We start from the raw sequence: 116,211 nt of genomic DNA, 5'->3' as shown, positions 1-116,211 counted from the left end.
AACTGTGCCTCATGTGAACAGTTTCCACCATGAGGACACTCACACATATCCTGAATCAAGAGCAAGTGTTCTCTGGATTCGATTGAACAGCTAAAAACTGAAGTCAGATAATCACAGTGTAGATATTATTATATGACATCAAGTACGCAAGTAATTCCGAGATAATTTGATATCTTGTAATCATGAAATAATCTGTGATATTAATTTACCTTGGAATTACAAGGTAATCAATTCTCGCATACTGTATGCAATCACACGATAGTAAATTTTACTGTTTCACTGAATAAAAGAAATACTCTAGTAATGGTGGGTTTTAAAGTTTTCATTATCTGGATTAAGAATATCAGGATACACTCTATAATTGTAAATTAAAGGAAGTAGATGGACCCTATGCAGGTAAACACATAACACAGAAGCCGATAACGGGGTGATCAGTAATCATAGTCAGAAGAGAAGGCAAAGAGATCCAAAGGCCAGAAAAAGCAACAGATCATCAATATCCAGAACAAGCTCCAGGAGTCGGGGTCAAGTAGACAAGCCAAAGGTCCAGAAACAAGGAAGCAGTCTGGTTACGAGATGACTCTGACAAGAAGCTCACAGAGTACAACCCGACACTGAGGAAACGGACAGCTGGGTTTAAATAGGCTAAAGGGGAGGCCTGCTTGACCTTCGCCTCCCTGGAGTGAAGTAGGCTGTTACTGTATAGGTGCCCTCTGGTGGTTGGAAGCCGGTACTGTAACACTAACTCTAAACTGCATGATTTTCAGTCACCTCTTGCAAGCTTGCACTCCTCAGCACACTCCAGTTCGCAGATCAAATAACACGCATATGAAGTCACAGTGAGGGCGGTAAAACTCAGACCATTTAATTGGTAAATTCACATTTTCCAGCACGGCCCTCTGGATACAGCTCTGCAGACTGCCTGACAGGTTGGCACTGCTAAGCCACTGTTTACAAAGCTTTGGAAACAGATGGATAAAGAGACCTGTAGATTTCCCCAGAGCTTTTCTCTCTTTTCTTCACAATTTCTTTCATTAGAACAACAGGACTCCAGTGTCCTTAAGGGTCCTGATAACAGTAGAGAGTCGACATGGGGTTGAGCCATGAGCTTCTCACACTGGAAGGCAGTGTGAGTGTTTGAGAATCTGAGTATAAAACTGTCCTTTTCTAGCTGTGTGCTTGCTGCTCAGGGTTGTGTAGTTTGGGGTGTGATGTGTAAAAGGTGAAGTATTATTCCTGCACAATTCAGGCAGTGTCCTGGGGGAGCGACAGTCTGGGGTGTCAGGTGAGAGCTGGCCAGGCTCTGTTATCTGTGTCTTCAGTGTCGGAGTGGAAAACAGCCTCAGGACCAGTTTTCTCTCAGTGTCACAGTGCTGTGTGTCTGTTAGCACTTCCAGTGTCAGTCAGGTTTAGGATGTTACAGGAGCCTCCAGTGAACCAGCTCCTGCTCTGGATACAGCTGCTCACACTACCTGACAGGTCAGAGTTGGTCAGATTTTGATTTTCATCCTCTGGGAAAATAATTCCCATCAGCCCTATTGTAATCCCGAGCTTTCTCGTGTCTCTTTATTAGTGTTCAGTCTCTGATGCTATATAATGAACACTGTAATGCGTCATTGAGACAGAGTCTATATTACAACACAGTGAGTACTTGTCACTAGTATGAGGACGTAGAGACCAGTGTGCACAACCAGTCCACTGGACACACAGTGAGCACTGGTCACTATGAGGACATACAGACCAGTGTGTTAAACCAGTTCACTGGACACACAGTGAGCACTGGTCACTATGAGGACATGCAGACCAGTGTGTTAAACCAGTCCACTGTGTGTTTCTGCACTTCTGGCCTTATTCATTATTCATTCATTAACCTGTATTTCTCTCTCTCTCTTTCACAGGATCCTGCTCTGTCCACCCTGCAGAAGCTGGTAAGTACTGTTGACATGAGTGTTGTGCTGTCCTGTCCCTGTGTGATGTGTGATATTATTAGTATTAAACACTGAGGTACAGATGTGTAAAACTGTACTTTTAAAGCTGTGTGCTTGCTGGTCAGGGTTGTGTAGTTTGGGGTGTGATGTGTAAAAGGTGAAGTATTATTCCTGCACAATTCAGGCAGTGTCCTGGGGGAGCGACAGTCTGGGGTGTCAGGTGAGAGCTGGCCAGGCTCTGTTATCTTTGTCTTCAGTGTCGGAGTGGAAAACAGCCTCAGGACCAGTTTTCTCTCAGTGTCACAGTGCTGTGTGTCTGTTAGCACTTCCAGTGTCAGTCAGGTTTAGGATGTTACAGGAGCCTCCAGTAAACCAGCTCCTGCTCTGGATACAGCTGCTCAGACTCCCTGACAGGCTGGTGTTGTCAGACCTTATTTTCAGCGTTTAACAAAAGATGTTAAAGAGCTCCACAGATTCCCCCAGACTTCTTCTCTCTGACTGTTTTTTTCCTGTGCATACAGGACTCCTTTCATCCAAGAGCTCTTAAAACAGCAGACAAGGAGCTGTGCTTGCCATGCTTTTTATCAGCTAAGAGAGTGAAATTGCTCTGTCTCATCTCACAGGAAATGGGCTAATGATTCCCACCTGTCTGCTGGGAAATTTACTTTCTGTTTGGGAACAGAGCAGAGCAATCTACAGAATTTATGAAATGGCATTATACTATGTTTCTGTACATTTCTGCTCTTCTTTTCATTAGTAATATTTGTAATTGTGAGCTGTTTTAATTGAGACATGATCATCTAGTAGTCGTCTAGTTTGTGATTCTAGGAAGAAGAAGCCATTGTCTTGATGGTCACTCATTCAGAAAGAGAGAGGAGCTGCTGCCCTGAGCTCAGTCCCTGGTCCTATATAATCCCCACTCCACTGTGTCATCAGGACAGAGGGAGTCTCTACAGTAGAACACACAGACGTGGTCCAGTTGGGTTGTGCTCTAACCTGTATTTCTCTCTCTCTCTTTCACATGGTCCTGCTCTGTCCACCCTGCAGTTTGCTGTAAGTACTGTTGACATGAGTGCTGTGCTGTCCTGTCCCTGTGTGATGTGTGATATTATTAGTATTAAACACTGAGGTCCAGATGTGTAAAACTGTACTTTTCTAGCTGTGTGCTTGCTGCTCAGGGTTGTGTAGTTTGGGGTGTGATGTGTAAAAGGTGAAGTATTATTCCTGCACAGTTCAGGCAGTGTCCTGGGGGAGTGACAGTCTGGGGTGTCAGGTGAGAGCTGGCCAGGCTCTGTTATCTGTGTCTTCAGTGTCGGAGTGCGAAACAGCTTCAGTTTTATTAGTTTCCTTATAAGGCAAACAAATAAACTATTTCAAAGTTTCTGTCAAAGAACCTACAATTTTCTTTGGATGGGATGATACCATGTGTTCTCTACACTCCTGCACTTATTTGTTAGTCATTCTATGCTGTTGTGATTTGGAGGTGATGGGCAGTGTTCTAGCCTGTGATTCTGTTCTGAAACAGTAGACCTAGAGCTGTTCTTGCCACGACTTGTTTACTCTAAGTGTAATTACTAACAGCTGAGCCCCCTGATACAGGCAGTTGGCTAAGGATTCTTCCCTTCCCTGCTGGGAAATGTAGTTTCTTCATGGGAACAGGGAGGAATAACCTACAAAATTCATGAGTAAGGATTGTACTAGGTACAGGCTAAGGTCAGTGTCTTTTTGCTCTTGAGCCCTTATTGATCTGCAATTCTGATTTGTTAGAATGAAGAGGTGATCAGTTCTGATCATGCTGCTGTGATTACACCAAGAAGGAGCCATTGTCTTGATGGTCACTCATTCAGTAAGAGAGAGGAGCTGCTGCCCTGAGCTCAGTCCCTGGTCCTATATAATCCCCACTCCACTGTGTCATCAGGACAGAGGGAGTCTCTACAGTAGAACACACAGACGTGGTCCAGTTGGGTTGTGCTCTAACCTGTATTTCTCACTCTCTCTTTCACATGGTCCTGCTCTGTCCACCCTGCAGAGATCTGTAAGTACTGTTGTTATGAGTGTTGTGCTGTCCTGTCCCTGTGTGATGTGTGATATGTGAATGAACAGAAAGCTGCTTTTTCTAACCAAGATACAGTCCCAGCAAAGTTCTTCTTTCATCATACAAAGTAGCGTACCGAGTAGCACAATGCAAAAATCTCATACTGCTGGAGTACCAAGGAATAAGCACCAGAGCTCTGTGAGTTCTGCTTCCCTTTGCAATATCCTGCCTCTGTGAGGCTGGGTTTTCAGCACCTGCGGTTTCAAACCCAAGTTCAGATCAAGAGTCAATGTTGAGAAGGAGATGCGTGTTGCCATTTCAAAAATACTACCCAGTATTTGTGGTGAATTATGTTGACATCATTTATTAAACAAGCCCACCTACCCATTAAGAGGCACAAACAAAAAGACATTGTATTACTCCCCCTTTTGTAAAAACATGCATGTTAAATTTGTATGTTTCTAAGTCATTTTATTTGCATTTTCCAAAGGTGTTGACTATTTTTTAAAAGTCATTATTAACCAAAAAGGATTTTGGTTTTGAAAATGGTTAAAAAAAACCCCAAAATTGGATCAAGTTTGTTTTTATTTTGACCCATCATTTCCTTTTCAGATTTATAGTGTTTTGTAAAATATCGCACTGCCATAGAGCTTATTTTTGAGATGGGAGGCATGTGGAAAATTTGACAGGTCATGGGAGGGACCGACCCAAGAATTTTGGGAACCCCTGCTTTCCCAGTTTGATTCACCAGTCGGAGTGGGTCAATCGTCCCTGCGCCAACATGAGCGGATTGAACAAGCAGCACGTTGGCAGGGAATGCAGAGTGTTCAAGAAAGAATAGACTGCAAGAGACTGTTTCACAGAGGTTGGAGCAAAGGCTGTGTGTTTAGTTTGTAAGCAACGTTTCGCAGTGTTCAAAGAATACAATCTCAGTTGGCATTTTTCTGCCAAACATGCTAACTCTGATGGCAATCTGTCTTGCGAGGAGCGGGCTGATAGAGCTTCCCAACCAGCCGCTGGTTTACAGGCTCAGCAACATCTCTTTTTCCACCCTTCTACTATCCAAGAGGCCAGCGCAGAGGCACGCTACCTGCCTGCATGTGAGATTGCTAAACAAAGCAAGCCGCTCTCTGAAAGGGAACTTTTGCAGGAGTGTATGATAGAAACTGTAGATATTCTTTGTCCAGAGAGCAAGAGCAATTTTGAGAAAATAAGTTTATCTCGTAGAACAGTGACCCGTCGGGTCAAGGTAAGACTTGGCTTGTGAGATGAACGTCAAGTCTTATTCAATTTTTATTTTTTTCTTTAAAATATTTTTTTCTCTCAGGTTATCATTAACCTTGAACTAATAAGCCTATATTGTATTTTAAACTTATATAGGGCATAGGCTATCTGTAACAGCAGCCTGAAGTGGCCCTCTATACAGCTTCAGAATTTGATGTGGCCCTTAGGCCAAATAAGTTTGCCCACCCCTGATCTAGACCATCCCTGAGGAACAGCTTCATGACACAGTAATTCTGAGCTGTTCAGATTGTGCAGAGATCCATTATCTTCACAGTGTAACACAGTGATCATAGCAAGAAGGAGCCATTGTCTTGATGGTCACTCATTCAGAAAGAGAGAAGAGCTGCTGACCTGAGCTCAGTCCCTATATAATCCCCACTCCACTGTGTCATCAGGACAGAGGGAGTCTCTACAGTAGAACACACAGACGTGGTCCAGTTGGGTTGTGCTCTAACCTGTATTTCTCTCTCTCTCTCTTTCACATGGTCCTGCTCTGTCCACCCTGCAGTCTGATGTAAGTACTGTGTCTTCAGTGTCGGAGTGGGAAACAGCTTCAGTTTTATTACTTTCCTTATAAGGCAAACAAATAACAATTTTTTTTATTTGAGGAGCTCAGATGCAGCCATTCAAAATAAAAGCCCATACTGCACGAATCTATCTGCAGATCAGCACAGAAAACCGCAGTACGTGATTGGCTGGCCAAAATGACCGACAGGTGGCACTCGTGGTGCAGTAGTTGTTAGTGAAACGATTGGTTCATTTAATTTCTTTACTGTGAGTGTTTAATTCTGCTTAATATTGAATATCAACATGGAATTTTACAACTAAAGGGAAATTTTGGTAGCTGAGCATAAAAAGAAGAGGAGCATAACGTGTCTGAAGGTCATAAACGATATTAATTTAGAAATATAAACATATTATGTAACCTGTATATGGCTGGTATTGGTAGTTTAAATATAAAATACACACCAGTATTCCACTTTCTTCATAAAGATTTTAAGCATCAAAGTCTTTCATTCCATTTCTTACTGTGGTTATTTTGGAAACGTTTTTTGTGTGCTCCTTCTGACTAAGTTTATATACTTTATAAAAAGTAAAATAGTAAATATTATGTATACTATATTAACATTTTTTAGTTTTTTTATATATTATGACATATTCAGTGTTAAGTGATATTAATAATGAAATAACTTGAATTAGCAAAAGTAAATACTTGTGATCAGTTTAGAATCTTTGTGTAAGCTGTAAGTTTTTTAAGCTTTTTAATTAAACATTTTAAGCACTTTAATTTTGTAAGCGCAACACGCATTTCGTACAGATACAGTACAGTCACGTGCTCCTGTATTCCCATGGTGTGAAGCAGGTGGCTGAGAGAACAGCGCACCACCCACTGAGCTCAGTCAGAGAAGAGGCGGCGCCGTAAGGAGACTGTTCTGCAGCCTGCAGTGTTTATGGCACTGAGTGCGTCCGCCTTTAAAACTTCATAATGGAATGTAAATAATTTCTTTAACTTGAAATCTTTAAATTATCCATTCATCGTTAAACAAAGCAGGGGCTTCTTGTACTTTCTAATGACTTTACACATGGAAAGATTATACATTTTAATCATTTTTCATTTAAAAAATAAATTTGAGAAAAGTTTCATCTACACAAATATCACAGACTATTTTGATTAGATTTCTGACTGTTATGTCAATATTTTATATACATCTAAATAACATCAGGTGTCAGGTGCATAAACTATTAGTAATCAATAATTAGTATTAAAATTTGCAGTGTGATAAATTGTTGCACTTCTTCCACATCTTGTAAAAACACTAAGTTCAAATATACGTTCAATTTGACTTTCAGAAAATAAGTAAAATACATACTTATAAAATAAAAAATGAAGGTAAACTATCATTTAAAATTAAGACAGGGTTCAGTTGTTTTCTGTCTCTCCGTACTCTCTCTCAGCCCTTGCGATTTGGGGACAGAATGGTTAAAAATGGGAACAGGTGAGGCAGCACAGGGAAGGGGAGGGGGGAGGCGTCTTCCCACCTCTATGACTAAAGAAGGTGTCAAAGAGGAATGGTTTGAGCGACATACAGAGCCGAAAACGCTTGGTGCGGTCTTCTCCGCTTTAAAGCTACACTCCTTGAGGAACAATTTTCCCCTTGAACATTTGCCCACCAGCTAACACGCAGAAGTAAACTGAATACAAAATGTACTTGCAAGAATAGCGATTACAAACATGTAAAAAAACATACTTGCTTTATATTGTTATACTGTTCAGTGTATTAAAACACTCTATGGGCACTACCCTGTGAGTAACGCTGCCCACTAAACCTCTTTCCCCAAATATGTCATGGAGGCAAGGTCACGTAGCTGATTCAGAACTGGATACAACTTTATCTTGCCCCGTGAAAACAAAAATTCAGACATTTGTCAACATATTTCCTACAATTATCCATCTCAGTAATCATGCTGTGTTAAGCTCACTGCGCCCTGTTGCTCACTCCATTTTCAAACTGGATATTTGGGTATGCAAGAAACAAAGTAATTCTCTGATTGGGCTTTGAACTGCCTGGTGCAGCGCACTACATGACAGTCCATGACAGTCCATTGCCTATTACCACTATAAAGACAATAATATAAAAAAAACGAACGTCAAATGTTTCCAAAATGTCCCCTTGTGATATTTTAGCTGCTTAGTTACACGACTCCATAATAATATTACTATCAAGAGGTATTACATTAGTACAGCCTTTTTTTTAAATAACAGCAAGAGCTGTTCTTACCATGTCTTCTTAGAAAAGGATAAAACTTAATATCTTTTTATGAAGTACGGTATATAAGCTTTATAATGTTATTACAAGAATGTTAAAGCCACACGAGTGGTTAAAAGTGCTTAAAATTGTAACAATGTCGAATGCTCTCGTTGAGAAGGGCCCCTTTTTTGCAAAATGTTTCCACGTAATCACGGGTGAGTTAAACTGATGCAGATGTTTACAAAGAAAGTGGACAACGGTAATTCTTTCAGCTAACACCCCGTCCAAGGTCATTCATTATTAATATTATTAATAATATCTTCTGTGTCGCATTAGAATTGGAACAGTTTAACAAGTGTAAGAGGCAATACACAACGTGTCTGCTCTAGAACTCTTCAGTCTACAGAATAATTTCTGCAGAGCCACACAACCTCGTCTCAACATAGTAAACAACAGTCACTGGTTTACTTGAAGGTGTAACACGTCTTCACTCTCATGGTACGGTTTCAACATACTGTATTGATAAGCTGTTCTCCATTACCACTGTAAGAACAATATTAGTAAAAAAAAAAGAATGACAAAATGTTTCCAAAATGCCCTAAATATGTTTCAAAAATATTTTAGATGCTTAGTTACACAACTCCATATTAATATTACTATCAAGTGGTGTTAAATCACTACAACTTGTACTTGCAACAGTAACAGTACATATTCTTAGAAAAGGATAAAACGTTATAACGTTTTATGAAGTACAGTATATACACTTAATAATGTTAGAACAAGCACGTTAAAACCAGAACCCACTTCAAGTTACTAAGTTAAAGACTTTGATGCATGAAATATTAATATTGAATTAAATTATTTATGCAGAAGGTGGAAGATTGCTCAGTGGGACAAAAGTACACAATCTTGCTTTTATAAAATATACTGACTTTTTAATGTTTAACATGCTGTGATACACAGTTTAAAATGATTCAGAGTCTAAACAGTATACAACTTCAATTCTGAATTGGAAAAAGATTGTCCCCCAGCAGTGACCGGGATTGGAAACCAGGCGTTTTCTAGCGACAACTCAAATGCGAGTTTGAGGGAGGAGGGTTTTGTGGTGGCTCTATGGCTCAGGATCTGCGCCTGTGGCTGGAAGGTTGCTGGTTCAAATCCCGCAGCTGGCAGAGGAATCCTACTCCGTTGGGCCCCTGAGCAAGGCCCTTCACCCCAACTGACCCTGTGCTCTGACCCCCAGCTTCTCTCCCTGTCTGTGTGTCTCATGGAGAGCAAGCTGGGGTCTGGGAAAAGACAAATTCCTAATGCAAGAAACTGTAAAGGGTTAATAAAGTGATGTTGTTATCATTATTATTATTATTATAAATGCTGTACATGAAATGCTCAGCTTTGTTACCTCCACCAGTTGGTTTTACAAGGTACTTCTGGAAACTATTATCCTTTTTCAAAAAACATGCGGTATGATGTGGTGAGCTGCGTTATATCCACCACGTTTTAACACAACATTCCTCACTCATTTTGAATGTCTGGATCTGTATACAGAAAGAGAGATTGAAAAAGTTATGGAGTAGTACACAAGGTTTCCTGAGAAACAGGGCATTTCAGACGGAAGTCCTTCATCAGCTGTGCAACTTCAGAAGCATTTTACTTATATATATTATAACACATAGTTAACAGCTATTATAGTGTTACAAATGGGGGCTACGAAACTGGTAAAGATCCGGAATTGACCGAGCGGTTTAGTCAATCAGTGAAATTATTATTTAAAACCCCCAGACTTGTAAATAATGTCTATCCCCGAGCGGCTGGTATTACTACAGGCACCTGAATTCTTTGTTCTCTGGCACAGCTTTGTTGAGAAGGGTTATAATTCAGGCACACATAGTTAAACAAATACTTACTACCGTAAACTACACAAGACACAAAACATACGACACACAAAGTTATATTGTTACAAATGGGCACATGTGGTTGGACAGATGGTTCTAAAACAATGACACAAAACACAACAAAACATGCTACTTTATATACAGTATTTACAAACAAGGCATTTCAGAGGCCTAACGTTCTGGTCACCCAGAAGACCCCAGACTGTTACTAAGCACTAATCTCTTAATATGCCTACTAACGCTTAGGGGTTCATGCAGGACAAAGGACAAGCGGAGACGAAGTAGGCACACAAGCACCAGCTTTTTATTCTCCTTTTCAAGAACACCAGCCACAGAATTTCCACACACATCAGGAGACTGACGAACATGTACACGGGTTTAGGGTGGTAACTCTTTCACAGACTCTACACACGCCCTTATGGGGCACTAAGATTCCAAGGGCGCTGTAGCTAACACAGGTCTTTTTACATGAGCAGGGTCAGCTGCTGGTCATCTTGCAGACCCTCGACTGCCCCTGGCTACAGCTCCCAGCCTGCTTTGTGGTACCTCATTGACTAGGTGCACTTCCTCCTCACCACTGGGAAGGGCACTACAATATTATAATAGCTCTTATCCACGCAGAAAAGGCCTAGTAGTGATTAATATATGCGGCGTGTCAGACTTTTAGCAGTGGTTGAGACCCATTTGATAAAAAGATTGGACACCCCTGCTCTACAGTAGAACACACAGACGTGGTCCAGTTGGGTTGTGCTCTAACCTGTATTTCTCTCTCTCTCTCTTTCACATGGTCCTGCTCTGTCAATTCCTGCACAATTCAGGCAGTGTCCTGGGGGAGCGACAGTCTGGGGTGTCAGGTGAGAGCTGGCCAGGCTCTGTTATCTGTGTCTTCAGTGTCGGAGTGGAAAACAGCCTCAGGACCAGTTTTCTCTCAGTGTCACAGTGCTGTGTGTCTGTTAGCACTTCCAGTGTCAGTCAGGTTTAGGATGTTACAGGAGCCTCCAGTGAACCAGCTCCTGCTCTGGATACAGCTGCTCAGACTCCCTGACAGGCTGGTGTTGTCAGACCTTATTTTCAGGGTTTGACAAAAGATGTTAAAGAGCTCCACAGATTCCCCCAGACTTTTTCTCTCTGACTGTTTTTTTCCTGTGCATACAGGACTCCTTTCATCCAAGGGCTCTTAAAACAGCAGACAAGGAGCTGTGCTTGCCATGCTTTTTATCAGCTAAGAGAGTGAAATTGCTGAAGTTCTGTCTCATCTCACAGGAAATGGGCTAATGATTCCCACCTGTCTGCTGGGAAATTTACTTTCTGTTTGGGAACAGAGCAGAGCAATCTACAAAATTTATGAAATGGCATTATACTATGTTTCTGTACATTTCTGCTCTTCTTTCATTAGTAATATTTGTAATTGTGAGCTGTTTTAATTGAGACGTGATCATCTAGTAGTCGTCTAGTTTGTGATTCTAGGAAGAAGAAGCCATTGTCTTGATGGTCACTCATTCAGAAAGAGAGAGGAGCTGCTGACCTGAGCTCAGTCCCTGGTCCTATATAATCCCCACTCCACTGTGTCATCAGGACAGAGGGAGTCTCTACAGTAGAACACACAGACGTGGTCCAGTTGGGTTGTGCTCTAACCTGTATTTCTCTCTCTCTCTCTTTCACATGGTCCTGCTATGTCCACCCTGCAGTTGGAGGTAAGTACTGTTGACATGAGTGTTGTGCTGTCCTGTCCCTGTGTGATGTGTGATATTATTAGTATTAAACACTGAGGCACAGATGTGTAAAACTGTCCTTTTCTAGCTGTGTGCTTGCTGCTCAGGGTTGTGTAGTTTGGGGTGTGATGTGTAAAAGGTGAAGTATTATTCCTGCACAATTCAGGCAGTGTCCTGGGGGAGCGACAGTCTGTATATAGAAAGAGAGGTTGGAACAGTTATGGAGTAGTACACAAGGTTTCCTGAGAAACTGGATGTTTCGGATGGATGTCCTTCATCAGATGTGCGACTTCAGAAGCACTTTGCTTATATATATATACGTAAAACATGGTTAATAGCTATGATAGTGTTTAAAATGGGGGCTACGAAACTGGTAAAGATCCGGAATTGACCGAGCGGTTTAGTCAATCGGTAAATTATGATTTATAACCCCCAGACTTGTAAATAATTTCTATCCCCGAGCGGCTGGTATTACTACAGGCACCTGAATTCTTTGTTCTCTGGCACAGCTTTGTTGAGAAGGGTTATAATTCAGGCACACAGAGTTAAACAAATACTTACTACCATAAACTACACAAGACACAAAACATACAACACACAAAGTTATATTGTTACAAATGGGCACATGTGGTTGGACAGATAGTTCTAAACCAATGACACAACACACAAGAAAACATCCTACTTTATATACAGTATTTACAAACAAGGCATTTCAGAGGCCTAACGTTCTGGTCACCCAGAAGACCCCAGACTGTTACTAAGCACTAATCTCTTAATATGCCTACTAACTCTTAGGGGTTCATGCAGGACAAAGGACAAGCGGAGACGAAGTAGGCACACAAGCACCGGCTTTTTATTCTCCTTTTCAAGAACACCAGCCACAGAATTTCCACACACATCAGGAGACTGACGAAAATGTACACGGGTTTAGGGTGGTAACTCTTTCACAGACTCTACACACGCCCTTATGGGGCACTAAGATTCCAAGGGCGCTGTAGCTAACACAGGTCTTTTTACATGAGCAGGGTCAGCTGCTGGTCATCTTGCAGACCCTCGACTGCCCCTGGCTACAGCTCCCAGCCTGCTTTGTGGTACCTCATTGACTAGGTGCACTTCCTCCTCACCACTGGGAAGGGCACTACAATATTATAATAGCTCTTATCCACGCAGAAAAGGCCTAGTAGTGATTAATATATGCGGCGTGTCAGACTTTTACCAGTGGTTGAGACCCATTTGATAAAAAGATTGGACACCCCTGCTCTACAGTAGAACACACAGACGTGGTCCAGTTGGGTTGTGCTCTAACCTGTATATCTCTCTCTCTCTCTTTCACATGGTCCTGCTCTGTCAATTCCTGCACAATTCAGGCAGTGTCCTGGGGGAGCGACAGTCTGGGGTGTCAGGTGAGAGCTGGCCAGGCTCTGTTATCTGTGTCTTCAGTGTCGGAGTGGAAAACAGCCTCAGGACCAGTTTTCTCTCAGTGTCACAGTGCTGTGTGTCTGTTAGCACTTCCAGTGTCAGTCAGGTTTAGGATGTTACAGGAGCCTCCAGTGAACCAGCTCCTGCTCTGGATACAACTGCTCAGACTCCCTGACAGGCTGGTGTTGTCAGACCTTATTTTCAGCGTTTAACAAAAGATGTTAAAGAGCTCCACAGATTCCCCCAGACTTTTTCTCTCTGACTGTTTTTTTCCTGTGCATACAGGACTCCTTTCATCCAAGGGCTCTTAAAACAGCAGACAAGGAGCTGTGCTTGCCATGCTTTTTATCAGCTAAGAGAGTGAAATTGCTGAAGTTCTGTCTCATCTCACAGGAAATGGGCTAATGATTCCCACCTGTCTGCTGGGAAATTTACTTTCTGTTTGGGAACAGAGCAGAGCAATCTACAAAATTTATGAAATGGCATTATACTATGTTTCTGTACATTTCTGCTCTTCTTTCATTAGTAATATTTGTAATTGTGAGCTGTTTTAATTGAGACGTGATCATCTAGTAGTCGTCTAGTTTGTGATTCTAGGAAGAAGAAGCCATTGTCTTGATGGTCACTCATTCAGAAAGAGAGAGGAGCTGCTGACCTGAGCTCAGTCCCTGGTCCTATATAATCCCCACTCCACTGTGTCATCAGGACAGAGGGAGTCTCTACAGTAGAACACACAGACGTGGTCCAGTTGGGTTGTGCTCTAACCTGTATTTCTCTCTCTCTCTTTCACATGGTCCTGCTATGTCCACCCTGCAGGAGCAGGTAAGTCCTGTTGACATGAGTGTTGTGCTGTCCTGTCCCTGTGTGATGTGTGATATTATTAGTATTAAACACTGAGGCACAGATGTGTGAAACTGTACTTTTCTAGCTGTGTGCTTGCTGCTCAGGGTTGTGTAGTTTGGGATGTGATGTGTAAAAGGTAAAGTATTATTCCTGCACAATTCAGCCAGTGTCCTGGGGGAGCGACAGTCTGTATATAGAAAGAGAGGTTGGAACAGTTATGGAGTAGTACACAAGGTTTCCTGAGAAACTGGACGTTTCGGACGGATGTCCTTCATCAGATGTGCGACTTCAGAAGCACTTTGCTTATATATATATACGTAAAACATGGTTAATAGCTATGATAGTGTTTAAAATGGGGGCTACGAAACTGGTAAAGATCTGGAATTGACCGAGTGGTTTAGTCAATCAGTGAAATTATGATTTATAACCCCCAGACTTGTAAATAATTTCTATCCCCGAGCGGCTGGTATTACTACAGGCACCTGAATTCTTTGTTCTCTGGCACAGCTTTGTTGAGAAGGGTTATAATTCAGGCACACAGAGTTAAACAAATACTTACTACCATAAACTACACAAGACACAAAACATACAACACACCAAGTTATATTGTTACAAATGGGCACATGTGGTTGGACAGATAGTTCTAAACCAATGACACAACACACAAGAAAACATCCTACTTATATACAGTATTTACAAACAAGGCATTTCAGAGGCCTAACGTTCTGGTCACCCAGAAGACCCCAGACTGTTACTAAGCACTAATCTCTTAATATGCCTACTAACGCTTAGGGGTTCATGCAGGACAAAGGACAAGCGGAGACGAAGTAGGCACACAAGCACCGGCTTTTTATTCTCCTTTTCAAGAACACCAGCCACAGAATTTCCACACACATCAGGAGACTGACGAACATGTACACGGGTTTAGGGTGGTAACTCTTTCACAGACTCTACACACGCCCTTATGGGGCACTAAGATTCCAAGGGCGCTGTAGCTAACACAGGTCTTTTTACATGAGCAGGGTCAGCTGCTGGTCATCTTGCAGACCCTCGACTGCCCCTGGCTACAGCTCCCAGCCTGCTTTGTGGTACCTCATTGACTAGGTGCACTTCCTCCTCACCACTGGGAAGGGCACTACAATATTATAATAGCTCTTATCCACGCAGATAAGGCCTAGTAGTGATTAATATATGCGGCGTGTCAGACTTTTAGCAGTGGTTGAGACCCATTTGATAAAAAGATTGGACACCCCTGCTCTACAGTAGAACACACAGACGTGGTCCAGTTGGGTTGTGCTCTAACCTGTATTTCTCTCTCTCTCTCTTTCACATGGTCCTGCTCTGTCAATTCCTGCACAATTCAGGCAGTGTCCTGGGGGAGCGACAGTCTGGGGTGTCAGGTGAGAGCTGGCCAGGCTCTGTTATCTGTGTCTTCAGTGTCGCAGTGGAAAACAGCCTCAGGACCAGTTTTCTCTCAGTGTCACAGTGCTGTGTGTCTGTTAGCACTTCCAGTGTCAGTCAGGTTTAGGATGTTACAGGAGCCTCCAGTGAACCAGCTCCTGCTCTGGATACAACTGCTCAGACTCCCTGACAGGCTGGTGTTGCCAGACTTTATTTTCAGGGTTTGACAAAAGCTGTTAAAGAGCTCCACAGATTCCCCCAGACTTTTTCTCTCTGACTGTTTTTTTCCTGTGCATACAGGACTCCTTTCATCCAAGGGCTCTTAAAACAGCAGACAAGGAGCTGTGCTTGCCATGTTTTTTATCAGCTAAGAGAGTGAAATTGCTGAAGTTCTGTCTCATCTCACAGGAAATGGGCTAATGATTCCCACCTGTCTGCTGGGAAATTTACTTTCTGTTTGGGAACAGAGCAGAGCAATCTACAAAATTTATGAAATGGCATTATACTATGTTTCTGTACATTTCTGCTCTTCTTTCATTAGTAATATTTGTAATTGTGAGCTGTTTTAATTGAGACGTGATCATATAGTAGTCGTCTAGTTTGTGATTCTAGGAAGAAGAAGCCATTGTCTTGATGGTCACTCATTCAGAAAGAGAGAGGAGCTGCTGACCTGAGCTCAGTCCCTGGTCCTATATAATCCCCACTCCACTGTGTCATCAGGACAGAGGGAGTCTCTACAGTAGAACACACAGACGTGGTCCAGTTGGGTTGTGCTCTAACCTGTATTTCTCTCTCTCTCTCTTTCACATGGTCCTGCTATGTCCACCCTGCAGTTTGCTGTAAGTACTGTTGACATGAGTGTTGTGCTGTCCTGTCCCTGTGTGATGTGTGATATTATTACTATTAAACACTGAGGTCCAGATGTATAAAACTGTCCTTTTCTAGGTGTGTGCTTGCTGTTCAGGGTTGTGTAGTTTGGGGTGTGATGTGTGAAAGGTGAAGTATTATTCCTGCACAATTCAGGCAGTGTTCTGGGGGAGCGACAGTCTGGGGTGTCAGGTGAGAGCTGGCCAGGCTCTGTTATCTGTGTCTTCAGTGTCGGAGTGGAAAACAGCCTCAGGACCAGTTTTCTCTCAGTGTCACAGTGCTGTGTGTCTGTTAGCACTTCCAGTGTCAGTCAGGTTTAGGATGTTACAGGAACCTCCAGTAAACCAGCTGCTGTATCATACTTTTAAACACTAAGTGTAATTAAGTACAACTGAGTGTTATTCCACAGGAAATGGACTAATACTTTCATTCTTGCTCTGGTAAATGTAGTTTTTTCACAGTAGAAAGACAGAGAAAACTACAAATCCCAACAGACAGGAGAATATTGTATGTAATCAGGTTAATGTCTTTTTGCACCTCAGCTCTTATTCACTTGTGTGATGAGCTGGTTGTGACCCCCTGGGCTTTTTAGCTGATTAGAGTTTACAGAATTATAGATTTCTTTGCTTCTGGATATTTTATTAAGCTATTGTTATAACTGTGTTCCCACCCTGTGGTTTGGTGAGACATGTTTCTGGGACAGTAACTGTTGATGTTTTCATGTTTGGCTCCCAGATGCAGTTTTGCAGTAGGACTTGTGCTCGAACCGTCTCGTGAGCTGGGGGTGTTTGTCTTGACCGGGTCATTAATTTCCGTTCATAGATGATAATACTTGTTTTTGGCTTGCTGTTTTAGTTTTATGAATACTACCAGATGTAAATGAACAAGTAAGAGGTTTATTCCCTGCTGAAAAGAGAAAAACTGTCTTTGAGAACACAGACGGAGAGATTAGAGTGGTCGTGGCCTTCAGAGGTGAAATGAGAAACAATGGGTTTAGAGAGATCTTGAGTCTTCACAGCCCTGACGTGTTCTCTGAAGCGGTCTCCAAGTCTCCTTCCTGTTTCTCCAATGGGAGAAGCTGGGGGTCAGAGCGCAGGGTCAGCCATTATAGCACCCCTGGAGCAGCTGGGGTGAAGGGCCTTGCTCAGGGGCCCAACAGAGTAGGATTCCACTGCCGGCCGCGGGATTTGAACCGGCAACCTTCCAGTCACAGGCGCAGATCCTGAGCCACAGAGCCACTGCTCCAATAAGGTTGCTGGAGGTACAAGATGCCATCTAGGTGATGTGGACTTGTCCTGAGGGGCCATGAATGAGTGTGGTGTTAGATGTGTACTTGCAGGTGATACAGCAAGCTCTGTTGCAAGGGAAAGTGCCTGGTGTGGATGGTTGCTGAGGGCGGTCAAGTACTACCAGATGTGTAAGAGTTCCCTTGATGGCCCTGCTGACAGTACAGTATAAACGTACTTGTAGTAGTGATCTCTGTGGGGCTGTACCCTGCCGTGTGGGGAATATTGGTCTGTCCCATGCCGGGGATGATGGGAGTTCAACCCCTGATGCTCTTCATTCAGGTGGTGACGGTGGAGGAGAGGTAGAGAGATGGAAAGAGCTTCTCCTGTTTCTCCCAGTAAATACTGGTGGATTAAATCCAGCAGTCTTTCTGTGTTTGCCATTCTTTCCCTAAAGACTAAACCTACATTTATTTTTGGCATTTTATTTTTTAACCTTTTCTAAACAAACTTTTATATATTAAATAATCAAATTGAAGGTGAAGCTGTTTTTTTCCTTTGTCTCCCAGTAAAAGGGTGTGATGTTGTCAACACTGTCTTGCCCTTGTACAGTATATCTATTGGAAAATGTGCCACCAGTAAGGGGATTGGGGTATTTTTTTACAGTTTCTGTCTAGACCAGTGGTTCTCAAAGTTCTAAAGTCTGCGGACCCCTTTCACAAGTCACAGATGCGGTGGCCCACCTATGCCTAAGTCCCTGTAAAAATCATAAATTATTAATGTGCTAGAAATAACCAATATTGAATTAAATTGAATGAAAAGTACCAATAATTTTACAACCAAAGCTGCATATTTTGCAAATGTTTTTATCACTTAAAAAGTTCATGTAGAATGGAGCTGCTTTTGTTGAGCAGTCAGAGAAGTGATCTCTGGATCCAAGCCGGACAGCTTTGGTCTCATGTCCGGGAGCAGACGAAGACGTCACATCAAGCACACCAGCTGCTTCCTGGCACATCGCTTGTTATCAAGCTGTTGGGATGAGAATTACAGCGCTGCTGGTGTGGCTCACAGATCACCTCACTCGCATGTTCACGTCTGTCCTGCATCTGACACTTGCAGTGTCACTATCGGCGCTGTGTTGGAGTTTCAGAGCCCCAGATTCGAGCCAGTGCTCCATGACAGTACCCCTTCTGCTTCGACTGCTGCTTTCAATCACACCTTGAACCTTCAGACCCAAAGTAAGAGATTCAAAAGTGAGAACAAAACGGTACGAACAGTAATCAGTGCAGCGGTCGAGCCACACTCACATATCAAACCGTGAACAGAGTAACCACGCGATCGTGACAACTAGTGAGGCGCTGGTTGACTCGGGTTCAAAACAAGATTTTAGATCGGGTTGATACTGTATGTGACCAAAAGCAAGATATTGCAGAAAACCAATCATTTGTATCTTAAACGAAAGTGATTTTAAGGTTTAAAACCGACGTTTGACCATATTTAAGCCCCAGTTGGTTGTATCACAAGGCAAAGTGAGAGAAAACGTAAGCAAACAGACAACAGTGTATTACAAAGAAAACAACAGAATGGCAACCTCTTCAGAGCAGATCAGGACACAACTGCAGAACAGTGAGATCAAAATACAGAAGAGAGAGGGACAAAAGAGCCAGGTGGAGACGTTTGGTGAACTAGTCAGCACAACAGAAGAAAAAAGCACAGGTTCCGTTATCTGCATCGACTGTGAAGCACTTCACCAAACTGACAGTGACTAGACTGGGCTACGTTAGTGTGTTTTAAACGAGGAATCTGGATGTGCTGTTTCAATAAGTGTTGATCAGATGAATGTTGGAATATTGTTGGGTGTGATTTCTAATGGAGCGGGTTCGGACCGGCTTCGGGTCAGTACTTTCCTCATCTTAAATGGGGTCGGGTGGGTGCGGGTCAAAGAAGAGCCGACCCGTGCATCACTAACGACAGCGGACTGCTGCAGGCAGGCAAGGACATCGCCGCCAGACTGACCGTCTCGTTTTCAGAGTGTGACAGCGTTTCATTCGTGTGCATGAAACTCCAACACTGCAGCGACAGGCGCTGATGGGGAGAGTGAAGAGGCGGGGTGGTCCGCCATAACTCCAGCTCCATTCACACACCAAGGCTACAGAAGGGCACAGCCAAGGAAAATGAATGGAAACTCTGCCCTTTCGGCAGACCCTCAAGCCAGCCAAGCTGACTAGGCTGGTGCCCCAGTACTGACAACACAGACCCCTTATCGGCTGCTGAAACCCCGATACCTGGAACCAACACACAAGTCCCTCCTGCCACTATTTACAGCAGTGCTCCTAGGGGGAGCCCCTTCAGTGCGGACACTACAATATTCTTTCCTCTGACTTAAACAGTGTAGACTTGCTTTAATAAAGATGATTAGGTCAGCCCACGGACCACCTGGCGCACACTCCCGGACCACTGGTGGTCTGCAGACCACACTTTGAGAACCACTGGTCTAGACCATCCTTGAGGATCAGGTTCCTGACACAGTTGGGTTGTGCTCTAACCTGTATTTCTCTCTCTCTCTTTCACATGGTCCTGCTCTGTCCACCCTGCAGAGGAGAGTAAGTACTGTTGACGTGAGTGTTGTGCTGTCCTGTCCCTGTGTGAAGTGTGATATTATTATTATTAAACACTGAGCTACAGATGTATAAAACTGTCCTTTTCTAGCTGTGTGCTTGCTGCTCAGGGTTGTGTAGTTTGGGGTGTGATGTGTAAAAGGTGAAGTATTATTCCAGTGTCCTGGGGGAGCGACAGTCTGGGGTGTCAGGTGAGAGCTGGCCAGGCTCTGTTATCTGTGTCTTCAGTGTCGGAGTGGAAAACAGCCTCAGGACCAGTTTTCTCTCAGTGTCACAGTGCTGTGTGTCTGTTAGCACCTCCAGTGTCAGTCAGGTTTAGGATGTTACAGGAGCCTCCAGTAAACCAGCTCCTGCTCTGGATACAGCTGCTCAGACTCCCTGACAGGCTGGTGTTGTCAGACCTTATTTTCAGCGTTTAACAAAAGATGTTAAAGAGCTCCACAGATTCCCCCAGACTTCTTCTCTCTGACTGTTTTTTTCCTGTGCATACAGGACTCCTTTCATCCAAGGGCTCTTAAAACAGCAGACAAGGAGCTGTGCTTGCCATGCTTTTTATCAGCTAAGAGAGTGAAATTGCTGAAGTTCTGTCTCATCTCACAGGAAATGGGCCAATGATTCCCACCTGTCTGCTGGGAAATTTACTTTCTGTTTGGGAACAGAGCAGAGCAATCTACAAAATTTATGAAATGGCATTATACTATGTTTCTGTACATTTCTGCTCTTCTTTTCATTAGTAATATTTGTAATTGTGAGCTGTTTTAATTGAGACGTGATCATATAGTAGTCGTCTAGTTTGTGATTCTAGGAAGAAGAAGCCATTGTCTTGATGGTCACTCATTCAGAAAGAGAGAGGAGCTGCTGACCTGAGCTCAGTCCCTGGTCCTATATAATCCCCACTCCACTGTGTCATCAGGACAGAGGGAGTCCCTACAGTAGAACACACAGACGTGGTCCAGTTGGGTTGTGCTCTAACCTGTATTTCTCTCTCTCTCTTTCACATGGTCCTGCTCTGTCAATTCCTGCACAATTCAGGCAGTGTCCTGGGGGAGCGACAGTCTGGGGTGTCAGGTGAGAGCTGGCCAGGCTCTGTTATCTGTGTCTTCAGTGTCAGAGTGGAAAACAGCCTCAGGACCAGTTTTCTCTCAGTGTCACGGTGCTGTGTGTCTGTTAGCACTTCCAGTGTCAGTCAGGTTTAGGATGTTACAGGAGCCTCCAGTGAACCAGCTGCTGCTCTGGATACAGCTGCTCACACTACCTGACAGGTCAGAGTTGGTCAGACTTTTCAATCTTTGGGAATAGATGGTTAAAGACTCATGTAGTTTTCTCTAGATTTTTCCCTCTCGTTCATTTAATTTTTTTAGACAAACAAATCTCCTTTATCTCGAGGTTCATTGAGACGATAGACAAGGATTGGTGCTGACCATGCCTCTTATATGCTCAGAGAGAGTGTACTTGCTGAAAGTTTTGTCTCATCTCACAGGAAATGTTCTAGTTTCTCCCCCCACCCTGCTGGGAAGTTTTTTTTCTTTTTGGGAACAGAGCAGAGCAAATGGCAACATGTATGAGATGGGATTATACGATGTTTCTATATACTTCTGTCCTTATTCGTTAGTCATTGTGAGCTGTTTTAATTGAGAGGTGATCAGTAGTCGTCTAGTTTGTGATTATAGCAAGAAGGAGCCATTGTCTTGATGGTCACTCATTCAGTAAGAGAGAGGAGCTGCTGCCCTGAGCTCAGTCCCTGGTCCTATATAATCCCCACTCCACTGTGTCATCAGGACAGAGGGAGTCTCTACAGTAGAACACACAGACGTGGTCCAGTTGGGTTGTGCTCTAACCTGTATTTCTCTCTCTCTCTTTCACATGGTCCTGCTCTGTCCACCCTGCAGAGGAGAGTAAGTACTGTTGACATGAGTGTTGTGCTGTCCTGTCCCTGTGTGATGTGTGATATTATTAGTATTAAAAACTGAGGTACAGATGTGTAAAACTGTCCTTTTCTAGCTGTGTGCTTGCTGTTCAGGGTTGTGTAGTTTGGGGTGTGATGTGTAAAAGGTGAAGTATTATTCCTGCACAGTTCAGGCAGTGTCCTGGGGGAGCGACAGTCTGGGGTGTCAGGTGAGAGCTGGCCAGGCTCTGTTATCTGTGTCTTCAGTGTCGGAGTGGAAAACAGCCTCAGGACCAGTTTTCTCTCAGTGTCACAGTGTTGTGTATCTGTTAGCACTTCCAGTGTCAGTCAGGTTTAGGATGTTACAGGAGCCTCCAGTAACCCAGCTCCTGCTCTGGATACAGCTGCTCAGACTCCCTGACAGGCTGGTGTTGTCAGACCTTATTTTCAGCGTTTGACAAAAGATGTTAAAGAGCTCCACAGATTCCCCCAGACTTCTTCTCTCTGACTGTTTTTTTCCTTTGCATACAGGACTCCTTTCATCCAAGGGCTCTTAAAACAGCAGACAAGGAGCTGTGCTTGCCATGCTTTTTATCAGCTAAGAGAGTGAAATTGCTGAAGTTCTGTCTCATCTCACAGGAAATGGGCTAATGATTCCCACTGTCTGCTGGGAAATTTACTTTCTGTTTGGGAACAGAGCAGAGCAATCTACAAAATTCATGAGATGGCATTATACTATGTTTCTGTACATTTCTTCTCTTCTTTTCATTAGTAATATTAGTAATTCTAGGCTGTATTAATTGGGAGTTGATCAGTAGTCGTTTAGTTTGTGATTATAGCAAGAAGGAGCCATTGTCTTGATGGTCACTCATTCAGTAAGAGAGAGGAGCTGCTGCCCTGAGCTCAGTCCCTGGTCCTATATAATCCCCACTCCACTGTGTCATCAGGACAGAGGGAGTCTCTACAGTAGAACACACAGACGTGGTCCAGTTGGGTTGTGCTCTAACCTGTATTTCTCTCTCTCTCTTTCACATGGTCCTGCTCTGTCCACCCTGCAGGCTCTTGTAAGTACTGTTGACATGAGTGTTGTGCTGTCCTGTCCCTATGTGATCTGTGATATTATTAGTATTAAACACTGAGGTACAGATGTGTAAAACTGTCCTTTTCTAGCTGTGTGCTTGCTGCTCAGGGTTGTGTAGTTTGGGGTGTGATGTGTAAAAGGTGAAGTATTATTCCTGCACAATTCAGGCAGTGTCCTGGGGGAGCGACAGTCTGGGGTGTCAGGTGAGAGCTGGCCAGGCTCTGTTATCTGTGTCTTCAGTGTCGGAGTGGAAAACAGCCTCAGGACCAGTTTTCTCTCAGTGTCACAGTGCTGTGTGTCTGTTAGCACTTCCAGTGTCAGTCAGGTTTAGGATGTTACAGGAGCCTCCAGTGAACCAGTTGCTGCTCTGGAAACAGCTGCTCACACTACCTGACAGGTTGGATTTTGCCAGATCTTGTTCTCCAACCTTTGGCAAAAGGTGGCCAATGAGCACTACAGATTTTCTGAGCTTTTTACAGCTTTTTTACCAAACTTTTCTCTTTCACTTTTTTCTCATTTTCTTTCTGTAACTCAAGGAAGATTCCAGTGACCTGAACGGTTCTTTAAATAATAAATCTCACCGTACTTTTAAACACTAAGTCTAATCGTGTACAGTAGACTGTTATTCCACCTGAAATGGGCTAATACGTTCCTACTTGCTCTGGTAAATGTAGTTTTTTCAAAGTATAAGGGCAGAGAAAACTACATATCCCATCAGGCAGGTGTATATTGTTTGTAAAGTCAGGTTAATGTCTCTTTGCACCTCAGCTCTTATTCACTTGTGCTCGAACCATCTCGTGAGCTGGGGTGTTTGTCTTGACCGGGTCATTAGTTTCTGTGAAGGACATGGACCCTAGTTCTAAAGAGAAATGGAAATGCAAATACAGAAAGCATGACGACTAGTTTCTTGAATTTCGGTTTCACGTGCACAACTGTGGACACTGAAGAATGTCCTCAGTGTTGTCTGCCTTAAAGTGTTGGCTGCTGAGAGCATGCTCCCTGATAAATTGAAACGTCATTTGGAAACTGCTCACAGTCGTTTGATAAGTAAGTCTCTTGAGTATTTTTCACGCAAGTTAAATGAATGAACAGAAAGCTGCTTTTTCTAACCAAGATACAGTCCCAGCAAAGTTCTTCTTTCATCATACAAAGTAGCGTACCGAGTAGCACAATGCAAAAATCTCATACTGCTGGAGTACCAAGGAATAAGCACCAGAGCTCTGTGAGTTCTGCTTCCCTTTGCAATATCCTGCCTCTGTGAGGCTGGGTTTTCAGCACCTGCGGTTTCAAACCCAAGTTCAGATCAAGAGTCAATGTTGAGAAGGAGATGCGTGTTGCCATTTCAAAAATACTACCCAGTATTTGTGGTGAATTATGTTGACATCATTTATTAAACAAGCCCACCTACCCATTAAGAGGCACAAACAAAAAGACATTGTATTACTCCCCCTTTTGTAAAAACATGCATGTTAAATTTGTATGTTTCTAAGTCATTTTATTTGCATTTTCCAAAGGTGTTGACTATTTTTTAAAAGTCATTATTAACCAAAAAGGATTTTGGTTTTGAAAATGGTTAAAAAAACCCCAAAAATTGGATCAAGTTTGTTTTTATTTTGACCCATCATTTCCTTTTCAGATTTATAGTGTTTTGTAAAATATCGCACTGCCATAGAGCTTATTTTTGAGATGGGAGGCATGTGGAAAATTTGACAGGTCATGGGAGGGACCGACCCAAGAATTTTGGGAACCCCTGCTTTCCCAGTTTGATTCACCAGTCGGAGTGGGTCAATCGTCCCTGCGCCAACATGAGCGGATTGAACAAGCAGCACGTTGGCAGGGAATGCAGAGTGTTCAAGAAAGAATAGACTGCAAGAGACTGTTTCACACAGGTTGGAGCAAAGGCTGTGTGTTTAGTTTGTAAGCAACGTTTCGCAGTGTTCAAAGAATACAATCTCAGTTGGCATTTTTCTGCCAAACATGCTAACTCTGATGGCAATCTGTCTTGCGAGGAGCGGGCTGATAGAGCTTCCCAACCAGCCGCTGGTTTACAGGCTCAGCAACATCTCTTTTTCCACCCTTCTACTATCCAAGAGGCCAGCGCAGAGGCACGCTACCTGCCTGCATGTGAGATTGCTAAACAAAGCAAGCCGCTCTCTGAAAGGGAACTTTTGCAGGAGTGTATGATAGAAACTGTAGATATTCTTTGTCCAGAGAGCAAGAGCAATTTTGAGAAAATAAGTTTATCTCGTAGAACAGTGACCCGTCGGGTCAAGGTAAGACTTGGCTTGTGAGATGAATGTCAAGTCTTATTCAATTTTTATTTTTTTCTTTAAAATATTTTTTTCTCTCAGGTTATCATTAACCTTGAACTAATAAGCCTATATTGTATTTTAAACTTATATAGGGCATAGGCTATCTGTAACAGCAGCCTGAAGTGGCCCTCTATACAGCTTCAGAATTTGATGTGGCCCTTAGGCCAAATAAGTTTGCCCACCCCTGATCTAGACCATCCCTGAGGAACAGCGTCATGACACAGTAATTCTGAGCTGTTCAGATTGTGCAGAGATCCATTATCTTCACAGTGTAACACAGTGATTATAGCAAGAAGGAGCCATTGTCTTGATGGTCACTCATTCAGTAAGACAGAGGAGCTGCTGGCCTGAGCTCAGTCCCTGGTCCTATATAATCCCCACTCCACTGTGTCATCAGGACAGAGGGAGTCTCTACAGTAGAACACACAGACGTGGTCCAGTTGGGTTGTGCTCTAACCTGTATTTCTCTCTCTCTTTCACATGGTCCTGCTCTGTCCACCCTGCAGAGATCTGTAAGTACTGTTGACATGAGTGTTGTGCTGTCCTCTCCCTGTGTGATGTGTGATATTATTAGTATTAAACACAGATGTATAAAACTGTACTATTAAGGTGTGTGCTTGCTGCTCAGGGTTGTGTAGTTTGGGGTGTGATGTGTAAAAGGTGAAGTATTATTCCTGCACAGTTCAGGCAGTGTCCTGGGGGAGCGACAGTCTGGGGTGTCAGGTGAGAGCTGGCCAGGCTCTGTTATCTGTGTCTTCAGTGTCGGAGTGGAAAACAGCCTCAGGACCAGTTTTCTCTCAGTGTCACAGTGCTGTGTGTCTGTTAGCACTTCCAGTGTCAGTCAGGTTTAGGATGTTACAGGAGCCTCCAGTAACCCAGCTCCTGCTCTGGATACAGCTGCTCACACTACCTGACAGGCTGGAGTTTTTCAGAACTTATTCTTCAACCTTTGGCAAAAGATAGCCCATGAACACTACAGACCTTCTGAGCTTTTTTCAGATTTTCCACCAACTTTTTCTCTTTTACTCTCACTAAGCCTACATTTTTTTTGACATTTTTTAACCTTTTCTAAACATATTTTTGTATATTGAGTAATCCAATTGAAGGTGAAGTGTAGATTTTTATCCCTTTTCTCCCATTAAAAGGGTGTGATGTTTTCAACACTGTCTTGTCCTTGTGTTGTTGTTAGAAAATTTGTCACCAGTAGGGGAACAGGGGCAATTTTCTTTATACTTTCTGTCTAGACCATCCCGAGGAACAGCTTCATGACACAGTAATTCTGGGCTGTTCAGATTGTGCAGAGATCCATTATCTTCTCAGTGTAATGCAGTAATTACAACAAGAAGGAGACATTCCTGGTCACTGATTCAGTAGGAGAGAGGAGCTTCTGACCTGAGCTCAGTCCCTGGTCCTATATAATCCCCACTCCACTGTGTCATCAGGACAGAGGGAGTCTCTACAGTAGAACACAAAGACATGGTCCAGTTGGGTTGTGCTCTAACCTGTATTTCTCTCTCTCTCTTTCACATGGTCCTGCTCTGTCCACCCTGCAGACTGATGTAAGTACTGTTGACATGAGTGTTGTGCTGTCCTGTCCCTGTGTGATGTGTGATATTATTAGTATTGAACACTGAGGTACAGATGTATATAACTGTACTTTTCTAGCTGTGTTCTTGCTGCTCAGGGTTGTGTAGTTTGGGATGTGATGTGTGAAAGGTGAAGTTTTATTCCTGCACAATTCAGGCAGTGTCCTGGGGGAGCGACAGTCTGGGGTGTCAGGTGAGAGCTGGCCAGGCTCTGTTATCTGTGTCTTCAGTGTCGCAGTGGAAAACAGCCTCAGGACCAGTTTTCTCTCAGTGTCACAGTGCTGTGTGACTGTTAGCACTTCCAGTGTCAGTCAGGTTTAGGATGTTACAGGAGCCTCCAGTGAACCAGTTGCTGCTCTGGATACAGCTGCTCACACTACCTGACAGGCTGGTGTTGGTCAGATCTTCTTCTCCAACCTTTGGCAAAAAATTGCTGATGAGCAGAACTGCTTTCTACAGATTTTTCACCAACCTTTTCTCTTTCACTTTTTTCTAATATTCTTTCTATCATGCAAGGAAAATTCCAGTAACCTGAATGGTCTATTAATTAATAAATCTTACCATATCTTAAGAACTAAGTCTTTTTTTGAACATCTAAGCATTATTCCACAGGAAATGGGCTTATAATTTCCTGCTTGCTCTGGGAAATGTAGTTTTTTCATAGGAGAAGGGCAGAGAAAACTACAAATCCCATCAGGCAGGTGTATATTGTGTATAAAGTCAGGTTAATGTCTCTTTTCACCTCAGCTCTTATTCACTTGTGTGATGAACTGGTTATCACCCCCTGGGCTTTTTAGATAACTAGGATTTACAGAATTATAGATTTCTTTACTTCTGGATATTTTATTCAGCTACTGTTATAACTGTGTTCCTACCCTGTGGTTTGTAGAGATGTCTTTCTGGGACAGTAACTGTTGATGTTTTCATGTTTGGCTCACAGATGCAGTTTTGTAGTAGGACTTGTGCTCGAACCGTCTCGTGAGCTGGGGGTGTTTGTCTTGACCGGGTCATTCGTTTCTGTTCATAGATCATAATACTTGTTTTCGGCTTGCTGTTTTAGTTTTATGAAAGCTACCAGATGTGTAAGAGTTCCCTTGATGTCCCTGCTGACAGTACAGTATAAACATACTTGTAGTAGTGATCTCTGTGGGGCTGTACCCTGCCGTGTGGGGAATTTTGGTCTGTCCCATGCCGGGGATGATGGGAGTTCAACCCCTGATGCTCTTCATTCAGGTGGTGACGGTGGAGGAGAGGTAGAGAGATGGAAAGAGCCTCTCCTGTTTCTCCCAGTAAATACTGGTGGATTAAATCCAGCAGTCTTTGTGTTTTTCTTACTTTTCCTAGTGACTAATCCTACGTTTGGCATTTTATTTTTTAACGTTTTTATAAATATTTTTCTGTATATTGAGTAATCAAATTTAAGGTGAAGCTGTTTAATTTTTTTCTTTGTCACCCAGTAAAAGGGTGTGGTGTTTTCTACACTGTCTTGCCCATGTATATCTGTTGGAGAATGTGCCACCAGCAGGGGAACAGGGGCAATTTTCTTCATGGTCTCAGTCTAGACCTTCCCTGAGGAACAACTTCATGACACAAAGTAATTCTGGGCTGTTCAGATTGTGCAGAGATCCATTATCTTCTCAGTGTAATGCAGTGATTACAACAAGAAGGAGACATTCCTGGTCACTGATTCAGTAAGAGAGAGGAGCTTCTGACCTGAGCTCAGTCCCTTGTCCTATATAATCCCCACTCCACTGTTTCATCAGGACAGAGGGAGTCTCTACAGTATAACACACAGACGTGGTCCAGTTGGGCTGTGCTCTTACCTGTATTTCTCTCTCTCTCTTTCACATGGTCCTGCTCTGTCCACCCTGCAGTCTGGTGTAAGTACTGTTGACATGAGTGTTGAGCTGTCCTGTCCCTGTGTGATGTGTGATATTATTAGTATTAAACACTGAGGTACAGATGTGTAAAACTGTCCTTTTCTAGCTGTGTGCTTGCTGCTCAGGGTTGTGTAGTTTGGGGTGTGATGTGTGAAAGGTGAAGTTTTATTCCTGCACAGTTCAGGCAGTGTCCTGGGGGAGCGACAGTCTGGGGTGTCAGGTGAGAGCTGGCCAGGCTCTATTATCTGTGTCTTCAGTGTCGGAGTGGAAAACAGCCTCAGGACCAGTTTTCTCTCAGTGTCACAGTGCTGTGTGACTGTTAGCACTTCCAGTGTCAGTCAGGTTTAGGATGTTACAGGAGCCTCCAGTAAACCAGCTCCTGCTCTGGATACAGCTGCTCAGACTCCCTGACAGGCTGGTGTTGTCAGACCTTATTTTCAGCGTTTAACAAAAGATGTTAAAGAGCTCCACAGATTCCCCCAGACTTCTTCTCTCTGACTGTTTTTTTCCTGTGCATACAGGACTCCTTTCATCCAAGAGCTCTTAAAACAGCAGACAAGGAGCTGTGCTTGCCATGCTTTTTATCAGCTAAGAGAGTGAAATTGCTCTGTCTCATCTCACAGGAAATGGGCTAATGATTCCCACCTGTCTGCTGGGAAATTTACTTTCTGTTTGGGAACAGAGCAGAGCAATCTACAGAATTTATGAAATGGCATTATACTATGTTTCTGTACATTTCTGCTCTTCTTTTCATTAGTAATATTTGTAATTGTGAGCTGTTTTAATTGAGACGTGATCATCTAGTAGTCGTCTAGTTTGTGATTCTAGGAAGAAGAAGCCATTGTCTTGATGGTCACTCATTCAGTAAGAGAGAGGAGCTGCTGCCCTGAGCTCAGTCCCTGGTCCTATATAATCCCCACTCCACTGTGTCATCAGGACAGAGGGAGTCTCTACAGTAGAACACACAGACGTGGTCCAGTTGGGTTGTGCTCTAACCTGTATTTCTCTCTCTCTCTTTCACATGGTCCTGCTCTGTCCACCCTGCAGTTTGCTGTAAGTACTGTTGACATGAGTGCTGTGCTGTCCTGTCCCTGTGTGATGTGTGATATTATTAGTATTAAACACTGAGGTCCAGATGCGTGAAACTGTCCTTTTCTAGCTGTGTGCTTGCTGCTCAGGGTTGTGTAGTTTGGGGTGTGATGTGTAAAAGGTGAAGTATTATTCCTGCACAATTCAGGCAGTGTCCTGGGGGAGTGACAGTCTGGGGTGTCAGGTGAGAGCTGGCCAGGCTCTGTTATCTGTGTCTTCAGTGTCGGAGTGGAAAACAGCCTCAGGACCAGTTTTCTCTCAGTGTCACAGTGCTGTGTGTCTGTTAGCACTTCCAGTGTCAGTCAGGTTTAGGATGTTACAGGAGCCTCCAGTAACCCAGCTCCTGCTCTGGATACAGCTGCTCACACTACCTGACAGGCTGGTGTTGTCAGACTTTTCAATCTTTGGGAATAGGTGGTTAAAGAGCCATATAGTTTCCTCTAGTTTTTTCCTCTCGTATATTTAATTATTTTAGGCAAACAAATCTCCTTTATCTCAAGATTCATTAAGACGATAGACAAGGATTGGTGCTGACCATGCCTCTTATATGCTCAGAGAGAGTGTACTTGCTGAAAGTTTTGTCTCATCCAACAGGAAATGTTCTAATTACTCTCCCCTCCCTCCTGGGAAGGTTTTTTTCTTTTTGGGAACAGAGCAGAGCAAACTGCAACATGTATGAGATGGGATTATACGATGTTTCTATATACTTCTGTCTTTATTCATTAGTAATTGTGAGCTGTTTTAATTGAGACGTGATCAGTCGTTGTCTAGTTTGTGATTATAGCAAGAAGGAGCCATTGTCTTGATGGTCACTCATTCAGTAAGAGAGAGGGGCTGCTGGCCTGAGCTCAGTCCCTGGTCCTATATAATCCCCACTCCACTGTGTCATCAGGACAGAGGGAGTCTCTACAGTAGAACACACAGACAGGGTCCAGTTGGGTTGTGCTCTAACCTGTATTTCTCTCTCTCTCTTTCACATGGTCCTGCTCTGTCCACCCTGCAGGAGGAGGTAAGTCCTGTTGACATGAGTGTTGTGCTATCCTGTCCCTGTGTGACGTGTGATATTATTAGTATTAAACACTGAGGTACAAATGTATAAAACTGTACTTGTATAGTTGTGTGCTTGCTGCTCAGGGTTGTGTAGTTTGGGGTGTGATGTGTGAAAGGTGAAGTATTATTCCTGCACAATTCAGGCAGTGTCCTGGGGGAGCGACAGTCTGGGGTGTCAGGTGAGAGCTGGCCAGGCTCTGTTATCTGTGTCTTCAGTGTCGGAGTGGAAAACAGCCTCAGGACCAGTTTTCTCTCAGTCTCACAGTGCTGTGTGTCTGTTAGCACTTCCAGTGTCAGTCAGGTTTAGGATGTTACAGGAGCCTCCAGTAACCCAGCTCCTGCTCTGGATACAGCTGCTCACACTACCTGACAGGCTGGTGTTGTCAGACTTTTCAATCTTTGGGAATAGGTGGTTAAAGAGCCATATAGTTTCCTCTAGTTTTTTCCTCTCGTATATTTAATTATTTTAGGCAAACAAATCTCCTTTATCTCAAGATTCATTAAGACGATAGACAAGGATTGGTGCTGACCATGCCTCTTATATGCTCAGAGAGAGTGTACTTGCTGAAAGTTTTGTCTCATCCAACAGGAAATGTTCTAATTACTCTCCCCTCCCTCCTGGGAAGGTTTTTTTCTTTTTGGGAACAGAGCAGAGCAAACTGCAACATGTATGAGATGGGATTATACGATGTTTCTATATACTTCTGTCTTTATTCATTAGTAATTGTGAGCTGTTTTAATTGAGACGTGATCAGTCGTTGTCTAGTTTGTGATTATAGCAAGAAGGAGCCATTGTCTTGATGGTCACTCATTCAGTAAGAGAGAGGGGCTGCTGGCCTGAGCTCAGTCCCTGGTCCTATATAATCCCCACTCCACTGTGTCATCAGGACAGAGGGAGTCTCTACAGTAGAACACACAGACAGGGTCCAGTTGGGTTGTGCTCTAACCTGTATTTCTCTCTCTCTCTTTCACATGGTCCTGCTCTGTCCACCCTGCAGGAGGAGGTAAGTCCTGTTGACATGAGTGTTGTGCTATCCTGTCCCTGTGTGACGTGTGATATTATTAGTATTAAACACTGAGGTCCAGATGTGTAAAACTGTACTTTTAAAGCTGTGTGCTTGCTGCTCAGGGTTGTGTAGTTTGGGGTGTGATGTGTAAAAGGTGAAGTATTATTCCTGCACAATTCAGGCAGTGTCCTGGGGGAGCGACAGTCTGGGGTGTCAGGTGAGAGCTGGCCAGGCTCTGTTATCTGTGTCTTCAGTGTCGGAGTGCGAAACAGCTTCAGTTTTATTACTTTCCTTATAAGGCAAACAAATAAACTATTTCAAAGTTTCTGTCAAAGAACCTACAATTTTCTTTGGATGGGATGATACCATGTGTTCTCTACACTCCTGCACTTATTCGTTAGTCATTCTATGCTGTTGTGATTTGGAGGTGATGGGCAGTGTTCTAGCCTGTGATTCTGTTCTGAAACAGTAGACCTAGAGCTGTTCTTGCCACGACTTGTTTACTCTAAGTGTAATTACTAACAGCTGAGCCCCCTGATACAGGCAGTTGGCTAAGGATTCTTCCCTTCCCTGCTGGGAAATGTAGTTTCTTCATGGGAACAGGGAGGAATAAACTACAAAATTCATGAGTAAGGATTGTACTGGGTACAGGCTAAGGTCAGTGTCTTTTTGCTCTTGAGCCCTTATTGATCTGCAATTCTGATTTGTTAGAATGAAGAGGTGATCAGTTCTGATCATGCTGCTTTGATTACACCAAGAAGGAGCCATTGTCTTGATGGTCACTCATTCAGTAAGAGAGAGGAGCTGCTGCCCTGAGCTCAGTCCCTGGTCCTATATAATCCCCACTCCACTGTGTCATCAGGACAGAGGGAGTCTCTACAGTAGAACACACAGACGTGGTCCAGTTGGGTTGTGCTCTAACCTGTATTTCTCTCTCTCTCTTTCACATGGTCCTGCTCTGTCCACCCTGCAGGAGGAGGTAAGTCCTGTTGACATGAGTGTTGTGCTGTCCTGTCCCTGTGTGATGTGTGATATTATTAGTATTAAACACTGAGGTACAGATGTGTAAAACTGTACTATTACAGCTGTGTGCTTGCTGCTCAGGGTTGTGTAGTTTGGGGTGTGATGTGTAAAAGGTGAAGTATTATTCCTGCACAATTCAGGCAGTGTCCTGGGGGAGCGACAGTCTGGGGTGTCAGGTGAGAGCTGGCCAGGCTCTGTTATCTGTGTCTTCAGTGTCGCAGTGGAAAACAGCCTCAGGACCAGTTTTCTCTCAGTGTCACAGTGCTGTGTGTCTGTTAGCACTTCCAGTGTCAGTCAGGTTTAGGATGTTACAGGAGCCTCCAGTGAACCAGCTCCTGCTCTGGATACAGCTGCTCACACTACCTGACAGCCTGGAGTTGTCAGACTCTGTTTTCAACCTTTGGCAAAAGATTGAAAACAGTCATATAGTTTCATATAGTTTCCTCTCTTTCATTTAATTATTTAATTATTTCATTTCATTTAATTATTTCATTTAATAATTTCATTTAATTATTTTAGGCAAACAAATCTCCTTTATCTCAAGATTCATTAAGACAATAGACAAAGATTGGTGCTGACCATGATTATACGATGTTTCTATATACTTCTGTCCTTATTCATTAGTCATTGTGAGCTGTTTCAATTGAGAGGTGATCAGTAGTCGTCTAGTTTGTAATTATAGCAAGAAGGAGCCATTGTCTTGATGGTCACTCATTCAGTAAGAGAGAGGAGCTTCTGACCTGAGCTCAGTCCCTGGTCCTATATAATCCCCACTCCACTGTGTCATCAGGACAGAGGGAGTCTCTACAGTAGAACACACAGACGTGGTCCAGTTGGGTTGTGCTCTAACCTGTATTTCTCTGTCTCTCTTTCACATGGTCCTGCTCTGTCCACCCTGCAGTCTTTTGTAAGTACTGTTGACATGAGTGTTGTGCTGTCCTGACCCTGTGTGATGTGTGATATTATTAGTATTAAACACTGAGGTACAGATGTATAAAACTGTTAGGTTTAGGATGTGGATAGAGCTGCTCAAACAACTTTATTTTCACCCTTTGTCAAACGATGGATAAAGAGCTCTAGAGATTCCCCCAGATGCTTTTCTCTCTGTATCTTGTTTTTAATTTCTTTGTTAGTGCCAACAGGATTCCTTTATCCCAGTGGTCCTGGAGACAGTAGACAGAGAGCTGTGCTTTTTCTGCCTTCTGTACACTGAGAGAGAGTGTCATTGCTAAAGGTTCTCCCAGGAAATGGGCGAATGAGTCCCCTGGTCTTGCTGGGAAGTGTAGTTCCTTCAGGAGAACAGGGCAGAGGAAACTACACAATTCATCAGACAGGATTATACTGTTGTATACACTTCTGCCCTTATTCACTGGTGACTCAGGTTGTTGTATACGGGAGGTGATCGGTTGTCTTCGAGTCACAGTGCTGTTATTATAGAAAGAAGGAGACATTGTCTTTATGGTCCTACAGTATATACTTCACATCAGGACAGAGGGAGTCTCTACATTATGACACAGACGTGGTCCAGTTGGGTTGTGCTCTACCTTCTATTTAATCTATTTTTATATATCTTACTGATGCCCCTGTCTTCTTCATATCCTCTGTAAAGATCTTAAATTGTTTTTATGGCTGTTTTCTAATTTTTGATTCTCCTTGATCGATTTCTTTGTACAGTGTTTTTTATTATTTGTAGTACAGTATTGTACCTCAATAGTGTTTTTGTCCTAAGTAGCTCATCTCTTCACCTGGAAGATTTAAATATCTGAATTTAAAATAGCCTTAAATGTTGGTATTTATTGTTTGTAATTTGTATACAGAAAACTAAAATCAGTTTAGAATATATGCAGTGAATACAGTGCAACAAAGGAAATGGTGTAGATTCTCTGATCATTTTGCATCATCTGGTGTACATGCAACAGATTGATGTATACAATGCTGCAGTGCAGTGCCTCTAGACGTCTGCACACCCTCTCAAAACATTTTGTGGTCTAAAAGCCTGAAATCAAGATACATAAAATCAGAGTTTATTTGACCTATATTTACACATTGTAACACACAACCTCCAAGTGAAAAACACATTCTCAAACCTTCGGAGACATAATTAGAAATGAAAAGCTAGAGCCTGGGTTTGATAAGTGTGCACATTCCAGAGTATCAGCAATTGTAAATGAGCTCGGGTGCCAACAGTTGCCTTCCCATTCAGACAGCAAGCTAATGAACCTCCACCTGTCTTCACCCACAGTTATTCTAATGATTTCAGAATGTTCAGAATCAGCTGTTCTTGTAGGTCTCCTCTGCTGGGCAGTGCACTCCAAAGCCAACAAGGAACCCAAAAGTCTTCTGGCATAATGTTGACGAAAGACATAAAGCAGGAGATCAGTATAAAACGTTCTCAGAGGTCTTAAATATCCCTTGGTACACAGTGTGTATGATCATTAAGATATGGAAGGCGTGTGGGAACACCAAGATCAAGACCTTGCCTAGATCAGGTCCTCCCTCCAAAATGGAAGACCAGGCATCAGAGAGGCCACCACAAACCTAATGGCAACTGTGACTGGCAAATGTCAAAGATTGACCAGTGTCACAGTACTGGGCTACAACAGAGGATGGAGAGATGAAAGCCACTTTTCAGGAAGTCCATATTGAGTGTCGTTTGAGGTTTGCAAACTCACACTGGGAAGATTCTGCTGCCATGTGAAATCAGGATAGAACATTGTGGCCTAAATGCAAAATGTTACGTCTGGTGAAAATACAGCACATCACCCTACTGAACACCATCCCTACTGGAAAGCAAGGTTGAGGCAGCATTCTATAATACAGCCAAAGCAACACAGCAAGTGGACTTGCTAAACAGCAGAAAGTTTAAAAATCCCAATCAGAGCCCTGACCTCAATCCAATTGAAAATTGTGGAATGACTTGAAGGTCTCGTCTCAGTCCATCAGCTGTGCCCTTGCAGCATGACTGAGCTTGAACAGTTCTGTAGGTTCTGGCAGTGTTGCCAAATGTAGCTGTGCTACATTATTACTGACATTTGACATGACTACTGAGATCTGTACAGACCAATCCAAACAGAATTATTGGTGTAATTCATGCACAAGGTGCTTCAACTAAATTTTGACTTAAGGTTATGGACACCTATACAAAACATTTTTCTAGGTTTTCATTTGTAATTCTTTCCAGGATATTTGAGTGTTTTTTCATGTGCAGTTTCTGTATTACGCATGAATAAATCTAAAACTAAATTTTGATTTAATGTGTCTTGATTTCAAGCTGTTAGGTCACCAAATGTGTTGCTTTGGAAAGGGTGTGTAGACTTTCTTTAGGCATTGTCTGTAATCAATAGCTTCATATTAATCACAGGGAGCTGCTCTATTATCCAGTATAACACAGTGATCTACTGTATGACAGTGCTTGCTGATCTTTAATTGGAGTTTTTGCCTTGACAGTCAAGCATTTTATATCTGTGATCATGAGATTAATATGAACAAGTACAATATATTTAGATTGATAGATTTTGTGTAATTCCATGAAAACGATTCTTTGCATAATAAAATCATTCCTTGTGTTCAGCTCCATGACAGAAAGCACTGGGACACATACACTTTCAGTATATCCTTTGAGGCAATAAGTTTGTGACGTTTGTGACCCACTGAGCTGACTTGGCTCTGTGTGGTCTTTTGAGATGCTTTGCTTTGTTTGAGGTACAGCCTGTTGTTGGGCTGCTCTGACTTCAGTGTTGTCGTCAGGATGTCAGATGCTGCTTAGTTGGATTAAAATCCAACTTAGTTGGTTGCCTTGCTCAAATATCTTCCACCTGTTTCTCCTGAGGAGCTCCTGGGTTGTAGTGGCTGTGTGTTTTGGGTCTTTGTCGGGCTCCATGGTGAAGTTCTGATCAGTGAGTCAGTTCCAGGGGTGTGGAAGTATCTGTCTTGTTAGATCAGCTATGCTGATCAACGGTTGTTGACTATAAAATAAACAAAGGATTCCAAATGCCTCATAAGATTAAGTTCAAGTGAAGAAAAGGTGTTTTTTTTTAATTTGTCAATTTATCGCGCATTTATTGTCTTTATAACCAATGTAGTAACTCTTTAACATTGTCCCCATTACAGGAACAGTATGAAGCCAAAAACATCAGTCTGACACCAGGAGGAAGTGTGACAATCGAAATGAAGATCCGTGCGTCTGCCAGAAAGTATGTACAGTATAAAGATACTGAGCAGTGCCAGTACATTAGCATCACACTTGTTATTTTTATGGGATGTGAACTGTTTCTAATAACAGAATCTCTCTCGTACAGATTCTAGAGTTAGTTATCCATCTGACCTGTTCAGCAGTTTAACACAATTAATAATACAAACATGACATCTTAATAATACATTGGACTTCCTCTAAAATAACTTGTAAACATACATTATAGAGCATTTAAAGTTGAGTTCTTTTCTGTCAGATTTAATTTGGTTTATAGTATAATGATAATCAAATTATTTAAAATAGTTCTCGATTTTATATATATATATTTTGTTTTGCGGTAAAAGTCTGCTGTTACCAAGATCCTGTGTTTCGCAGGTTTGAGGTCAGTCTGGGGGAGAAAGAGGAGGACCTGGCCCTGCACTTCAAATCACAGTTCAGTGGTCCAGGGAGCAGGACCATTGTGCTGAACTCCAGACATGCAGGCTGCTGGCAGTCTGAGCAGAGATACCCTAACTTCTCCTTCCAGCAAGACACAGACACCAAGGTGAGGGCTGGGGGCGTCATGGACTCTTCCCCTCAAGGACTGAGTACACGTCTGCACATTCCCCTGCCCAGCAGAGGGCACACACACACTGTTCAACACACACTGGCAACTCTGGTTCCAAGTACCAACTGCACAAGGTGTAACAATCGATCGTCTTCAGAGCCGGTCAGCAGCAGAGCATATTCATCAGGAAATACAGTACCTGTGTGCTTGGAGAGCAATGTGCCCGTGTATTCAGACAGAGAGGTGGATCTGAGGAAAGATTCTTCTACGGAGTGGGAACGTCATTTGGGGCATCGGCTGTTCCTTTCAGAGTCTTCATCAGTTAAGAGTCATCAGACCAGTAGCTTTAGGCAGATGTCACAGAAATACCTCTGAAACGTAAAGGAAATTGAATTATTTCATGTTTGTAATTGTTAGATTATGAGGCCACTTGTGTCTATAGTTATTTTAATATTTTTGTGAAACAGGTTGCACTTACTAAATTAATAAACAAAATGCACTTTTAAACTAGAATTTAGGTTAGAGATGCAAGGTGTCAAGCCAGATCATTATCTGCAGCAGGCTGCCATCAGGGTTGGCTGTCCAGGTGTGCAGGAGTCCCGACTCTGCCCCTGACTCAAACCCAGTCCAAACCTGAAGAGCTTCAACTCCGTTGGAGTTTGGGAATTGGTCATTGAAGGTCAACCTATTAACCAAGAGATCAGTCAGACCTTTCTTAAAACTATGCAGTTACCAAGTAAATAAAGCACAACTGTTTATCTTTATTTTAGTTCACATTCATGCTAAATTTATTAGGGTTCACACATAATTCCTACAGTTGTGTCTCCTGGGGCACTGCTGTAAGATCATTGCTCTCTCAGTAGTGGACATCAGAGCATACGTCAGGCTTTAGAGGAGATGGAGGGGTCTGTGGTGTTTCACACTTTCTCAATCAACCTCCTGTCCTCCCTCTCTCTCCAGGTGGTCATTAACTTCAGTGCCAGGGGATTTGAGGTGGAGCTGCCAGATGGCCAGAAGCTCAGTTTCCCTAATCGACAAGGAGTTGAGAAACTGACTTACATGAGAGTTAAAGGACACATCCGTGTGAAATCACTGACAATCCAGTGATCTCAATACACCTGCTGTTTTACTCAAGTACTCGTGTGTCATGTCAGTAGTCCCATTGCTCCATATTCAGGACACGGGGCAGAGTCACTGGGGTGACAGTGTAGAGGTTTGGGGGTACTGGGGATGAGGTGACAAACCCCTCTCTCCTTGTGGGAGAAACCCAGCTGGACTATCGAATCTGACTGGAGCACCTGTTGTCAAGACCGCCAGCCTGCCCAGACCAGCCCCCAAGAGAGCTAACCGGTGCCAGCAGCGGGGCGATAATTACAAGCGCCGCCGCACGGGTTAACTCAGCACGACGCCCTACCGTGCGGCCAGCTGCAGTATTTGAGCCTCTCCAGCCTGTGTCTTGCTGCTCGGTATTGAGTCTACTCCCTGAGAGCTCTACCTGGCGATTCTAAACCCTGTGTCACTCTGGATTTTCGATTGCCCCTTTGCCTTTACTCTCACTGACCACGATCTCGCCTCTCGACTTGGATTGTTTGTTGCCATGACTACCACCTCCTCCTGCGGCTGCACAGGATCCATATCTCCTCTTTAGGGTTTCCTTACACCTGTACAGCGATCATGATGAGGGAACAGTAACACTTCATGGTCTTTTCTGCGTGTCCTGGACATTTCGTCGGTGCTTAACAGTTGTAACAGTTTGTAGTGCTTCTGCCCTTTGCAACAATAAAGAGCAAAGACTTCAGTATGACAGTGCACCCTTGTCATGATGACGATATTCCCTTCACAGCAGTACGGGAGTTCTAGTTATTAAAGTTAGCTGTGTGTCTTCAGTCTGAGGCATGTGAATAGTTGTACAGAATGTATTGTCAGCTGGTATTGATTACACGGCTGTTTTCTGATCAGGACAGTCTGTTCTCCTCTGTTTCTTGGCAAACATTAATTAAAACTCTCAGGTCCTCAGATGTTTGATGTCGGTCACTGTTTAATTCAGTTCTGCCATGGTGCTGGCAGAGATACGCTGCTCCTTTGAAACAGGGGAGCTCTTGGTTCACTGGAGACCCTCCAGTGGTAAAAAGGGTCTGGTTTGTGGGGGTGTTGGCAGTAAATTGTTCATGCTAGGAGAAGATTGACAAATTGATTATTTTCTTACTTTCGGTCTCGTTACTTCATTGGAAAATCAAGAAGCACTTGTAAATTGGACTCATTCGGATAAGGGCTGTTTTCCTTAATTAAAAGTCCCCTGCTACTGCAGTAAAAAGACCTGATCAAGACTGAAAGATCTGTTGGAAGCAAAACCAGACACTACTGGTAAACTTCACAAAGGGGGAAAAGTGCCTGCTTTTTATGCTGATGTCTTAATGTTTTTGTGTGGATTATCAAATGTTTTTTTCTTTGTTTCCTTTAAATTTGTAATCCTTATTTTTGTTATATTTAGCCCAGTTTAATCGTTCAAATCACAATATTTTAATAAAGAGAATTTTTTTCTGCCATTCCATATGTGCCTTGTTTTCTGCTGTAGCTCCGACTTGGACAAAAGACAGTGTGATTGGTAGGCAGTGTGGGATTGATTTGAACCAGTGTTAGTCCAGTCCAGAACCAGTGACTTTCTATGATGCTGAGGAGCAGGGCTGGTCTGCTACTACCTTACATTGCACATTGCTCAGCAGCCAGTTGGACTGAGCTTGACTGCAGGAGGTCATTTGAGCTGAGGTTGAGGCTGGTGTTGAACTCAGGCTGGTCAGTTTTACGGAGTGAGCTTGGACCAAACCAATATGACCTTAAAACAGAGAACTCTTTGAAAAACTGGAGCTCTTTAGGGAGTCAGCAGCTCTAACATTGTGTTCAGAAGCAACATCAGTCTCCCATATTCCCCGTATGGACAACTGAGCCGCAGTGAAGAGCTCTGCACGATCTGATCAAGACCTCGAAGCTGGACGGCAAATACGCTGATGTACTGATGCCCAGGAAATGGTTTTCAAATACGCAGAAGACCGCAGACTGCCAAACACAGGGTCTTGAAGTCATTGTGAAAGGCTTGTCTCTGGAGACGCAACAGAACCAAGGAGCAGGAATGATGGAGGAAGAGGAGCACCAACACAGCGCGGGGGACACTCAGGCACAGGAGGGTAACCTGGAGGGGTCAAGGGTCTCGGAGTCCATATTCAATTACCCACAATCCTCAGTGTCAGTCAACTGCGCCGCGAACACGCTACATAGGTGCCTGTACGTGTCCTGAACGCGTGTTCTTAGAAAGCTGCAGTATGAACATTTCTGTTCGTAATACCCACCCCACTGTGGTCCCAAATGGGAGTGAATCGTAGTGAGCTGCCTCTTCACACAGTGCAGACTCTCTTCTCCTCCCCACTCCCCTCCAGATATGGGGGACCCCCTCCCCCTGTGTCCCTCTCTCCTGCTCGACCCTCACGCTGTGTGCTTGCAGCTGATCTTCTCTCTCTTTCTCCCCTCCCTGAGTGACCAGCACGTCCGCAGGCCTGAAAAAGGGTGATAAGCCAGTGAGCTGCAGTCTCCTGCCTCTCTTCTTACACCGCAGCCTGTGCCGGGGGAAACGAGAGGGGGCGTTTCAAGAGTGACTTCTGTGCTCGCTGTGCCACCGGCAGAGGTGCTGAGCCCCTGTCATCTTGGAGCTACCCCCCAAAATAGTTGTAATTCGGATTTGTTTAGCTGTGATCATGGATCAGGGGTTGAAAACTCATGTCCAATCGAGGCTTTGAATTGTGTCCATTCATTTCTGGTCTATTTCCACAGATTGCCTATTTGCAATGAAACCCCCGCCGTGACGAAAACACCCGTGATTACGTGTTCACGCCTGCTTCATACCTGCGATATAAATTCCGGGCGAAATTCACTCGCCCGCACGAACGGCGCCACTCGCGGTTGTTGCACCCCTCCTCACTAGGGGGCGCCAGCGGGCGCGGGGAGGACTAGCCGGCTGCAGACGCGCCTCTCTGTCCGTCCGCGCTCTCCTCGGTTGTTTTGAAGCTGTGGATCTGCAGAGTCAGTGTGGATTTGGTTTCGTGCGGGCGTGGTCGCGATGCCACTTTGCTGAGTTTTTAACACATTTTAACAGGAAGAAATTACTTATTCCGACTTCTTGAGAAGCGAAGAGAAGCAGTGCTTGTGAAATACCATATCAGCCTCCCAGTTTCACGAATGAACGGTGCGGAGATGTCTCATTCAGTAAGTTCAGTACGTGATTTGTGCTCCTGTCTAGAGTCGAGGTGTCTTGTAACTAACTGGGAATCTTTACAGCCTTGCAGATATTTCAGTGTATTTCCATGTAAAGAGAACGAGAACGGAATCTTTTTTCCCTTTATAATGGGTGTGAAATTCCACCTACCTCTTCCTCCTTCTTGATATTTACAAATTCTTATACCTGGGTATGGTGCCACTTTCTCTAGAGGCCTATTATCAGTTGTTCCTAAATCAGAGTCTTTGAGTAAATAGTTCACATTTTTTAAAATGTAAACCTTTTTTAAACCAGTTTAAAAATAAACCTGAAATAGATGAAAACACGTTTAAACCTTCAACTGCATCATACAGCTCTCTTCTGTTCTTAAGAAAAACAGTAGTATTATCTGCTTGCTGAAGTTCTTAAATTTCTCTACCTGAAATGTTTATACCTTTCACAGTGCCGCTGTTGATATGGAGAGCCAAAGTCTGAGTTACTAATAAAACCAGAAAAGGTTCTCGGATGCCTCTCTAATTGTAAATCTCTGAAACGTCCCTTTGAATAGTCTTACCGAGTGATTCACGAAGTGAATCCTGATTCACGAAGCCCGACCTGCGTACAGTAACACCCTGAGCTCCTGTTCCTTTCTCGATTCAGAGTGCAGCAGCTCATCTTCTTAAGCCACTTCCTGGAGCTCTGTGAGAGCTGGAGAAGATTAAAAAGTGATTAAATTACTGATCAAGTGACAGAATGGACACGCTGTGAGCACTGGTCACTATGAGGACACATACACCAGTGTGTTAAACCAGTTAACTGCACGGTACAGACAGTGAGCACTGGTCACTATGAGCACATAGAGTGACTTTTGTTTTCTTCAAGTTTAAAGCTGTTTCTTTGTTGGGTTATCACTGTAAAGCTGATGGTGTAGGAGCAGTTTACTGTGTGTTACAAGTGCTCTTTGTGGGGGAAGGTCTTGAGCTTTGTGACTCTGGTCCTGCTGCTTGTGCTGATAATATTCCTCCTCTCCTAGAGTCTGACCTCCGGCCTGGGCACGATCCTGCCCTGCATCAACAGTGGCACACTGGTGTCCTTCAGAGCCGACAACGGGTTGCTGTGGTGCAGCACCGAGCACAGCAGTGTCGGCCGCAACATTGAGGCTGCAGGGGCCAGCAGGGGCCAGTGGAGCCAGTTCAGGGCTCTGCTGGCCCCCAGCGGGAAGCTGCTGCTGCAGGACCTCAGAGGCGTGTACCTCAGTCGGATCAACTGGGGGGGCGTTGGGGGGGTTGACTCCATCATGGCTGCCAAGGCTGAGGCTGACATCTTCTGCGAGTTTGAGGTCTTCACCCGTGGGGATTACTTTGTCTTCAGAGCCGATAATGGGAAGTTCCTGTGCAGGAGGCCCCGTCAGGGCAAGGAGAACATAGAGGCGGCCCGAGATGACCCTGACTCTTGCTGCAACTTCCTGCTGTGCTGCGGAGATCCAGCAGATGTGGAACCACCAACTGCAGTAAGAGCGTTTACTCGTTTGAGCTCTTGTTTGAGAGGAAGAGCCGTTACTTTCTGCACTGCTAGAAGTCAGCACCCATATATTCACTGTGAGGAGCTGTACAGCAGTGTGTTAAACCAGTCCACTGGACACAGTGAGCACTGGTCACTATGAGGACAAATAGACCAGTGTGTACAACCAGTCCACTGGACACAGTGAGCACTGGTCACTCCGAGGACATTGAGATCAGTGTGTTCAACCAGTCCACTGGACACACAGTGAGCACTGGTCACTACGAGGACATAGAGATCAGTGTGTTCAACCAGTCCACTGGACACAGTGAGCACTGGTCACTGCGAGGACATAGAGATCAGTGTGTTAAACCAGTCCACTGGACACAGTGAGCACTGGTCACTACGAGGACATAGTGATTTTTGTTTTGTTTTCTTCAAGTTTAAAGCTGTTTCTTTGTTGGGTTATCACTGTAAAGCTGATGGTGTAGGAGCAGTTTACTGTGTGTTACAAGTGCTCTTTGTGGGGGAAGGTCTTGAGCTTTATGACTCTGGTCCTGCTGCTTGTGTTGATAATATTCCTCCTCTCCTAGAGTCTGACCTCCGGCCTGGGCACGATCCTGCCCTGCATCAACAGCGGCACACTGGTGTCCTTCAGAGCCGACAACGGGTTGCTGTGGTGCAGCACCGAGCACAGCAGTGTCGGCCGCAACATTGAGGCTGCAGGGGCCAGCAGGGGCCAGTGGAGCCAGTTCAGGGCTCTGCTGGCCCCCAGCGGGAAGCTGCTGCTGCAGGACCTCAGAGGCGTGTACCTCAGTCGGATCAACTGGGGGGGCGTTGGGGGGGTTGACTCCATCATGGCTGCCAAGGCTGAGGCTGACGTCTTCTGCGAGTTTGAGGTCTTCACCCGTGGGGAGTACTTTGTCTTCAGAGCCGATAATGGGAAGTTCCTGTGCAGGAGCCCCCGTCAGGGCAAGGAGAACATAGAGGCGGCCCGAGATGACCCTGACTCTTGCTGCAACTTCCTGCTGTGCACATGATTGGGCGGAGGGCAGTGTGGTGGCTCTGTGGCTCAGGATCTGTGTCTGTGGCTGGAAGGTTGCCGGTTCGTATCCAGCGGCCGGCAGTGGAATCCTACTCTGTTGGGCCCCTGAGCAAGGCCCTTCACCCCAGCTGCTCCAGGGGTGCTGTATAAATGGCTGACCCTGCGCTCTGACCCCCAGCTTCTCTCCCTGTCTGTGTGTCTCATGGAGAGCAAGCTGGGGTCTGCAAAAAGACAAATTAAAGTAAAGTGATCTTATATATGATTGTATAGAGCATACACACTCCCTCACTGTACAACACAGACACACAACACCACACTGTACACACCACAGACACAGTGGTACATGCTTTTACAGAGCACACATTGTCCCTCACTGTTTTTGCACTTATTATTACAATTCCAGTGAAGAGACTCGGGTGAAATTCATAAAGCTGATTTTTTCTTTTTTGCTGGAATGCACAACGCAACAAAATCTAAATGATTAGCAATAAAACAAATCGACCACTATCAGCATGGTTAATGTCTATTTAAAGTGTTAATTTTCTGGATATTTTGTGATGCCATCAAACTGTTTTTGATTTGGTATTTCCTTCTATATACTATATAAAATAATCATATATGCAGTATGCATTGTGTCACACAGGCAGTATCAGTCCTGGTCTCTCAGCCTATATTGTATTTGCTGATCTTTTTTCCTTTGCTGTATCTGAACCGAGAAAAGGAAATTAATTCTGCTTTCTTTTTCAGCAACTCTTAAGTGTATTAGGACAGAGAAAGGTCAGACAGACAACTATGCAAAAAACAAATGATCATTTAGTGCTGAACTCACCTCTCCTTCTGTTCATTATAGAGTAATTTGTGCTGCATTATGGCATAGCAAGGAAAGGCCATGTCACTGGTGCCCATGAACCTGTGATCGGTGAAGTTGAAAGCAATTGCTTTACTGCATGTGTTTCTGTATCACTACGTTCAGCTAAACAATTATATAATTAAGTATATTAAAGAAAATGACAAGAAAATTAAATTTGAGGATTCCAGCTTATATTATATCTAGTGGCCTTTACTGTATCCTGAACAAATAAAAGGAATTCTAAAGGAATTGTGATATTTTTCCTCATTTGAAACTAAGTTTTTGAAATGTCTTTGTTATTATGCTGATGAGATGACACACAAATTTAAAGGAAGGTCATGAAGACATCATCTCCAGAGCAGGGACGGACGTGCGTTTACAGATAAGGGCTTTTAGAGAAGTGAACTTTTGTTTTGGTTTCCTTTACTCGTTTCAGGTTGTTTGTATTTGTTATTGTAAATAAATCTGTAAATATATAAAACATCGCTGACGACCTTTACCTTTCTGTACCGCAACAAAGGGAATCTCTTGGTTCACAGTGATTATCAACCGAAAGCAGGTGAACTGCAGCTACTGAAGCACGTATTACAAAATATCTGTAGACGTGTACACATTTCCTGTTTCGCACTATTAAACATTTGTATTTTAATGTTTTAATAAAAAAACGAGTTATTTTGACCTCTTTTATTGTGCAGATCTAAGTTCTTAGCAATTTAAAAAGATGTTCTCCATCTCTGAAAATAAAAAAAGTCTTAAGATTTTTACTCTACAGCTCTACAACAGCTCTACAACATTTTGTTTTTTACGCAGAGGAAGGTTTATCTCCTCTCCGCTGAGAGCTGGTGTGTGGGGAGAGTACTGGAGCATCATCCAGGTGGGGCTGGAGGGGATCCCCATGACCTGTAGAGCGCTGTGAATGGAGTGTCCAGAATTATTAATAATATTATTATAGGAACTGTTTAATAAAGCAGACCCAGACAGTCTCGAGGAGACTTTCCGTCGCAAGATGGCGCTATGACTTTATGTCCCTCCCCCCCACAAACGATCAACTTCCGGACACTTGTCTTGGAGGAGAGTCCTCCGCCTTCCCGTGGTGCAGCGCGGCCCGTGACCCCTGAGTGACCTCGGGCACACCGCAGAGCGAGACGCGCGGCGCGCCGGCTTCAACCTCACTCACGGCCAGGCCGGTGGAAAACGGGGAATTTCCTTCTTTTTTTTTTTTGTCCGACTTTATTATTTGATCTTCCCGAACAAGCTCGACGTTACCCGCTGACACTCCGCCTGGGCGAATGGCTGGGATCGAGAAGCTGTCTCCCGCGTCGGGCCCCGTGGAGACCAGGCCGCCGGAAGACGAGATCGAGGGAGACGAGGAGGACGAGGAGGTAGCCACTCCGGACTAGAGGATATGTCCACCTCTTTTCTCTCGTCCGGCGGGCGCGGTGGAGGCGGGGGCGAAACGTTGCCCCGGCAGGAGCCTCACGCTGTGAGCTGGCGTGATGCTGCCGCGGGGAGCCGGGCTCATTGAGCGTTAGCTGTGTTATCGGTGTGGCTGTCCCCCGGTCCCCCCCCACACACACCAGCCTGCGATGATCGCGCTGCCCCTCCGCACGGCCGGCAGGGTCTGAGGTCCGTGTCTCGGCCCTGCGGCCGCACAGTCCGGTGCTGCGACTCCTCTCCCTCCACCGCGCTGCCGAGAGGCGTGGTGGTGCCCTGATAACCCATAGAGGTTATCGATGGCGTCCTCGGGGTGAAGACCTCCTTTATTCTGTTGAAATCCCTGCGCAAGTCATCACCGCGGGGATCCAGCGCCCGGTAGTCTCTCTCGTCGATGTCCGTTTCGGTCACGGTGAAAGCGGTCATGTTATTGTTCCCGTCGAGAGATTGGGGGCGAGTCTGCGATCCCAGCCGGTTGAATTGAATTAGTCCTGATTGTCCATTACGCATTGGGGGTGCGCCTGTGGTTCAGTCCGGGCCAGTGTTGCGGGGTGGAGGGGTGCGCTGTCTCCGGGCTGCGATGGCTCAAGTCTCTCCGGCCTCCTCCCGTTGTGCAGCTGGACGAGACCCTGGCGGAGCGGCTGTGGGGGCTGACGGAGATGTTCCCCGATGGGGTGCGCTCGGCGACGGGCGTGACTCTCGACTGCTCCCTCTCCCTGACCAAAAAGCTCTACAGGTAAGCCGGGCCGACGTGCGTGCGGGCCTCCTCGGTGCAGGAGACTCGGAAGTGCCGGCGGGCTTGAGCAGAGTCCGCAGTGACAGACGAACCAGAGGACACAAGCAGGCACTAAGGGAAAGTACATTTAGAATTGAGAAGAATAATTAATACTCCCTCACACTTACATAGCACTCTTCTGCACACCCCACTCACAGCGCTGGACAGGTCTTGGGGATCCCCTCCACCCCCACCAGTGTGTACCCCACCTGGATGATGCTCCAGTCCGCTCCCCACACACCAGCTCTCAGTGGGGAGGAGAGCAGAGTGATGGAGCCAGTTCAGAGAGGGGGGTTATTAGGAGGACATCATTGGTAAAGGTCAGGGGGGAATTTTGGCCAGGACACTGGGGTGACACCCCTACTCTTGTCAATACATTTTTAATGACCACCGAGACTTAGTTTTACGTCTCATCAAAAGGATGGCATCTGAGTCTGAGCAGACCAACAAGCATGCAGGGCCCTGTTGTCCTGGAGGCCCGGGGTTCGAGTCATCAGGCCATGGCGTCTCTCTCTCTCTGCTTTGATCCCCATTAACCTTGTCTGGTGTTGATTCCCCCCCTCCTGCCTGCTGGGCCGGCCCCCCCCAGCTTCACGCGCTCGGCGCTCTGGATCGGCACCACCTCCTTCATGATCCTGGTCCTGCCCGTTGTCTTCGAGACCGAGAGGCTGCAGCTGGAGCAGCAGCAGCTGCAGCAGCAGAGACAGGTAGGGGGCGGTGCTGTGCATGCTGGGAAAGGGGGGGTGGGGCACATTGACAAAGGCCTGACAGTGAAAGGATGACACCTGGGTGGGAGGATCTGGGGCAGGGGGTCTAGAAAGGAGCCACAACATTTCTGGGCAGCTTCTTCCACTCTTTGGGCAGTTCCACTCTCCCACCACCCTTTGTGTACAGCAGTGCCTCCTGTGCTGGCTAGAGGATCTCATCCAACTTTGTCTTGAGAGAAGCCAGGGTATCGGCTTCACCAAAGCTGCTGGGCAGCTTGTTCCCCACCCCCACCACCCTCTGTGTAAAGAAGAGTCCCCTGTCCTGACTGGAGGATCTCGTCCAGCTTTGTCCTGAGAGGAACCAGGGAATTGGAATCAGGAACACGGCTGGGCGGCTTGTTCCCCACCCCCACCACCCTGTAATGTCCTGAGAGGAGGGCGGATGTGTTTCAACTGGTTTTAATTTTTTTTGCAGATCCTGCTGGGACCAAACACGGGCATGTCAGGGGGGATGCCAGGGATGATGGCTCCTGCTCCAGGCAAGATGTGACCTGGAACCCGGAACCGCGTCCGATCCTCTCCGGAGCCGAGGAGACGCGGGGCGGGGGCGGGAGGGGGGCGGCACCGGAGAGGAAGAAGACGCCCCGCCCCCTCCCTTCCCAGCAGCCCCTGCAGCGCTGCCCGATTCCCAGACTCCCCGGAGCGGCCCACAGAGACTCACCCCCCCCCCCCCCCCCCTCCCGCCCACTGTGGTTTTACTGTAGTGTTTTTACACGCGGGTCGTGGGAGCGGCTGGGATCGGAGAGGCCAGGAGGAGACTGCATCACGTCCATGCGGGGCTGTGCCGTGTTCGGGTTGGCTCCGGTTCAGGACGGGCTGGGCTCTGCTGGCGATGCGTCCGTGAGCCCGGCCTGTCACCTGGGGCCCGGGGCGTCGGGCAGGACTGGGCTGAGAAATGAACCGGACTGGGCTCAGTTTTGACCAGACTGTCACCCAGCAGCTGGACAGCAGAGCCCCCGGATAACAGCGTCGGCAATGGGATACAAAACAAAGTCCAGTATAAGCTGATCGCTTCAAATGTTTGATCACCGTGAGGAAAAAACCCTCTCGTGAATCTGTAGCCCTGAGAGATCTGAAACGCGAGCGTCGGTAACGTCCTGTTCCTTCACATCACGCCTGCGCTGTCCTGTCTCCTCTCGAGGGTCTGGCTCTGTTGTCCAGGTGTCTCTGGCGCCCCCTGTTGTCAATGAGCGGGCCGCGGGAGGCGCTGGTCAAGTCCCGGCGTGAATATCCGCGCCTCTCTGACTGTCGCAGCCCCGGTGTGGACACGCCGCCCCCTGGCCAGCCCTGTTTCATACACGGTCACTGTCCCCATCCCCCCACCCCACCCCCGGCGATCTGGGGGACCCGTCTACTTCCGTGTGAAATATGGAGGGGAGGGGAGCCTGGGACTCTGCGACCAGACTCCCTTTCCCTCTTGTCCCTGGATGGGCTGCCCATGCCCATGTGTACGAGTCTGCTGTACAGGAATTAAAAAGTGGAATGTCGAAGATCTGTGAGTTCTTGGCGTTTTTTTATTTATTGTGCAGAATTGCAGCTGGCAGCGACACAATTCGAAGCTGCTACTGTAGATATCAAGCAAGTGATCTTTACATAGAGATGGGTGGGAGCGTGGAACAAGTGGGTGAAGACCATACCGCGTCCTCTTTCAGGAAGCAGCTGGGTGAGAGGCTGGGATCAGTTTAGCTGCCAAACAGACGAGGTGGGGTGAATGGCCTCCTCCCATTTCTAAGCTGTGCTCCTGGTGGTCGGGAGTCATTCTCGATGATGTCGCTCTCTTCTGTTCTCTGCTGGTTTGTCGGTTTCTAAAAGGACCCGGATGACTCCATCTCCATCCAGAGCGAGAATCGGGGTGCAAACCGTTTATGTTGTATAAGCATCGGTTTTGTTGTATGTAGTGTTGGGTGCGGGCATGCTGGAATAAAAGTGTTTTAAAAAATTCTTAAGGTTTTCTTCTTAAATGTAAAAATTACCTTGCACAAAGCCTTACAAACGGACACGCGAGGTACTGCTGGGCTCCTCGTGTGTGTGTGTGGGGGGGGGGGGGGGAGTAAGCTCTTTGATGGACAGCAGATCTCTCCAATCGTCGTTAGGAGTGGGCCGGCCGAGGGCGGGGGGATGTGCCCCCGGTGCCCTATCAGACCATCTGAACATACTGATTGACTGGCCGCCTGCGCCAATCAGCAAGCAGGAAAACAACAGCACGAGGGCCAGGCGGGTGAGGCGTGTCAGTCCGGCCGAAGTTCCCGCCGGTCGTGGGTCATAATTCAAAAACCTCAAATCGCCGACAACGTCTGGTAATTAAACGGCTTCATCACTTCAGCAGAGCCTGTGAGATCAAATTCGAAGAAACGTTTCTTCCTCAGGTGCTCTTACGGTTCCTTGGGAGTCTTAATTTACTTAAGAAACGGGTCAGCAGGGCAAAAACATCTGACCAACGTAGGTGACTGGATATAAACTGAAGATCCAGTTTTCACGGAAATACTTTGATATTATTTTATTGAAATATTGTAGGTTCATAGCCCAGTGGTACTGTACGTAATAATCACAAACATTGTATTTCGTTTCGTTAAAGTCAGGCATTGTATGCGTGGTGTGTAAGGTATTCAGAGGCAGGACTTTAATTTCGTAGCCCTGCGTAAAAATCATTTCGACGTGTGAGGAATTAACAATTTTCACTTACAGTTAGTTAATTTACTGTGTCGTGTGCCGCTTGCTGGGGTTATGTCACGAACAAATCCGTTTCGCTACCAGTATTTGACTTAATAAATCGGCGAACTAACCTTCTCTGAGCTACAGTGACGCAGACGTGCACTGACCCGAATTCACCGATACAGCTATGGGTCTATATTTAGTTACGTGTGATTACTTGCTTTTATTTAGTGGATGGGCTAACAAATCCTTTATACCTGTAGACAATATCGTAGGGGGGAAGGAACAAGTGAGAGGTTTATTCCCCGCTGAAAAGAGAAGGAAGAAAACACAACGTTTCGGCCGTGGAGCCTTCATCACTCATAACGCAGCAAGGCTCCACAGCCGAAACGTTGTTTTCTTTCTTCTCTTTTCAGCGGGGAATAAACCTCTCACTCGTTCCTTTGCAGCCTACACTGACGCAGCTCCCCACCTGAAATATTGGGAAAAGTGGTAAAGGATTACTTCTTTACAATGTGTCAGAAATTGGCAGGGAGTGGCTTTTAAAAGGCAAGATCTGGCCTCGCGTACTAGTAACACACACAGCTCTGATGGCTATGACTGCCGACTTTTAAAAACGCTTTCCCCTCAGCGCCTCGTGAGTGTGTGGGGAGTCCTCCCGTCCTCAGGTGACTGGTAACTGTGACGGATCCCTGTTCTTTTCCCCGCCCCGCCCTGCCCGTCTCCACAGTGTTGCCCCTGGTGTACGGTCCCGCCCGTCGGAGCCAGCGAAGGAGCGGCCCCCCGTAGCCTCCCGCCATGAAATCCGTCGAGGACCAGCTGCTGGAGTCGGAGTCCGGGTTCCAGGAGGATGAGGTACGGGACTCCCGGCCCGTCGGGTCCCCAGAGCCGGCCTCTGGCTGCTGAGGCTGCTGGTGTCCGGGACGAGTGGGCTCCGGGGATGGGACAGGACGGGACTCGCTCTGCCCCCCCTCTAAAGCACAGCTCCCCGCGGGGGCCCGTGTGGCTCAGCTCGGCTCGTCCTGCCCCAGCGGGAGAAGAGGGGGCGAGACCATGGGCGGCCCCAGCAATCCCGAGCCGGACTGTATCCGGGGGGCCGGAGTCCACAGCTGGTGCCGTGAGCTGTGAGGCGCCGAGTTCCGTGCCCCCCAGACACCTGGAGGGCTCGCCTCCGTACACAATCACGATATACAAGGGGGGTGCCTGAGTCACAGCTCCCCTGTGCTGCCCCCCTTCAGGGGGTTCCTGGTTACTGCTCCGTTTGTCTCCGAGCAGCGCTCCTGGTCCCAAACAGTGTCAGGCACACTGTCTCCAGTGAATGCACCAGTGTCGCTCCGTGCGAGGGCGACTGGGCAGTCTCTGAAATCAACGCGCCGGGGGATCGTGCTTGCTCTAACATCTGCGCGCGATCGATGCTCACGTTTTCCTTTTGCCGTCTTTTGCTTTGTGTCCTTTGCCGTCTAGGATTCGTTCTTCCAAGATGTCGACCTCTTGCAGAAGCACGGGATCGTGAGTATCATGCAGACGTGCTCTATAGGCCGTGTACGATTCAAAACAAATGTGGCGGACGCAAACGCACTGGGGAAAAAAGGTGATTCAATCTTTATTGGGCTTTTTATACTTGAAATCCATACTGTATGTTAAAATCAGAGGATTCTTTCCTGAACACTCCAATCCATGTCTTTATTGAGCAGATTTCGATGCTTTTTCCTTCCCTGTGTCTCCGACTCACGGAGCAGCACAGAGCTCTGGGGGGATCTGGGGGGCTCTGGGTTCACAGTGTGAGGGTCATCTGAATGACCGCAGCGCGAGAGACTTTCTTTCTCTCTCTCTCTTTCTCCTCCCGCCTTTGTCCTTCGCCCCCAGAACATGGCCGACATCAAGAAGCTGAAGGCGGTGGGGATCTGCACGGTGAAGGGCATCCAGATGACCACGCGCAAGGCGCTCTGCAACGTCAAGGGCCTGTCGGAGGCGAAGGTGGACAAGATCAAGGAGGCTGCTGGGAAGATGCTGGTGAGAGCTGCGGCCAGGGGACTGATGCTCCGGACGTGGTGCCCCCTGCCCTGTGCAGACCAGAGTGCTGTGCTGGCCGCAGTGTCCAGCCCTGTGCTGACCGCAGCTCCGTGTTGTCTGCAGTGTCCGGCAAGAGCTGTGCTGACCGTGATGTCCAGCCAGGCCTGTGCTGACCAGAGGCCTGTGCTGACCGCAGTGTCCAGCCAGCCCTGTGCAGACCAGAGGCCTGTGCTGAATGCAGTGTCCAGCCAGCCCTGTGCAGACCAGAGGCCTGTGCTGACCGCAGTGTCCAGCCAGCCCTGTGCAGACCAGAGGCCTGTGCTGAATGCAGTGTCCAGCCAGCCCTGTGCAGACCAGAGGCCTGTGCTGAATGCAGTGTCCAGCCAGCCCTGTGCAGACCAGAGGTCTGTGCTGACCGCAGTGTCCAGCCAGCCCTGTGCTGACCGCTGCCCTGTGTGTGCGTGTGTTGCAGGAGAAGGGTTTCGTGACGGCCTACCAGTACAGTGAGAAGAGGAAGCAGGTGTTCCACATCAGCACCGGCAGCGCGGAGTTCGAGTTAAGAGCGGAGTGGGGTCACCCCTCGCGCCCCCACACTCTCACAGGCATCCCCTTGCTCCCCGCTTTCCAGCCTCTGCGTTCATTTCGGTTTTTCATCAGCAGCAGGGAGTGAGAGGTCTTCCCATTGTAGTTGTATTTAATTCAAGCACAGAACAGGGGAGAAGAGGTGTACATGCTGTACAGATCCTATGCCAGATCGCTTTTTCCATTTTAATGTGTAATTATTTCAAACTGCGCCCCCTACCCTGCACTTACCCTGCCTGTGCAAATCCTGTGCAGAGCGGAGTGCTGTGCTATCCATGGTGTCCAGCCAGCCTTGTACAGACTGGAGCTCTGGACTGACCAGAGCCCTGTACTGACCAGAGCCCTGTGTGGACCGGAGCTCTGTACTGACCAGAGCTTGTACAGACCGGAGCTCTGTACTGACCAGAGCCCTGTGCGGACCGGAGCTCTGTACTGACCAGAGCCCTGTGCGGACCGGAGCTCTGTACTGACCAGAGCCCTGTGCGCACCGGAGCTCCATACAGGAACCGACAGGAACGCGTCGGTCTTGTCCTCTCACTGCCCTCCTCTCTCTGTCCTTGCAGCAAGCTGCTGGGGGGAGGGATAGAGAGCATGGCCATCACTGAGGCCTTCGGGGGTGAGTCGGCCGGCGGGCTCCCTGGGGTCCATACCGCGCAGTCGGGGCTCAGACTGCACCGCAGAAGGTCATCCAGCCAGACTGTACAGCTCTCACACTCTGCCTGCTGCCTGCCATGATATGTTGCCTTTATGATTGATGTCCAGAGCTTTAATGCTGTGAAACAGCCATGGCCTGAAGATATAATACAGTGAAAGAAGCTGTAATGTTGTAACTGAGCCCAGAATACAGTGACTGAGCCAGGAATACAGTGATAGATGTTATAATACAGTGAACTGAGCCACAGCTGAACACGATTTATGCAAAACAAGACAGTGTTAAGCCGTAGTGCTGCAAGAGAAGGTGAATTATGTGAAATAGCTGTTGAAGCTGTGATACACAGATGTACAGTTTGAGGATACAGTGACGGGCCCCAGCGCCCTTTACTCTGTATCCGGTTGGAGTTTCCCGTGTTGGATTGTGTTTTTACAGAATTCCGGACGGGAAAGACGCAGCTCTCCCACACTCTGTGCGGTGAGTACTGTCACTGCAGGAGTGGTCAAGGAGGGATAAACTCCTTTCATCCACACGCCTACATGAGGGCAGTCGTGATCCGTGTTAAAATGTAAAAAACTCCTTTGAACCACAAGGGGTTTTTCCATTTCAGTCGAGAACTGAAAATCAATCTCGGTATTGTAATAATATTGAAATTCGATTGTTTTTTAGTCTTTCGTGTGGCTGGAATCTGTTTTTTTTGTAAAGATGTTTCTGTTTGTGACGATAAAAACGGAAGAAATGTTACAAAGCGGCCGTGTTCGGTGCCGCGTCGCGCCGCGCTCTGAGTCTTTCCCATCACTGTCGTCTGCGCTCGGACTCGTTCCCGCAGTGACGGCGCAGCTCCCGGGAGAGGACGGATACTCCGGAGGGAAAGTCATCTTCATCGACACGGAGAACACCTTGTATCCTTCCGGGCTCCTGCCAGCCCTGACCGCGAGGGCGAGTTCTGGAGTACTGTTTGCGGTTCTGGTCGGCGTGTCACGGGTGGCTCAGTCGTTAGCATCACGGCCGCACAGTACTGGGGCCCTGGGTTCGGTTCTGGACTCGGGGTGCTGTCTGTGAGGAGTTCTCCCTGTGTTCACGGGGGTGTCCAGCAGGTGCTCTGGTTTCCTTCCAGAGTCCAAAGACATCTTAATAGGTTAATTGACTATTGGGAAAACTGGCCCTGGTGTGTGTGTGTGTGTGTCCTGTGATGGGCAGGCGTTCAGGGTGTGGCCCGCCTGGCGTGTGTTTCCCAGTCCTGTCCTGGGAGTGTCGTGTGTTTCCCAGTCCTGTCCGGGAACAGCCTTGCCTGTTGAGCTCCTTAGCCCGAGGGCGCTGCCAGCCGGCCAGACAGACTGAGGGACATCGCCGACAGGTTCAATGTGGACCACGACGCCGTGCTGGACAACGTGCTGTACGCTCGGGCCTACACCAGTAAGGGCCGTCCCAGAGCCTGGGTCTAGACGATAACTTTTTAACTCTTAACCCACGCACACCTGGGGCTGTCACGCTGACCTGTTTTAGGCTCAGATGTAGCAGCATTGTCTTGTAAAAAAGTGCACTTCCAGTCGTTCGCCTTCAGGGTGCAGAATAACAGCAGACAGCAGATCGCTTTCTGGCGCCAGTTAGCCCTGGTGACTGAGGGCCCAGTGGGAACGCAGGGGTACCCCGGGTCCAGGACCGGGCTGCGTTTCGGGGGGCCGGCGAGTGTCTTGACGTGTGCCCCCCGTTCGCAGGTGAGCACCAGATGGAGCTGCTGGACTTCGTGGCGGCCAAGTTCCACGAGGAGGGCGGCGTCTTCAAGCTGCTGGTGAGACGACCTGCCCCCTCCCTCTCGCCCCTTTCACGAAATCCCTTTTATTTTTAACCTGAAGCCTGTAAACCTTCGTGTCTGAGGAGCGGGGCTCTCCGGGGCTGGAAGACGCCGCCGCAGGGCCGGGCGAGGTCCGTGTGTCCCCTGGCGCGGCTCTCGCTCGTTTGCTCTCTCTCTCCCCCGCAGATCGTGGACTCCATCATGGCGCTGTTCCGGGTGGACTTCTCCGGCCGCGGCGAGCTGGCCGAGAGGCAGCAGAAGCTGGCGCAGATGCTCTCCCGGCTCCAGAAGATCTCCGAAGGTGCGCCCCTCGCTCGCCCGCGCTCGGGGAACCCGGGGCCCGAACCCGCGTTTAATCTATCGTGTTTGCTCTGTGTCAGAGTACAACGTGGCCGTGTTCGTGACCAATCAGATGACGGCGGACCCCGGCGCCGGCATGACGTGAGTAGACTGGAGAGGGACGCTGTCTCACCCAGCTGAGTCACTGGAGTCCTGCAGGAGGTCCCCGAGTGAGCGTGGGACGGGCAGGGCAGGGGGACTCTTCCCACTCACCCCTGTGCCTCTGACTCGTGTGACTCGCGGCCGCCGCTCTGATTGGGGGGCTGCTGTGTCCGTCTCAGGTTCCAGGCAGATCCGAAGAAGCCGATTGGCGGGCACATCCTGGCGCACGCCTCCACGACGCGCATCAGCCTTAGGAAGGGGAGGGGCGAGATGCGCATCGCTAAGATCTACGACAGGTATGACGAGGCAGCGTGCCGGGACAGCGCAGGAAACTACCGGTGCAGGGGTCCCCAGTCCCAGTCCTGGAGGGACAGTGTGTCTACACCAGGGGTCCCCAGTCCCAGTCCTGGGGAGACAGTGTGTCTACAGCAGGGCTCCCCAGTCCCAGTCCTGGGGGAGCTAGTATGTCTACAGCAGGGGTCCCCAGTCCCAGTCCTGGGGGGACATTGTGTCTACACCAGGGGTCCCCAGTCCCAGTCCTGGGGGAGCTAGTGTGTCTACACCAGGGGTCCCCAGTCCCAGTTCTGGTGGGACAGTGTGTCTACACCAGGGGTCCCCAGTCCCAGTCCTGGGGGGACAGTGTGTCTACACCAGGGGTCCCCAGTCCCAGTCCTGGGGGAGCAGTGTGTCTACACCAGGGGTCCCCAGTCCCAGTCCTGGGGGAGCAGTGTGTCTACACCAGGGGTCCCCTGTCCCAGTCCTGGGGTAGCTAGTGTGTCTACACCAGGGGTCCCCAGTCCCAGTCCTGGGGGGACAGTGTGTCTACAGCAGGGGTCCCCAGTCCCAGTCCTGGGGGGACAGTGTGTCTACAGCAGGGGTCCCCAGTCCCAGTCCTGGGGTAGCTAGTGTGTCTACACCAGGGGTCCCCAGTCCTAGTCCTGGGGGGACAGTGTGTCTACACCAGGGGTCCCCAGTCCCAGTCCTGGGGGAGCAGTGTGTCTACACCAGGGGTCCCCAGTCCCAGTCCTGGGGGAGCAGTGTGTCTACACCAGGGGTCCCCTGTCCCAGTCCTGGGGTAGCTAGTGTGTCTACACCAGGGGTCCCCAGTCCCAGTCCTGGGGGGACAGTGTGTCTACAGCAGGGGTCCCCAGTCCCAGTCCTGGGGGGACAGTGTGTCTACAGCAGGGGTCCCCAGTCCCAGTCCTGGGGTAGCTAGTGTGTCTACACCAGGGGTCCCCAGTCCTAGTCCTGGGGGGACAGTGTGTCTACACCAGGGGTCCCCAGTCTTGCTCCTGGGGGAGCAGTGTGTCTACACCAGGGGTCCCCAGTCCCAGTCCTGGGGGGACAGTGTGTCTACACCAGGGGTCCCCAGTCTTGCTCCTGGGGGAGCAGTGTGTCTACACCAGGGGTCCCCAGTCCCAGTTCTGGGGGGACAGTGTGTCTACACCAGGGGTCCCCAGTCTTGCTCCTGGGGGAGCAGTGTGTCTACACCAGGGGTCCCCAGTCCCAGTTCTGGGGGGACAGTGTGTCTACACCAGGGGTCCCCAGTCCCGGTCCTGGGGGGACAGTGTGTCTACACCAGGGGTCCCCAGTCCCGGTCCTGGGGGTACTGCAGATTTTCAGTTCAGCTGGGCTGGTAACAGCACAAAGCAGCTTGTTATCAGCTTGATTGGACCCATTAAACAGCTCCTCACAGCTCTTCAGGAAACCCAGGAGACACACTGGCCAGCCGGGACTGGGGACCCCCGCACTACACCAACACACGGGAACCCCACCCCCCTCCCCGAATTCCACAGGCCCCCCGCGGCTTCGAAAACGTCGCTGTCGCTAATCTCTCCTCGGCCGCCGGCGGTCCCAGAGCCGGGCAGTAACGGGCACTCTCCCGTCTCGTTCCCTAGCCCCGATTTGCCGGAGAACGAGGCCACGTTCTCCATCACTCCGGGCGGGGTGGCAGACGCCAAGGAGTGAAGGAGCCACTGGGAGGGAGAGGAAGGAGGAGGGGGGAGCAGGGGGACCCCCATCCCGAGGGCTGTCAGTGGAGTGGCGAGACAGACGCCGTTCCCTGTGTTCGTGGGCACCAGCGAGCCCTCGCTTCCGAAGCCTGATTGATCTGTGCGTTTCCGAAGTGCAGATTGTTCGCCAGGAGAATAAAATGGTTTATACCGTCGGTGCACCTGTGTTCTGCCTGTGTTCAGTGGAGGGACAGACAGGGGACGGGATGTCATCTGTTTTTATTATTTCAACAGGGAGGAAAACTTGTTCCCTTTTGGTGCCGTTTGTGAAATAACTCCCTGTCTCTGCCGTTCTGAACTAATTCGGTATGGAAGCTGTTGAGGGCAGAGAACACATTAACTGTTGCCTACACAGCGGGTCTAATCATTGAACTGTTGGGCTCTGATATCCCTCACCCGGGTCCAAAGAGTCTTACGGCTACGTGCACCTGTAGAAAGCTGCACGTTTTCAGTTACCAACTGTGAAAGAAACATCCCATGTGTGTCTTAAGTGAGGAAATAATTACGTTAATTGTTAAACTGGCTGCTCAGGTCGGACCGCAAACCAACCTGGGACTGTGTGGTGGCTCTGTGGCTCAGGATCTGCCGTTGCCGGTTCAAATCCCACGGCCAGCAGAGGAATCCTACTCTGTTGGGCCCCTGAGCAAGACCCTCTACCCCAACTGCTCCAGGGGTGCTCTATAAATGGCTGACCCTGCGCTCTGACCCCCAGTTTCTCTCCCCCTCTGTGTGTCTCATGGAGAGCAAACTGGGGTCTGGGAAAATTCGTAATCCACAAGACAAATTCCTAATCCAAGAAATTGTATATGGCTAATAAAGTGATCTGATCTGATCTTCTCTTAAACCAGAAGACACACCTCAGCTTCTAAGCCCATGGGTTGGTCAACCTCTGTAAATCTCTGCTCCTGCTAATCCTCAAGTCTCTAAGTGATCTTCAGCACCCGGGTTAATTAAGAGAAGGGGCTGTCAATAGAGAAGGTCCAAAGTCTAGCGCCCCGTCTCTGCAGCGAGGGGGGGCGTCACGTGGCCGGCTGCGCAAACGGCGTCGCGGCCCCCCGGCGCGCACGCAGAGGCCCCGCCTCTCCGACGGGCGCCCCCCCCGTATTCCAGAACCTTCTCTACGCCCCCAGCGCGACGTAGCTGCGGCGCGCTCCCGCGGCCCTGCGCACGCACCGCTGTTTTTCTGTCCGCCATTTTGTCCTGTGTCGGCAGGCAGCTTTCGCAGTGCTGGGGGGAGATCAAGCCAACTTTACGCGGCTATCGCAAAAAAACAAAAACAAAACATCCACCCATACTTGTTATCTAGCGTTTTTTTTTTGTCTAGACAGAGAAAAAAAAACGTTACTTTTTTCTTTAAACGCAAAACACGGTTTCGTTGCGGGCTGTTCGTAAACGAGACGGGCAGGCCGAGGGTGCCTTCGTGTTTTGAAGACACAAAACTCGCTGTTTATATAGAGCTGATATATATTTTCCACACGCCTTTCGGTATTCGGCTCTTCAACGGATTTAAACCCCCGGTTTCGGGAATTGGAGGCGACGGTAGTTTTCCCGGTGGCGGCTGTTGAAGACCCAGCCCGACGCTCGCCGGAGCAGAGGCGCCCTTGTTGTTGTTGTTGTTGTGTTGATTTGTGTGGAAGATGAGGGGCGGTTCGTCATACGGAGACAGAGACCGGGACCGTGGAAGGGACCGAGGGTGAGAAAAACATCCATTTCTTCTCGTGTGGGGTGTCTTAGCGGCCTGTGTTCGCTGGAAACGCCGGGGCTGGTTGGTCTCTGTGGGGAGACGGCCCGTGGGGGGTCCTGCGTGTTAGTGGGGGGTGGTGGTGGTGGTGTTGCTAAACGCGAGTTGCGTGATCTCGGTGGGAGTGAGCGTAAAATTGTTTTTTAAAGGTGGGAAACCATTTCTGAACTAAAAAAAAACTGGATTATGTAACCAGGCTTGGAAAGACACATCACCCCCCCGCTGTCTGCGGCCGACCAGGAGACCAGGCTAAATCTACCGCATTAAAAAAACAGCATTGCTTTATATTTTTTTTACTGAAATGTGTCGCACAGTGATGGTAAGACGTCCCTGTCGATTTCGTTTTTTTTTTTTAAAAACAAAAATATCGGCCATAACGCTTTATTTTTCCCTTGGTTGTGCTGAACCTCAGACGCTCTCGAAAAGCGAGACGCTGGTATGGCAGCTAGTATAAGTGAACTCGCAAACCTTTCTGTGCCCCGTGTGTGTGTGTGTTAAAACCCCACCTCGGGTCTGTTCGTGTTCGGTGAACCCGGTTCTGGGGGGTTAGGAGCGCGCCGGGCTGTTTCTCTCCGGCGCCCGCTTCCTAAACTCTCTGCCTGTCCCCCCCTCACCCCCAGGCCTCGGTTCGGGTCCAGCCGGGGCGGGCCCCCTCCCACCAAGAAGTTCGGGAACCCCGGGGAGCGCCTGAGGAAGAAGAAGTGGGACCTGGAGGAGCTGCCCAAGTTCGAGAAGAACTTCTACACCGAGCACCCGGAGGTGGCGCGCCTGACCCAGGTGCGGCGGCGCGCCCGCTTCCGTGAACGCGCAGGGCCGCGGTCCCGGGGCACGCTGGTGTCCCGGGGGTCGGGGGGGGCTCTGCTGGCGGGGCTCTTCGCTTTCATGAGCAGGGCAAAGGCCAGTTCCACGCCGAAACGCGCTTGGAGTGTGGAGCCCTCTTCAGGCGACGCCCGAGCCTGAAAACGTTGTCCTCTTTCTGAATTTCAGTGTGGGACTCATCAGTACTTGTTCCTTGTGCTGCCAGCATGTACTGATGCAGCTCCCTGCTTGAGTCTCCTTGTCTTAATCTCGTCGCCAAAGTGGTATTTTAACGTGAAAGCTTCAGCAGGCATTTTGCCTTATTGGCGAGCCAACTGCAGAGAAATAGCGGAGCATAAAAATTTCCCAGCCCTGGTCCCTGCGATTCCCCTCTTCAATGCCTTTGCCTTAAATGTTAATTCGATTAATTAGGTCTTCGAAATTTTGTTTTCGGGGTCCCGGAAAGTTTTGAGGTTTAATCTGCTCGTAGGTCATTTGAAATGGTTGTTTGTTCAGGAGCATTAAGTGATTAAGAGTGACCCCAGTTCACGAGGGATTAGGGTTAAGAAGCTGAGACTGGGAGCCATCGGTGCCAAAACCGAGATTGTAGCAGTTACGGAGCCCTGATGCAGGGTGAGCTGTTGCAGCATTTCTGAGCAGCACGTGGCAGCTCAAGGTGTGAGCTGCCACGCTCATACCGAGTGTAGGAGCTCGCTCTGCTTTTATTTCAGTGCTGTGTTGCACCGGGTGGGCCTGAGCCCAAGTCAAGGGGTGTTTTTCCCTCAGCAGCAGATAAGTGAGAAAACACACCCACAAGCAATACAACACAGACATGGGCAGGAGAATCACCAGCTGAGCAGGGTGTACATGAAGGCTGAAAGCTGTTTGTTTTCGGATTGTGTCTGCGTTCTGAGGGGGGTAAATGAAATTGGTTCAAGGGTTTGAAGGGTCCTCTTGGGTCGAATGTGCTTCATGCTAGACTCCTGACTTAGACATGGGACTGGGCTGAGAGAACAGAACCTGTCTGACAAAACTCCCCAGTTTGTCCTCCCTCCTCAGAGTCGTATTCCCAAACCAGCAGACGAGGGTAAAAATTAGAGCAGTTTCAATAAAAGGCTGATGATTTGTGGATGGTCATGTTATATCCACCTTAAATTGTTTTAAGTGTAAGAGGGGCTGGTGCTCCTGGAGGTGATCCGTCTCCCGCGAAGAGCAAGTCCGCTGCGGCATGACCATCCCGCTAATCTCCCCTTCCCCCCCTCTGTCCCCCCCGCAGTTTGACGTGGACGAGTTTCGCCGGAAGAAGGAGATCACGATTCGGGGCACTGGGTGCCCCAAGCCCGTCACCAGCTTCCACCAGGCGCAGTTCCCCCGTGAGTATCGTCGCCACCCTCGCCGCACCGTCGCGCTCAAGCGGTTCGAAACTGCTGTAGCTTAGGACGCCGTCTCTTACTTCCAAAGTAAAACTCAAGTGGCTCGTGGTCGTAAATACTAGGTGGTATTCGGGTGCCTTTGGCACCGGCCCTCCCAGCCTCTTTCAGCACGTGGCTTTTGATGCAGCCAGTCGCCAAAGTGTGTAATCGATTTGAATTAGCTGTCAAAACGGAGTTGACTCCTTGAGTCGACGGGCTGTCGGACAGCAGCGCAGAAGCCTCACGCCTCCCTCGCTCCCCCACAGAGTACGTGATAGACGTGCTGGTGCAGCAGAACTTCGTGGAGCCCACGGCCATCCAGGCGCAGGGCTTCCCCCTGGCGCTGAGCGGCAGAGACATGGTGGGCATCGCCCAGACCGGCTCTGGCAAAACCCTGTCGGTAAGACTCCTCCCCCTGCGTCCCCGCGCCCTGCCCCGCAGTTGGCTGGAGCTCGGAGCTCCGCAGAGCAGTGGGGCTCGCCTTGGGGCTTGTTGATGTGTTGGCCGGTGGCGAGGCGCTCGGAGCTCATACTTCAGTGCCCTTTGTTTCTGTGTTTGTCCTGCAGTACCTGCTGCCCGCGATCGTGCACATCAACCACCAGCCCTACCTGGAGCGCGGCGACGGCCCCATTGTAAGTCACAGCGCCCGGGGCGTCTATTCATGGGCGTGCTATGCGCCGTGTCACGTGCGCGGCTTCTCAGTCGTGTTAAGGGATTGAAGGGAAGAGGTCACACCAAATGTAAACATGAGGTACAAGGAGTGGCTGTAGTTGGCCTGCCTGAGTTGTGTCCCTGAGTGTTGGTCTGACAGTCTGCCCCTGTCCCCACACTGCAGGGCTCATGTCACGTCTGCCCTGTCTGTGCTGGCTTTAATGGGGCGCTGCCGTCCCAATGTCTCAGACCAGTTATTTAGTCTCAGTAACACGTTTGTTGACGCTATAGAAGAAGTTTACAAACTTTGAATTGAGCACAAAATCGCGATGAACTTGATGAAAGGACTGTAAGTTACCACGTTGTTACAAACTCGCATTTGAGTTCCCACGCCTTGTGATGCGAGGCGGCCCTTCCATGTGTACATGTGATGTACGGACTGTGCAGGAGACTTTTCACCAGCGCGACCTGCAGGCAGAGATAACAAGTAAATGGTTTTTGTGGGCAAAACCGTCAAGAAGTCCAGAGGGATATTTCTGTTGGATGAAAAGAGACGTATTCGCAGGCCTGCGTGTTTACAATATCGTAGGGCGGCTTCACCTCGCCGGATGTTTTGTTGCCTTGCTCTGAATCGCAGACAACGATAGCAATATGGCGCTGCGCGTACCTGGGAATGTAGTCTGTTACGTGATGTGAATTCGCGGTTTTGCATTGCTGTTTACATTTTACCGCCGTCGTGGTTTTGAAGCACACTCGCCTGCGCTGCTTCGTTCTGGCTCCGGAGTATGAAAGCAGCCTGCGGTTCCCCTTTCACCTTCCTCCCTCTTCCCCGGGCAGTGTCTGGTCCTGGCCCCGACCCGGGAGCTGGCGCAGCAGGTCCAGCAGGTGGCGTTCGACTACGGCAAGTCCTCCCGCATCAAGAGCACCTGCATCTACGGGGGGGCCCCCAAGGGCCCGCAGATCAGGGACCTGGAGAGAGGTAGGGGCTGCCGCGCCCACGTGTGGCATCCGTCTTCCTCCTACTGCGGGCTTCCAGCCATGGCCCCGAGCCGCATAACTGTGGCACGGCCCTGCTTCCTCCTCGCTTTGTCAATAATGCGGACGCGTCTCTCTCCTCCCTTCCGCCTCCCCCCCGCAGGCGTGGAGATCTGCATCGCCACGCCGGGCCGGCTGATCGACTTCCTGGAGGTCGGGAAGACCAACCTGCGGCGCTGCACCTACCTGGTGCTGGACGAGGCCGACCGGATGCTGGACATGGGCTTCGAGCCGCAGATCCGCAAGATCGTCGACCAGATCCGGGTGTGTGGGGGCGCCGCGGGGATGCGAGCAGGCTCCTGTGAAGCTCGTTTCGTGCTGCTCTGCTACTTGATGGGTGATCCCCAGTTTGTTAAGCCTGGGTGTTGGTTTGGATCTTTGCTTCTGGTGTCATTTATCCTTCAAGATGAGTCTCTCAACAAGACTCATCTCCTCCTGAATCTTCTCCTGTTTGTTTGCCGATTTCGGCTTTTCACATCTCTCCTGTCCTCCCCGAGTTTGGGCGCTCATTCTCACCTGTCTCCAGCCGGACCGCCAGACGCTGATGTGGAGCGCCACCTGGCCCAAGGAGGTGCGGCAGCTGGCGGAGGACTTCCTGCGGGACTACGTGCAGATCAACGTGGGCGCGCTGGAGCTGAGCGCCAACCACAACATCCTGCAGATCGTGGACGTGTGCATGGAGAGCGAGAAGGACAACAAGTGAGTGAGGCGCCGCACGCTCACGTGGGGGGGCGGGGGGCGAGCTCAGCCGGACAGCACGCGTTCGCACCCTGCGACACAGGGACACGCCATGCACTCGTCTGATCACGGAGAGAAAGCAACTTGCACGCGTTCGCACCCTGGCTCTGGTGACGGGCCCCCATGATGCAACACGCACGCACGGCCTGTAAGAGGCGAGCCGGAGATCACCGCGGTTAGCGCTGTGTCAGGGGAGCTCGCTCGCACTCCTCTCTCGCAGTGCTACACCCAGCAGGGCTGTGAGGAGTGTGGTGTTTATAGTGTTGCAAAAATAGAGAAAAATGAGGAACGGATGAATTAATAAGTAAAATGAATAATCATAACCCTCCAACTTTAAATGATTTATCCAACCGCTAGGGAATATTCTTGGTGTAATTAGAGGTATGTGAATTCTTTCTCTGGTGTAGCTTTGGTGAAAAGAGTAATAATTCAGGTACTCTTGTTTAAAGATATTTAACAATGCCAGTGACACTGGCTATATACAACATAAGCATACAACAGACAAGTTTTTCTGTGTATATGGTCTGTACAGACAAGGTGTTTCAGAGACCTATGTCTGGACCACCCAGAAAATCTCAGACTGCTTCCAAGTACTCAGCTCTTAAATAATGCCTACAAAAGGGCCAAAATAAGACATAAACTGCCTACTGTACTATGCAGTGCAATCTGCAGTTATATCTCTCTCTGGTAGTTCCTAAGTCTTTTTTCGTGTGCTCCCTCAGGCTGATCCAGCTGATGGAGGAGATCATGGCGGAGAAGGAGAATAAGACCATCATCTTCGTCGAGACGAAGAAGCGCTGTGATGACCTGACCCGCAGGATGAGGCGAGACGGGTAAGTGGGGGAGGAGCAGGCAATTCTTCGGGATGGTTGTCGGGACCGTCGCGGACACCAGGTTTTCTCGGGCATTAAAGAGCTGTCTCCTCTCCTGACCTTGGGAATTGCGGTGAAAGAGCTTATTTTTGTTGCAGTGTTTTTCTTCGGCATGTGTTCTAAATGGGTTCAGTTAAGGGGTGGTTCAGGGTTGGGCAGCTTCGGAGCGTACCCAATTCCTCATGCGTGAGAGAGACTCGCGGTTCTGCGGTTTTAACTGGGAAATCGAACCCTACTCCAGTGGAAAACCCAGGAGGCTTAGTAACTGAGGCCTGGTCCTGGAGCTTGTAAGGACTGGAATTTTGTAGGGTGCGATGGATGGTTGATTGGAGGAACTGTTGTTGCCGGCTCCTGCACTCGGTAAAGAGCCCGGAGTTTGTAACTGGATTCAAAAGGAAGTCCTTTCCCCTCCTGGACGGAGTGCTTCTGTTTCACGCGGGGTCGGTCTTTTCCAGGTGGCCAGCGATGTGTATCCACGGAGACAAGAGCCAGCCGGAGAGAGACTGGGTGTTGACAGGTGAGGCCCGCCGCGCGCCCTGCGTTTCCGACGCCGTTTCAGCTTCCCGACGACGGTGCTCCAATCTCCGTCCCTTATTTTTCTCCCCGTAGAATTCCGGAGTGGGAAGGCGCCCATCCTGATCGCGACTGACGTGGCTTCTCGGGGATTAGGTACGTCTTGATCTGGCCTCCCCGGAGGACAGGGACAGTAAAATCGGAAAAGCTGTAGCTCATAGCAGTACAGAGGTAGATGAAGTTACACGAGCTAGACGTTGTATGCAGCTGAAAATAAAATGCCAGTAGTACATCGTTTTGTAGTTGTAAAGAGAAAGAGCGTGATTCTCCCCCACATGATGAATACCGTTTTTTTAACCAGATCTTTTTTTGTTTTGTGTTTCATTTTTTTATTTATTTTTGTTTGTTGTTTTTCCAAGTTTCTTCCTGCACTTGAAGCGTACAGGCTTCGGGGCGGGCCTGCAGCAGGACCTAGGCATGACTAATCGAGCGCCCAGCTGAGTGTGGAGAGGAGAAGGCCCGATTAATCAATCCCAGCCGTCCTCCCGACTCGACCCGGAGCAGCTGCTCTGCCTGCCTACCTGGTCAGGGGGGGCTGCTGGGCTGTCAAATTCCACTGGGGGTGCTGAGAGGGGTTGGGGGGGCCTCTTAAAATCTGAAGTAGGACATTGCAGTATAGCTAGCTCAGAACACAGGGCTATTGTCCATTTAAATCCTGGTCACACAGTTTTGCAGCAGCATTCAAGTTCTTGTTCAGCTGATTTTGATGCGTTACTGCAGCTTAGGAATATGAACAAATCAGTTCCAGATTTCTGCTAGGAATGATGTTAATACAACATGCTCTTAATCCTGTTTATTATATAACAAGGCCTAATTGTGGTCTTAAGTACTTTGATTTTCCTACTTTGTGTAAGTTGTTGGCTGTTTTTTGCCTTGTGTGTAGGCCTCCTCCTCCTTTTGTGTTATTTGTTAAATTTTAAACAAATTCAGAAGGCTCAGAAGCCACAGCTTGTATTATAAGTAAAAAAGAGCAGCTCTGAGCACACAGCAGCTTTTTCAAACAAAAGCTTCATGAAGCTCCTTCAGGCTTAAATTTTTAAATAATAGGAGTCTGTCGAATTATTTTGCTTCTGCATTGCAGTTGAACGGTGGTGATTGTGCAGTGTAGATGAGAGGAAAAGTGTAACAGCTTTGGAATTTGCAGTGTGGTGTAGCTGAGAGGCAGTCAGGCAGGGTAGGACACCAGGACCTTGTGCTGTGTGGTGTAGCTGAGAGGCAGTCTGGCAGGGTAGGACGCCATAACCCTGTGCTGTGTAGTGTAGTTGAGAATTAGTCTGGCAGGGTAGGACGCCATGACCCTGTGCTGTGGGGTGTAGATGAGATGCAGTCAGGCGGGGTAGGACGCCATGACCCTGTGCTGTGGGGTGTAGATGAGATGCAGTCAGGCGGGGTAGGACGCCAGGATCCAGTGCTGTGGGGTGTAGCTGAGAGGCAGTCAGGCGGGGTAGGACGCCATGACCCTGTGCTGTGGGGTGTAGCTGAGAGGCAGTCAGGCGGGGTAGGACGCCAGGATCCAGTGCAGAGAGCAGAGGTGCTGTTCTTGCCTACAGCTATGTTTTGTGCTGGAGTAGGTCTGAGGTCAGTCCATGCTAGCAGAGGCCCCCCGGGTTGCCCCTAGAGCCCCAGCCCCCCACCCTCCCGCTGTGCCAGTCTCTCCCTCTCCGGGCGTCATGTCTGGTCCTGGCTGGCAGGAGTCCTGGCCTGATCGCCGCCACGCTGCGGAAGGAAACCAAGCTTGGAACCACACTGTCTGTCTGCCGATTGCTTCTTTGTGCATTGTGCCTAGTGGCCTAGTCGACCGAAACAAACGAGCGATCAGAAAAACACAAAGCAGTCAGAGCCGCGTCTTAAAACGGTCGCCGCTGCCGCACTCCCGATTTACACCGGGCGCCGCGAGGCGGTGCTCCCCCCCCCAGTCCTGAAACCTCGGATCTAAATTGGGACGTCTCCTTTTCCAACCCCCCCCTCCCCTTCCGCCCTGTCAAAGGCCCAACCGCAGGCGTCCTTTCTTGAAACGCGCTCTCTCTCCCCCACGACCCCAGCCCCCCGTGCCCCAGCAGTGGTCTGTTTCTTGTTACTGCTGTAACCCTGGCGTTACCTGGGCTCCTGTGTCCAACGCTGCCTGCTGCTCTCGGAGATGGGGTGTACCAGCTCCGCGTCTCCTCTGTCTCCTGTGTGTCTGTGTAAGGTGGAAAGATACAGAATACGGGCAAGCCCCAGCTTTTCCTAAAACGTGTCAGTTTTTGCGAAGGAAGGTAAGGTGGGGTGTTCCCATCTGGGTACAAGCCAGTAGCGCAGGCTGATTTTTAGAGTTAGAGCTAGCGAATTGTCCCCTGCATCCCTTTATCTGGTCATTATAGAATTCAAGCAATTGGCCTTGCGCCCTTTACCCTGGGGGGAAGTCACTGCTTCCGTAACCTGAGAGTCGGGCCTTTATACCCACCTGAAATTGTCACAGTAAGACCTCACGGGGCCTGGCATGCAGTGCTGAGCATAGGTTGGCTTCCCCTGGGGATTGTGGAGTCCGAAGTAGCCCTGCCTTGCCTCCTGACCGGCGCAGTCTCTTCCTGCGTGAGGCGTCCTGGTCTCTTAGGCTCTGGCCCGGGCCTAAGGACCGAGCCTTTCGCCTGCCGGACTGCTCCGAGCCGCCCCCGGGGGCCCTCTGGGAGCCCAGAGGAAGGAGCATCCCAGGCGGGGAAGGCGGGTCAGGCTGGGGCCGGACATGGGATCCAGGCTACCTGGGTCTGCAGCCACAAGCAAGGGGAGCAGGCGGTCCAGCTCTGCGCCCCTTGACCCGGTCTGAGCTGGGCGGGCAGTTCTGACCCGTTTCCCAGGACAGATCCGTGGGGGAGGGAGCTGAACTTTGCACCGTATCCCAGCAACTCCTGTAGCAGCGGTAAGTACACAACCCCCCCACTCCCTCCTGTCGTGAATTCTGTGACCTGTCCGTATTTCAGGATGCATTCATAGACTGACAAGTCCATTCAATCAGCCTCTCACCCCCAGTTCATGACCTTGTTGTTCTTTGCTAATGTTTCCCTACTAACTCTCTTTTGTATTGTGTTTTCTCTCTGGACGTTTTTCAAGGTTATTATTTTTTATTAATTTTCCCTCTTCCTTTAAAAAAAAAAATATCAAAGGAGACTTTTTGTCAAGTGCAGCAGTGTTGTTTACTGAGCCCATCTTCTGTAATGAGAAACAGACTCATCTGATCGAGTGTTTTTGTCCTCACCTGGGAGGATTCAGTACTAAAGCCAATCTTGCCGTCTCCCCCTTTCCTCCCAGTGTTGTGTTTTCTCTCTTTAAGAGGCCGCCCGGGCAGTTGCAGCAGTGTCCTCTTACCTTCGCCCACCCTCGTTCTAGTCAGGGAAGGTTCGTCTGCGCTGTCTCAGCAGAACTAGCAGGCGGGTGTTAATGTGGGTGTCCTGGTCTGCCAGCTTCCTGTTCTTGTCGGAAACCGAGCAAACCGACTCGGCCCGGTTCTGACTCCCTGGCGCCAGGAGGGCCCGGTAGCAGCGCTGCCGCGTTGCCCACGTGTGTTTGGCCTTGTGTTTGGTGTTTGGGGGCGTTACGGAAAGGCAGACAGACGCTCGACCGGTGCCAGAAGGTCAAAGGTCAAAAAAGGCTCTCTCCCCTCGCCCCCCCCCCCCCTCATATTCCTATCACTGTCATCGCCTTAAAAAAAACCAACAGCAGGGTCGCGACAGCGCTGTGAGAAAAGACAGCACCTCCCCCACCACCACTCCACCCTTCCTCCGGCCACCTCCATCATGTCGCAAAACCTTTGAGTCGGAGGGGAGCGCAGAGAAGCATGAGGCCGGTGTGTGTCGCTCCGCGGGTGTGGGGTGTGGGGGGGTCTCGCGGGGGGGTGGCGAGTTGTTCGACGGCGCCGATCCTGTTGGGCCGGGAGCCCGCGAATTCCACCCTGGAAGTTTTCGGAAAGTCTCGCTCCGTTGTTGAGATTTGCTCTGCAGTTCCCTGGGACCCTTGTGAAGCACCAGTGCAGATCTTAACCGAAGGTGGTGTCGATTTCTAACTGAGCTTTGAGCAGCGCGGTCCACATCTGTGGGACACATTTCAGGGTCATTTCATGCACAGAGGTGTGGGTTTTCTTTCTTAAGAGGGCGTCAGACCTTTTAAGAGCAAGGCTTTGCACTTGTCACCATGTGGCGGTGCGTCTTTCTGTGGACTGTGCTGTAGAAATGTCTCTGATCTCATCGGGCCGGTTCTGACCGCTGGGAATCTGTGTTTTAACTCTGTTAGGATACAGATTTTCACCGTCATTGGGGGGGATTCTGGATTTTAATTTTTTTGTGTGTGGGACTTGTTTTCTCATTTTGGGGAGGAATCTGTATTTTAACACTGTTAAACTGCAGGTTTCCCTTTAAGGTCCATGTTTTACGAATTGGGGTTTTACACCTTCAGTGGGGAGCCATATTGATAATAGATTTTCCAAAAACATGACCAGTTGTTTATATTCATAATTGAATACATTGATGATATCTGGTTTAGGGGCACGAACAATGGGATTTGAAGTAGTGGTGGCATTTTTAAGAAGCCGTCTGCTGTAGGATGGCACAAGATGGGGTCGAAAGTCTTTTTAAAATTGCAGCAGTCAGCTCCTGTACACGAGTACACGTCTATTCAGACGCGGGGTTTTCACCCTCCACGCGTTTGTGTGCTGCCCCCATGGTCTTGCGCGTCGTTTCAAGCACAGGGTAAAAAAAAACACAAAAAAACGTGCGCTCATTCCTGCACGACAGCCGCACCTGCCTTCTTTAAAACAGGAGCACTTGCCTTTCGTTCTGCGGTGGCAGCAGGTAAGTACTGCGTGCAGACTGTCTGTCGGGGCTCGGAGGGGCAGCTAGTGTTTCCTCCTGGAGCTCGAGCCTCGTGTAGACGAGCGAGTTGTGCGCGCAGAGACAGGCCAGGTGCGAGGGGGCCTGCTCGGTACAGGTAAGTTGTGCAGCTGTCGGAGACAGATGAGGGGACAGGAGTGTTGAAGGGGCTGGTGTGTCGACCTCGGTGTGGTAAGGGGCTCGGTCCCGGAGCCGTTTGTCATTCGCAGCCACCTCTTGAGTGCTTGACGTTGGCGTCTCGAGTGATCTGTCTTGTAAAACGCGGTCGTGCGTCTTTCCCTAACTCTTTTCTTACTCTCCCCCCCTCTGTTTTTCCCACAAAAAAAAACAACAATTGACGCCTTCAAGACGTGGAAGACGTGAAGTTCGTCATCAACTACGACTACCCCAACTCCTCCGAGGACTACGTGCACCGCATCGGGCGCACGGCGCGCAGCACCAACAAGGGCACGGCCTACACCTTCTTCACGCCCGGCAACCTGCGGCAGGCCCGCGAGCTCATCCGCGTGCTGGAGGAGGCCCGGCAGGCCATCAACCCCAAGCTGCTGCAGCTGGTGGACTCCGGGAGGGGGGGCGGAGGAGGTAGGGCGGCACCGCGGCCGGAGGGGGGGGGAGGGAGGAGGTAACGGGGGAGAATAAGAGCGAGGCGTCCTTGACAGCTGGGGTGGGCTGTCGGGGCGTGTTGGCCTGAGGCCGGGTCGATCCCAGCTCCTCTGGGCCGGGGCCACAAGCGGGGAAACGGGAATTGGCATGTGGAAAAATGGGCGCCGATCTCCAGCTGCGCTCGTGAGCCGGTGAGCTGAGGGCTGTAGGGATGCCGCAGCAGCTCAGGTCCTGCAGTAGGTGCAGTGGGAGAGCCGTTTCTCCCCTTCTCCCCGCCTGTGCGGTGCCCTGACGCTGCGCTGCTCTCTGTCGCCCCCTGCAGGCGGCCGCTCGCGCTACCGGGGCAGCGGCTCCAACTCCAACAACCCCAACCTGATGTACCAGGAGGAGTGTGAGCGGCGCATGCGCAGCGTCGGGGGGGGCGCCAACTCCGCCAAGGACGCCCGCGCCGGGGGCAGCGCCGGCTCCGGCAGCACCGGCGGTGGCGGCTTCAGCCGGGGGGGCAGCCGGGACCACAACGGGGCGGACCGCTCCTCTTCCTCCTCCTCCTCGTCCTCTGCGTACAGAGACCGGGGCAGGGACAGCCGGGACGCCGGCTCCTTCGGCACCGGCGCCAACTCCACCCCCACCTACGGGGCCGCTGGGAGCAGCCAGGGTGCCGCGGGCGGGTTCGGGGACCAGTACCAGGGCTACAGCGGGGCGGGTGCGGGGGCGGGGGCGGCGGGGGGCCAGGACCAGGCCCAGGCCCAGGCCCAGCCGCAGCAGCAGCAGCAGCAGCCCCAGCAACAACAACAGCAGCAGCAGCAGCAGCAGCAGCAACAGCAGCAGTTCGGCAACATGGCTGCCCGGGCCGGCCAGGCCCCCCCGCCCGCGGGGCCGCAGCCCCTCATGGCCCAGCAGTTCCCCCCCCCGCAGCCCATAATGGGCTTCATGGGACAGGCACCCTTCCAGTTCGCGCCCCCGCCCCCGCCCCCGCCCCCTCCCCCCAGGAAATAAGGGGTGGGGGAGGCTCCCCGCCTCAGTTGGCGTCTCGCCTTCCGCTGTTGGACTGAGACGCCAAGCCCAGACAGAGACTGTTGCATCTCGGACACCCGTAGATCTCGGTTGCGTTCAACATTCAAATGGGAGACGGGAGCGTCGGGGGCAGGACGGGGATTGGGGGGGTGACAGTGGTGGGGGGGGGGGTCGTTGTGACCAGTCAGGATGTGATTTTGTTTTTGCTCTTGTTATTTTGACTGCCTCTGAGTAAACTCTAAAAGGGGCCAGCGTCGTGATTTCTTTTTTTGGGGGGTCAGATGTGATGCGATCCCGGGACTGGGGACTAGGGCGGCGTTTGTTGTGCGTTCGGTGGTGTCGTTCTGTTGCTGAAGTGGGAGGGCCCTGAACTGTTCGTAGCCCGCAGTCTGGTGCCTCGAGCTCTGTTGGGATTGAGGGCAGAGCCTGCAGCGGGGGCTCTCAGCTGGCTGCAGAAAGCACAGGTGAGCAGGTGACTCTTTGCTGACCGGTACCTTGGATTTAAGGCTGTTCTGAGTGGGCGGTTCAGGTCACCAGGGCCCAGTTTAAATGAGAGACTGGTTCTGCAAGTGCACTCGAAGGGAGCTGGTGTTCTCTGAGCTCCGTGGGCTGTCATGGCAGTGAATAACCTTGAGTGCAGATTAGTAACCTGCTTTTTCATCTGCTCGTCAGTGTGGTGGATTTGTAGGTCCTGCAGAGGCACCTCTTGCCTGTGATTCACAGGAAGTTGAGCGTTTCTCTGCTGAAGACTCGAAACTGTTCCTGTGTTACTTCTGGCCATTTTTGTACTTTTTTTTTGAAGGAAGAGAAACAGTTGTGTTAAGGACACGTTTTTTTTGATTGGAGGAAAAAAATGGCAGAGTTGGGGAAAAGAAATGACTTGTTAATCCTGCGGAATTGTAGCAAGACTGCCAAAGAAATCGGTCCTCAGAAACCTTGGGATTCAGAAACTCTGCTTTGCCGTTCCCCTCTCCACACTTCCTGAAGGTTGAATGTAGGATGTCTGGGGTGTTCCCTCGTGAGGAACAGATGTGAATTTTGTATACGTACGTGTTATTTTCTCCTCTCGGTGTGTTCTGTGACAGGGACCAGGTAGGGACATGAGAAGCCCCCTTTTATATCCAATTACTTTCCTGTCACTTTGCTAACAATCCGTGTATTGATTTTTGAAGGTTATAACGGCATTATTTTTTGTTCGCTCTGAAGTCAAGAGGTAGGTGCTGTTTTGCTTCTGCTTGTTTTCAAGTGCTGTGTTGAAGGGAGTTAGAGTAGTGCCCTTCTCCCCAAGCCTTTGGGGAAAAAATGGAAAAAATCGTCCTCTGTGTAGCTGAACCTTTAAAGGCGCATCTGTTTTTGATACTGTCTGGAGCTTTTTTTTCAGGTTTTAATAAAAATTTTGGAAACTTATCTTGGTTGTTTTTTTTAAAACAAACATTCCATTTCGTCTGATTTTTCGGGGGTTTTTTTTCCCAAATGTGTTGTGAGCTCGTCCAAAGGCTGATAGATGAGCAGCCTTTGTCTCTTGGTAAAATAGTACAATTTTTCCAGACTAAGCTCTTAAGTCAGTTCTCTGTTCCTGAAAAACTGCGCTGAAGGATCCATTGCCATGTTGTTGCCTCTTTGTACGTTTTTAGATTTAATTCTCATCCCTAACATAGGCTGGGCACAATGTCAGGATCACGTTTGTAAGAGGGGTGCATCTTCCTTCTGAGCCACTGGGCTCTGAGAGGGCGTGCAGATTCGAGAGCGCTTCTCCCAGGGCTGGCAGGGTAACCAGTAACCTGCTGGTCACTGACTGGGCCGTCCCAAGAGCTGCACTTGCACAACTTTCGGGGTGGTCTGGCTAGGCAAGAGCCTCCATGACTCATCACTTACCCCCATCACTGTTTCTCGGGGTCTCGCAGAGCTGCCGATGAGCTCTGCAAACCTGTAGTTGGCAGCCCCCAACAGCGGTGGAATAAGGTGGTTTTCAAACAACTCCTCCCACCCTCCACCCCAAGAAAGACAGGGAAAGAATGAACCACAAAGAGAAAGAATAACTTTTATTTCCCTTAAGTACATATTTGCACTAGTTGATTTGTTTGGTAAATGTACATAATCTGCCATACCCACATATTTACAAAGTCACAGCTGGACGGGCAGGAGGGAGGAGCTGTGGGATTAGTGTCTCTGTGCCGGGTCTGTGGGGCTCGGGGAGCTCGGCTCCCGCTGTGCTGGAGCAGAACGAGGCCGGCAGCGGCCCACAAACCGCTGTTTAAACGAGGAGGAGGAGGAGGAGGATGTCAAGCTGAAGCTGAAAGGGAAAGCTCGAGGAAGGCTTGAGGCGTGAAATCAGAAAGGTGGTGCTTCTCGTAGGGACCCCCCCCTCTCCTCTCCTCCCCCAGTGACTGACCTCCTGCAGGAAGTCCTCGCCCCAGGGGAACTCGCCCGGGGCACTGTGGAGGTTTTCATTCCAACAGAAAGGCTTCACCTCACACACAAGACCCCCAAATCTCGATCCCTGAGAGCCGCAGTCCAGCGTGAAAGCTCAATCACAGCAGTGTAATAATCTTCCAGAGGTTTAGAGATTCCACACATTCAACAAGCCCAGAAAACCTGCTGCTGGCCCCCACCCCACCTACCTCTTGTGACACTGATTCACTTCAAGCTAAAATATATATATATAATAATGCATTTTCCTTGTCAAGTTCTGAATTAAGGTGCGCGAGAGGCTACTGTCCAACCCGAGAGGAACAGGAGAACATCCTGCTCCCACTGCTGCTCCGGCAGGAAAAACAACTCCCCTTGGTTTCCCACACTCGCCTCTCCGTACGCCAGAGAACGCCCGCCCCCCGTGCAGCCGTCGGGAACGCACGTGAGGCGCGAGCAGGAAACGAGGCGCTCGGACTCGGGGACACGGGAGAGCGAGCCCAGGCCTCCTGGGACCACTCCCGCGCTGAAAGAAGAGTCCTGCCTGCTCGTGGCGTCTAAACCAGTGTTTATTTCCCCAGGAGACCTCAGCTCCTGTACACACTCGCACCCACAGCCGGACACACACACACACAGAACGGCACGAGGCAAGTTAGTACAGAAAACGGCAAAACACAACGTGAAAGAAGAGGCACATTCGGCAATCACGTTCACTGAGACCTCAGCGCTGACGACCGCGCGGGCGGGGGGGGCTCAGAGCGGTGTCCAGACTGGGGGGGGGTGGAATCGTTTCCCAGAGCAGAAAAGGTCGGTTCTTCCTTCGTCGCTGGCCGCAGGGGGCGGACCGAGGGGACGGTCTCTCCGCCCCCACCTAACGTTTGGCCATCCTAACGACAACCCCCCCCCCTCCTTGACTCTGAAACAACCGCTGCCCAGCTCTCCCCGTGAAGACCGCACACGCGGAGCAGACTCGGCCCGTCCACTGAAGCAACAGATTCTCTCGCGCATCTCAGAAAGGCCAGGGCGCCCCATGCGCAAGACCAGCTGGGAGACCTTATGGCTCAGCGCCGCGATCAGACTGCAAGGCCTCCTGCTACACATCGTACCCCAAACCACCCCGCATCCCCAGTGGGGGACGACACCGTTCGCACCCGCACAGGAGACCAGAGAATGAAACCGATTTCTGATGCGGCTCCTGAACTGAACCGAAGCGGCACCAAACGACTCCTCCCTGCGCGCACCTGCCCTGATCGACAGGGAGAGAACTTCCAGCTTGTGGAGACCCGCTGCATCACACACAGCCCCCTCAAGACCCCACCAGAACAGTGAACCGGAACAACAGAAAGGGATAAAACAATATAAATAAATAAACCCCACAGGAGAGGAAGGGGGCAGAGGCTGGCGAGAGGGAGTCGTCTGCCAGTGTAACAGATGAGGGGGAGGGGCAGAGACATGGGGGGGGGGAGAGAGACGCACAGGAAGTGGTGCCCAGGTGACCCGGAAGTGCGTCCGTCCTCCTAAAGCTTCCCCCAGTTCTCGGGAGGGGGGAACTGCTCCACGTCGCCGATCTCGTTGTGGGTCTCCTCCCCCATGGTGAAGGTCAGCTTGTACCGCAACCGGACCTTCTCCTGCACGGACACAGAGGGCGGGCAGGGGGTCAGCCCGGGCCGGGCCGGGTCGGGCCGGGCCATGCACGGGCCGGGCGAGGGGGTCCTGACCTTGTGCGGGTTGGCCAGCAGCAGCACCTGGGTGATGGCCACAGGAGGCACGATGGGGTTGAAGGCTGGGAGCTCGGTCCCGGAGGGAGGCTGCAGCTTGACCTTCATCACCTGGGCAGAGGACACAAGAGGAGAGCCCTGAGAGGCATCGTCTTCATCACCCGCAGGAGCAGGAGACGCAGGACAAGACCCCGACAAACACCCTGAACTGAGAGCGCTACACCACACAGCTCAGAGTAACGGAAGAGCACGAAATGGAGGAGGTCTGGACATGGCTGGGCTCTGCTTTGTGCGCCACACTACCGCATCAGAGCGACTGGGCCACGCCTACATCCCCCCTTATTCCCAGCGACTGCCCTCCGAGGGGCTCCACGCAAACCCCTTACACACGGCCAGCCAGCGATCCCCTCGCTCTGTCCGGGCCGAGGGGCTTACCTTGGGCACGGCGGACTGGAAGACGATGTTCCGGACGGGGACGGGCGCCGTGCTGATCATGGAGATCACCACCACCAGGACGTCGGGGCGGGACGGGGGGCAGTCCCGGGCGAAGTGGAACAGCACCCGAAAACTGTGCTTATCGAACACCGTCACGGGCAGGATACTGCCTGGGGTCAGAAGAGAGACAGGTCACAGGTAGGATACTGCCTGGGGTCAGAAGAGAGACAGGTCACGGGCAGGATACTGCCTGGGGTCAGAAGAGAGACAGGTCACGGGTAGGATACTGCCTGGGGTCAGAAGAGAGACAGGTCACAGGTAGGATAGTGCCTGGGGTCAGAAGAGAGACAGGTCACAGGTAGGATACTGCCTGGGGTCAGAAGAGAGACAGGTCACAGGTAGGATACTGCCTGGGGTCAGAAGAGAGACTGGTCACAGGTAGGATACTGCCTGGGGTCAGAAGAGAGACTGGTCACAGGTAGGATACTGCCTGGGGTCAGAAGAGAGACAGGTCACAGGAAGGATACTGCCTGGGGTCAGAAGAGAGACAGGTCACGGGCAGGATACTGCCTGGGGTCAGAAGAGAGACAGGTCACGGGCAGGATACTGCCTGGGGTCAGAACAGAGACAGGTCACGGGTAGGATACTGCCTGGGGTCAGAAGAGAGACTGGTCACGGGTAGGATACTGCCTGGGGTCAGAAGAGAGACAGGTCACGGGTAGGATACTGCCTGGGGTCAGAAGAGAGACAGGTCACGGGTAGGATACTGCCTGGGGTCAGAAGAGAGACAGGTCACGGGCAGGATACTGCCTGGGGTCAGAAGAGAGACAGGTCACGGGCAGGATACTGCCTGGGGTCAGAAGAGAGACAGGTCACGGGTAGGATACTGCCTGGGGTCAGAAGAGAGACTGGTCACGGGTAGGATACTGCCTGGGGTCAGAAGAGAGACAGGTCACAGGTAGGATACTGCCTGGGGTCAGAACAGAGACAGGTCACAGGTAGGATACTGCCTGGGGTCAGAAGAGAGACAGGTCACGGGTAGGACAGAAGAGAGACAGGGCACAGGCAGGGGTCCCGCCAGCGGTCACTCACTGGGCTTGATGGACTCCAGGGGCACAGTGACGTTGGCCAGGGAGATGTCAGGCTGCAGGGGGGCGCCCTGCCCCGCCGCAGGAGCCCCCATGCTGGGATGGGGGCCGAGGAGATGCGCAGGCAGCTCGGAGGGGAAGGCTGGCGGCAGAACCGGGCTGGATCCGGGCTGGGCCTTGTGCTGCAGGTCCCGCAGTGTGGGCTTGGGCAGAGACTGCTGCTTGTCCCTGGAACAGCCAGAGAGAGAGACCAGTCACCACCGCCGTCCCACTGCGGCGCAGCCTCTGGAGGAAGAGCCGTCACTACGGTCCAGCCTCAGGCCCCCCGTGTGTCCACGCCACGCAGTGAACAAGGGCCCTGAACTGCTCTGTGCTGCACGGCTCCACCAGGCTCTTCAATCGCCCCAGAACTGCAGCCAGTGCCCAGCGGACTGCAGTACCGGCTGTGTTGATATCCATGCTGTATTAACTTGTGGTGCTTGCGTGTGTGCAGCAGTGAGGCAGCATCTCGGTTTCGGTGCCCTGTGTACGCCCCCAGAGGGTATTCTCACCCCGCCGGACCACCCTGTAGGGTGACGGAGCGAGCTCGCCGGCCCTCTGTCCGGCAGGGCTGCGCGACAGCGAGGAGTGTGCCGTGCGGAGGGCCTTTACCATTTGACCTGCAGGTTCTCCGGGGGCAGAGATTTCTGCATCAGGCTCTTGCCCAGCTGCTCCAGCTCCTCGAGGGCCTTGCTGCCGGGGGGCGTGGCCGTGGGCGGGGCCGTGCCGGGGGGCGGGGCCTGCGAGGGCGCGGTCACCGCTGGCTTCAGGAGTGCTGCTGGGAGGGGCGTGTCCACGCTGTCGGAGGACTGAGGCCACACCAGAGGGAGGGGGGAGGAGGAAGACAACATTTAAACACGCGGCGTTCAAGGCAGGGAGTGTGCAAGACCACAAACGGTTATTTACAAAGATTTATCCAATATCTACTCCAGAAACACAGGAGGCACGCAAAGAATCATGGGTGTCTGGGACTACGCTGTCCCACGGAGGCCCGTCCAGGACCAGGAGGGAGGATCCGACTCCCGGAGCCCCCGTTCAAAACAGGAAAACGGGACGGATGTTCTCCTCTCTGGGAGGCGCGGCGGCGAGGCGCGATTCCAGCTCCGGGGCGCCTGTCTGAGGGGAGCGTGCATGTTCTCCCCAGGTTTCCCATCACCTCCCCCCCCCCACCTCAAGACGTGCTGCGCCCAACTGCGCCCTGCGTGGTCGGGGGGGTCCGTACGGAGGGCTCGTTCTCGGGGGGAACCACGGAAAGGGAACCGGACGGCCCTCGGATCAGCTGACGCCTCTCTGAGGGCTGTCCGCCTGCCACCCATGAGCCTCTCGCTCCGGCCCTGCACACCCGCGTCCCCCCCGTCTGTCCGGGCCTCACCCCCCCACTCACCTGAAAGGAGTTCCAGCCCGTGGAGTCGGCGGGCTGGGAGAGCGCGCCGGGGGCGGGATCGTTGAGCCCTGCAACACGGAGAGGGCGGGATTCAGTCACGCTCCCGCCAGGGGGAGCCCAACCACACCCAGAGGCAGGAGGAGTGGAGGAACAGTGGGGAAAACAAGAGGAAGGTCCCGGAACAGTGGGAGGGGGTCGGTTACCTAGAGACATGAGCTCGTCGTCCAGCAGGGAGAGCCCCGCCTCGGGGGGAGGGGCGGGCTGCCCCACAGACAGGTTAGGGAATGCTGGGTACGAGGGCGTGGTCACCGAGGTGTCCAGTCCCGTCAGGTCCAGCAGGGCGGAGCTACTTCCTGCGGGAGACCCAGGCAGCGATAAAGCCACGGCCGGGACACGCTCTTTATCTTCCAGAACAGGTGGAACGACACAAAAACACAGCATTACAACTCAGCTGAAGAGCGTATTTTCACAAGCTAAATAATTAACATTGCGTTCTTAATGCCCATGTCCAGCATACAGACACAGCCCTCAGCTTCTTGCAGTAATTCAGGAGCTACTTCCCCTGACTGAGGAAAAGGGCACCAGTGAGCGCAGGTCCCCGTCGCCCCCTACCTGTCATCTTGGGCATTGCAGCGCTCTCCCCGTTCACCTCCTCCCCCTTCACCACCTGCTTGTACATGTTGATCACCTGGGTCAGGTTGTCATTGGCCTGCAGGATCTCCGCTGCAACGACAACGCGCTTCGCTGAACAGCCGAACACGGCGGACCTGTGCCGTGGCCCAGCCCCGCGCGGCGTCTCGTTACCGCGGCCCAGTCTTACCAAGAGCCTCGTCGTTGTCCTCGGTGTCGCTGGCCAGCCGGAACAGAGTCGGCCTCATCTTCTCACAGCGCTGGTACAGCTCCTGTGCACAGAGGACAAGACTGAGGCCCTGCTCACCCCCGACACACTCACTCCACACACACACAGCCCTGCTCACCCCCGACACACTCACTCCACACACACACAGCCCTGCTCACTCCCGACACACTCACTCCACACACACACAGCCCTGCTCACCTCCGACACACCCAGACACACTCACTCCACACACACACAGCCCTGCTCACCTCCGACACACCCAGACACACTCACTCCACACACACACAGCCCTGCTCACCCCCGACACACTCACTCCACACACACACAGCCCTGCTCACCTCCGACACACCCAGACACACTCACTCCACACACACACAGCCCTGCTCACCTCCGACACACCCAGACACACTCACTCCACACACACACAGCCCTGCTCACCTCCGACACACCCAGACACACTCACTCCACACATGCAGCCCTGCTCACCTCCGACACACCCAGACACACTCACTCCACACACACACAGCCCTGCTCACCTCCCACACACCCACACACTCACTCCCTGCTCACCCCCGACACACACCCAGACAGCCCTGCTCACCCCCGACACACTCACTCCACACACACACAGCCCTGATCACCTCCGACACACTCACTCCACACACACACAGCCCTGATCACCTCCGACACACTCACTCCACACACACACAGCCCTGATCACCTCCCACACACCCAGACACACTCACTCCACACACACACAGCCCTGCTCACCTCCGACACACCCAGACACACTCACTCCCTGCTCACCCCTGACACACACACACACAGCCCTGCTCACCCCCGACACACCCAGACAAACTCACTCCACACACACACAGCCCTGCTCACCCCGACACACCCAGACAAACTCACTCCACACACACACAGCCCTGCTCACCTCCGACACACCCAGACACACTCACTCCACACACACACAGCCCTGCTCACCTCCGACACACCCAGACACACTCACTCCACACACACACAGCCCTGCTCACCTCCGACACACCCAGACACACTCACTCCACACACACACAGCCCTGCTCACCTCCGACACACCCAGACACACTCACTCCACACACACACAGCCCTGCTCACCCCCGACACACCCAGACACACTCACTCCACACACACAGCCCTGATCACCTCCGACACACCCAGACACACTCACTCCACACACACACAGCCCTGCTCACCTCCGACACACACACAGCCCTGCTCACCTCCGACACACACACAGCCCTGCTCACCTCCGACACACCCAGACACACTCACTCCCTGCTCACCCCTGACACACACCCAGACAGCCCTGCTCACCCCCGACACACCCAGACACACTCACTCCCTGCTCACCCCTGACACACACCCAGACAGCCCTGCTCATCCCCGACATTCATGCTCATGGATACAGATGCACAGAACAAGTGCACCCACACAGTGCCCGGCGCCCGGCGCCCCCCACGCCCCCTGACCTTGATGAGCTCCTCGTTGCTGGGGGTGGTGGTGTCGTGGCTGTACCCGTGCAGCAGGTCCGTCAGCAGCCGCACGTTGCTGTTCACCTCCTCGATGGCGTTGACCCGTTTCGAGATCCTCTCCATGCGCCGCTGGTCCTGCGGGAGGGCAGGAGACGCGCTCAGAGGCTGGGCACGGGCCCGCTCCCCGCGGGAACCGGGTCGGCCCGCAGTACAGGGGGGACAGGGGTCATTCTGACCGGGTCAGGGGGCCGGCTCGGTCTCGATTGGCTCGCTCACCTCCTGCACCATCTCCTTTATCAGCTTGTTGGCCGCCCGCAGGTCCTCGGGGTGAGTGCTGTTCAGGAGGCGGGCCAGCATCTGGAGGGGCAGAGAGAGAGAGGAAGAGGGTGGGAGCAGGAAGGGAGGAAGGACAAGGCATAGAGAGAGGGTGGGTGGGTGGGTGGGGTTATGGGGGTAAAACCCTCGGTCTCCGATGGCCCTGCACCCCACTGTCCTGGGGACGCGCCCCAGCCCTCTCACCTTCGACTTCTCCTCGTCCTCGAAGATGGCGTTCTTGGGCCGGGGGGGCGGCGGGGGCAGGGGCTTGTCGTCAGGGAGCACCGGGTCCTGCTTCACGATCCCTGGATCCGCGGAGGAGGAGGAGGGGGACACGGAGAGGAAGGGGAGGCGGTCAGCGGCCGGCCGGCTCCGCTCCGGACCGGCGCCGCGCAGGCGGAGCTCCACTCACCCTGCTTCTTCAGCATCTGGTAGGCATCCGAGATCTTGACCTCGTCGGGCAGGCCCACCGTCCAGCTGAACATCAGCTCCAGCACCTTCGACTTCACCTTCTCCGGAGCACGCGTGCCCAGGTACTGAGAGAGAGGGACAGGGGGAGAGACGGGGGAGAGAGACAGGGACAGAGGGAGAGACGGGGGAGAGAGACAGGGACAGAGGGAGAGACAGAGAGAGAGACGGGGACACAAGGGCCCCGACAGTAAAAGTGTACTCTTACAGCACTGTCGTCCTGTAATGCAGTACAGCAGTACTGGTTAACACTCTGTGCGGTGTCCAGCAGGGGGCGCTCACCTTGGGCGACACCACCTTGATGAGCTCATTAAGGAAACGGAACTTCCCCACCTCGCTGTGGAAACGCTTCCCACAGTTCTTCATGCACGTCTCCAGGACCTGGAAACACACACAGCGCTGACCGCTGACCGCTGACCACACACAGAGCAACACTGACCGCTGACCACACACAGCACAGCAAAACACTTATGGCTGACTACAATATAGAACAGTAAAACACTGACCACACTCACAGCTCAGCGCTGACCGCTTGTCCACTGACCACACACAGCTCAACGCTGACCACAGACTACACACAAACCACAACACTGACTGCTGAGCACTGACCTCACACCAAGCACAACGCTGAGCACTGACCACACACCAACCACTCAAAGTGCAACAATGACCGCTGGCAACACACAGTGCAGGACTGACCACACACGTATTGACTACTGACCGCTTGTACAGCAGGACCGTCACGTACAGACAGCCTCGTCTGTCTCAGAGACCCTTTGCCCACAGCTTCTCTGATTCCCACCCCCTTTGCCATAGATCTCCAATCAAACCCAGATCTAAACAGCCCTTCTTCCCTGAGCGCGTCTGTCTGCTGCCCGCTCCCCACTGCCCACTCTGAATGACCACACCATAGCTTTGAGCATGGTGCCAGCCTGTCTGCTGCCCACTGCCAGCTGCCTGCTCTATGCTGACCGCTGCCCGCTCTGAATGACCACACCGGTCTTGAGCGCAGGGCCGGACCCCAGGCGCTCACTTACCGTCAGGGCCTGCATGGCCTCCCACTCCTGCGGAGACTGGATCTTGTGGGCTAACAGCCGGGTGGCCAGCTGAGGGCTGAAACAAACAGGCACAGGGGTCACTGAGCGGGCCGGAGGAGCCCCGAGACCCCTCGTTCACAGCCGCCGCGGGGAGGGGGCTCGGCTCTTACCCCTCCAGGTCCTTGTTGAGCTGCTCGCAGAAGGCGCGGATGCTGTCCCAGTCCTGCTCCTTGTTCAGGGGGTTGGTGGCCTTGTCTGAGGGGGCGGGCATACAGACAGACACAGTGAGCAGCCTTCTCTCTCCACAATCGGCAGCCCATCCCAGACTCCTGTGGGCTCTGATCTCCACACTGGACTCACAGAGACACCAGACGCCTGTGGGGTCTGACCTCCACACTGGACTCACAGAGACACCAGACTCCCGTGGGCTCTGATCTCCACACTGGACTCACAGAGACACCAGACGCCTGTGGGGTCTGACCTCCACACTGGACTCACAGAGACACCAGACTCCCGTGGGCTCTGATCTCCACACTGGACTCACAGAGACACCAGACTCCCGTGGGCTCTGATCTCCACACTGGACTCACAGAGACACCAGACTCCCGTGGGGTCTGATCTCCACACTGGACTCACAGAGACACCAGACTCCCGTGGGGTCTGATCTCCACACTGGACTCACAGAGACACCAGACTCCCGTGGGGTCTGATCTCCACACTGGACTCACAGAGACACCAGACTCCTGTGGGCTCTGATCTCCACACTGGATTCACAGAGACACCAGACTCCTGTGGGCTCTGATCTCCAAACTGGACCCACAGAGACACCAGACTCCTGTGGGCTCTGATCTCCACACTGGACTCACAGCGTCCTCCTGTGCTCTCAGTTACTCAACACTAGCTTAGCCCATCCCCAGGAATCTGCCTCTCATACCCTGGACTTAGAAGAATAAACTTCTGAAGTCCAGTGTCAAAGAGGGGCAGTATGTTATGTATGTCATTAAGTCCCATCAGGCTACTCACTAGACCAATCAACATCCTAAAGCCCGTCAAGAAAAATAACTTCCTCCTAAATTTCCCCAGTCCTTCCCTTTCACTACAGGCTGTTGCAGAACAAGCAGAGGTCGGTCACCGCAGGAAGGGGGCGGGCATTTAAGGTGCTCAGAAGCAGCAATCGACAGTTTAACACGGTGCCGGAGAATTTGCATGGGCTGTTATCTGACTGTGACTCAGCCCGCGCGAACAGGCCAGAGGGTTCTGCTCGTGTCCGTGTCTGTATGCAGCGCACACGTCCTGACGCAGGCGAAACCTGAAATACAACAGGTGCCCGATCTCCATCTCGGCAGGTCTGCGGTCTCCTGCCACTTTAAAATGAGCAGAGCCGTGGCGTGAGGTACCACGTCACACCCCGCACCCCCGAAACGCAGCGACGCTGGAGGTGACACGGCTCTGCGCCACACGCAGGGCCTCACGCAGACGCTCGCTAGGAGGAGGGTGATCTATAACAGCGCTAGGGACATACGGGGGGGGGGGCTCATTTTAATCTGTCACGGGTTCCTTGGAGCGGTACTGGGAGCTGTCGGCACCCTTAGCACCACAAGCCCGTTTGGGAAAAATCATCTTCATAATACACACAGTGTGGTTTTGTTGACACGGAATGTACGTCTTGTCTAAAAAGAAAACACTGACAACAGGAAAGGGTTTGAAACAGACAGCCCAGAGACGTGACATTTGATTGATGAAGTAAACATCCGCCAACATCGTCGACCTAACTCCGCCCATCGCCCCCCAGCTCAGCCCTGGTTCCGGACGGGTCCAGATCTCTCTTTCAGCGCCTGCAGGCAACAGCAACCTTTGCAGCTACGCTGCCTGTAGCCGGCCAGGGCGGTCGCTGGTTCCGGAATGTGAATAATTCAGGGTGAGGTCTCTGTAATCATAGTGTCGTACTGCACTTGTCCGATGAACCTGCAAGAGTCCCGACACTCGCTCGGTTCGGAAGCCTCCGACCCAGCCCCCGTGTCCCGCATCGGTCCCGGACCGACCCTGCCCGATGCAGCGGACCCCCTGCCAGCGCCCCAGCCCCACCAGCCCACCGCCCCGGCCCCAGGTCCCCCGCCGCACTCACTGATCCGAGACTCCAGGGTCTCCTCGTCTGGCGGCGCCGCCATCTTGGGGGAATCCACACACGCTAGCGGCTCTCCAGATCTCGCGAGGAGGCCCCGCTGAACTCTCGCGAGAAACCCTCTTCCTGGCCGGTTGTCAAGGAAGCGTGTGCGGTGACGTCATTAGGGCGGGTCCTAAGCGCACAACAAGGCATGTGTTTCTGTTCCTCATTTGAGCTCTGTCATTGCTCAACTTCACCTGCGTGCATGCGGTTAGTGAGGGAACACAATACACTTAAAGAGCTATAAAACATTGAATATATTTGGGTCTTATTTTTAGCAGTGGTTAGTTTGGGTGTTAAAGTGGATATTGGCCAATGGGGGTAAAGGCTTTGGCCCGACAGTAAGAGAGGGCTTCAGTAAGAGAAGCTGGTGGACCAGCAGGTGGCGCTCTGTCCCCTGGGCCACAGCGAGTGCACCAGTACAGTGACGGGGGGGGGCACTGACTGCGAAGGGGACGTTAAACCGAGGCCCTGAGTGCTTGGTTATCACAGGACCCTCAGTGCTGGGATGGGTGTTAAACCTGCAGGCACTGAGGACGTCCGTCTGTCTGTCTCCCAGACACGCAGACAACACAGCTGTCTGTGGCTGCTAACTCTGACGTGATGCAAACCACAGCTTCAGAAATCTGTTCAGGTTTCTGATCTCCACTGCTGTTTAACCACCAGAGCAGATGGCTGTTCGTATTCCCAGGACTGAGAGCCACTGCTTGCTCTTACAAAGGACCATAGCCCTTGCTAAGGAGGGGGGGGGGGGACATTAGGGGCCAGTGCCCCCCCCCATGTGGGCTAACATGCTCCCCCCCCCAAAAAAAGAAATTTCGAATAAACTGGAAAAAATGTTTTCGGCTATTTTTTTTCAGAAATATTGAAAATCTTTATGTAACTCATCTCAGATTTCAGTCCGATTTTCTTTTTCTGTCATGACGAGTGGGAAAAGGTCACTGGGCCCTGCGTCCCCACTGAGGTCTCAGGACGGGATTTACGATACCACACACCAGGCCAGAAATGGTTCAATCTCATTTCATTAATCAGAAAGCTGGGCTGACAGTAGTCTTAAGGATGGATATTCAGATTTAAGACTTAAGATCACTTTATTGGCCCTATACAGTTTCTTGCACTAGGAATGTGTCTTTTCCCAGACCCCAGCTTGCTCTCCGTGAGACACACAGACAGGGAGAGAAGCTGGGGATCAGAGCGCAGGGTCAGCCATTGTACAGAGCCCCTGGAGCAGCTGGGGTGAAGGGCCTTGCTCAGGGGCCCAACGGAGTACGATTCCTCTGCCGGCCGCGGGATACAAACTGGCAGCCATCCACGTTTTTAATGAATGTACTACACAGTAATAATTGATGATACATGTAGTCAAAGAAATTTGACAGCTGTATTACTAAATACGGTGTTGGGGGAAAGTTTGAGTTCGTTCTTTTAAAGTGATTTAAATTACTAGTGTAAAGGATTACTTGTGATAATTAGAACGGCGAAAAATCATTTTTGAAAGGTCCTGAGTTACTATCCTATGGTTACAATTCAACCCTCAGAACTTCATATCCAATGACGAAGTAGGAACACAGTCCAATGTTAAAAAAAAAAAACCTGGTGTAACAACAGATTCTGGAGGAGCGATGTCGTGCTGAATTACGTGTGTGACGGACAGACTCACTAACACGAGCAAGGGCGATAGCTCATAGCAGGCGTAACTTTAAAAGTGAGCACACCCCAAACTTCAGGGTGGGGGAGTGTTTGCGTGCACCTCGAAATCCTCCCGTATTAGGAAGGGAGACGAGAAGGGTGCACCTTTAAGATGACAGAATCCCTCTGGACTCCGGAGGGTGAGGGCGCCCTCTGCGTCAGGCACAGCAGGGCAGGTCCACAGCGCCGTCCGTGTGCGTCTCCAGCCCCGTAGCTCAGCGAAGGCGCCCCGGCTGAAGCCGAGCCAGGAAACGGCGTGGAGGCGATGGGAGCCTGAGAGGAGGTTCAGCCCGGAGCAGATCTCGCCGTGTTTTTTTAAGGGATGAAAGCGCCAGCATGAGATGGACTGTTCCGGGCTTTAAAAAAAAAAAAGGAGAAAGGATTTTAATTTTTGTCAAGTAAAAACGAAAAAAAAAAGAGACTTATTTTCATTGCATCGGGAGTTTGGGGAGTGTCGCGCATGTGGACGAGAGGCTGGGTGTCTCTGTGTGTGTGAGCGACGCTTGCTCGGAGTTTCAGTTCAACTGATGTGTTTTTTTTTTTTCCCCTGCTGCTGCTACAAGAGGCTGCTTTGTGAAGCCAGGGCGACGGAAGAGAAGTGCTCTTGGGCTGCAGCTCAGACATAAACGGATCTGGATACACGGGGAGGGAGAAGCAGACACTGTATCGGCGCTGCGCCCAGACTTGTAGCCGGTAGCCGACTGGGGAGCAGGACTGCTGGGGGACACCGGGCTCCGTGTCGGCGCTAGGGCTCTGAACTTGGAGCCCTTCATCAGAAGTGGTCTTGCCTGGACTTTGGAGAGGATTAATTCAAGCTTGTATTTTTTTTTTTCATCTCGTTTCCCTCCCCCCTCTCTGTGCGACGATCGTGAGATCGATGGGATAGATGTATATCCACAAAACGGCAAAAAAAAACAACAACAAACAACAACAACAAACACGCACACACGCTGGATCGATCTCGTAGCCTGTGATCATTTAAAAATATTTTTTCTAGGTGGGGGAAAAAAAAAGTATCGCTGTGTTCCGTGCGTATCGGATTTCGTGGTGTTTGAAAATGATTTCTGCACACCCCACGTAGTTACGACTCGCTGGTACCTGCCGAAAGTTGGTACTGACGTGATGTTTTGTAAGATAACTTGTTATTTTTAGCATCTGGGGAGAGCTTTGTAAGCTTTCCTTATTCTGATTGTGGTGGTTGTTTTTTTCTGGTGGTTCCACTGGGAGAAAAGGAACGGACACGATTTTTTTTTTGTATTTTTTTTTAAAAATCTGCTAAAACATGGGATCTTTGAAGGCACTTCAGGAGTGGTGTCGCATACAGTGCGAAGGTTACCCCGGCGTGGAAATCAGAAACATGACCTCGTCCTTCCGAGACGGGATGGCTTTCTGTGCCATAATTCACAAGCACCGACCCGACTTGATGTAAGTATCGGCACGTCTCTCGCCGTGGTGCCTGAGCGCAGCCGCCTCCCAGTGCGGCCCGCTCAGCCTCGGGTTCGATTGGAGCGGTGCCCGGTCGAGGGGGCACGGAGGCCGGGGGGACCGTTTTGGAAGCGGCCGGTGTCAGGGTCGTGTTACAGGGATGAGGGTAAACGGTCTGGCTGAACGGTACCGGTTTTTTTTTTTTAAATCGATTTAGACTCTGACTGACCTTGGGAGTTTTGCTGACATGGTTTATTTATGACGCTTTAAGCAAGACTTAAAAACTTTCCCCGGCGACTGGGTTGTAGTTTGCGACACATGAGAGCGGCCCGTAATTTCAAAAGGTGGCGAAAAAACCCGCGTTATTGCTGCTGTCAATAAACCACATTGATACGAACTCGCGGAGTCCGCAGGGCAGTGTGACTGTCCAGGACGTCGGGTTTACGACGGGAAAGAGAGATACTGTTCGAACTTCGCACCGTGAAGGAGAACCAGTGCGGTTTTATCTGCAAACGTGCGATATTTCACTCAGCTGCGAAACACAACCTGACTATATTTAGTAGGTGGAATAAAAAGGCTGTTTTTTTTGCTAGAGAAGGGGTGGGGGTGCTGAGTGACCCCACACAAATTACCAGCCACACCGGTGACAGGAGGATCTCAAGTAAGACTCCTGTCGGCCTCACTGCGAGGAGGGTGGAAACAGACAGATTAAAGCAGCTCTTGTCTCCAGGGTTGTCAGTCTGCATAATGCATGAGGTAATTTGTCATGAAGTGTCCTGAGCTCTGAGGGCGTGCTGTGGTGCAGCCAGCACACCGGTGTGCTGCTGTCGCGTCTCGGCTGGGGCCCTGCTGTCAGGACGCGTAGGTGCGTAGATCTCCCTGAGCCTCTTGGCTGGGGGGGAAGGAGGGGCCCTGTTGGCAGCTTCATTGTGATCGCTGGTGTGACCTTGGCAGTGCAGGGCTGAGAAAACTCAAGACGCCTTCTGCTCTGCTGTCCAGCCCCTTCCTCTTCCTCTTCCTCTTCCTCGCTCTGTTTGTGGTCCCTGAGCCAGCCGGCGACCGACTATATTTAGTGCAGCGCCGGTGTCGAGTTTAAATTTTGCTCCGGCGACGAGGGACCACACACACACACACACACACACACACACAGCTTTCATCTCGACAGGACTCCCAGATTATTTTCGGATGAGCAGACCTTCGGTGCAAGACTTTGTTGTGTCTCGAGTCCGGAGTCCTGGAGATAGCAGATCAGACAGCAGTAATAATGTGTTTCGGCAGAGCTCGTGGAACTGAAGGGCCTGTACTGTTCTATTCAGTATCTGTCCCATGTGCGTGGGGCAGGCCTGGTCTGTGTGCAAACTGCTCATCTGGTCAGCGCTGTCTTCCCTGTGTGCAAACTGCTCATCTGGTCAGCGCTAATGTGCCAACAGAGACAACAAGATCAGATCACTTTATTAGCCATATACAATTTCTTGCATTAGATCTTTTCCCAGACCCCAGCTTGCTCTCCATGAGACACACAGACAGGGAGAGAAGCTGGGGGTCAGAGCGCAGGGTCAGCCATTTATACAGCACCCCTGGAGCAGCTGGGGTGAAGGGCCTTGCTCGGGGGCCCAACGGAGCGGGACTCCTCTGCTGGCCTCTGGATACGAACCGGCAACCTCCCAGCCCCAGGCGCAGATCCTGAGCCACAGGACCACCGCTCTGCCCTGGGAGCGCTGCATGATGGGAAACTGCAGCTTCGGCTCTCACTCCTCAGCATGGTTTCTGCGCCGCGTCAGCTCGGCGTTTTGAACGCCCGAGTTCGTCGCTGCTCCCCCATCTCCACAGGAGGCCTGTGGCTCCTCTTGCCTCTCAGCAGGGGCCCTCCGTCTGGCTTTGATCCATCTCTGCAGAGGTCTGCAAGCCCCCCCTGAACGCACGGTTAGACAATTCTGGCCTTGGTCATTAATGGGGCCAGTGTGACGAGCAGGGCCTGAGGCGGTCACGGCAGGGACAGCCCGCCGGACAAGGGGAGACCCCGCGGCACTGCGCCATTTCGCTCCGTGTGCAAGATCCAGCTGTAAAACACCGCGCACGCAGCGATGTACGTGTGATGCGTTGGCCCGTCTGCGTGATGACGTCGCAGGGACGTGTCTTTACGGCCCCGCGGTGCCTTTGAGACAGCGGGGAGCAGGTCTGGGCTCTGGAGCTGACGTCTGTGGGCGGCCCGTCCCCCGGGGCGCTGTGGCTGTGAGGCGGCAGGGAGGACTGATGGGGAGAGATGGGCTGTCACTCTAATCTGCTGGCAGGCCTTCAGCCCGTCGCTGTGGATTAAGATCTCCCGCAGCCAGTCCAGCACGGGGCAGCAGCTCTGCCAGCTGAGCGACGAGGTCTGGCCCGAGCACGCCAGGCGCCCTGTCCACAGCGCAGATATAAACGAGAGGAGCCAGTCAGGCCGCCTCGTCCGCTCGGCTTAGTGAATTGATCCCAGGATCTCATCCAGCTGCTTCCTGATTGAACCCGGGGCCGGGCAGCTTGTTCCACCCCCCCACCCCCCTCTGTGTAAAGTACTGCCTCCTGTCCTGACTGGAGGATCTCACCCAGCTGTGTCTTTGGGAGAAGCCGGGGTGTTGGCTTCAGCAACATGGCTGGGCATCCTCCCACAGCTCTTAGATGAAGGAAGAGCCTCTTGTTCCACCCATCCATTTTCAAACTGGTTCTTCCAGTTCGGGATCGCGCCCGAGCCGCAGCCTGTCCCGGCAGGCAGCGGGCGCAGGGTGGCGTACGCTCAACAAGCCTCCCGATTTCGGCCCTCAGACCGCTCGTGTCACGTTTGACCGCTCTGGCTGAAGGTGTCCGCGTGAGCCACCCCGTCCCCGGTCCTCGTCCTTCTGCAGGACGTGGGGCTGGGCCGTGCCGGTGGCTCTGCGCGGAGCGATGTGAGAAGGAGACGGGAAGCTCAGTCTGCTTTCCCGGCTTCAGAGGTGTGGGAAGTCCAGGACCGGCAGTTTGTACGGCGCGGTGGCTCCGACGCCACACATGCTCTCTCCCTCGGCCTGGCGGGTCTCTGCCCTTCCTCCTCGCCCTCGGGATCTGTGTGCCACCTCCCCCCCCGCCCCACCGGCCCTGACGTCCCGCCCTTGCCGTCCTCCTGCCTCCCCTCTCCCCCCCCTCCTCCGCACGGAGACAGGAAAACAGGACGCCAGCGGATTCTGACGCGCGAAAGCAACCGAGACCAACCCCAAATCCAGACAGAGACTCGACAGCAGCAGACACAGCCACGGGCGCGAGGGCTCCAGCGTTGTGGGCAGCAGTATCGCTGAACCTGGGCCTCGGCGAACCCCAGGGGCGCCTCTCCCTCCTGCCTGGCTAGCCGCAGTCCAGTGCCACTGTGGTTCCTGGGCTGCAGGCCTGGCCTGAGACGCTCGGCGCTGCTGCCCAGACTGCCCACAGCTCTTCACAGAGCGGTTTTGTCTGATCAGTCGAGTCCCGGCACAGCGGTCAGGCAGTGTGTCATGTGGGCTTCCTCCCCATGCGATCTGGGCTCCAGTGCTGGCCTTATCGCCTGCGACTGCTGTGGAAGTGCAGGGTCTGGAGTGCAGCCAAGCAGAGTTGGTTTGCCTGTAATGTGCAACATGTGAAGCTTGGTTTGACTCAGTGCACTGCTGGTGAAGTAATACAAGACCATTCTAGACCTTCAGCCTGTTAATCTAGTCCAGGATGAGCCCCTATATCCCGGAGATCACAGCCAGGGTCCCAGTCCAGGATGAGCCCCTATATCCCGGAGATCACAGCCAGGGTCCCAGTCCAGGATGAGCCCCTACAGCCTGGAGATCACAGCCAGGGTCCCAGTGCAGGATGAGCCCCTACAGCCCGGAGATCACAGCCAGGGTCCCAGTCCAGGATGAGCCCCTACAGCCTGGAGATCACAGCCAGGGTCCCAGTGCAGGATGAGCCCCTACAGCCCGGAGATCACAGCCAGGGTCCCAGTCCAGGATGAGCCCCTACAGCCCGATCACAGCCAGGGTCCCAGTCCAGGATGGGCCCCTACAGCCCGATCACAGCCAGGGTCCTGATGGTCCTGCCTCACTGAGTTGACACGCAGTGGTGCCAGGGCTCTCAGACTGTGAATAACCTTTACGTCACCGATTCTTGGTCTCTCATTAACTCTGTTTTCATCTTCTCCTTTTTCAGCAACTATGACTCCCTCTCAACAGAGAACGTCTATGAAAACAACAAGCTGGTGAGTTGATGTGACATCATCACCCCGGGAACCTGAGGGTGGGGGACCTGTGAGCCTGAGGGCCTGTCGATATGGTCCTTTTGAGGATGACGGCCCTTGTCGAGCACTGTACATGAGGAGCTCTTGACATGAAAACAAAACGAAAGAGGCTGTGAGGAGGAGGAGGAGGAGGAGCGCTGGCGCTGCCGATGAGGGTGCGAGAGGTTACAGGAAAGAGGAACAGGGACTGGCGGCTGAGAGCCTGGAGGAGCTGGGAGGGAAGTGGAAACGGGCCGAGAGACAGGGAGGAGGAGGAGATCAGAGAGAGAGAGCTCGTGTGACTGAGAGGTCAAGGGGGTGAGAGCACTGCGCACAGGGAGTGAGACAGGAGGGCGAGAGTGAGACAGGAGGCTGAGAGCGCTGTGCATAGGGAGTGAGACAGGAGGCTGAGAGCAGTGTGCACAGGGAGTGAGACAGGAGGGCGAGAGTGAGACAGGAGGCTGAGAGCGCTGTGCATAGGGAGTGAGACAGGAGGGTGAGAGTGAGACAGGAGGCTGAGAGCGCTGTGAACAGAGAGTGAGACAGGAGGGCGAGAGCACTGTGCTGAGGGAGTGAGACAGGAGGCTGAGAGCACTGTGCATAGGGAGTGAGACGAGGGTGAGAGTGAGACAGGAGGCTGAGAGCGCTGTGAACAGAGAGTGAGACAGGAGGCCGAGAGCAGTGTGCACAGGGAGTGAGACAGGAGGGTGAGAGTGAGACAGGAGGCTGAGAGCGCTGTGAACAGAGAGTGAGACAGGAGGGCGAGAGCACTGTGCTGAGGGAGTGAGACAGGAGGCTGAGAGCAGTGTGCACAGGGAGTGAGACAGGAGGGTGAGAGTGAGACAGGAGGCTGAGAGCGCTGTGAACAGAGAGTGAGACAGGAGGCCGAGAGCACTGTGCACAGACAGTTAGACAGGAGGGCGAGAGTGTCTGCTTACCGGCCTGTGTAGCCCCTGTGTACAGTGAGCTATGTCTGGCAGTGATGTAACTGGCCTGTCTCTGGGTTTTTCTGCGAGGCCTAAACGCAGGCTCTGAATAGAGCCTGTCATCTGTGGACAACTCCTCATTTGTAACACTTAATTACTGGGTAGGACTGCAAAACACACTCAGAAGTGATGACTTGACTTTTTCAAATGAGGCACTCTGTGTTTAATCAGCCCAGACCACAATAACAAACCCCAGACTGGCAACTTTGGAATCCCACAGCACAGCAGTCTGGCCCCTGGACAGGGTGCATTTTATCCTGAGGAAGCAGAAACGCCAGAACATGCTGTTAATATTTCAACGGCGTGTCTGCCAGTGCAGAGTCCTCTGTTTACTGAGGTTGGAGTAGTTTTTCGTGTGCTATGCATGGCTGAGAGATGACACATCCCGCAGTGCTTGTTTGCCTACTGGGAGTAAACCCAAGGGTGTCAAGAGTGAACAGACAATCGAGCCCAGCCAGCCTGGTCTCAGGACCTGGGGAGAAACCTGGGGTTCCAATGCGGGATCATGGTCCTGGAACATGCAGACTCCACACAGACAGGCACTTGAGAAACCTGGCAGATGTTACGCTATAACGCAGCAGGCAGCCAGAACTGATCTGTCCCAGACTGCAGTGGGTTTCTGGTGTGATGGGCAGTGCAGAGTGGGTGGAGTGCAGAGCGCGTCGGGGGCAGTTTCCCAGGGAGCAACATGGACTCGGGGGCCCCCTGGTGTTGGAAATGCCCGCAGGTGCTCTCCCACCTGTATTCCAGGACCCTTGCCAGGATTCCAGTACACCCTCTTCCGGATCGGAGTTACAGCAAGGGGCTACCTCTCATCCCACAGTCTCTTCCAGCCCCTTCCTGAGCAAAGCCCGGCTTGCTCCTCCTCCCAGAATCTCATCCGGTCCCTTCCTGAAAGAAGTCAGGGTATCCGCTTGAACAGCTTTGACCGGGCAGCTCGTTGCACACCCCCGCCACCCTCTGTGTAAATGCCGTTCCAGGGGGTGCTTCAAGGGGGAGGGTAGTCTGCGCGGCGGCGTGTACGCAACGGCGCCGCGCTGAGAGATGTGCTCTCCTCTTCCCTCCCTCTCTGTCAGCCTGGGGGTCACGTGACGCCGGTGTTTCCGCCAGGGCAGCGCTGGGTTGGCGTGCCGACCGGTCCCTGCTGGCGACTGACACGGGGAGCCCAGCTGGGGGGGGGGGGTGCTCACTGCTGTCAGAGGAGGAGCTGGAGCTGCTTCTCCTGCAGCACAAACCCCCTTTTCTCCAACCGTCCTAGACACCAGCGCTCTGAAAGAATCCATTTTATTCCATATAGCGCCTTTAAAAGTAGCGTCTCGGATCACTTTACAGGAACAGTCAAAAAACAGTCAAAACCAAAGTAAAAGTAACAAAGACGGGAGATAACAAAACCAGCAGAAGGAAACACGAGGGATTAGAACTGTTGGAGAAGATGAGAAGAGCTGACAGGGTTTGAGTCTGGGTTTGAAGGAGCTCAGGGAAGGTGACTCTCTGATACCCTTGGGGACAGAGTTCCAGAGCGCCGGGGCGCAGCAGGAGGAGCCCTGTCACCCCTAGAGTGTGGACGGGCTTGGGGGACAGACAGGAGAGTTAGCAGAGCGAGGGCTGTGAGGTGGGGAGCAGGGCCATAGCAGCTCAGACCGGTGCTCAGGTGCCATGCAGAGCCGTGTGGGTGAGCAGGGGGATTTTGAAACCCGATAGGCAGCCAGTGCAGGGACTCCAGGACAGGAGTATGAGCGAAGATTTTTCTTCTCTCCCTTTGGATCGCTTCCCAGTCCCCTGGTCTCCATCTCTCTCCCTCCTCCTCCCTCCACGGGGAGAGGTGTCCTGCCCACTGATGGAGGGGCTTGGCAGGTCCTGCAATACCACAGCAGACCACAGGTGGCGCTGCAGCCACTCGACCCCTTTTCTTCCCTTCAGAGAAAACGGGGAGAGCTCCACCCTGTCAGAAATAGAGCCCCTCTGCAGCTGATGCTTTTAGCCTGGAGACTACGAGGCGACTATTTATAGTCTCCCTGTCTGTCCCTCTGCCTGTCGCCTGTGGGTTCGGCGCTCCGCTTCTGAGGCAGAGAGCACAAGAGTGAGTCACTGCAGGCAGCACGTGGGAAGGCATCAGACTGCACACACATCAGATCTTGTCACACACACACTGAAGCTCACAAAGTCACATAATCACACAGTCACTCATGCTACCCTGTCAAACTCTTGAATCTGTATCTGCGGCAGGCTGGGGCGTTTCACTGGGAGTTCAGAGGAGCTCTCCGGTCCAGCAGCAGAAGAATCCCACAGGGAAAAGTGTGGAGAACAGGGAGTTCTCGCAGGAGGAATAGGACCCGACTGGCCAGGATTTCAGATGTAGTTATTCTGGGATGCTGTATTGGGTTTTTCCTCTGCGTGTTGAGCTCCTCCAGCTGCCAGGCCGCGAGTCTTGTGTTTGGGTCCGTGCTGTTCAGGTACTGACTCGGTGGAATGAAGGATCTGATCCTCTCTCTTCCCTCTGTCCAGGCGTTCGAGGTGGCGGAGTCGGAGCTGGGCATCCCTGCTCTGCTGGACCCCGAGGACATGGTGTCCATGAAAGTGCCCGACCGCCTCAGCATCATCACATACATCTCCCAGTACTACAACTACTTCACCAGCAAGAGCCACGGTACTGTCCAGTGTCACTCCGGTACAGTTAGCGATCCCTTTGTGGAGACCATCTGGAGTCACTCCGGTACAGTCGGCAATCTCCTTGCCGAGACGGTCTGGTGTCACTCTGGTACAGTTAGCGATCCCCTTGCGGAGACCGTCTGGAGTCACTCCGGTACAGTTGCCGATCCCCTTGCGGAGACGGTCCGGAGTCACTCCGGTACAATCGGCGATCCCCGTGCACAGACGGTCCAGAGTGACTCCAGCACAGTTGGCGATCCCTGTGTGTAGTTATTTTACAATGAGTACAAGAGAGATTCTTGCTGTGTATACACTCCTGCAAGTATGTTGTGATCTAGTTGTACACTAGACTGTAAACTCTGTGCTGTAATTACTGTACAAAGACTCTTGAGTTGGATATTATTCTGTACACTTGACTGGAGGGTGCGTTATAGACCCTCGAACCCACAGACTGAACCCCTGTAGCCCCTCACCCCCAGCACCGTGTGATGGGACGCCGGGAGCCTGTGAACCGCGCAGTGATGTCATTCATTCTCTTTAAGAGTCAGCGCGGGATAATGTGACTGTACTTGCGTACTGGCGTGTTCTTGTGTGCAGGCAGGAGCCACACTTCCCCAAATCTATATTTAGGCCTGGCACCCATTGTGATCGTTTCACAAGACACAGCTGACAGGGGAATTCACACACCCACTGACTGCCACTCCACCCCCAAATCACCGTCCGCCCCTCACAGAGAGGCACGGATCAGGACAGGGCCAGAGGGAGAAGGAGACGGACAGGGAGAGGGTAAATATCACCCCTGCGCTGTGTTCATAAGAGAAGTTTCTGATCCTTTATCCTGTCCCGCGCAGTGGCTGCCCCCTCCATGAAGAGGCCGAGTGGTACAGCCCACAGCGAGCCTGCCCTGAAGAAACCTGTTGCCGCCGGCGATGAGAAGGTGGTGGAGCCCAAGGTAGGGGGGAGTTTAATTTTCTTTCTTGTTTTGGAATTTAAAAAAAAAAACTCGATATGGATGTTCACCACGGTGGAGAATGAAGGCAGCGAAATGCAGAGCTCTAGGCTGAACTGAGACAGATGAACTGGCTCTCTTAAGAGTGCAGATAGCCAGTGTGTTACAGTGGGTGTGGGGCAGGTAGCCAGTGTGTTACGGTGGGTGGGGGCAGGTAGCCAGTGTGTTACAATGGGTCTGGGGCAGGTAGCCAGTGTGTTACAGTGGGTGTGGGGCAGGTAGCCAGTGTGTTACAGTGGGTCTGGGGCAGGTGGGCAGTGTGTTACAGTGGGTGTGGGGCAGGTAGCCAGTGTGTTACAGTGGGTCTGGGGCAGGTGGGCAGTGTGTTACAGTGGGTCTGGGGCAGGTGGGCAGTGTGTTACAGTGGGTCTGGGGCAGGTAGCCAGTGTGTTTCAGTGGGTGTGGGGCAGGTAGCCATTGTGTTACAGTGGGTCTGGGGCAGGTAGCCAGTGTGTTACAGTGGGTGTTGGGCAGGTGGGCAGTGTGTTACAGTGGGTCTGGGGCAGGTGGGCAGTGTGTTACAATGGGTCTGGGGCAGGTGGGCAGTGTGTTACAGTGGGTCTGGGGCAGGTAGCCAGTGTGTTACAATGGGTCTGGGGCAGGTGGGCAGTGTGTTACAGTGGGTGTGGGGCAGGTAGCCAGTGTGTTACAATGGGTCTGGGGCAGGTGGGCAGTGTGTTACAGTGGGTGTGGGGCAGGTGGGCAGTGTGTTACAGTGGGTCTGGGGCAGGTGGGCAGTGTGTTACAGTGGGTCTGGGGCAGGTGGGCAGTGTGTTACAGTGGGTGTGGGGCAGGTGGGCAGTGTGTTACAATGGGTCTGGGGCAGGTGGGCAGTGTGTTACAATGGGTCTGGGGCAGGTAGCCAGTGTGTTACAATGGGTCTGGGGCAGGTGGGCAGTGTGTTACAATGGGTCTGGGGCAGGTAGCCAGTGTGTTGCGGTGGGTGGGGGCAGGTAGCCAGTGTGTTGCGGTGGGTGGGGGCAGGTAGCCAGCATGCAGTGCTATTAGCTGTTGTTTGTTTCAGTAACTGAGGAGCAGTTAACGAGCTCAGCGAGACGCGGGGTTAACGAGCTCAGCGAGACGCGGGGTTACTGATCCTGTCTGCCCCCCACTCCTCCCAGGAGGCTCACACCTCTGTCCACCTTTCCTGCCTTTGATCCCTCGTTCCTCTGATCTGCTGCCCAAGTCCAGAGCGAGTCTCCCGCCTCTCTCCCTCTCTCTCCCTGTCCGGATCTCCTCGTTTTCCAGAGTGTGTGACAATAGCGGGCCCCGTTGCCAAATTCTGCCCTGCAGTGGACGGTGCAGATCGCTGGCGCCTCTCCAGCTTGCGTCAGTTCCAGACCCAGACCCAGAGTCAGAGTCTGCGCGGCTGACCCCCCCCCTCCTCCTCCTCCTCCTCCTCCTCTCTCCCTCCCCGTCTCTCTGCAGGCTGCGCAGCCGGGGGCAGACGACCAATCGAAACGCAGCACCATGAGCAGCACCTGCGCAGCCTGCCAGAAGCACGTCCACCTGGTGCAGAGGTACCTGGCCGACGGCCGGCTGTACCACCGCAACTGCTTCAGGTAGGTCAGGGATTTCAGGAACGGCCTTACAAACCTCCTCGGACTCCCTCTCTCGCGCGCTCTCTCTCTCTTCCCACTTTCCTTCTATCCCTCTCTTCCTGCCCCTCTCTCTCGCTCCTCTCACCCCTCCTCTTCCTTCCGGTCTCTCCCCCATCCCCTCTCCACCTCTGTGCTCCTAGCCTGCACGGGCGAGTGTGGTAGATACAAGCACGCCTGGCTTAGAAGCCAGCTGCTCCCTCTGTTCTCTGTGATCATCAGAGGTGTCGCTTTCTCAGGTGCAGGCAGTGCAGCAGCACCCTGCTGCCTGGGTCCTACCGAGCGGGCAGCGAGGAAGGGTCCCTCGTCTGTTCGCACCACTTCGGGAAGCCCCCAGCCAATCAGAACGGCCGGCCGGACCTCAGCAAGGGCGGGCGAGGGGGCGGGACGATGACGGCGACGCCCAGGGGAGGGGCCAGACCCGAGACCCCGCCTTCTGGGAGGGGCCAAGCACAGACGCTCCCCGTGGGTGGGCCGCCCGAGAGGGTGCCTGCGCCGGATACAAGGGAGAGTTCGGCATCGCAGGACAAGGAGAAAGGGGGGGAGGTGGAGGGGAAGGAGAAGGACAAAGAGGCAGAGAGCAAACCCCAACCCGCCGTGCCCCCGAATCCCTTCGAGGAGAGCGAGGACGAAGGAGAGCAGACGGAGAAAGGCCCGGAGGGAACCGCCAATGGGAGCCCGGCTCCCGCCCCTTCCCACGGGGCAGGCCAATCGGAAGAGGAGAGGGCGGGGCCCAGCCGCCCGGTCCCCGCCCCGCGCAGGCAGGTCGACTCCTCCCCGGCCCCGGCCCCTCGCCCCGTCCCCCGAGCCAGGACCCCCAGGGGCACCGACAGCCCGCAGGTCAACGGTGAGTCCCGCGCCGCTGCCGGGGTAGAGGGGTGGGGTGCATGTGTTCCCGATATTAGAGGTAGAGGTAGAGGGGTAGATTAGGTAGAGGGGCTGTGAGGCCGACCACCTGCTTGGATTGTGTCCCCCTTCTGAGCAAGTTACCCCCCGCCTCGCGCTCGAGGGAGGAGTCAGACTGACGTCGGGGGCCCAGCAGACTCACACTCTAGATATCCTGTCCTGCAGCGCTGAGGCGATGTCGAGCTCGCTCCCCAGAGTCCCCTTCGCTCTCTAGCCCGCGCGACTGCTCTCACACCTCTGCGGTCCTGTTCCCTAAGCAGGTGCTCCGGTGGATCCCGGCTCGGCGGCCCCGAAACCCAGGGAGAGATCCCATTCTCCGGGCAGGTGAGCACTCAGGGAAACGAGACGGAGGAGCGCTGAGGCCTGTGGTCCTGTTTTTCGCGTCGCTGTGTTTATTCTTCCTCTTGTAAAATCGGCATCACTGACAGGTGAATCTGGTCTTTCGGACCGGTCTGACACAGGACCAGTTATCACACGTTGTGATGGGATGTTGTTGGCTTGTGTTGTGAAATAAGGTGACAGAATTAAAAGCAAGCGTATAGGATCACAGCTGGAAGACGGAACTGGGGTTTAACCAGACCTGCAGTTTGAACCCAGTGCTCGCTGGTGCCTTTCTGCTCCCCAGAGGCTTCGATCTCGTCACATAGTGCATCTTTTCTCTCCGTGTCAGCGCAAGTCTGCCCAGTGAAGCCAGACCGAAAGACCCGCCCTGGATGGCTCTTGTCCAATCGGAACCCCGCAAGAGGGCGCCGCCCCCTCCGCCTCCCGGCGCGGCCACGCCCCCTCGCTCCGGCTCCACCCCCGCCCTCAAGGAGGAGGAGGAGGGGCCGCGGCCTGCCACTCCACCCCAGCCGGCCAATCCCTTCGAGGAGGAGGAGGGGGAGGGGGAGGGGGCGGAGCCTCAGGAGGCCGGTGCGGGCCCGCCCCCGGCCGTGCCCAATCACCCCTGGTACAGCATCACCGTGGCAGCCAGCTCGCCCAGCCCGGAGGGCGCAGGAAGTCCGAGGAGGAGCAAACGCCCGGCGCCCCCCACCCCACACCCCTCTCCTTCCGGTCGGTGCACTGTCGCCTCTTCTGCGCCTCCCGAGCTCCGTCAGGAGGGAATGACCCCGCCGTAACTCTCTGCCCTCCTCCCCTCCTCTCTCTCCAGCTCATTCCCACTCGGAGCCCTGCTCCGCGGCCCCGTCCCCCGCCCTCAGCGTGGAGAGCGTCTGCTCCGACACCTCCTCCAAGACGCCCCCGGGGGGCGCTGCCGACCCGCCCAGCTCGCCCGTCACCAAGAGCGTCTCGGAGCCGTCCATCAGCGGGCCCGGCGGCGGCGCGGCGGCGGCGAACCCGAGGTCGGAGGGCGGCCCCTCCCCCCCGGCGCCGAGCCCCGGCCCCCCCGGCCCGCCCACCAATACCAGCTCGGCCCCGGCCACCCCGCAGACCAATCGCAGCGCGGCGGGGATCAGGGCCGCCCGCCCCCCTCCTCCCCGGCCCCCCTCCACGCCCAGCCCCCTGGCGAAAGGGGGCTCCCCCTCCCCGCAGCTGCCCCCCGCGCAGGGCAAGGTAAGAGCCTGCAGCTGGGAGCCGGGCCGCTCTGGCGTGCCGGTCGGGGTCGGGGCTGTTTTCGGGAAGCGTGAGAATCCGGTCCGGAGCGAAGAGACTCTGAATCCCTCAGGGACTCTGGTGGTCCGGAGCGGAAATGAAGGTGCTCTTTCAGCGGAGAGCCTGTCCCGCCTCTGGGCAGCCGTGTCCCAGGACAGGGGGGTCCGGATCGGTGGTTCTGAACCCGCGCTGCAGACCGCGCCCCTCGGGGTCCCCAAACCTGCTCTCGCGCCCCTGACCACAGATCACTGAGGACAGATCCTCTCTGTGGAAGAGAAGAGACAGGATTTCGCATTTCTTTCAGGTTCTCATTCGTACTTGAAAATGAAGAATATGGGAAAGACTACCTGCTCTTTTAGGTTTACCTTAGAATAACAAGGTTTGAGGAAACAACGTAGCTGTTGAACTAATTTGTGTTTTCGATGATTTACTTCTGAAGAAATCTGACCTCTGGGGGGGTGTGTCTGCACCCCAGCTTGAGAGCCACTGGTCTGGAGGCCAAGCCTCTCGGAGTATGCGCTTGTGGCCAGCAGGGGGCGCCAGTGCGATACCTGAGCAGCGGTGAATTTAATCAGTTTCTCTCTGACTGCTGGGTCCCTGGTTGTTTTCTCAATAAACCTGACAATGACTTAGGCTGAGACCTCAAGGGGACAATCTCCTCAGTCTTTCTTCAATTGTACGGCTGGTTTTGGCTTCATAAGCGTTCTGCTATCTGCGTTTACTGAAAACATACAGGAGTTACGTTCGTTCTGTCTGTCCTTGATCTGTTTAACGATGTGAGCACTCTTAGGGTGCGTGGCTGTGTTCTCTGGGGGTGCACGGCTGTGGGGGGCTGTGTTTGTAGTCGTGTTGATTTGTCTGTCTCTCCTCTCCCCCCAGAGGACCTGTAAGGAGAACCCCTTCAACAGGAAGTCCAGCCCCTCCCCCTCCACCCCCGTGACCAGGACCCCGAAGGGCCCCCGCCCCGCGCGGCCCCCTGCTCCGGGGCACGGCTTCCCCCTGATCAAGAGGAAGGTGAGTGTGAGCGGCTGCCTCCATCGGCCTGCTGATCCAGTTGACACGGGTCCGAGAGGAGACGTCTACAGCCTGTGTGTGCCTGTGTGTGCGTGCAGGTCCAGTTGGATGAGTATATCCCAGTGGAGGATATCTACAGCCTGTGTGTGTGTGTGTGTGTGTGTGTGTGTGTGTGTGTGTGTGTGTGTTTGTGTGTGTTTGTGTGTGTTTGTGTGTGTGTGTGTGTGTGTGTGTGTGTGTGCAGGTCCAGTCGGATGTGTGTATTTCCCTGTACTGGATATCTACGGCCTGTGTGTGTGCAGGTCCAGTCGGACGAGTATATCCCAGTGGAGGATATCCATGGGGAGATGAACCAGATCGACAGGCAGCTGGATGAACTGGAGCAGAGAGGGGTGGAGCTGGAGCAGAAGCTGAGGAACTCTCCGAACGGTGAGGCCGGGGGCCGGGGGGGCCGCTGTGGGGTGCACCTGGGTAACAGCAGCTGAGCTGTGGCTTGTGTTCCCTCCCCCTGGAGCTCTGTCAGCATCTACTGGGTTTTAAATTACTGGTGCTGTGCAGCGGGAGTCTGGACCGAACCGGACTGGACTGGACCGCTGTGCAGCGGCAGTGTGGACTGGACTGGACTGGACTGGACCGCTGTACTGTTGCGAGTGTGGACTGGATTGGACTGGACCGCTGTGCAGCCGGGAGTGTGGACTGGACTGGACTGGACTGGACCGCTGCGCAGCCGGGAGTGTGGACCAGACTGCTGTGCAGCGGGAGTCTGGACCGGACCTGACCGGACCTGACCGGACCTGACCGGACCTGACTGGACTGGACTGGACTGGACTGGACTGGACTGGACCGCTGCGCAGCCGGGAGTGTGGACCAGACTGCTGTGCAGCGGGAGTCTGGACCTGACCGGACCGGACTGGACTGGACTGGACTGGACCGCTGTGCAGCGGGAGTCTGACTGTTCCCTCCGTGTCCTCCCGTCTCTCTCAGATGAGGAGGAGGAGCGCATGCTGGTGGACTGGTTCAAGCTGATCCACGAGAAGCACCAGTTGGTCAGGAGAGAGGCCGAGCTGGTCTACACGTGAGTGAGCCCCGCCGCCCGTGGGGGTCCTGCACTGTGGGAGTGGGGCCGGGGGGAGTGTGGGAGTGTGGGAGTGGGAGTGGGCTCAGTGCCTCTCTGTTTCTCCGCAGGGCCAAGCAGCAGGCGCTGGAGGAGAGGCAGGCGGACGTGGAGTACGAGCTCCGCTGTCTGCTGAACAAGCCAGGTGACTGCAGCAGGGCACAGAGACGGGGCGCAGGGTGTCTGTGGGGGTGTGGCAGAGACTGGGGTGCAGGGTGTGTCTGTGGGGGTGTGGCAGAGACGGGGTGCAGGGTGTGTCTGTGGGGGTGTGGCAGAGACGGGGTGCAGGGTGTCTGTGGGGGTGTGGCAGAGACGGGGTGCAGTGTGTGTCTGTGGGGGTGTGGCAGAGACTGGGGTGCAGGGTGTGTCTGTGGGGGTGTGGCAGAGACGGGGTGCAGTGTGTGTCTGTGGGGGTGTGGCAGAGACGGGATGCAGGGTGTGTCTGTGGGGGTGTGGCAGTGAGGGGGTGCAGGGTGTGTCTGTGGGGGTGTGGTAGTGACGGGGTGCAGGGTGTGTCTGTGGGGGTGTGGCAGAGACGGGGTGCAGGGTGTCTGTGGGGGTGTGGCAGAGACGGGGTGCAGGGTGTGTCTGTGGGGGTGTGGCAGTGAGGGGGTGCAGTGTGTGTCTGTGGGGGTGTGGCAGAGACTGGGGTGCAGGGTGTGTCTGTGGGGGTGTGGCAGAGACTGGGGTGCAGGGTGTGTCTGTGGGGGTGTGGCAGAGACGGGGTGCAGGGTGTCTGTGGGGGTGTGGCAGAGACGGGGTGCAGTGTGTGTCTGTGGGGGTGTGGTAGTGACGGGGTGCAGTGTGTGTCTGTGGGGGTGTGGCAGAGACTGGGGTGCAGGGTGTGTCTGTGGGGGTGTGGCAGTGAGGGGGTGCAGGGTGTCTGTGGGGGTGTGGCAGAGACGGGGTGCAGGGTGTGTCTGTGGGGCTGTGGCAGTGACGGGGTGCAGGGTGTGGCAGTAATGGGGTGCGGCCTGTGTCTGTGTCTCCCAGAGAAGGACTGGACGGAGGATGACCGCGCTCGGGAGCAGGAGCTGATGCAGGACCTGGTGACCATCATCGAGCAGAGGAACCACATCGTCAACAGCCTGGACGAGGACAGGCAGAGGTCAGGGCACACAAGGGCAGCGCCGGTCCGGTCCGGTCCGGTCCAGTCTGTCAGGAGTGTGAGCCCGGGGCTGGGTGGCAGAGAGATGGGGGATGGCCATCGGGGGACAGTGGGGAGACGGGGGGTCAGGGTGTCGGGGGTCAGTGGGGAGACGGGGGGTCAGGGCTTCAGGACTCCGTGGGGAGACGGGGGGTCAGTGACGGTTCTGACAGTTCTGTGTCTGCAGGGAGGAGGAAGAAGACAAACTGCTGGAGGCCATGATCCAGAGGAAAGGTGAGGGGAGCCTGGTCTCCGTTTCTCCAAACCCCCTCCGCTGCTCTTCCTCTCGCTCCCCGTCTCTTCCTCTCCCTCACTCGCTCCATCTCCGTCTCTGCAGAGTTCCAGAAGGAGGGCGACAGTGAGCCCAGGAAGAAGCACAAGTTCAAACCCGGCAAGGTGCTGAAGATTCTGGGGGGCAAAGCAGAGGGCAAGAAGGGGTCCCCCCGGGGCAAGGAGAAGAGCCCCAAGAGCCCCCCTGCCCTCTAGCGACGGGGGGGGAGGGGAGCACCAGTGGGGAAGCACCCCAGGGAGGCAGGGAGGGGGGCAGAGGACATTATGGGGTACCCTCCTCGCTGCCCCCGTCACGAGAAATCTCTGAACCCCCCCCACCTCACCCCTTCTGCTAGAGGGGCGGACTGCTGTGAGGAGAGCGCGGACAGCCCTGGCGACGCTCTGTGACCCCCAGCAGCTGTAAACCGGGGACCCCGAGCCCCACCACCCCCCACCTGCAGTTCCCCAGCGAGCGGCTTGTCACGCCACACAGCGCCAGGCACACAGAGGAGCAGGCACAAACGGGCTGGGCCTCGGGCTCCGCGCAGGGCCTGACGCGGACGCTCGCGGGGCGTGGCAGATGGTTTCAGCGGGGGGGAGAGCGTTGTGGTGTGGGTAAAATGCGCTGTTTCACTGTGTGTTTCTGGGTGGGGCGGGTGTTCGCTTTCTGAGGGCCAGGGCTGTGGAAATCGAACAGAACCTTCCCTGCCCCTCCCACGCCGACAGAACAACCGGGTCACGGCCCCAGGGACAAACGCAGAACAACCAAGTGGAGAGAGAGAGGAAGGGGGGATTTATTCGTGCAGTTTGTCCAAAGTGCTGTGTGACCCACTTCCCCGGGTCGGGGTGGGCAGAGGACCCCGCCTGGCCCAGCCTAGCCCAACTGTGGCTCCAACTGTGGAACCACAGCTGACAGGACTGGACCCTCTGGGAGGTCAGAGGGCAATATTTCACTGAACAAGACGACCCCGCACTGAGGCGCGCTCGATGCACAGTACACTGTATCTGTATGGGACGTGTTCAGGGCCTGCGTGGAGGTCAGCAGGCACAGGCCGTGAATTTGTTTTTTTAACTGGAGAGGGTGTAAGAGCAGGTCACAGGTCACAGGTCACAGGTCAGGGAGAGCACTCAGTCCTGGTTATGCAATATTTAATGTCCGTTTTTAACGATGCCTTTGTGTTTTTGTTTTTTGTTTTTTGTTTTTATTTCTGTGTTGAGTAATAACTGTGGCCTTAAAGAGCTGGATTTCTGGATGAAGCAGCACAGAGCGTAGCCCCAGCAGTGTGGGAGCGTGCATGCGGACCCAGCACTGAGATACCCGGTCCGTCTGTGGAGTGACAGGGTTCGAAAATCCTGGAACGCGTTCTTGTCCTCTGTAAATACCTGCACGTTAGAACCCGGATCTGGGTCAGTGCCCTACAGCTGCTGAGCTGCAGGATGTGGCTTTAGACACCAAGGCCCAGTAGAACCGGTACTGCGAACAGCAGGCCCAGTTTGCCCGGTCGGAGCTCGGGTGTGGCTCTGCGTAGTTCTGGGAGTTTGTCAGTCTGTCTCTGCCTGCCCGGGCCCGTGTCTGCTTCTTTCAGAGGGTCAGAAATAGTCATAACACAGCTTGTCTACCCAAGAACATCCAAATAAACTAACTTAATGAAACGCATAGCAGTTGTGTTTTAAATCTTTAATCAATTTTGTGTTCTGTCATGAACCGTATCTGGGTCCTTCACTGCAGTCCATTCATGGGTGTCTCACGCACATCTCGGTGTCTCCAGAAGAGAATTTGAGCCCATTACCTGTCGGTCTGTGTATGAGGGTGTGTAAGGATACGTCTAGACAAAGAACAGACTGACTGGTCTAGGACCCCCGATTGAAGTGACCCCTGTGCTCACTCAGTGGGATGTCCGGTCCAGTCTAAACTGTGTTCACCGGTGGCGCTGCTGCGTGCCGGACCACTGTCTGTGTTGGTGGAGCGGGAGAAATTTTCCCAAGGTCCAGAGCTGAGCGCACGTCTCTTGTTTGTGGGGAATAAGTCATGACACCTTGAGGGAGCTTGTCTGGTCCACTCCAGACCTGTGTGGCAGGAAGGGGTGACCGAGCTGACCCCCCCCCAGACCCCCTCACTCAGGGCTGCTCCTGCCCCCTCTGCCTCAGGGCGCTCAGCTCCGAGCTCCGAGCCCCGTCGATCAGCTCCAGCTCACGGATTTTCTGTGGAGGAGAGGAAACGGGATTTCACAGAGTGTCACGGTGTTCATGATGTCGCCCCTGATGATGCCATCAGCTCTGTTACCCGAGTGATGCAATGCTGATGACATCACTACATGTTCTCCAACTGCAGTGAAGACCCTTGTGATCTGATGCTGGTGATGTCATCGGTGTGTGGCAACGATCCATGCACGATGACACGGTGCGATGATGTCAGCAGCACGGCGTCACCTCTGTTACCTGGGAGATCTCCGTGCTGATGATGGTCTGGTACTCCTTCCCTCTTCCCAGCGCAGTCATCTCCTCCAGGAACTGCCGTCTCTCCTCGATCTCGTCCAGCACTGAGACGGGACGAAGACGCGGAGGGTCAGACTCTCGGCAGCGGTCACTCTTGAAACACTGAATCGAACTTTTACAAATCAAAAGTGCTCCAGCGTGGGACAGTCTTGCACATGTGATCAGGGTGATGAAAAAGGGAAGACCCTATATGGGTATTAGTGACTTTTTCATATTTTGCATCCGTGTTTTGGTTGGCTGGGACTGCTCCACATCATCACTGCCTGGTCTGGCAGATCCCTTTATGGAAAGCAGAGGTTAGGCAAGCGATGGAGAGCAGTGCTGGTCGGAGAGGTCTAGCAAACCATGCAAACTGCTGGCTCGGGCCAGTCGGTGCTCCTCCTCACCCTCCTGGAAGCGATCCCTCCCCGGGGTAGCTTCTGTCCCGGCAGCGGCCGGCAGGGGGGGCGGCGGACCGGGCTCCTCGCGCCCCGTGGCCAGCAGGCTCTGCAGACGCCTCTTCTCCTTCTCCGGGTCTCCTGGGAGTTCAAGAGGAGGAGAGAGAGGGCACGGCTGAGCTCTGAGCTCTGCGCTCTGCTGCGCTGCAGGGCACAGCCCAGCCAGGAGAGGCCCCAGGCCTGCCCTGTGTGCCGCTGCGCTGGACAGCTGGACAGCTGGACGAGGGCCCCGGTTCTGGTGCTGTAGCTCGCGGGGTGCGGCCGACTCACGGGTGGGTCTGGGGCGGAACTTCTCCCTCTGGTAGCTGTCCCCGGCCTGACACTGTTCGGCACTGCGCCGCTGGGGCTTGAAGGCGGGGCTCGGGCCTGCCCTTGGCTGGGGTCTGGGAGCTGCGGCTGGGGCTCTGGGTACTTCGCTGGAGGTGGGGTGACAGCGCGGCGGGAGGGCGCCCCCTTCTGGCAGAGGAAAGCAACACCAGCAATGGTGCATGAAAACTGTGCTGAACCACAGCGTGGAAGACGAGTAGATGTCACTGCAGGTCTGCACGGGCATGAAACTGAAGCCCCCTACCCGAGACCTTGAGACCCAACCCGACCGAGCCCGAATGGTACTGCCCAATTTGAAGCCCGAACCTGACCAGAACCCGAAATCGATCGCTCTCTTTTCCTCTCGGGGCGAGCAGACACACGTGCACACACGGAGACGGATTCTCACAAACCCAGTTCTGCAATGCGAGCGTGCAAAATAAGTTATGAATCTCTTCCAATAAAAATACATTTCATGACATAAAATAATAATAATTCATTTTCACTTATTAGAAAACAGACCCAAGCCCCTCATTGCGCAGAGGCGAGTGCGGCGTGAACACCAGCTCTGCCCACCCGCGGGGTCGGACAGGGGTCACCAGAGAGGAACCGCAGGACCCCGTTCAGGAGTCGTGTTTAAAAACATCCACCCCCCCCCTGTGACTCAGGGTGGGTGTGATTTGGAAACGGTAATGAGCTCAGGCGAGACGAGGAGCGCAGATCCTGGCACGCCTGTGGGAGGGTATGCCAGGGCGTGTCTGGCGAGTCGTGCGATGTTCCAGGACACCCCGGTCGCCCTGCGGTCCCTCCGCACTCACTCTGCAGCCTCTCGCCGATCTGTCTCTGCTGGAAGCGGGTCAGCCGGGATTCCTGCATCATCACTGCAACGGGACACAAGTCAGGCTGTCAGGCCCCCCGACCCGGGTTCACACGCACACGCACGCCCAGACACCCCCAGATCACGCTACCTTCCTCTCCACGACGGTCCCAGACTCTCTGGACTATGCTATAGTCCAAGCCTGCACTGCAGGAGGCTGGAGGAAACCAGAGACCTACAGCACCACGTTGAGAACTCACGCCAACCCGTGGAGGAACATGCAGACTCCACGCAGACAGGCGGAAAGCTGGGATCTTGTCCTGCCGTCTGCAGCTGTGACGCAGCTCCGACGCCCCGCCCCCCCTCAAGCACTGGATGGGCAAACGCACACGCCGGGGGACACACACTCGGACCCACATTCGGGACACTCGCCTCTCAGGAGCTCCTGGGTCTCCTGGCTGTACTGGGGCACACGGGGGCAGTTCCACAGGCCGCCCCCGGCTCCTGGGAGCTCAGCTCTGTCTCTGGAGGACATCAGACGCAGGGTCCTGCACACAGGAGCACACAGGGGTTAAGACAATACAACCATCCATCCCTTTTCTTTATCCTATTCAGGGCCATGGAGGAGCCAGAACCTATCCCAGCAAGCTCCGGGCGCAAGGCAGGATACACCCTGGATGGGACGCCAGTCCATCGCAGAGCGCACACACTCACACCAGGGCCAGTTCTGCTGGTACCCACTTAATCTACCAGCATGTTTCTGGACTGTGGGAGGAAACCAGAGCACCCGGAGGAAACCCACACAAACACGGGGAGAACATGCAGACTCCACACAGACAGCACTCGGGGTCGGGGATCGAACCCGGGGCCCCAGCGCTGGAAAGCAGCAATGCTACCTGCTGCGTCAAGGTGTCACCCTTAACTTGCTGTGCGCAGCACAAACTTTCAACGTGCAGCAGAGTTCAGGACGAGCTTGCGTGCCGAGAAAGAGCTGACTGTTGGGAAACGAGTCAGGTGAAGGGAGCAGTGAGCAGTCCAAGAACACAGGAACAATACCGGGCCTCGTGCCCAAGCCTCTGGAGCAACAAGATCTCTCTGTGGCTAAAACTGGGGGACAGGTAAAGTATAATAGCTGGAAAAGGTGTCTGTTCTGCAGCGAACGAGCTATAAAGCTGTCAGGACTGGAGGCAGGCTGCCGAGTCATCACTGTCCCAGTGAAAGCGCCTGGGGGTGAAAGGCAGAAAGCTGCCTCTCCAGAGGCTGCAGGGAACAGCCCTTTCTCTGTCCTGTTCCCGTCTCCCCAGGCTTGTTTCTTACCACTGCACTGCACACTGCTCCTGTACCCCCAGACTCCCTGTACCCCTGTCCACTGCTCCTGTACCCCCAGACTCCCTGTACCCCTGCCCACTGCTCCTGTACCCCCAGACTCCCTGTACCCCCTGCCCACTGCTCCTGTACCCCCAGACTCCCTGTACCCCTGCCCACTGCTCCTGTACCCCCAGACTCCCTGTACCCCTGTCCACTGCTCCTGTACCCCCAGACTCCCTGTACCCCTGTCCACTGCTCCTGTACCCCCAGACTCCCTGTACCCCCTGCCCACTGCTCCTGTACCCCCAGACTCCCTGTACCCCTGTCCACTGCGCCTGTACCCCCAGACTCCCTGTACCCCTGTCCTGAAGTTTATGACCTCACTCCCCTCCCTCTCCTGTACTTACTGGATTGTCCCAGATGGGAAATTTGCTTTGCAGGCAAGTAAGACAATTTAACACATAACCCCATTAACAAATAAGAGACATTCATGTACAATGAGAAACAACAGAAATATATGAGGTAAAATGTACATCCAATTGTCCCCATTGAGCCGGATCATAGCCGTGGGAATAAAAGATGTTCTACTGAATCTGGGCGGTCTAAACTGAAGTCATCTCTAACTTTATTTCTCATTTTACCCCCGTGACTGTTTCTGGTACTTTCACTTAACATTCATTTCGTGTAGAGCGTCTCTCCGGAGAAGAACATTATAATTACAGTAACCACCCTCTGTTGTGAGACATTTGCAAACTGAATACTTATGAACTACGTTCACTCACGCAATTCTGGTCTATTAACTGTGTATTCATAAATATCGCCCCATGGTTTGAATTGCAATAGCTACACTGCCTCTCCTATAGCTACACTGATGCTGTGCAACACTGCATCAACACCGCCTGGCAGGACGGGAGAACGGCCGCAAGCTGCACCAAGCGTTACCCTGAAAATCATCCCCGACACGAGCTTATGAACCGCTGATATGAACTGCAGAAAGACGGACATCTCACCCGGTATCGTCTCCAGTCCGCACACAGCCTGGCAGCGCGACTTCCGGCCAGGACGCGGAGCCCTGCTGCCATGGCAACGGCGGGGCCGTGACGTCACGCCATGACCCCTCCCCGCCGCCACCCGAAACAGGTTGTTAAAGAAAATTGTTCCTGCAAAGTAACCGAGTTCCACAGACTTCTCTTCTAAGGCATTTATATGTTATTTCGTCTGCTGTCGCCTATTGTTATATGTTTTCTCTTAATGTTTATAAATAAAGCTTTCAGTAATGGGAACCTAGTGGGTATTAATAGGTCATATGGTATGAAATCAGTTATTTTCTTTAATCGCTTTGAAAATATTTTCACATGCTGTTTGGTAAAAGGCTGTTATTAGGTACGTTTTACTTCGAAAAGTGGCATTTATTATGCTAAAAGTTTCATATTGTTATGTTAAAGTAACAAATGTCATTTTTTAACTGTGTTTTATATTTGTACTACTGTGTCAGCAGTTATAATGCCCTATTCTGAACAAACTCTCAAGAAAATTCCGCAATCAATAGAAGAAATCCGGGTCATTAACAGAAAACTGACAGTACAGCAACTGTGCTGTTTGACCCGGAAGTTGTCTTGCCTGGGGCGGAAGTGAAAGGAGGACGGCGTGGTGCTGAGGAGGAGGCGGGTTGTTTGTGCCGAGTGTGTTTAGTCGTTTTTCGGCTGCTTAAAATACTGCTGCGAGGTTTCCTCTGAATTCCTCACGCTTGCGGGTGAGAGATGTCTGACAACGAGGACAAGTAAGCGAATCCCCGTGTTTCTGAAAGGTTTCATTCGGGGATGTTTACCGTCCGTGTAGCTCGCAGTTTCCGCGAATCCCGAGATCAGTGCGTATGTGAGTGAGATGGACGACAGATTTTGAACCACATCAGCTGGATTATTAAATATTTATTCTGATAGCTGGTTCTCCCCTGGCCGCCTTCACCGTGGCGTTAAGAGGCTGCAGGTTTTCTCTCTCGGGCTTCATCGATCTTACCTGCGGTCCGACGAGACGATGCCGGACGGGTCCTGAGCCCCGAACTCGCCCTGTTGATTCTGACGTTCCCAGCTGGATGACCCACAAACCCCTTCTCCTCAGCCCCTGAGGACAGCCCCCCCCGGCGGCTTGCGCCCGTCTGCAGCGGGGCGACCTGACCCTCCTCTTCCTCCCTGTCTTTCAGCTTCGACGACGGAGATTTCGACGATGTCGAGGAGGATGAAGGGCTGGACGATTTGGAGAACCCGGAGGATGTGAGTGTTTCTCACCTGGGCCTTGTCTTGGGACCCTGTTTCTCTGGCAGCGGGGCGCTGTGACGTGAACCCCACCTCTCTCTCTGTGACCTGACCCCCTCTCTCTCTATAATGTGAACCCCGCTCTCTCTCTGTGGTGTGAACCCCTCTGTCTCTCCCTGTCCGCAGGAGGATCAGGAGAACGTGCAGATCCTGCCAGCAGGGGAGGGCCAGCAGGCCAACCAGAAGCGCATCACCACCCCCTACATGACCAAGTACGAGAGGGCCAGGGTGCTGGGCACCCGGGCGCTGCAGATCGCGTGAGTGGCCACCCGTCTCCTGTCTGCAGCTCCCCTGGTCCAGACACGTCTCCCCGTTGGGCTGGACAGAGCGTTGCTTGACTCTGAGTGTGACCAGTTCGGCTGACTCAGTCTTGGCCAGCTGGACATACACGAGGATGGCCGGCGCTGCGTTGGGGTTATAAAGGCGCCCTGGAAAATAAGAGGGTTCTAGAGCATGGCGGCGCTGGGGGTCCACAGAGGGACCCGTACGCCACATGACCTCAGTTCTACGCCTCCCTGAGCCGCGCCCTGACTCCCTGCGTCCCTGGAGAACTTTGTTCCTGCAGGAAAGGACTCCCGTGCGGAGTTCTTGATCTGTTGCTTCTGCCTTGAGCTGATCTGGAGAGAGAGACCGACAGCGGGGTGGTTCTCGAAACCGGCCCCCCCTCCCGGTCTCGCTCCTGTGGGTGTCGCTGCGGCTCCAGGGTGGAGAGCGCGCGGCAGTCTCCTTTCACAAAGAGGGGCGGGAGGGTGGAGCAGGAATCCAGTCCGTCGCACCGTCCCGTGTTCTCCAGGCAGTGTCGTTCTCACGCCTTCCCTCCCTCCCCTCTCTCTCGGCAGGATGTGTGCCCCCGTGATGGTGGAGCTGGAAGGAGAGACGGACCCTCTCCAGATCGCCATGAAGGAGCTGAAGTGAGTGCTGGGGGGAGGGGGAGGAGGAGCAACAGGTGTTTCTACTCTGTGCCCACCAGGGTGGGTGGAAGGAACGCAGCACTCGAGAGCAGGTCGTTTTCCCCACCCAGCAGGTTAGGCTGCTCATAACGAATAGTTGGTAGGGATCTCACCCAGCTGTTTCTTGAACAGCCCTGGAGGGGGGGATGTCTTCAACGGGGCCTGGAAACGAGTTCCAGACACCCACCACTCTTGGCGTAGAAAGGAAGTCTGGAACCGCGCTTCCTTGCTGTGTGCGGCGTAGGCTCAGTAAGCCCGTCTGTGTGCTCCCTGGGAGATGGTGGAGGCCTGTGGGCCCACGGCGTGATGTAAAAGCACCGGAGTCCGGACTCTCGGCTTCCCGGCTCCGTGACCTGTCTCTCCGTGTGTGAAATTCCCAGGGGGTTTCTGTGGCTGGCGGGTATTCCAGAGTCGCGCGTCTCCATGGCAGCGGACGGCGGCAGGGGCCCCTCCCGCCTCCCGCCTCCTGTCTCCGCGCCCGAGTGCCAGGCGTTCCCAGCGCAGCGCAGGGGAATTCCGCAGCTATGTGGGGATTTTTCAGGATTCGCGGTCTGCCTGCAGTCGCCGTCTGGCCTGGCCGCCGGAGCCCGGCACCCGCTCTCCGGGTGATGGGGCCGGGAATGTCGGGGCGCCTCCGGGATGGCCGGAGATCGGGAGCCTTGCTCCCTTGCGCCTCGTCCCCTCCTCTGTCCTGAGTGAGAGGAGGGCGGGGGAGAAACCGGCGAGCTGTTTTTGGGGTTCCCTTCGCAGTGGCTGGGGTTCGGGGCTGGGGCCCCAGTAAAATCCCCCCACTGTGTGAAGAGCGAGAAAACGTAAACGGGGCGCAGGATGGGTCGCTGGCTCCGAGGGGGGTGAAGGGGGAGGCTTGGGGGTCGCGTGGCCTCGGGTTCGAAGGAGAGGGGGTGTGTGCCCGCGCCTCACGGCTCTCGGTCCGTCTCCGTGCCCCCACAGGAGCCGGAAGATCCCCATCATCATCCGGCGCTACCTCCCGGACGGCAGCTACGAGGACTGGGGCTGCGACGAGCTCATCATCACGGACTGAGGGGCGCCGGCCCCCGAGCGGAGCCTGACCCCTCCTCCCGCCTCCTCCTCTTCCCCTCCCGCTCCTCCTCCTGGCTCGCAGAGTTCCCCCCGAAGAGGAACGGCAGCTGGCAGCGGGAAAGGCCGGGAATTTGATCCCAGTTCCTGGAAGCCACAGACCCTCCTCTTCGGCACGGACAGCCGGGCTGACTGGCTGACCGGTCAGTGCCGTCACCTCGTCCGGCGGGATCGGAGGACAGGACAACGTCTTCCTGACGGGCCGAGCAGGGAGCGCGGGAATGATGTGAGAGTCCGAGCTTGGATCACATCACATCACGTGAGGTTTTAGCTCCAATCCCGCAGTGTGGGCACCCCACATACCCACCCCTCCCGCCCCGTTTTAATTCCAGTTTTCCTTCTGCTGTGCACTCGGATGGCGGCTGTGGCCACAGAGCTCCACCAGGGGGCGTTAATATTTCAGAGAAAACCAGGTCTGGCGCTCGGCTCTCCTGTGCATTTCAGTGATTTACAGTTTGTAAAAATGTGTATATTTTTTGTTATCGGAATAAAAATGGCAAAATTCCTAAGGTGCGATTCCCTGATTTCATGTTACGACTGGTACAGTTTCTGGAGTTTCTTTCACAGGGGGTTTTGGACTTGTTGCCGATGTGAGAGACTCCTAAATTGGCAATTAAGCGCTCCAGAACTGGATTGCTGATTCTGATTGTGTCCGTCAGGGATTTGCCCAGTCTGGGTCTGTGACCTCTGGTTTCCCATGATGCTCCAGTCCTCTCCCCACACACCAGCTCCCAGT

General features: G+C 52.1%; 9 protein-coding genes across 16 annotated transcripts; 7 read left to right on the top strand and 2 right to left on the bottom strand.

Moving 5' to 3' along the window:
• The first annotated feature begins 35,768 nt into the window (after positions 1 to 35,768).
• Positions 35,769 to 40,178, top strand: LOC148648602 (galectin-1-like). Its single transcript, XM_088607178.1, has 3 exons — positions 35,769 to 37,081; positions 37,456 to 37,624; positions 38,588 to 40,178. The coding sequence occupies exons 1-3, from the start codon at positions 37,056 to 37,058 to the stop codon at positions 38,732 to 38,734; spliced, it is 342 nt and encodes a 113-aa protein (XP_088463304.1). The 5' UTR covers positions 35,769 to 37,055; the 3' UTR covers positions 38,735 to 40,178.
• Positions 40,179 to 41,681: 1,503 nt separating this feature from the next.
• Positions 41,682 to 45,514, top strand: LOC148648601 (uncharacterized). The gene is made up of 3 exons (XM_088607108.1): positions 41,682 to 41,881; positions 42,904 to 43,380; positions 43,964 to 45,514. The coding sequence occupies exons 1-3, from the start codon at positions 41,855 to 41,857 to the stop codon at positions 44,408 to 44,410; spliced, it is 951 nt and encodes a 316-aa protein (XP_088463234.1). The 5' UTR covers positions 41,682 to 41,854; the 3' UTR covers positions 44,411 to 45,514.
• An 850-nt stretch (positions 45,515 to 46,364) lies between these two features.
• Positions 46,365 to 49,733, top strand: tomm22 (translocase of outer mitochondrial membrane 22 homolog (yeast)). 2 transcript variants are annotated; one of them, XR_015926521.1, is made up of 5 exons: positions 46,365 to 46,647; positions 47,317 to 47,435; positions 48,064 to 48,181; positions 48,657 to 49,411; positions 49,446 to 49,733. XR_015926521.1 is itself a non-coding variant. In XM_088607167.1 (4 exons), the coding sequence occupies exons 1-4, from the start codon at positions 46,555 to 46,557 to the stop codon at positions 48,729 to 48,731; spliced, it is 405 nt and encodes a 134-aa protein (XP_088463293.1). In that variant the 5' UTR covers positions 46,365 to 46,554; the 3' UTR covers positions 48,732 to 49,733. The 2 variants fall into 2 exon arrangements, 1 of the variants encoding a protein (XP_088463293.1); XM_088607167.1 differs by having other exon boundaries at positions 48,657 to 49,733.
• A 691-nt stretch (positions 49,734 to 50,424) lies between these two features.
• dmc1 (DNA meiotic recombinase 1) lies at positions 50,425 to 58,543 on the top strand. 4 transcript variants are annotated; one of them, XM_088607069.1, is made up of 14 exons: positions 50,426 to 50,607; positions 51,624 to 51,748; positions 52,358 to 52,402; positions 52,760 to 52,906; positions 53,379 to 53,461; positions 54,052 to 54,104; positions 54,576 to 54,617; positions 54,970 to 55,042; positions 55,465 to 55,556; positions 55,859 to 55,932; positions 56,122 to 56,236; positions 56,316 to 56,376; positions 56,556 to 56,672; positions 58,275 to 58,543. In XM_088607069.1, exons 2-14 carry the CDS (start codon positions 51,692 to 51,694, stop codon positions 58,342 to 58,344), a joined length of 1,029 nt encoding a protein of 342 aa, XP_088463195.1. In that variant the 5' UTR covers positions 50,426 to 50,607; positions 51,624 to 51,691; the 3' UTR covers positions 58,345 to 58,543. The 4 variants fall into 4 exon arrangements, with proteins under 4 accessions (XP_088463199.1, XP_088463195.1, XP_088463198.1 ...); XM_088607072.1 differs by having other exon boundaries at positions 50,426 to 50,684; XM_088607070.1 differs by having other exon boundaries at positions 50,432 to 50,538.
• A 1,034-nt stretch (positions 58,544 to 59,577) lies between these two features.
• On the top strand, positions 59,578 to 74,091 carry ddx17 (DEAD-box helicase 17). Its single transcript, XM_088606967.1, has 13 exons — positions 59,578 to 60,081; positions 60,750 to 60,906; positions 62,204 to 62,300; positions 62,606 to 62,739; positions 62,906 to 62,971; positions 63,828 to 63,969; positions 64,129 to 64,289; positions 64,552 to 64,724; positions 65,486 to 65,596; positions 66,091 to 66,152; positions 66,245 to 66,304; positions 71,416 to 71,649; positions 71,993 to 74,091. Exons 1-13 carry the CDS (start codon positions 60,026 to 60,028, stop codon positions 72,664 to 72,666), a joined length of 2,127 nt encoding a protein of 708 aa, XP_088463093.1. The 5' UTR covers positions 59,578 to 60,025; the 3' UTR covers positions 72,667 to 74,091.
• A 614-nt stretch (positions 74,092 to 74,705) lies between these two features.
• On the bottom strand, positions 74,706 to 86,234 carry gga1 (golgi-associated, gamma adaptin ear containing, ARF binding protein 1). Of its 3 annotated transcripts, none has more exons than XM_088606969.1 (17): positions 86,076 to 86,234; positions 84,121 to 84,205; positions 83,951 to 84,026; positions 83,196 to 83,294; positions 82,858 to 82,981; positions 82,650 to 82,750; positions 82,407 to 82,487; positions 82,128 to 82,265; positions 80,578 to 80,659; positions 80,370 to 80,480; positions 79,961 to 80,161; positions 79,758 to 79,825; positions 78,986 to 79,182; positions 78,339 to 78,562; positions 77,247 to 77,416; positions 76,812 to 76,922; positions 74,706 to 76,721 (listed from the first exon to the last, which is right to left on the bottom strand). In XM_088606969.1, exons 1-17 carry the CDS (start codon positions 86,116 to 86,118, stop codon positions 76,611 to 76,613), a joined length of 2,022 nt encoding a protein of 673 aa, XP_088463095.1. In that variant the 5' UTR covers positions 86,119 to 86,234; the 3' UTR covers positions 74,706 to 76,610. The 3 variants fall into 3 exon arrangements, with proteins under 3 accessions (XP_088463095.1, XP_088463096.1, XP_088463097.1); XM_088606970.1 differs by having other exon boundaries at positions 79,961 to 80,110; XM_088606971.1 differs by lacking the exons at positions 74,706 to 76,721; positions 76,812 to 76,922; positions 77,247 to 77,416 and adding an exon at positions 78,008 to 78,096.
• Positions 86,235 to 87,785: 1,551 nt separating this feature from the next.
• Positions 87,786 to 107,408, top strand: LOC148648596 (MICAL-like protein 1). The gene is made up of 16 exons (XM_088606953.1): positions 87,786 to 89,225; positions 93,402 to 93,450; positions 96,960 to 97,101; positions 97,955 to 98,055; positions 99,541 to 99,674; positions 99,950 to 100,557; positions 100,877 to 100,940; positions 101,287 to 101,669; positions 101,767 to 102,167; positions 103,086 to 103,220; positions 103,523 to 103,649; positions 104,205 to 104,295; positions 104,406 to 104,479; positions 105,328 to 105,442; positions 105,669 to 105,715; positions 105,819 to 107,408. Exons 1-16 carry the CDS (start codon positions 89,083 to 89,085, stop codon positions 105,965 to 105,967), a joined length of 2,763 nt encoding a protein of 920 aa, XP_088463079.1. The 5' UTR covers positions 87,786 to 89,082; the 3' UTR covers positions 105,968 to 107,408.
• Positions 107,409 to 107,414: 6 nt separating this feature from the next.
• Positions 107,415 to 113,272, bottom strand: c14h22orf23 (chromosome 14 C22orf23 homolog). 2 transcript variants are annotated; one of them, XM_088607147.1, is made up of 7 exons: positions 113,132 to 113,272; positions 110,240 to 110,355; positions 109,809 to 109,871; positions 108,955 to 109,140; positions 108,634 to 108,765; positions 108,191 to 108,291; positions 107,415 to 107,953 (listed from the first exon to the last, which is right to left on the bottom strand). In XM_088607147.1, the coding sequence occupies exons 2-7, from the start codon at positions 110,340 to 110,342 to the stop codon at positions 107,870 to 107,872; spliced, it is 669 nt and encodes a 222-aa protein (XP_088463273.1). In that variant the 5' UTR covers positions 110,343 to 110,355; positions 113,132 to 113,272; the 3' UTR covers positions 107,415 to 107,869. The 2 variants fall into 2 exon arrangements, with proteins under 2 accessions (XP_088463273.1, XP_088463272.1); XM_088607146.1 differs by lacking the exon at positions 113,132 to 113,272 and adding an exon at positions 112,126 to 112,343.
• polr2f (RNA polymerase II, I and III subunit F) lies at positions 112,726 to 115,984 on the top strand. Its single transcript, XM_088607174.1, has 5 exons — positions 112,726 to 112,895; positions 113,316 to 113,385; positions 113,554 to 113,684; positions 114,267 to 114,338; positions 115,329 to 115,984. The coding sequence occupies exons 1-5, from the start codon at positions 112,876 to 112,878 to the stop codon at positions 115,417 to 115,419; spliced, it is 384 nt and encodes a 127-aa protein (XP_088463300.1). The 5' UTR covers positions 112,726 to 112,875; the 3' UTR covers positions 115,420 to 115,984.
• Positions 115,985 to 116,211: the final 227 nt, after the last annotated feature.

This window comes from Lepisosteus platostomus, chromosome 14 (assembly GCF_059453375.1).
Source record: "Lepisosteus platostomus isolate fLepPlt1 chromosome 14, fLepPlt1.hap1, whole genome shotgun sequence".
NCBI lineage: Eukaryota > Metazoa > Chordata > Actinopteri > Semionotiformes > Lepisosteidae > Lepisosteus > Lepisosteus platostomus.
Note: the sequence above shows the minus strand (reverse complement) of the source record. Positions and strands in the feature narration are given on the sequence as shown.

Coding starts and splice junctions, on each gene's coding strand:
- c14h22orf23 (XM_088607147.1), bottom strand. CDS start 110,342: ATGTCCTCCAGAGACAGAGCTGAGCTCCCAGGAGCCGGGGGCGGCCTG. Junction 108,766..108,954: donor GTTCCGCCCCAGACCCACCC/GTGAGTCGGCCG, acceptor TTGAACTCCCAG/GAGACCCGGAGAAGGAGAAG. Junction 107,954..108,190: donor TCAGCACGGAGATCTCCCAG/GTAACAGAGGTG, acceptor TCTCCTCCACAG/AAAATCCGTGAGCTGGAGCT.
- dmc1 (XM_088607069.1), top strand. CDS start 51,692: ATGAAATCCGTCGAGGACCAGCTGCTGGAGTCGGAGTCCGGGTTCCAG. Junction 52,907..53,378: donor AGGCTGCTGGGAAGATGCTG/GTGAGAGCTGCG, acceptor CGTGTGTTGCAG/GAGAAGGGTTTCGTGACGGC. Junction 56,673..58,274: donor ATCGCTAAGATCTACGACAG/GTATGACGAGGC, acceptor CTCGTTCCCTAG/CCCCGATTTGCCGGAGAACG.
- gga1 (XM_088606969.1), bottom strand. CDS start 86,118: ATGGCGGCGCCGCCAGACGAGGAGACCCTGGAGTCTCGGATCA. Junction 80,162..80,369: donor TGCAATGCCCAAGATGACAG/GTAGGGGGCGAC, acceptor CTGTTCTGGAAG/ATAAAGAGCGTGTCCCGGCC. Junction 76,722..76,811: donor TGCTGGCCAACCCGCACAAG/GTCAGGACCCCC, acceptor GTGTCCGTGCAG/GAGAAGGTCCGGTTGCGGTA.
- polr2f (XM_088607174.1), top strand. CDS start 112,876: ATGTCTGACAACGAGGACAA. Junction 113,386..113,553: donor ATTTGGAGAACCCGGAGGAT/GTGAGTGTTTCT, acceptor CCCTGTCCGCAG/GAGGATCAGGAGAACGTGCA. Junction 113,685..114,266: donor ACCCGGGCGCTGCAGATCGC/GTGAGTGGCCAC, acceptor CTCTCTCGGCAG/GATGTGTGCCCCCGTGATGG.
- tomm22 (XM_088607167.1), top strand. CDS start 46,555: ATGGCTGGGATCGAGAAGCTGTCTCCCGCGTCGGGCCCCGTGGAGACC. Junction 46,648..47,316: donor GAGACGAGGAGGACGAGGAG/GTAGCCACTCCG, acceptor CCCGTTGTGCAG/CTGGACGAGACCCTGGCGGA. Junction 47,436..48,063: donor CTGACCAAAAAGCTCTACAG/GTAAGCCGGGCC, acceptor GGCCCCCCCCAG/CTTCACGCGCTCGGCGCTCT.
- ddx17 (XM_088606967.1), top strand. CDS start 60,026: ATGAGGGGCGGTTCGTCATACGGAGACAGAGACCGGGACCGTGGAAGG. Junction 62,740..62,905: donor GCTCTGGCAAAACCCTGTCG/GTAAGACTCCTC, acceptor TTTGTCCTGCAG/TACCTGCTGCCCGCGATCGT. Junction 66,153..66,244: donor GAGAGACTGGGTGTTGACAG/GTGAGGCCCGCC, acceptor TTCTCCCCGTAG/AATTCCGGAGTGGGAAGGCG.
- LOC148648601 (XM_088607108.1), top strand. CDS start 41,855: ATGAACGGTGCGGAGATGTCTCATTCA. Junction 41,882..42,903: donor GTGCGGAGATGTCTCATTCA/GTAAGTTCAGTA, acceptor CTCCTCTCCTAG/AGTCTGACCTCCGGCCTGGG. Junction 43,381..43,963: donor ATGTGGAACCACCAACTGCA/GTAAGAGCGTTT, acceptor CTCCTCTCCTAG/AGTCTGACCTCCGGCCTGGG.
- LOC148648602 (XM_088607178.1), top strand. CDS start 37,056: ATGAAGATCCGTGCGTCTGCCAGAAA. Junction 37,082..37,455: donor ATCCGTGCGTCTGCCAGAAA/GTATGTACAGTA, acceptor TGTGTTTCGCAG/GTTTGAGGTCAGTCTGGGGG. Junction 37,625..38,587: donor AGCAAGACACAGACACCAAG/GTGAGGGCTGGG, acceptor CTCTCTCTCCAG/GTGGTCATTAACTTCAGTGC.
- LOC148648596 (XM_088606953.1), top strand. CDS start 89,083: ATGGGATCTTTGAAGGCACTTCAGGAGTGGTGTCGCATACAGTGCGAA. Junction 99,675..99,949: donor TACCACCGCAACTGCTTCAG/GTAGGTCAGGGA, acceptor TCGCTTTCTCAG/GTGCAGGCAGTGCAGCAGCA. Junction 104,480..105,327: donor CTGTCTGCTGAACAAGCCAG/GTGACTGCAGCA, acceptor TGTGTCTCCCAG/AGAAGGACTGGACGGAGGAT.